Source organism: Ranitomeya imitator, chromosome 5, assembly GCF_032444005.1.
Source record: "Ranitomeya imitator isolate aRanImi1 chromosome 5, aRanImi1.pri, whole genome shotgun sequence".
NCBI classification, from domain to species: domain Eukaryota; kingdom Metazoa; phylum Chordata; class Amphibia; order Anura; family Dendrobatidae; genus Ranitomeya; species Ranitomeya imitator.
The window spans coordinates 302227444-302371622 of record NC_091286.1 but is presented as its reverse complement, the minus strand read 5'-3'; positions in this window follow the sequence as shown (position 1 = coordinate 302371622).

Below are 144179 nucleotides of genomic sequence, written 5' to 3'. Positions count from 1 at the left end.
TATTAGATAGTATTAGGTCTAAAAGTGCTGCTCCTCTGGTTGGATTCTGCACCAATTGTGAAAGATAATTTTTCTTGGTTATTAGCAGAAACCTGTTGCCTTTATGGGTTTCACAGGTTTCTGTTTCCCAGTTAATATCCGGGTAGTTAAAGTCCCCCATAACCAGGACCTCATTATGGGTTGCAGCTTCATCTATCTGCTTTAGAAGTAGACTTTCCATGCTTTCTGTTATATTTGGGGGTTTGTAACAGACCCCAATGAGAATTTTGTTACCATTTTTCCCTCCATGAATTTCAACCCATATGGACTCGACATCCTCATTCCCTTCGCTAATATCCTCCCTTAAAGTGGACTTTAGACAAGACTTTACATAGAGACAAACCCCTCCTCCTCTCCGATTTTTACGATCCTTTCTAAACAGACTGTAACCCTGTAAGTTAACTGCCCAGTCATAGCTTTCATCTAACCATGTCTCGGTTATTCCCACTATGTCAAAGTTACCTGTAGATATTTCTGCTTCTAGTTCTTCCATCTTGTTTGTCAGGCTTCTGGCGTTTGCGAGCATGCAGTTTAGAGGATTTTGTTTTGTTCCAATCTCCTCACTGTGGATTGTTTTAGAAATGTTCTTACCTCCCTTCTGAGTATGTTTTCCTGGGTCGTCTTTGTTCGAGTCTAATGTTTTTCTTCCCGTCCCCTCTTCTTCTAGTTTAACGCCCTCCTGATGAGTGTAGCGAGTCTTCTGGCGAATGTGTGTTTCCCAGGTTTGTTGAGGTGTAGTCCGTCTCTGGCGAGGAGTCCATCATACCAGTAATTCACACCGTGGTCCAGGAATCCAAATCCTTGTTGTCTGCACCATCGTCTTAGCCAGTTGTTTGCATCAAGGATCCTGTTCCATCTCCTGGTGCCATGCCCGTCTACTGGAAGGATAGAAGAAAAAACTACCTGTGCATCCAGTTCCTTTACTTTCTTCCCCAACTCTTCAAAGTCCTTGCAGATTGTCGGTAGGTCCTTCCTTGCCGTGTCATTGGTGCCAACATGTATCAGAAGAAATGGGTGGACATCCTTGGAGCTGAAGAGCTTTGGTATCCTATCGGTCACATCCTTGATCATCGCACCTGGAAGGCAGCATACTTCTCTTGCAGTTATGTCCGGTCTGCAGATGGCTGCTTCGGTGCCTCTCAGTAGTGAGTCTCCCACCACCACCACTCTTCGTTGCTTCTTGGCTGTACTTTTTGCTGTCACTTGTTGCTGTGTGCCCTTTTCTTTTTTGCTTGCTGGTATTGCTTCATTCTTAGGTGTGCCATCTTCATCCTCTACAAAGATTTGATATCGGTTCTTCAGTTGTGTGGTTGGTGATTTCTCCATGGTCTTCTTGCTTCTTTTGGTCACATGCTTCCACTCATCTGCTTTTGGAGGTTCTCTGACACTTTTTGCACCTTCTGTGACCAGTAGAGATGCTTCTGTTCTGTCTAGAAAGTCTTCATTCTCTTTGATGAGTTTCAAAGTTGCTATTCTTTCTTCCAGACCCCGCACCTTTTCTTCTAAAAGGGCCACTAGTCTACACTTCTGACAGGTGAAATTGGATTCTTCTTCTGGTCGATCTGTGAACATGTAGCACATGCTGCAGCTCACCATGTAGGTTGTCACATCTGCCATGTGACATGTCAGTTTGGAATGATGGGTCTGTAGCCACAAACCCCAAACTACCTGTATACCTATTGGTTTTAATGAATTTCTGAAAATCAAAAATATTTTCTTTTTCTCCACATTTCATCTGATATTAATTGATGTAGTAAGCTCACTAATACCAAATTCTTAATTTGAATCCTTGTTTTACTTAAATACAGTGCAAGAATTTACCGTGACTACATCCTCAAGATTTTGTAGACAGAGTTCTACAATTGCCATCTGATCATGTGTCTATGAGTAATAAAGGAAATCCTACCGCAAATTTTTTTTAAAATATAACAAATGAAACACTCAATGCTCACATGCATAATGATAATAATTAGTATAGTAATAGCAGTAGCTTTAGTGAATAATGAAAAGTATTAATAATAGTTACACAACAATTCAATTTCAATAAATTACACACAATTGCTTGAGACAAGAAAATACAGTGTCATGGTTTTTAAAAGTATACTTTAAAAAATATGGTAAATTCTCTGTACAAGGCTGTAATTGGTATGCCAACATGTAAAAGAAATAAACAAGCATGTCTGTTCACTTCAAAAGGCTAAAAATGTTTTTGCATTCTACATTTATAGTATTCCTGCTAAAATGGTATACAATTGTACAGGTCTGAAAGCTATTCATTCCATTTATACTCTCAGGGCAGAGTTTTATAAAATGTGGAATTTCATCACATGTCCCTAAAGTGGAAAAAGATTGATTTGCTTGTCACATTGAATACACTCAAAAAGTAGTTTAAGAAACAATTGACCCTGAAAACTGTGCATGACTCTTAAGATAGACTCTTTAGGGTATCTAGTTAGTTCACAGCAGCTCCAAATGCTTGATATAACAGTATACTTTGATATGCACAAAAAGAATGTGTGCACATAGACTTATTGTTCTAATTAACTCCTTCGTGACTTGGCGATTTTCCATTTTTAAACTTTACTTTTCTCCCACACTTTTTCCAAGAGCCATATTTTTTTTTTTGCATCAATAAAGTTGTATAAGGGCTTGTTTTTTTCTGGGACAAGATGTAGATTTGAATGATGCCATCGACTTTACTATATCAAGTACTGAAAAACAGAGAAATATTCCAAGTGCGGTGAAATGGTGAAAAAACAAAATCAATTCCAGCATAGTTTGGGGGTTGTTTTTACTGTATTCATAGTGATAACTAGGTCAGTATAATTATGGTGGCACAAAATTTGTATATGTTTTTCATATTTTAGTACTTAGCAAAATTCAGAACTTTATAAAATAAAAATTTTGGTTTGTAATACCAATTTTTGACACCCGAAACATCTTAAATTTTTAATTGACGGAGCTACAGTGAAGGAAATAATTATTTGATCTAATATTTAATATAATTTTAAGGGTAAGTTAATTTTAACATTGAGAGATAGAATATCAAAAATAAAATCCAGAAAATTACATTGTATAAATTATATAAATTTATTTGCAATTTGCAGTGAGAAATAAGTATGTGATCCCTCTGGCAAACAAGACTTAATGCTTGGTGGCAAAACCCTTGTTGGCTAGCAAAGCAGTCAGATGTTTTTTGTAATTGATGAAGTTTGCGCTTGGCAACTCAGCGCTTCAACTCCCTCCGTAAGTTTTCTATGGGATTAAGGTCTGGAGAATGGCTAGGCCACGCCATGACCTTAATGTGCTTCTTTTTGAGCCACTCCTTTGTCACCCTGGCTGTATGTTTTGGGTCATTGTCTTGCTGCAAGATGCAGCCATGATCCATTTTTATTGTCCTGGCAGAGGGAAGGAGGTTGTCACTCAGGATTTTATGGTACATGGCTCCATCCATTCTCACATTGATGCGGTGAAGTACTGCTGTGCCCTTAGCAGAGAAACACCCCCAAAACGTAATGTTTCCACCTCCATGCTTGACAGTGGGGATGGTGTTCTTTGGGTCAAATGCAGCATTTCTCTTCCTCCAAACATGGTGAGTTGAGTTAATGTCAAACACCTCAATTTTTGCCTCATCTGACCGCAGCACCTTCTCCCAATCACTCACAGAATCATCCAGATGTTCATTGGCAAACTTCAGACAGGCCTGCACATGTGCCATCTTGAGCAGAGGGACCTTGCAGGCACTGCAGGATTTTAAACCTTTGTGTCTTAATGTGCTACCAACCATTTTCTTGGAGACTGTGGTCCCAGCTGCCATGAGAACATTAACAAGTAGTTTTAGGCTGATCAGTCAACTTCCTTACAACTTCTCACAAGGTGAGATTTTGTATGGTGCCCAGATCAATGTCGATTGACAGTCATTTTGTATTTATTCCATTTTCTTTCTATTGCACCAACAGTTGTCTCCTTCTCACCCAGTGTCTTACTTATGGCTTTGCAGCCTATTCCAGCTTTGTGCAGGTCTAGGATCTTGTCCCTGACATCTTTATAAAGCTTATTGGTCTCGCCCATATTGTAAAGGTTAAAGTCTGACTGATTAATTGAGCCTGTGGACAGGAGTCTTTTATAAAGGTGACTATGTAAGACAGCTGTCTATAATGCAGGTAACTAGTTGATTAGGAGCATCTAAATGGTCTTTAGGAGCCAGTACTCTTAATGGTTGGTAGGAGATAAAATACTTATTTCTCACTGCAAAATGCAAATATATTTATTAGTGATGAGCGAGTATACTCGTTGCTTGGGTTTTTCCGAGCACGCTCGGGTGGTCTCCGAGTATTTGTAAGTGCTCACATGTATTCAAGCTGTCTAGCAGCTGTAAATCATGCAGCTGCTGCAACGAAAACTAAATCTCTGAGCACTCACAAATACTCGGAGACCACTCAAGCGTGCTTGGAAAAACCCGAGCAACGAGTATACTCGCTCATCACTAATATTTATATAATTTATACAATGCGATTTTCTGGTTATTATTTTTTATATTCTATCTCTCAATGTTAAAATTAACCTACCCTTAAAATGATAGACTATTCATGTCTTTGAAAGTGAGCAAATGTACAAAATCAGCAAGGGATCAAATAATTATTTCCTTCACTGTACATGAGCGCTCGTTGTGTGTGTACTGAACTGACAGTTTTATGGATACAATTTTTGAGGAGAGATGATGTTTTAACTTTTATTGCTTTTTTTGGGATGAGTGCACGAGTATAAGCCAACCCGAGTATAAGCCGACCCCCCCTAATTTTGCCACAAAAAACTGGGAAAACTTAATGACTCGAGTATAAGCCTAGGGTGGAAAATGCAGCAGCTACCGGTAAATTTCAAAAATAAAAATAGATACCAATAAAAGTAAAATTAATTGAGACATCAGCAGGTTACGTGTTTTTGAATATCCATATTGAATCAGGAGCCCAATATAATGCTCCATACAGTTTATGATGGGCCCCATAAGATGCTCCATATTAAAATATGCCCCATATAATGCTGCATAAATGTTGATTATGACCCCATAAGATGCTCCATACAGACATTTGCCCCGTATAATGCTCCACAAATGTGGATTATGGCCCCATAAGATGCTCCATACAGATATTTGCCCCATATAATGCTGCACATGGCCACATAAGATGCTCCATACAGATAACTGCCCCATATAATGCTGCACATGGCCGGATAAGATGCCCCATACAGACATTTGCCCCCATATAATGCTGCACATGGCCGGATAAGATCCCCCATACAGACATTTGACCCCATATAATGCTGCATAACATAACATGCTCCATACAGCTATTTGGCCCAAAAGCTGTTGCTGCGATTAAAAAAATTACATACTCACCTTTCCCTTTCCACCGCTTACCGCCACTGTGTCTTCCCATCCTCTGCACGACATTCAGGCAGAGGGCGGCGCACACTAATCGCGTCACCGCGCTCTCTGACCTGAGCGTCACTGCAGAGGACGTGGAAGACACAGCGGCACTGCAGCCGATGGCATGAGGAACAGGTGAGTATCGCGCACTGCCCCCATCATACTTACCTGCTCCTGGCGCCGTCGCTGCTGGTCTGTTCCTCTATGGGAGGTGGAGCCGCATATTCATTGCTGTAATGAGCGGTATCATGTGACCGCTCAGTACAGGAAGAAACTGCGGTGCCGGGAAACAGGGACCTGCAGGGACCGCGCCGGGAGTAGGTAAGTATAATTACACAGCCCCCGCTCCCCCTCCCTGACTCGAGTATAAGCCGAGAGGGGGACTTTCAGCCCCAAAAAAGTGGGCTGAAAATCTCGGCTTATACTCGAGTATATACAGTATTTTTATTTTTTGTTAATTTTTTTACTTCTTTTAGGGGAATTGAACCTGCAGTCAGTTGATCAACTATGTTATATAGTGTAATAGTTCCATGTATAGCCTAGTTGTCATGTTTCCATGAATCTCAGCCATCGCCTAGATTTTACAGGAGGTCCAATATGACCACTATCTGAACTTTTAGCAGGAAAACTCATCATCACCATGCGATTGCATTGCTGAGGCGTGATGAGTGCACATACACACTGGCAAGTTAACCATTAAATGCTGCTGTCAATGATTCACAGCAGCATAGAAATGGTAAACAGCAGGGATCAGAGCTGCTAGCTCCAGCTGCTGTTAAACACCTGTGTAACACTGTAGGCATCTGCCAGGTATGGTGGGGGCTGCGCCTTACTTAGCCTGCAACCATATGATGTGTCTTTAAATTTTATGGTTACAAAAAGTTTAAACAAAGAGAGAATAGTAAAGTCATGCTCATATCCCCAATATTCATCATACAGAAAAACCCTATTTTAGTTTATATTATTGACAATTTACCATTGTGTTAGGTTTGCGACCCTGTTGGCGCGAGTGTGGCAGTGTAGCCCCACTGTGTCACAAGCCAGACTACCCCAGAAGGGTCATAACTAAGCAGCTACCTTGGTGTTTGCTGGAGCATCTGATGGTGAAGTCAAGTTTGTGTGGCAGATAGCTGTCAGGTACCACTCCAGGGTGGTGTCTGGTAGTAGCAGCTGATCCCACTGGGGGACTGAACGCTAGGACAGGTGCGGGCAACAGGCTCGAATGGCAGACAAGCAGGTGAGCATGGCTGGTACTCTGGTGAGTAGGCCAGCACGACAGGTACTCAGGCAGGCATGCGGGCACGGCTGAAACATCGGCAGGCAGGCACAGCTGGGACAGAAGGGACAGGAACAGACTTGGGAAGGACAGGGACATGGAGTAGAATGAAAGAATGAAAGGTATATGAGAACCAGTAGGGACCTGTTCAGACTGGATGAGGTGGAACTGATTCAGAGAGGACAGAAACACAGACCAGTATGAATGGTATACGGGGACCGGTAGGAACCAGTTCAGACTAGAGGGCTAAACCACAGGGTGCGGTGCAGGGCAGAAGCACAAGGTGTGGAGCAAAGCAGCACCGCAAGGTGCAGAGAAAAGAGTGGAGCAGCCAGATGCAGAGCAAAGAGCGTAGTGGAGCTGCAGTGTGCGGAGCAAAGAGTGAAGCAGAGCCGCAGGGTGTTGAGCAAAGAACAGATCAGAGCTGCAAGGTGCGGAGCAAAGAATGGAGCAGAGCCATAGGGTGCGGAGCAAAAAGTGGAAGATGCAGATCAGATTGCAGAGCAAAGTCACAGGATGCAGAGCAGAATGCAGAGCAAAGTCACAGGATGCAGAGACCACAAGGAAACACACAGCGGAATAGGAAAGGCAACAGACAGGGATACAAATGGACACAGGTAAAGGACTCAGTACAAACAAGGTCAGGTGTTGGATATGGTACAGGAATAGGACACAGTACAGACAAGGACAGACACAGAAACAAATGCAGGACAGGGATTCAGGCCTGAGTATGCAGCCCTCAAGGAGGTGGGAACGCAAGACACATATAGCACAGTAACAGATCTGGGAATGCAGCCCCCAGAGAAGGCAGAAAACAGGACCTGGCAACACAGCAGCAAGGCACTGACTGAGAGAAATCATTGCTCAGGCATCCTCCAATGGGTGAGGATGCCTTAAGTACCTGAGGCCTCTTGGCAATTGGCTGGTGACACCTTAGGAAGGTGCACACTGACCCTATAAGAAACAGGAAGTGTCGGGGCCGCTGCCTTAAGCACACAGCTAGGAAGCATGAAGCCAGCAAGCAGGAGACATGAGGTTTCACAGCAAGGAGACGGCAGAAGACAGAACACACAGCATGTCCTGAAGTAGTGAGTAAGTTGGTGTGTAAGACAAATGGGGGATGGGAGGCCACGCAGTGATGCCGGCAGGGTTGTTACAAATTATTAACAATTGTCATGCAAGTTTACTGTCTAGATGTAACATTCTGTGGTTATATTGATTCAAAAAATCTATACATTTTTTAAAAATTACTTTTTTCCATAATTATGGTTTATACACAAATTTTCTAAATATGATTTTTTTTTACCAATGATATTTGTTTATTCTTTCTTCATGTAATTCTTACTTCAAAAGAATAACGTAAAACATTTAGAATATATACTAGTAAGTTCTTGAATACATAATAAAAGTGATTACAGAGATATACACAAGATAAAAAATTTAAATTATGCAAAAAGTGCTCTCATTATTATAATTTACAGTTTTTATACTTAAAAAGCTTGCAAATGTGATGTCCAAGTTTTTATCATAAAACAAGGTGCTTCAAATTACATTCTTAAGTTACTGGAAATAAATTATGCTGGCTTGTATGAATATAAAAAAGCAATCAGTGTTGAGAACTCGTGTACTCGTAAAGTATTGTCAGCTCGTAACAGAATAATGGTGTAAGACATCAAAGGACTTTTGGTTACAATTTGAAGAAAACAATTGTCAGGTGTAGATTAGTGTATACCTTCTGATTCTTTATTATGTTATGTACATAGTTTGATTTTTATATCTAGTTTATACCCAATTTTGCAGGGAATTCGGCACCCCTAATTGAACGGCTAAAAGGTAAGAAGTCAGTGATGGTCCGATGGAATCCTCAGGCGGAGGAAGCATTCCAGTCCTTGAAGTCGGCCTTGTGTGGACAGCTGTTCCTCGTCAGCCCCAACTTCAAAGAAACATTTATCATGCAGACAGATGCCTCAGAGGTAGGTCTGAGAGCAGTCCTGTCGCAAGACGTGAACGGGGAGGAGCCTCCAGTCACCTACTTGAGAAGGAAACTGACCCCGGCTGAAAAAAATTATACTGTAGTGGAGGAGTGCTTGGCAACTAAGTGGGCATTGGAGTCCCTATGCTACTATTTGCTCAGGTGTCAGTTTCATTTAGTAACGGACCATTCACCTCTTGTCTGGATGAGAAACACGAAGGAAAGGAATGCTCAAGTCACCATATGGTTCGTGCCCTTACAAAAATTCAGTTTTTCAGTGACACATTGGGCCGGGAAGTCGCAAGGAAATGCGGATGCTCTGTCATGGGCCCCCTGTATTGTGACAAATGTTCAACCCCACAAGCTTGAACAGGGGGTATGTGAGGCAGTTACTGGTGTTATATGCGAGGGTTGCTATGTGTCACGACATGTTTGAACAGAGGGGGGTATGTGAGGCAGTGACCGGGGTCATATACGAGGTCGCTATGTGTGCCCCATGATGTGCACACCAGCAAAAAAAATGCTTAAGCCTGAGGGTCTCCACAAAGCAATGACAAAACAATATCCACGTGTTGACCTCCCCAGACGAGGTAGGGAAAAGATGAAAATTCAATTTACATGAAGCAAAAGAGATGGAAGATGTATTTCGGTCCCCGTTGAAACAGTTTGGTAATTTTACCCTAAGCTCAGTTGACTGATTAGGGAGAAATAGAACCTGCTGAGTGGTGGAATATGCAAGCTGTTGTTGCTGCTTAATGTATGCCACTTCCAAAGACAAAAGTGAGAGAAATTTCACAGCATACTCTATGTCGAAAGTGATGCAAAGTTTTTATTCAGACAATGGCACACAAGAAAATTCATGGTGAAAATTGAGTCAAAATGTAACAACGTTTTGACTCTACCAAGGTCTTTATCATAGTGTCCCACAAAGAGAAACAAACAAGTATGAGAACAAAGTCACATGATTAACATAACAAAAACATTCTAGGTGGTTTGAGCGGAAAACAAGAATTAAAAATAATAGTAATAAAATCAGGTAACACACAAATTTACATATATACATGTACAGTTCAAACCAGAAGTTTGCATACACTATATTAAAAAGACAAATATGCATGTTTTTCTCAATATCTGACATGAAATCAGAATAAACCTTTCCCATTTTAGGTCAAATAGGATTACCATAATTATTAATATTTGCCAAATGCCAAAATAATGAGAGAGAATATTTTAAGGCATTTTTACTTACGATATTTATTACTACTGCAAAGTCAAAACCTTCCACACACTAAGATTACTATGCCTTTAAACAATTCTGGACTGCCCATATGATTATGTCGTGTTTAGAAGCTTCTGAAAGTTTTTTTTGCAATATCTGAGTTAATTAGAGACACACCTGTGGATATATTTTAATACACATGTGAAACACATTGCTTCTTTGTGTATCATCATGGGAAAGTCTCAAAAAATCAGCCAAGATATAAGGATGAGAATTGTGGACTTGCACATGTCTGGCTCTTCCTTGGGTACAATTTCAAGATACCTGAAGGTGCCTTGCTTATCTGTACAAACAATTATACCCAAGTGCAAAGAAGATAAGAATGTCCAAGGATTCAGGAAGGAGGCGTGTTCTGTGTCGCAGAGATGAATGTGTTTTTGTCCAAAATGTGCATATCAACACAAGGACAAAAGCAAAAGATCTTGTGAAGATGATGGCGGAAGCTCGTAAGATTGTGTCAATATTCACAGTGAACGGAGTACTGTATTAACATGGGCTGAAAGGCCACTCTGCCAGGAAGAAGCCATTACTCCAAAAGAAACATAAAAAATCCAGATTAATGTTTCCAAATGCACACAGGAACAAAGACCTTAATTTTGGAGACATGTCCTGTGGTCTGATGAAATTAAAATTGAATTTTTGGGGCATAATGACCATCATTACGTTTGAGGAAAAAGTGAGAAGCTTGGAAGCCTAAAAACACCATCCCAACTGTGAAACACAGGGGTGACAGCATCATGTTGGGGGATGTTTTGCTGCAGAAATGATTGATGTGCTTCACAAAATAGATGGCATCATGAGAAAAGAAGATTATGCAGCAATACTGAAACAACATCTCAAGCAAGGCGACCTACAAACCTGGATCAGTTACACCAGTTTTGTCAGAAGGAATGAGCCAAAATTTTGACCAACTATTGTGAGAAGTTCTGGAAGGATATCCTAAACATTTCACCCAAGTCATTCAGTTTAAGGGCAATGGTACCAAATACTAATGAAATGTACGTAAACTTTTAACTTTGCAGTAAGTAATAAAAATGCCTAAAAACATTCTCTCTCTCATTATTCTGGCATTTGGCAAATATTAATAACTAGCTGAAGAGCCAAGCATTGCCCGGCCATAGTAACTAAATATGGTTAGTTATAACAATTTATAATGATTATATTGCACATAAAAACATTTCACATCATATATTCAGCACTACAGATTTGCAACACAAATTAACTAAATGATTACCCAAGTATTAATAGTATTTTATTTGTTTGGTGCCATTACTCTGGCCCCCGCCTGTGGTGTCCCCTCCAACCGTGGTTCCCACCATTGGTGACACCTCCAACCTTGGTGGTCCTTTGGTGACCTCTCCAACTCTAGCCCCTGCCTGTGGTGACCCCTCCAACCCTGGCCCCTGCCTGCGGTGACCCCCTCCAACCCTGGACCCTGCCTGCCGTGACCCCTCCAACCCTAGCCCCTGCCTGTTGTGACCTCTCCAATCCTAGCCCCTGCCTGTTGTGACACCTCCAACCCTGGCCCCCACATGTGGTGACCCCTTTAACTCTTGTTCCCGCCTGTGGTGACCCTCACAGCACTGGCCCCTGCTTGTGGTGACTCCTCCAAACCTGGCCCCCCGTCTGTGGTGACCCCTCCAACCCTGGCCCCTGCCTTTGGTGACTCCTCCAACCCTGACCTGAGATGACCCCTCAAACCCAAGCCCCACCAGTGGTGACCCCTCCAATCCATGGCCCTACTTTTGGTCACCACTCTAATCCTGACCCCTACTTGTGTCTGCTGTGATTCTTTATATGTCTCATTATTAAGTATTCACATACATTTCTGTAGTAAATGAGACTGCTGTATGTCCCTTTTCCAGCTTCAGAGCTGCGCTCCAACTCCTAGGCGAGCAGTTCACACAGATGCTGCTAAAGGATGCTGTGGGGTAGGATAGAGCAACCAGTGGGGGAGCACATAGGGGAGAGGTGCATCCTCGCCACCTCAGCTCATCCCTCCACATGCAGCAGGCAGGACCCGGGCAGTGTGTTGTGTCCTGCAGAGCGGAGATCCCTAGAGTGGCACCCCCCATGGTCACACAGCCGGGCACCTGTCACTTGTCACAACTTCACTGCATTAGCGCAGAGCTCGGTGCCTGTGAGGGGAGGATGCGACAGCCCAGGAGCGGGCAGCACAGACACAGCTGGATGTTACTGGCATCTAGAGCACTGCCCCACCTGACAACCCTGCACCAAGTGGGTCCATGCATGGCCTGTGTTGTATCGGGGGTGGTCGGCAGCACCCCCGTGCCTACCTGTCTGTCACCCAGGAATTTTGTAGTGGGCAGTAGGTCAGTCAGTGATGGGCTCTGCTGTCAGCAGCCCTGACATCACCAGACAATGGATGTTCTGCTGAGAAAAGTTCCAGAGAAGCAGCTGATTCCGGAGTGTGTGTGCATGTCCTGGGAAGAGGAGGCAGAACCTACAACAGGGACTGACAGGACCCAGGGAGAAGGGGCAGTATTTCCAGGGCAAGATCTGGCAGAGGCATCACAGACAGGACTGGGAGAGGGGGCAGAACATCCAGGGCAGGAGCTGGCACAGTTGTGACTGACAGGAACGGGGAGAAGGGGCAGAACATCCAGGGCAGGAGCTGGCACATATGTCACTGATAGGACCAGGGAGGAGGGGTAGAACTTCCAGGGCAGGAGCTGGCTCAGGATGTGGAGTGAGTGTGGCTATCTTGAGTGGGCGGGGCTATGTGGAGTGAGCGTGGCTTGATACATACACACACACACATACATACACTCAACCTAATATATAGATTATGGTAAAATCCTAATTGACCTAAAACGGGAAAGGTAATTCTGATTTCATGTTAGATATTAAAGGGAACCTGTCACCCCGTTTTTTGAGATTGAGCTATAAATACTGTTAAATAGGGCCTGTGCTGTGTGTTCCTATAGTGTATGTAGTGTACCCCGATTCCCCACCTATGCTGAGATATAACTTACCAAAGTCGCCGTTTTCGCCTGTCAATCAGGCTGGTCAGGTCGGGAGGGCGTGGTGACATCGCTGGTTCTTCCTCAGCTTTACGTTGGTGGCGTAGTGGCGTAGTGGTGAACAAGCAGCGCGCGATCTGCGCTGTAATCCCTTGCATCGGTGAGGGCGGCCATCTTCCTGGGGCCGCGCGTGCGCAGATCGAGTGCTCTGCTGCACGGGGCTTCAGGAAAATGGCCGCGGGATGCCGCGCGTGCGCATTAGAGATCGCGGCGGCCATTTTCCCAAAGCCGAGATGCAAACTCGGCTTTGGGAAAATGGCCGCCGCGATCTCTAATGCGCACGCGCGGCATCCCGCGGCCATTTTCCTGAAGCCCCGTGCAGCAGAGCACTCGATCTGCGCACGCGCGGCCCCAGGAAGATGGCCGCCCCCACCGATGCAAGGGATTACAGCGCAGATCGCGCGCTGCTTGTTCACCACTACGTCACTACGCCACCAACGTAAAGCTGAGGAAGAACCAGCGATGTCACCACGCCCTCCCGACCTGACCAGCCTGATTGACAGGCGAAAACAGCGACTTTGGTAAGTTATATCTCAGCATACATGGGGAATCGGGGTACACTACATACACTATAGGAACACACAGCGCAGGCCCTATTTAACAGTATTTATAGCTCAATCTCAAAAAACGGGGTGACAGGTTCCCTTTAAGAAAAACAAGCATATGTGTCTTTTTATATAGTGTATGTAAACTTCTGGTTTCAATTGTATATATTCTGCCTGCAAGCTAAAGTATAACATGTTGGCAAAGAAAGGTTAGGAATAGTGATGGGCGAGCACTAAAATGCTCAGGTAATCGTTGCTCGGATCGAGCAAATTGGAATACTCGGGTACTCGGTCAGAACAACGAGCCCAATGTAAGTCTATGGGAGACCCGAGTATTTTTACCGCGATCCCCGAGGGGTCCTTTTAAGGTCTCAAAATTTCTAAAAAATTATTTAAACACTGCTGAAATGACACAGAGACATCATGGGGAGCGCCCCTGGAAGCATTCCTGACTCTTAGTTCACAGCTTTAATAATTTTTTTCCGAGATTCATGCCATTTTTCCCGGTTACACAAAAGCACATGAAAACGAAACCAAAATGGGTTTTGCTTGGAAATATGTCAAGGTACATCCTTTGCAGGTTAATGACTTGCCTGTAAGGCTAAATATTTAACCCCAGACCGAAACTTTCCTCCCCCACTTAGGCTTAGTTCAGACGTTGCGTTTTTGAAGTGTTTTTCAACTTTAACATTGCTTTCAACCACTACAAATGCATTCACTGGGAAATGTCATTGTAACATTTAACAAAACAACCCTAACTGGCCATGTGGTGTGTGACACATAAGCAGACCCATCTTGTTTCATGTACAAAGGAGGGACCCTTAAAGTCACATAGCCTATTTTTACTGGTGCATCAGGCGGCATTAATCTTAAAAGGCCATTATGAAACAGTGGGTCTCCTAAGCTGTTGTAGCCTATGCTGTGAGTGGATGGGCTGCCAAGAATTACGACACACCACAATACCCCTTTCATAAGATGTCCTGGAGGGCCTCCTGAAAAATGTTGCATTGAATGCAAGGCCTGCCCTGCTACCAATTCATATGCCCCCCTTACGCCTTGGAACCTACATACTGTATGGGCCCATGAAAATCCACTTCACAATATGCATTTTGTGCTCCATACTCCTTTGTTTTATACATTGGCAGGAAGGCGAGCCCTGCTGCATAGTCAGTCGTATGCATCCCATAAGGCCTTGGAACCCACATACTGGTTTGGCCGAGGAAAATCCACTTCACAATATGCATTTTGTGCTCCATACTCCCTTGTTTTATACATTGGCAGGAAGGTGAACCCTGCTGCATAGTCAGTCATATGCACCCCATTAGGCCTTGGAACCCACATACTGGATTGGACCAGGAAAATCCACATTACAATATGCATTTTGTGCTCCATACTCCTTTGTTTTATACATTGGCAGGAAGACGAGCCCTGCTGCATAGTCAGTCATATGCACCCCATTAAGCCTTGGAACCCACATACTGGATGGGCCCAGGGAAATTCACTCGTATATTTTAATGGTATGATAGCTCCCTCTTTGCACAATTATTTACAGGAGAATTTGGAAATATTATTTGACATATTTTTAACACTAAGGTTCAGATGTGGCTTTAACCCCTTCACCCCGAAGCCTGTTTTCAACTTCCTGACCAGGCCATTTTTTTCAATTCTGACCACTGTCACTTTATGAGGTCACAACTCTGAATCACTTCAATGGATCGTAGTGATTCTGAGATTGTTTTCTCGTGACATATTGTACTTTATGACCTGGGACAATACGGGCACTATCAGATTCAGAAGTATTGGGGCCCTCACCTCCCCGAGTGCCAAACATTAGGGCCTTGATGACTACCTCCTGAAACTGAAGGAAGGTCCCCATATTGCCTGCAGATCGGGACAGCACAAAAATATTGTACAGTGCCATCTGTACAATGTGCACGGCCAATTATTTGTACCATACTTTGGCTTTTCGCATGGCACTATATGGTTGGAGGACCTGATCTGAAAGACCCACACCCCCCATGTACCGATTGTAATCCAAGATACAATCTGGCTTTCGGACTTGTGCTGTGGTCCCACGAACAGTGACAAGGGTGCTGTTGTCACGGTGTATGGTGGTCAGGATAAGGACATCCCTTTTGTCCTTATACTTGACCACCAGCATGTTGTTGCTGCATTGGGCTCTGCTTTCCCCTTTTCTCAGCATTTGCCCAATTAGCGGCTTAGGGAGGCCTTGCTGATTTTTTCGCACAGTGCCACATGCAGCTGTACCTCTGGCAGAGAGGGCCTTGAAGAGTAGGATCCTGGTGTAAAAGTTATCAATGTAGAGGTGATAACCTTTATCCAGCAGTGGGTGCAGCAATTCCCACACAATTTTCCCACTCACCCCCAGAACGGGGGGCATTCAGGGGAGTTAATTTGGGTGTCCTTCCCCTCGTAGACCATAACTCTGTGGGTATACCCTGAGGTACTCTTCCACAGTTTGTACAGCTTTATTCCATACCTGGACCTCTTACTGGGCAGGTATTGTCGGAATTTTAGCCTCCCTTTGAAATGAACGAGAGATTCATCAATAGCGATGTCCCTCTGGGGTGTTTATGCCTCAGCAAATTTTCTGCTGAAGTGTTCAATCACTGGCCGAATCTTATGTAGACAATCAAAGTTAGGATCGTCTCGGGGAGGACACTGTGCATTATCACTATAATGCAAAAATCTTTGGATCCCTTCAAATCGTGTCCTTGTCATGGCCATGCGGAATACCGGTGTACTGTAGAGAATATCAGTACTTCAGTACTGACGAATCTCTGTTTTTTTTTTATGCTCATATGCAGCACAATTCCCCAAAATGTCATCATCTCTGCTGCATTTACGGGGGTCCATCTGGCATATGATGTCGTGGGATTTTGGGTGAAAAATTGCTGGGTATACAGGTTCGTCTGGGCCACTATAAGATTTATTATTTCCTCATTGAAAAAGAATTTGTAGAAGTAAGTTTCAGTGAGGCCAGTGGTGTCAAACTGCATTCCTGAGCTGCTGCTGAAATCCGGAATGACGGGTTGAAAATTTTCAGGGGGTGCAATCCATACGGGATCGATTGCTGCAGGAGTTGCCTGGGTCCTAGGGTGCCTTGTTGGGGGTCCTTCCTCACCAGATGAAGTGCATGAAGAGGAGGAGGAATAGAGGAATGTGGGATCTGGCTCCCTGGCTGTATCCGTGTCGGATGCAAGGATGGCGTAAGCCTCCTCTGGTGAATAGCGCCTTCTTGACGAATGGGCCATTTTTATTTTTTTCCCAAACCCCGGGGATGTGTATGTAAGTGGTGCTTTTACACGTGTAATGTGTGGGGCTTGTGTATAGGGTACTCTTTATTATAACCATACAGAGAAAAAAGAAGTAGACAGGTGAAATGTAGAAGAAAAAATGTAAAGAAAAATCAGATTTAAAAAAAAAGTTTGGATAAAAAAAACGTTCACTACAGTAATGCCCTCCCAATGCCCTCTGACGAAAATTCTTTTTTACAAAAGAAAAATGGACGTCACCAACGATGTGACCTACGCTCCCCTAATGCACTCGCTAAAAAGTTAATCAACGCAACTAATTCTTTTTTTTTACAAAAGAAAAAGGGACGTCACCAACACTGTGACATATGCTCCCCTAATGCACTTTTTATGCAAAAAAAAAAGCTACCTCCCTACCTATTAAACTACTCTATACTTTTCTTTTCTAAAACAAGATCGGTCGTCACTAACGCTGTGAAGCCGGCTGTACTAACACGCTACCACTAAAACTACGCTGTACAATTTTTCTCTAAAAGAAGATCGGTCGTCACTAACAATGTGACGCCGGCTACGCTACCTTGCTATGTCTAAAACTATGCTGTACTAACTACTATTATTTTTTTCTAAAAAAACTTGGACGTCGCTTAGACTGCGAAGTCCGCTACACTAACTAGATAAAAATAAAAATTCCCGTGGCACAGTCTCTAATCAGCAGTGATACTGATCAAAGTGCTGCGGACACAGAAAGAACACAAATGCTCTGCGCGGGATGCCGTGCACAGGAAAAAAAATTGCAAAAAAGTGCGCTAAAAGTTCAATTGGACAGGGGGACATCACCAAACACTGACGCCGGCTACACTACTTTGCTATGCCTCAATCTACACTATACTAACTACGATAATTTTTTTCTAAAAAAAAACTTGGATGTCGCTTAGATTGCGAAGTCCGCTACACTAACTAGCTAATAAAGAAAAATTCCCGTGGCACAGTCTCTGATCAGCAGCGATACTGATCAAAGCGCTGCGGACACAATAAGAGCACGAATGCTCTGCGCGGAACACTGCACACCGGAAAAAAGTGCAAAAAGTGCTCAAAAAAATCAATTGGAGGGGGGTACTGGAACAGGGAGGGGGATGGGAAAGGGGATGTCAAACACTGACGCTGGCTATGGTACTTTGCTGAGCCTGAAACTACACTGTACTAACTAAGATTATTATTTTTTCTAAACAAAAAAGTTGGACTTCGCTCAGACTGCGAAGTCCGCTACACTAACTAGCTAAAAAAGAAAAATTCCTGTGGCGTAGTCTCTGATCAGCAGCGATACTGAATAAAGCGCTGCAGACACAGGAAGAGCACGAATGCTCTGCGCAGGACGCCGCGCACAGAAAAAAGGCACAAAAAAGTACGCAAAAAAATCAATTGGAGGGAGGAGAGGGTTGTGGGTACTGGAACAGGGATGGGTGAATGGGAAAGGGATGGGGGAGGTGCTGCTGCTGCTGTGATCACAGGCCTCACCTCACACAGCAGGCAGATTGCAGCAGAGAGCACAGAGCATGAAGCTGGAGCAGGATGCTGCAGAAGGAGGCAGGAGATCGCCGGGTTGATCACACTGGCCACCAATGAAATCTTTGACTCAGGTACACAGAGGGGCTTGGACAACCACTCTGCATGCCAAATCTGAGACAAGTGTGTAACATGTAGTCCCTTAAAACAATAACTTTATTTTAGATATCTTAAAAATACCACATCCCAGTGAAACACAAAAAATATGAAAAAACAGATCTAGTTGTGCACCTATCCTGACAAATAGCCCTACACTTAGCTGCTATCCCTTCCTAACAGTGGAGGTTGGCACCCTGATAGAACGATTTGGCGCCCCCACTCAGCGACGGCTGACCCCGACTCACCCTGTTAAGTCACTAACAGGCTATAGGTGGGAAAACAATGAGCTAATAAAAGAAATGAAGGAAAGTATAAGGTAATAGGCTAAGGTGCACCAAAAAACAATATATTAATAAATACCCCCATATGTAGAAATCTGCAACAAAGCTTCTAATATGTGCTGTATGCGAGTAATGATCCCAACATATAGTTGCTAAACTCATAGCATGCTGACCAGAGGTTACTAAATCTGCAGATACAGCCGGCACTACTAGAGGTTGCAGACTTTAGAACAAAAATACCATAAATAACAGGGGTAGGAAAAATAACCTAAAAAGATCTGGTTCAATATAGCGACGGACTGTTTCTGGCAGACATTTTCAATCAGCCTCAAGCTGCATGTGCCAATAATACCGAGATGGATGATAAATGATACAGCAAACAATCCATCTGTGACAGTATACAAAACAGTATTGCTGTCACCAAAACACAGTAAACTCCACTTATCACTAGGCACTAGGCTGCAAATACAAGTCATTGTCAGCAGTATACAGTCTCTGCATATTAATATAGATGATATACAGGGTAGCCAGAGAAGGGTATACTCTAATCTACTTAGCTTCCCAATAGTTTTCCCGACGCGTTTCCCCGGTAGACGGTTCCTCAGGAGGCAGAAATATCAGAATCAGTGGGGTATAGATGCAGGCGCCATGATACTTCCCTAGTTTTTCGATTTTTTTGACGTCCAGTTTACAAATCTGAGACAAAGATGGCGTGCAGGGCGGTAATCGGTAATCGGTATTTTAATTTAATTTAATTTAACCCCTTTGGTGCTGATTGGCTAGAAGCTATTGTTCAGCCAATCAGCCAATCAGCACCATAGGGGTTAATCAGGTGAGGTGAAGTGGTGATCACCCCACCTACTGTGATGGCTGTGATTGGTGCAACGTCACACAGCACCAATCACAGCTTGTCACATGCTTTTTTTTTCACAACTTTATTGTCAGCTTTGCTGTGATTGGCTGGTTAGAGTTCACCAGCCAATCACATCGATGGGGGGGCGGATCAGCCCCTCGTGGTGATGTGCCAGGATGGTCTGCTGTTAGAAACAGCAGCCATCCTCACCCAGTCACTGTGCAATGCAGTGTGGTGACCGGAAATAGCAGTGCCATACTAGTACTGCGGTTTGCGGTTCTACAGTTCACGCAAAGCAGTACTAGTACGGCGCTTGTCAGGAAGGGGTTAAAAAAGGCTAATACTTGTAATACAATGCAATTTTATTGCAAACTACAAAATTCAAGGAATAGTATGATTGAATAGTGTGAGTGCGTACACTTTTGTATGTGTTAACATACACAGGTTAATAAGTACATATAAGGATTAAATAAATATAATGATTACATATATATGAAGATGAACTACATACAGTATACTAAGATCATCACCAAGAGGCTTTTAAACATCATCCGTCTGGAATATCAGAGAAGCAACACCAAGACAGAGGACCCATGGGAGATTACCTACACTGCATGGGCGTACCCAATTATGCAAGTATCAGCACACTGTACATGTACAGTTACCCCAGTTTTGGCATCTGTCTTAGTCATGTTTCTCTGGTCTTATATAGTGAATAACACTATGTAGTAACTCTAGTTTCACCCACACCTTCAAGTGGCCACATTTCAAGGTTGGATGAGACTGAGATATCATGGAGTCATCAGACGAGGGGCCATAACCCCTAGAAAATAAAAGCCACAAGGATTTAGATCATACCACCACCGGCATAGTTTCAGTAAACCTTAATGTTTTACAGTGACAAACAGAAAACATATAGAGGCTTAGAACTGTTTGTGAAGTGAATAAACAAACATTTATCAAGATTGTGTCACTATGAGCATTGTCTTTCACATCTCTAAATGTTTTACAAGAAATGCAGCTATGTGATTGTCTGAATGCATTTGGTATACAGTATTTCAATCTTGTTTACAAATCGCCATTTGTATATTCTCCATTTGTACATTTGAGGCAGACAAAGTTAAGGCTCGCAAGGAGAGAAACTAATATAGTGGACGAAGCTATATTTTGAATGAACTACTGACGCAAAGTAACAGCATTGCATTATCAAATTTATATGAAGTGTATTGTGTCCAATGTTAGCAACCAGGCAACACAAAAAGGAGCTTTTCAAGTGAGCTCTTTAAGGTACACAAATGTTATGAAGTGTTTGCCAACAAGAATGTGGTTTCACCAATGTGGGGTACCTTTTTATAAAAATAGACTAGAGCCATCACAGACCTCCTTGACCAAACTTCACCGGCCTATAACAGTACAAAGCACGTTCACCCTGGTGATCTAATGGAAGTTAAACAAGAGACATTGCAGGAGACAGAGTTAGGAAGTAGGCCCAATGGAATGCCATGCCCAATTCCCCAATGTGGGGTGCTTTTTGGACTGATTAAAATAGTGCCATTACAGCCCCCTAGCCCTAAATGCACCATACAGATCACATTCACCCTGGTGATCTACTGGCAAGAACAGGACAGAATGCAGGAGACCCAGTTAAGAAGTAGGCCCAAAGTAATGTCATACCCAATTCCCAAATGTAAAATCCTTTTTTGGAAAAATAAAATAGTGGGATGACAGCCCCCTTGGTCAAAATGCACCGTACAGAGCACGTTCACCCTGGTGATCTAGTGGCAGGTACAGGACAGATTGCAGAAGACCGAGTTAAGAAATAGGCCTAATCGAATGCCATGCCCAATTCCCCAATGTGGTGTCCTATTAGGACTGATTTAAAAAAATGCCATTACAGCCCCCTTGGCCAAAATGCACCATACAGAGCATGTTGACCCTGGTGATCTAGTGGCAGGTACAGGACAGATTGCAGGAGACAGTGTTAAGGACTGGCGGAACGCACCATGTATAGATGGTAAGAAACTAGGTGCGTTCGCAGTCCGAGGTCCACCGTGCAGGTAAAAGACCCTGCAGCTAGCAAGACGGACAATATGGCGGTACACTAAAGGATACACGCGTGGGTTAAACCTCACCCAGCGTGAAGAAAGCGATCCTGTTAATCCACAGGACCGCAGTACCGCACTAGTGCGCGAGCAAGTGGTCAGCGGACTTAACCCCAGAAGGGATTAGAGCCCGATTAGACCCTTGCTGGCGTAACACCGCAACTGGGTGTGTAGAGAACCTTAAGAAGTATAAGTGCACAAGAGTGCGAGCGATGCCGCACTAACGGACGCCACTAACCACCCAGACTCGGGTATGGAAAGCGCAAGGCAGGCGCACGGCGCCGTACTGGCAGGCACAGCTACAGGACGCTGAGATGTGTGCCTAGTGCTGTAGGCTAAGTCGGGCGCTAGGTAGCAGCCATACACCTTCCGCGAACAGACATTCAATAGGGAAGGGGTTTCCAAGGACGACTTGCACTCACAACATACACACATCAACAATTGTTAGACAATACTAGCGCATGGCCGTGCGGTCATGCGCAGTTTATATAACAGCAGCACAGGAAGTGGCCACAGCACTTTTGCCCTTCTAGGACCTGCCAAGAGGACCAATGGACTGTGCTGCAGAGCCTGAGCACATGACCCCCGATCTCCAATGGGAGACCTTACGCTGGGCATGCTCAGTACATGCAGACAAGGACTTAGTCCCAGAGAAGTCCGCTCGCTGCTGACCAGCACTGACTTTAATGGCAGAGACTGGAGAAGCAGCACTAACTCTCCGAACAGAGTGAGAATGAGCAAGACGCTGGGACCGACGTCCTTGCTGAGCAGGCTCCACTGCGGCTGGACAAGAATGGGAGACCGCAGCGGAAGTAGCTCGAGATTCCCCCTGTGCAGAAGCGGGAACTCGACCCCTAACATTACCCCCCCTCCTAGGGCCCCCCCCTCCTTGGGCCTCGCTACGTTCGAAGGCAGCAATGAGCTGCGGAGCCCGAATGTGCTCCACAGGCTCCCAGGTTCTATCCTCTGGACCATGACCCTTCCAATCCACCAAATAAAATTTTTTGCCACGTACCACCTTGCTTCCCACAATAGCATTCACCTCAAACTCATCCGTGGATGAACCCGATGTCCCAGCAGATAACTCAGAAAACCGAGACAAACGAACGGGCTTTAAGAGGGAAACGTGAAAGGTATCGGTGATACCAAGGCGTGGAGGAATGGCCAAACGGTAAACCACAGGGTTGACCTGTTCCAGAACTTTAAACGGGCCAATGTAGCGAGGAGCAAACTTAGTGGACTCAACTCGCAGCCTGATGTTACGGGCGGAGAGCCACACTAAGTCGCCGGGAGCAAAGACCGGAGCAGGACGCCGGTGTGTATCAGCCGAAACCCTCATTCTCTCCTTGGAGGCCCGAATGGCATCCTGTGTGCGGTCCCAGATGTCCCGTGCCTCCACCGCCCAGTCTGCCACCCTAGAATCGGTGGATGACACGGGCATGGGCACAGGAACACGCGGATGCTGGCCGTAATTAAGGAGAAAAGGAGTTTGGCCAGTGGAATCGGCTACGGCGTTGTTCAAGGCAAATTCCGCCCAAGGTAGCAAAGATGCCCAGTCATCCTGCCTGGCGGAGACGAAATGTCGCAAATATGTCACCAGAGTCTGGTTGGTTCTCTCCACCAACCCATTCGTCTCGGGATGATATGCAGAGGAGAGGTTTAACTCTATGCTGAGCAAACGGCAGAGCTCTCTCCAAAACCGAGACGCGAACTGGGGACCCCGATCGCTGACAATCTTATCAGGCATACCATGCAATCGGAAAACATGCCTCATGAACAACACCGCCAAGGCCCGTGCTGAGGGTAACCGAGGAAGCGGTACCAAATGTACCATCTTAGAGAAATGGTCGGTGACAACCCAAATAATGGAGCAGCCACGCGACTTGGGTAAGCCCACCACAAAGTCCATTCCGACCATCTCCCAGGGCCTGTCTGCCACCGGTAGAGGGTAAAGCAACCCAGCAGGCCGTTGCCGAGGAGACCGATTCTGGGCGCAAGAAACGCACGCCTGAATATAGTCCTTGACATCTCGGACCATATGCGGCCACCAATATGTTCTCGCCAAAAGCTCAGAAGTCCTCTTGGTCCCAAAATGCCCACCCACTCTGGAGGAGTGAGCCCAAGAGAGAACCTCCGGTCGCAAGTTAGCTGGCACGAAAGTCTTGCCCGGGGGCACAGACTCCAGCGAAACCGGAGCTACAGTTCTCAAGCTCTCAGGCGGGACAATAAGCCGAGGCTCCTCCTCCTCCTCCTCAGATGACACTACGGAGCGGGAGAGAGCGTCGGCACGAACGTTCTTCTCCCCGGAGAGAAAATGGAGGGTAAAATGGAACCGGGAGAAAAACAGGGACCATCTAGCCTGGCGAGAATTTAGCCGCTGGGCCGTCTGTATATACACCAAGTTCTTGTGGTCAGTGAAGACTTGGAAGGGAAAGCGAGCTCCCTCCAAGAGGTGTCTCCACTCTGAAAAAGCCAACTTCATGGCTAGCAACTCCCTGTCCCCGATGGAATAATTCCTCTCCGCTGGTGTGAAAGTTTTGGAGAAGAAGAAGCAAGGATGCTTCCGACCTTGAGCATCCTTTTGGAAAAGGACTGCTCCAGCACCAACGGATGAGGCATCCACCTCCAAGATGAATGGTTTATCTACATCGGGGCGATGTAGGATGGGAGCGCTAGCGAAGTGTGACTTAATCGAGAGAAAGGCCTTGGAGACCTCCTCTGACCACAACTTGGGATTTGCTCCCTTCTTGGTGAGGGTGACCAAGGGAGCTACCAAAGTTGAGAAGTGTGGAATGAACTGGCGATAGTAATTAATGAACCCCATAAAGCGCTGCACCGCTTTAAGAGAATGGGGTTCCTGCCAGTCCATTACTGCCTGCAGCTTGGCAGGATCCATAGCCAAACCCTGGGCAGAAATGATATAACCAAGGAAAGGCAAGGACTCCTGCTCAAACACACACTTCTCCAACTTAGCGTAGAGGGAGTTTGCCCGTAAGAGGTCGAAGACTTTGCGAACATCTCTCCGATGGGAGTCTATATCTGGAGAGTAGATGAGAATGTCATCCAGATAGACTACGACCGAGGTGGTGAGCATATCCCGAAAGATGTCGTTCACAAAGTCTTGGAAAACGGCTGGGGCATTACAGAGCCCAAAGGGCATCACTAGATATTCATAGTGCCCATCCCTGGTGTTAAAAGCCGTCTTCCATTCATCCCCCTCACGGATGCGAATCAGGTTGTAAGCACCCCGCAGATCTAACTTTGTAAATACCTTTGCTCCCCGTAGCCTATCAAAGAGCTCAGATATCAGGGGTAATGGGTACTTGTTCTTAACGGTAATGGCGTTAAGACCCCTGTAGTCTATGCATGGACGTAAGTCTCCAGTCTTCTTCTGTACGAAGAAGAACCCAGCCCCTGCCGGTGACACTGACTTCCTAATGAATCCTCTTGCCAGATTCTCCTGAATATACTGTGACATTGCCTCCGTCTCCGGGAGAGATAACGGGTAGACTCGACCCCGGGGAGGCTCAGCACCAGGCAAGAGGTCAATAGGACAGTCATAGGGACGGTGAGGCGGAAGAGTCTCCGCAGCTCTTTTGGAGAACACGTCTGCATGGGACCAATAGTGCTTGGGGAGAGAGGAAAGATCTGCGGGTACCAGTGTAGTAGCAACCTGAACGCACTCCCTCTGACATCTACCCTCACAGGATTTACTCCATCCCAAAATTCTCCCAGAGGACCACTCAATATGAGGAGAATGGTAGCGAAGCCATGGCATCCCCAACAGGACCTCATCAATTCCCTCAGGAATGACTAATAGGGAGATTATCTCCTGATGTGATGGAGACACAGACAGCGTGAAAGGAATGGTTTGGTGGGTAATCTGTGAAGGTAGTGTTGACCCATTTACCACTCGAACGGTCACTGGCTGGGCGAGCATCACCAAGGGTATTGCGTGACGCTGGGCAAAGGCGGAGGACATAAAGTTACCCTCTGCCCCAGAATCCAAGCAAAGCTCGACCGTAAGAGTGGATGGGCCTATGGTAATTGTCCCCTTGAAGGACAACTTTGAGGCAAACGTCGCCGTGTCTAGTGTACCTCCTCCAACTGCCACTAGACGCTGACGTTTCCCCGACCGCTGAGGACTCTTGGAGACAAGACGTCCTGACTGCTGTCAAACATGACGGACCTTATGTGCACGAGCGGACTGAGACTTAGATCCCGCTCGTGTCACCTCCAAGGTCTCATGTGACTCAGATGCCTGGACTGGGGATTCCAAAGGTTTGGCGAAGGTAGGAGCCAGCCGAAACCTCTGCCTACACTGGGCTCGTTCCAACCTCCGCTCGTTAAAACGGAGGTCTATACGAGTAGAAATAGATATTAACTCCTCCAGTGTGGCAGGAATCTCCCTAGTGGCCAGAGCGTCCTTAACATGGTCAGCCAGGCCCCTCCAGAATATGGGGATAAGGGCTTTGTCCGACCACTCCAGCTCGGAAGCTAAAGTACGGAATCGGACGGAAAAATGGCTGACCAAGGACTCACCCTGAGTTAATGCCAGTAGTTGGAGCGCTGTATCATGGGTGAGTTGAGGTCCTAGAAAGACCTTTTTCAGCGTGCCCAGAAACAACGGAGCACTCTGCACCACATGATCATCACGCTCCCACAGCGGCGTAGCCCACTCCAACGCCCTGTCCGACAACAGCGAGACAATAAATCCCACCTTAGCCCGCTCTGTAGGAAAACGTGCAGCCAGGAGCTCGAGGTGGATAGAGCACTGACTCACGAATCCCCTACAAGTTTTGCAATCTCCAGAAAATTTTTCTGGCAACGGGAGGCGGGATAATGTCGGAACACGGGTGGCAGTGGACAAGGTTGCTGCCGCCACGCCAGCAGCCTTTACAGCAACTGCGGTAACATCCACAGCTGAGGTTGAGTTCTCGAGAACCTTCAACCTACCCTCTAACTGCTGGATATACCGCAAAGATTGCTGAATGTCCGCCATACTAGCCAGACCTTGGCGCTAGTATTATGTTAAGGACTGGCGGAACGCACCATGTATAGATGGTAAGAAACTAGGTGCGTTCGCAGTCCGAGGTCCACCGTGCAGGTAAAAGACCCTGCAGCTAGCAAGACGGACAATATGGCGGTACACTAAAGGATACACGCGTGGGTTAAACCTCACCCAGCGTGAAGAAAGCGATCCTGTTAATCCACAGGACCGCAGTACCGCACTAGTGCGCGAGCAAGTGGTCAGCGGACTTAACCCCAGAAGGGATTAGAGCCCGATTAGACCCTTGCTGGCGTAACACCGCAACTGGGTGTGTAGAGAACCTTAAGAAGTATAAGTGCACAAGAGTGCGAGCGATGCCGCACTAACGGACGCCACTAACCACCCAGACTCGGGTATGGAAAGCGCAAGGCAGGCGCACGGCGCCGTACTGGCAGGCACAGCTACAGGACGCTGAGATGTGTGCCTAGTGCTGTAGGCTAAGTCGGGCGCTAGGTAGCAGCCATACACCTTCCGCGAACAGACATTCAATAGGGAAGGGGTTTCCAAGGACGACTTGCACTCACAACATACACACATCAACAATTGTTAGACAATACTAGCGCATGGCCGTGCGGTCATGCGCAGTTTATATAACAGCAGCACAGGAAGTGGCCACAGCACTTTTGCCCTTCTAGGACCTGCCAAGAGGACCAATGGACTGTGCTGCAGAGCCTGAGCACATGACCCCCGATCTCCAATGGGAGACCTTACACTGGGCATGCTCAGTACATGCAGACAAGGACTTAGTCCCAGAGAAGTCCGCTCGCTGCTGACCAGCACTGACTTTAATGGCAGAGACTGGAGAAGCAGCACTAACTCTCCGAACAGAGTGAGAATGAGCAAGACGCTGGGACCGACGTCCTTGCTGAGCAGGCTCCACTGCGGCTGGACAAGAATGGGAGACCGCAGCGGAAGTAGCTCGAGATTCCCCCTGTGCAGAAGCGGGAACTCGACCCCTAACAGACAGACTTAAGAAGTAAGCCCAATGTAATGGAATTCCCAATTCCCCAATGTGGGGTCCTGTTTTTACAAAATAAAATAGTGCCTTCATAGCCCCGTGCCCAAAAATCACAGGCCAATAACCGTACTGAGCATGTGCACCCTGGTAATCTAGGGGCAGTTAAAGGACACATTGCAGGAGACAGACTTAAGAAGTAGGCCCAATGTAAAGTAATGCCCAATTCCCCAATGTAGGGTCCTATTTTTACAAAATAAAATAGTGCCTTCACAGCCCCCGTGCCCAAAAATCACCGGCCTATAACAGTACTGACTAAGCATGTGCACCCTGGTCATCTGGTGGCAGTTAAAGGACACATTGCAGGAGACAGACTTAAGAAGTAGGCCCAATGTAATGTAATGCAATTCCCCAATGTGGGGTCCTGTTTTTACAAAATAAAATAGTGCCTTCACAGCCCCGTGCCCAAAAATCACAGGCTTATAACTGTACAGAGCACATTCACCCTGGTCATCTTGTGATTCTGGATGATGAGGATGAGGATAAGGAGGAGGACAACAATAACAGACCAAATGTGGAAGCATATACCCATGTGTGTTTGTGAAGAGGTACATGGGAATACACCTCCCCAAAAGAGACAATGTATTTGAGGTTATGTTTTGCTGTTTTCACTTGGTGGTGTACAGAAGTCTTTCCCAATCCAGGCCTTGTTCATTTTTATAAAAGTCAGCCTGTCAGCATTTTCAGTTGACAGGCAGATGCGCTTATCTCTGATAATTCCACCAGCGGCACTAAAAACCCGCTCTTACAGAACGCTAGCAGCAGGGCAGGCCAGGACCTCCAAGGCATAGAGAGCCAGTTCATGCCATGTGTCCAGCCTGGATACCCAATAATTAAAAGGCACAGAGGAATCATGGAGGACGTTTGTATGATCTGCAAGGAACTCCCTCACCATCTTCCCAAACATTGCACTGCTTGTGACAGCACCCCTTGCCTCTGTGCCACCACGATGGGAGGGTCTGAGAAAACTGTCCCAGAACTTGGCCATTGTTCCCCTGCCTGAGCTGGATTGTACTTCTGTCTCTCTCGCTTGGACTCCTTGGTTGTATAACAAACTCTGATGTCTGCTGGCAGCGTTCTCACATGGGAATTTTCCAAGTAATTCCGCTACAAGGGCCCTCTGGTACTGCAACATTTTAGTACACCTCTGCCTCAGGCAGAAGAGATTGAAAGTTCTCCTTGTAACGTGGGTCTAGAAGTGTCACCAACCAGTAATGAGTGTCACACAAAATTTTTATAATCTGAGGGTCACGTGAAATGCAGCGCAACATAAAGTCAGCCATACATGCCAGACTGCTAACAGGCAAGACTTCCGTGTCCTCACCAACAGGATGACTGACCATGCTGTCCCCCTCATCCTCATCCTCCTCCTCCCTGTCCTCAGGCCATCCCTGCTGAACAGAAGCTAATACAGATGTGTTAGTAGTACCATCTATAGCTCCTGTTCTTCCTCCTCTTCCTCATTGCCTACCAATCCACGTTGAGAAGACATGAGGCTGGGCTGAGTCTATTCCCCCTGTATGTTTCCTTGCACCATGTCCTCGTGCTCTGCCTGCTATGCATCCTCTTTGATTGCGAGCAGAGAGGTTTTCAGAATGCTGAGATGCGGGATGGTGATGCTAATTATGGCGTCATCACCGCTCACCATCTTGGTGCAGTCCTCAAAGTTTTGGAGGATGTTACATATGTCTGACATCCATGTCCACTCCTGAGGTCTTATGTGTGGAATCTGACCTGAAATTTGACAGCCTTGTTGATGTTGGTAGTCAACAACAGCCCTCTTCTGCTCACAAATCCTTTCCAACATATGCAGTGTAGAGTTCCAGCGCGTGGGGACATCACACAACAGTCGGTGAGCTGGAAGCTGAAAACGCTGCTGATGCACGGCAAGGGCTTCTGAAGCTGTATCTAACTTTCTAAAATAGGCAGACAGATGGCGTACTTTCACTAGCAGATCCGGCAGCTCCGGGTAGCTTTTCCGAAAAAGTTGAAACACGTGGTTAAGCACATGGGCCAAGCAAGGTACGTGTGTGAGCTCACCTTGCCTCTGAGCCACCACCAGGTTGCGGCCATTGTCACACATGACCATGCCTGGCTCTAAGTTCAGTGGTGTCATCCAACATCTGACAGCTCTTTCAGCGTTGTCCACAACTCTTCTGCATTGTGCGGTTTGTCACCTAAGCAGATTAGCTCCAGCACAGCCTGTTGCCGCTTGGCTGAGGCAGTGCTGTAGTGCTTCCAGCTTCTGACTGATGTGTTGATTTGAGAGAATGAGAATGAAGAGGAGGAGGAGGTGCAGGAGCTGTAGACTATGGGTGCAACCCTGATTGACGTAGGGCCAGCAATCCTCGGCGTGGGGAGGATGCATTCCATCCTAAGGTCCGACTGGGTCCCGGCTTCCACTATGTTAACCCAGTGTGCCATGATTGAGATATACCATCCCTGCCCACAAGCACTTGTCCACGTGTCCATGGTTAGGTGGACTTTCCCTGTAACAGCATTGTTGAGGGCACGGGTAATGTTGTGGGACACATGCTGGTGTAATGCCAGTATGGCACAATGTGAGAAATAGTGGTTACAGGGGACCGTGTATCTTGGGATGGCCACCGCCATCAGGTTGTGGAAATCTTCCATCTCAACAAGCCTAAAAGGCAGCATTTCTAGCGCAAGCAGAAGAGAAGTATTAGAATTGAGGACTGTGGTCTGTGGGGCATTGGCGGGGTATTTCTGCTTACATTCCAAAGACTGGGTTATAGACAACTGAGCAAGGATGTAGACTGGGACAAGGACGTAGATGGGCTTGCTGATGGTGCTGCTTGACTGTGGGCCACAACAGGTGCAGGGCTAGAGGCATCTTCACATGCACGGTGTGCTGGGGATTGGCTTCTACCCAAAACAGTGGAAGAAGCAGTGGTGTGACCAGCAGGCAGTGGTCGTGGAGCCTGGGGTTCGGCCCACAAAGTCGGGTGCTTTGCTTGCATGTGACTGATCATGCTGGTGGTGGCCAGGCTGGTTGTTTTGTTACCCCTGCTGATGCAGGCATGGCATGTGCTGCAAATGGCCTGTTTGGGGTAATCTGCAGAGTCTTTAAAAAATAACCAGACTCCTAAAGATCTAACAATTGGAATGGCAACTTCCCTCATATTGGTGTTACTGGGAACAGATGCATGCCTTCTGTCTGTGTCTACCACACTGCCTGTTTGGGGGATATGCCTCCTTCCCCATTTGTGCTGCTGTCCTCGCTATGCATGTCCTCTTGCCAGGTTGGGTCAGTCACTATGTTATCACCACCTCGTCTTCAACATCCGCACTCTGCTCCTCCTCCTGACTTTCTGGCAATTGTGTCTCATCATCGTCCACCTCTTGTGACACTTTCCCACCATCGCCTTCATGTAATCGAGGCTGGTCAAAGCTTTGGGCAGCTCTACATGCGATCTCATCTTTCCCCACTTCAATTTGACCAGCAGAGATTTCTGAATCTTGAAATGGAAAACTGAGCAGCTCTTTAGAGTGTCCATGTGAGGGATCAGTTGTCTCAGGGCACTCGGCATGGTGGGAGGATGGAGGATCAGGGTGAGGAATATACTGGCCACACTCATGGCTACTCAGACTTGACCATGTGAAGACAAGGTGGTGGTGGTGGTTAAGTGACTGGAAGCATTATCCGCTATCCAACCAACAACTGTTTCACACTGCTCTGGCTTCAATAGTGGTGTGCTTCAGTCCCCTAGAAACTGGGACAGGAAGGTCGAGCGAGAACATGTGGTTCTTTGTTGTTGCCCACTTACACCTTGGCCATGGCCTCGTCCTCTGGATGCACCATCAGCATCACGTCCACTTCCCTGTCCCTTGCCCCTTGCCTTAACTATTTTAAATGGACTACTGCACTAATTCAAATGCTCAACACAAATGTCTTTATTAGTAGTGAAATAATATCTGATCAGTATGCCTGCAAATCTACGATTTTTCAGACCCAAACATCAGGCAGGGTATATAGTTAATAAGCTGAAGCAGCAGCAGGCAGTTATGCAACTTTGGGAAGGATGCAGTTGGAGCAATGGGCACACATACAGTGCCTGCAGGCCTTGCACTGATGTGGATATGCCGTGCTGTGCCTACCTAGCGCTGTAATATTGGGACCCACGAATTAGCCCTAAAAAGGACTTTTGGTTTCTGAGTTGTGGATGTAAGAGTTGCAGACCTACACTAACTCTAAAAACCACGATTTTGACCCTATCTCGGCAGCAGCTCTCCCTACTCTCGCTGAAACAGGAACAGAATGCAGCGAGTAGGGCGGCGCCAGGTCTCTTATACTCAGGATGATGCTGTGCGGCCAAGCCAATCACTGCACAACCACAGCAAAGATGGCTGCGGCGTTTCATGGCCTGGCAAAAAAAAACCTGCACTGTGATTGGGTCTCTAAAGTCCGCCAAAAACTGTTACCGTCGAATAATCCCGGAAATGCTCGCTGCTCGGCGAGTACCCCGAGTACCCCGATACTCAGGCGAGTAACGAGCAGTGGTGAGCATGTTCGTTCATCACTAGTTAGGAACTGAATTGCTGGCAAATTGTGTCAGCACCAGTCATGTGGCCTAGGTGTGCTAGGTAACTTGAAGATAGAAGGGATTATGCATCTGGAGAGGATGGCTTTCAAAAGGTTATGATATTCGCAGTATGTAGAGAAAGTGCAAGAAACTCAGTAACTAATGCTTACTTGAAGGATAATAGGAGGAACCCCTTCAATGAGAAACTACAGGATGTGTGAGAATGCACTGCTGCAGAAAGAAAGACAAACAGTTATAAATGCATGATGTGTAATCAGATGCCGACCACAGAATCAAGGATTCAAATCTTGAAGCATATCTGTGATTTTCTGCAGATTGCCCAGTCCACTGGAATTGATATATGAATGGCCCTACAGACTATCACAGACACAAGTGCTGTGAAAATCACAGAATATTGGACATCTGAATGAGGCCTTACTCCCAGTCACTGATCCAGTGTTGGATCACATGACTCTGGATAGGTCAATTCTGTGACCAACCCCCCTCACTTTAACCCCAACCTCTTCTCCTCGGAGGTTCGACCCCACTTCTCGCCTTCCCCCCAAAAGCAAAGGACAAGCGACAACCATTCCTTTGGATATAACAGCCGCAGAAGCCAATTTATTGATATTATTTGATAACTAAAAGACACTTGGTGAGGTCCTCGAAGCTACAAAGGTCTGGTGATTTATACCAGGGCATTGCCCCTTCCCCCCAGCCTTACTTCTAGCCGCAGATTTTTAGGCTCAGAAGCACCGTGAAACCAAGGGAAGAGGTTGCCCTCCTGACAATGTGATCCCGGCGTTCCTTCGCCAGGTATCACCCAAAACTCATATTAATGTGAACCCGATGTTCCATCCCTGGGTATCACCCAAACTCGTGTTCTGTGACCCCGATGTTTCATCGCCAGGTATCACCTGAATCTCAAGTTAATGTGAATCTGACATTCCATCTCCGGGTATCACCCAAATCTCACCAGCCCACCACCACATCACTATCCAGTGAAAGGGATCCATGTATTAAAAGTTTCCCCCTATCCCGAATTTTTTAACCAACTTCGAGGAACCCCAACGCCTCAAAATAATCATGAAACACATTGTAGCAAAACCTTCGGCTCACGCGGAACCATTTAACAGCACTCAGGAGAGGAAACCCCCCTGAGGCGGAAACCGCCGGGGAACCATGGCTGACAAATTGCCATTCCCCCCCCCCCCCCCCCCCCGTTCTGCACTACAAATTTGGATTTTGTAGTTAATTTTATTGTGAGCCTTGCTAATCTTTGGAACCAACCGTGCCCCCCTCCATGATTTTCTGGGCACAATGTCAGACCAGTCAAAACAATTCAAAATTAGGAAGGAAATCTAAATTAGGTATGTGTACATATATTTCCACTAACATTTGACTTTTATTAATCTTATAAAAAAACACCAACCCAGTGGGGAACAAAATAGTTATGTACCCAAAAATATGTGACCTAAATAGCTACTTTGTAGATACCCTACACTAGGCCTAGTTTTCACCTGCCTAGCTGTGGAGGTTAGTACCCTAGATACGATTTTGGTGCCCCCACTCAACGTGGGCTGTCCTTCACTGCCCTATTCCAAACCTTTTGATATAGGTGGTAAAACAATTTAATGATAGTGCAGAGATGAAAAAAATATTTATTCTAATCCCTGCAATACACATGCAGGTATCAAAACAGGCAACAACAAAAAATAATGTAAAATCATCCCATTTCGTACAGAAAATTCCAGAATTTCAGCAGTTTGCCACATAATGCTTATTACGCAGAACAGGACTCGGCTGCATCCCCTTAATAGGTGACCATAATACATAGTTTTGAGGAGAGCCTAATAACATTAATAAAAAAAAAACTCAAAATCACTTTTGTGGATATGCTTATACTAGTTCCCACAAAAAATCATGCCATATACACTGTGTGCAGAATTATTAGGCAAGATGTATTTTGATCACATGATACTTTTTATACATGTTGTCCTACTCCAAGCTGTTCAGGCTTGAGAGCCAACTACCAATTAAGTAAATCAGGTGATGTGCATCTCTGTAATGAGGAGGGGTGTTGTCTAATAACATCAAAACCCTATATTAGGTGTGCTTAATTATTAGGCAACTTCCTTTCCATTGGCAAAATGGGTCAGAAGAGATATTTGACGGGCTCTGAAAAGTCCAAAATTGTGAGATGTCTTGCAGAGGGATGCAGCAGTCTTGAAATTGCCAAACTTTTGAAGCGGATCACTGAACAATCAAGCGTTCGATGGCAAATAGCCAACGGGGCCGCAAGAAGCGTGTTGGGCAAAAAAAGGCGCAAAATAACTGCCCATGTATTGAGGAAAATCAAGCGTGAAGCTGCCAAGATGCCATTTACCACCAGTTTTGCCATATTTCAGAGCTGCAATGTTACTGGAGTAACAAAAAGCACAAGGTGTGCGATACTCAGGGACATTGCCAAGGTAAGGAAGGCTGAAAAACAACCACCTTTGAACAAGAAACATAAGATAAAACGTCAAGACTGGGCCAAGAAATATCTTAAGACTGACTTTTCAAAGGTTTTATGGACTGAAAAAATAAGAGTGACTTTTGATGGGCTAGATGGATGGGCTAAAGGTTAAGTCAGTAAAGGGCAGGGAGCTCCACTCCGACGTCAGCAAGGTGGAGGTGGGGTACTGGTATGGGCTGGCATCATCAAAGATGAACTTGTGGGACCTTTTCGGGTTGAGGATGGAGTGAAGCTCAACTCCCAGACCTACTGCCAGTTTCTGGAAAACAACTTCTTCAAGCAGTGGTACAGGAAGAAGTTGGTATCGTTCAAGTAAGACATGATTTTCATGCAGGACAATGCTCCATCACATGCCTCCAACTACTCCACAGCGTCGCTGGCCATTAAAGAAGAAAAAATAATGACATGGCCCCGTTACTCACCTGATCTGAACCCCATTGTGAACCTGTGGTCTCTCATAACATGTGAAATCTACAGGGAGGGAAAACAGTACACCTCTCGGAACAGTGTCTGGGAGGTTGTGGTGGCTGCTGCACGCAATGTTGATCGTAAACAGATCAAGCAACTGACAGAATCTATGGATATAAGGCTGTTGAGTGTCATCATAAAGGTGGCTATATTGGTCTCTAATTTTTTGGAGTTTTGTTTTCGCATGTCAGAAATTTTTATTTCAAAATTTTGTGCAGTTATAATGGTTTACCTGGTGAAAAAAAAAAGTGAGATGGGAGTATATTTGATTTTGATTAAGTTGCCTAATAATTCTGCACAGTAATAGTTACCTGCACAAACAGATATCCTCCTAAGATTGCCAAATCTAAAAAAAAAACATTCCAACGTCCAAAAATGTTAAGCTTTGATATTTATGAGTCTTTTGGGTTGATTGAGAGCATAGTTGTTGATCAATAATAAAAATAATCCTCTAAAATACAAGTTGCCTAATAATTCTGCACACACTGTAGACAAAACTGAGCCCAATAATAACTTAGATAAACATGATGCCACAGCCAGGAGTATACTTAGCATGAAATAGATGCACTCCGATGCGTTTCTCCATCAGTATCACTGTTCATCAGGATAGCCATGCCGTATGCCATGATAGAACCGTGATACTGATGGGGAAACGCGTCGGGTTGCATCTATTTCATGCTAAGTATACTCCTGGTTGTGGCATCATGTTTATCTAGATCATTATTGGTCTCAGTTTTGTCTATATGACAGGTTTTTTTGTGGGAAGTATAAGCATATCCACAAAAGTGATTGTGAGGGTTTTTTTGGATTAATGTTATTTGGCTCTCCTCAAAACTATGTATTTTGGTCACCTATTATGGGGATGCAGCCAAGCCCTGTTCTGTGTCATAAGAATTATGTGGCAAACTGCTGAGATTATGGAGTTTTCTGTATGAAATGGGATGACTTTGTGTTATTTTTTTTTTTGCTGCCTGCTTTGATACCCGCCTGTGTATTGCAGGGATTAGTATAAATATTTTTTTTCATCACTGCACTATCATTAAATTGTTTTGCCATCTATATCAAAAGGGTTGGGGGCGCTGAGTGGGGGTGCCAAAATCGTTTCTAGGGTGCCAACCTCCACAGCTAGGCATGTGAAAACTAGGCCTAGTGAAGGGTATCTACAGGGTAGCTATTGTAGGTCACATATTTTTAGGTACATACCTATTTTTTCCCACTGGGTTGGTGTTTTTATAAGATTATTAAAAGTAAAATTTTAGTGGAAATATATGTACACATACAATGTCAGACCACACAACCTTCAAACACAGGAACGTTCCCCATAGCATCCTCAGGTCTCTTTTGATGTCGCTAACCAGTCCCTTACCAGAGCGGGCTCCTAAGTCATTACCTCCCACATGTAAGACTAAAATATCTGGTGCTCTATGTCAGCAAATCGCTCATTGAAACTTGAAATTTACTCAATTCCATGCCCAACCTCTAAACCCAAACCACCTAATTAACGCCATTTTCTTTTTAAACCCAGCTGTCTCCCGTCAGTCCATCTGTCTGCTCATAGCGCTCCTCAGTGAACATAAGAATGGCCTAGAATCCAGATTAGAAGTGGAACCTGCCCTATAATAAAACAAACATAAGTTAATGAAATATCTTAATTACCAGAAAGATTAGCCCCCTCATGTCCGTGAGGTCATACGTACGTAATTGTCCTCACAATTTCCGAGCTCAAACCTCCTACAGTTGCCTCTATTGCAGCCCCTGATGTGGAAGAAATGACCTCCATAACTGCGTGGCTCCATGCCAGCTGCTCCTGAGCCATTCCGAAACACCGTGATGAACTGATATTTTGATACGAAGGACCCATCCTCATGACATAATAAGGGTCCCCCTTGCTTGGGCCTAGAAGCCATAAATATTCCATATAAGAATGACCCGTCCTCATGACATAACAACGGTCCCTCTTGCCGGGCCTAGCAGCCATGAATATCCCAAAACATCACGATGGGCACCTAATGGAATCATTTCCCCCTTCCCAGCAAAACCCTTTTGCCCTTTTTCCAATTGGTCTTTCTTTGAACTCCTGATTCCGAATTCTACCCCCCAGGGTAGCCATGATGTCCTTGGCTAAAAATGTCTCCGGCTAAAATGCCCACCACCTTTGGATCTACCCAGCGCTACGAATTCCCTGAAAAGTGCCAATGAAAACACCAACCTAAACAACCGTTTCTTGAAATGTAACCTGCAGACCGCCTCTAATTGAAAGCTTAAATTGTCCAATAACCCAAATGACACTGACGCCTATTATCCATTTGGTTATTTTCTTTTGTGAAAACACTTAAGCGCTTGTCTGACTAAAATTCTTTGTCAAATCAGTCCTATTCCAAGGGGGGGGGTGGAATAGCAACAGAATGCATGCCTGTATAATGACATGTGTCATTCTTCAAACTATTATGCTGCCCTTATTGTAGTCAGCTTACCAGTTTCCAGGTTTTGATTCTAGAAACACCAATATGTACAATAGCTAAGCAGTAATGCATTTTATAATTAGTGATGAGCAAGTATACTCATTGCTCGAGATTTCCCGAGCATGCTCGGGGGGTCTCCGGGTATTTGTAAGTGCTCGGAGATATAGTTTTTGTTGATGCAGATGCATGATTTACAGCTGCTAGCCAGCATAAGTACATGTGGGGATTGCCATTTTGCCAGGGAATCCCCACATGTAATCAAGCTGGCTAACAGATGTAAATCATTCAGATGCGGTGATGAAAACTAAATCTCGGAGCACTAAAAAATACTCAGAGGACACCCGAGCGTGCTCGGGAAATCGTGAGTAACGCATATACGCGCTCATCACTATTTATAATCTATCTACTACTATTCCCTGCAAAGTGTTGAGTATATCTAAAGGTGAAGATATTATAGAGAGTAATTAAAAGCTATCTAATGTAACATCAACATTATAACCGACTATTAACAAACCTTCATCATATTTGGACATGGTAATTGAAGTAAACTTGTTACTTGTTTGACATTTAGGTGTTAACCACTCTTGGTGGGTCCAAGTCATAGAGGACCTCATGTTGATGTATTCCATAACCCTCAGCTGCTCCCCCTGGCTGAAGGGCACTGGGAATAGGCATATTGCCCTTTGTGTTAATGCACTTGATCACTTTTTGCTTTAGTTGCTCCCCCTGACTAAAGGTATACTGCTCTTCAGTTCATTGCACTGGATTACTGCTTGTCTGGAAGACAACATGAACAACAAGAGGGGGTCCTCCTTTCTCTGACCATTGGGCTCACCCACAGGGACCATCATAATTATTATGATTTTTTTTTGTCCTGGACAAAGCCATTGCCATGTAATAGAGTAATTGCGCCGAGCACCCACAACATCAGACTACACCGAGACTAGTCACTGAGCCCTGTGTTGACTCATTCCTCACCCAACATATTACTTTAATTATGGTAATTCATATAGGATAAAGGCACCGTTCATGGCTCTGCCTGCCCTAAGTAATGGCCGACACTGTTGTGTTTCTGTCTCTGCTAGCCCTTAGTAATGGCCAGCACTGTTGTGTCCCTGGCTCTGCCTGCCCTCAGTAATGCCAGCACTCGTGTTCTGCCTCTTGGCTACAGCACAGACTATACCCATTACACACTGAGCCTTTTTCTGACCAATTACATACCTATCTTATTCTTTATATTATGTGATTACATATAGGGTAAGGCTCCAGGTAAACTCTTCCCCACCACACTATCCCCTGCATTAGGCAATGTAGATAAGCAAATGGTGGGTATATAGCATGACTATTAACCCACTATAATGACAATGCAGCACCACTAGGGGGAGCTATCAAGTAGGGCACAGTTTAAAAAACTAAATGTCACCATATATGCAGGGGACAGCCCTAAACAGGCTTATAATGATCTAAGAGGTGTACAGCCATATATACAGTGCTTCCAGAATATAGATATATCATTTATATACCAGGTAGCACTATAATTCTGGGGTCCGACTAAAAATATTGAGGAAGTGCCATATATACTGAAGTTCACCCATATACTGTGGGACTGCAATAATTCTGGGGTACAAGTATACATATAGAGGAAGTGTCATACGTGTCGGGGTACAGCCATATATATATACCGAGGTGCAGTTATTCTCAGGGGTACAACTTATATAGGTGAAGTGAATATATTCCTGGCCGAACTAGCATGGATACATGGAATCATACACCGCATGTTAAGTATGTAGCACAGGGGAGGATGCCAACACAGGTACTACATAGGAGGAAAGTAATCTCAACATTTCCTTGGCTGCAGACTATCTCCCTTGCAGCCCCCCAATCCCCCCCCCCCCACGTGCACAGCTGCAGCCCCTCCTCCTCTACCTCCCAGCACTGTGTAATGCTATCTTCTCTCCCTCTCTCAGGAATGTGTATTCTATCCCTCACACCTGCATACAGCCTGGTGTAGGGTTGAGCGACCTTGACCTTTTTAGAGTCGAGTCGTGTTTCGCGAAACCCGACTATCTTAGAAGTCGAGTCGAGTGGAATCGGCCGATTATGGCGAAAAGTCGGGTATCGCCCGAAACACGAAACCCAATGCAAGTCAATGGGGGAGCATAGTCGGCAGTGAGTGGAGGCCAGGAAAACACCTACACTGCCCATTTTAATGGCAAAAACATCCATTCTTGTTACAGAAGCTTGTCAATCGTAATTTAGCTTATAATAATTGGAAGGCATTTGAAATTGGGGGTCATTTGGCTAAAGTTGTGGGGGGTAGGGCTGGTTCAAGTAATTAGTGGGCCCAGTAAATCTGGACCACGTCACGGCAGTGGAGCAGGGAGAGGTAAGTATTTCAACTTTGCAAGTGCTGTGATCCTGAGCAAGCAGGGGGGGCCCACTCGTTGGCATTGGCACTGGCACAGGGCCCCTCAAAGTACAGCGGTGTGTTTGAACGGCGGGGGCGCCTCCCACCGGCAGCAACACTTTTGCGTACTATGAGAGGCCCTGTGCCAGTGACGTCGCCAACTAGTATTCCTCCCCCCACCTGATGAAGGAACCTGCACTTTCATCTGCACCTTCCTCTTTGTCCCCGTGTAAGGTGGTATGGTATGCGGGAAGAGGAACCTGACTTTCAGCAGGGTCACAATCTTGCTGTGTAGCGTGCACGGGGAATTTTGCGTTATGGGTCAATGTACCAGCAGACTCATCTATCACTGGCTGGGCAATGGGCAGGATGAGGAGGAAACACAGATATAGGCCCAAAGAATAAAGTTGGCTAAATGCAGTTCAAAATTGGTAACACAGGACTAACCAGGGGGCATTGCAGTGGAGGACAACTGGAATGAGAGGCTGACACAGAGAGTAGGCCCAAATCAGTAAGTAGTCGAAATGCAGTTCAAAATTGGCAACCGTAGTAAACAGGCGGCACAGCTTTGTTCAGTGGAGGAGAACAGCAAGGAGTGGCAGACACCGATAGCAGGCCCCAACCCAACTAGTAGGCCAAATGCAGTCTAACATTAACAACTACTTAACGAGAGCCTGAAAATGGAATTTCAGGACAGGAAACCAGGAGAACAGCAAGGAGTGGCAGACACCGATAGTAGGCCCCAAACCAACTAGTACGCCAAATGCAGTTGTTCCATTTAACCACAATTTAATGAGAGCCTGAAGATAGAAGTTCAGGAAAGGCAACCTGGAGAACACCTTGGAGTGCAACACACCATCTCTCTACACCCCATACCCAATTTGTAGGCCTAATGCAGTGTAGTTTTCAACAACTACTAAACGAGAGTCGGAAGATCGAAGCAATGTGGACGAAACCTGGGGAACACCTTGGAGTGTAACACACCGTCTCTCTACACCCCATACCCAATTTGTAGGCCTAATGCAGTGTAGTTTTCTACAACTACTAAACGAGAGTCGGAAGACCGAAGCAATGTGGACGAAACCTGGGGAACACCTTGGAGTGTAACACACCGTCTCTCTACACCCCATACCCAATTTGTAGGCCTAATGCAGTGTAGTTTCCAACAACTACTAAACGAGAGCATGAAGATCGAAGCAATGGACAGGAAACCTGGGGAACACCTTGGAGTGGAACACACCATCTCTCTACACCCCATACCCAATTTGTAGGCCTAATGCAGTGTAGTTTCCAACAACTACTAAACGAGAGCATGAAGATCGAAGCAATGGAGAGGAAACCTGGGGAACACCTTGGAGTGAAACACACCATCTCTCTACACCCCATACCCAATTTGTAGGCCTAATGCAGCGTAGCTTCCAACAACTACTAAACGAGAGCCAGAAGATCGAAGCTCAGGAAAGACAACCTGGAGAACACCTTGGAGTGGAACACACCATCTCTCTACACCCCATACCCAATTTGTAGGCCTAATGCAGCGTAGTTTCCAACAACTACTAAACGAGAGCATGAAGATCGAAGCAATGGAGAGGAAACCTGGGGAACACCTTGGAGTGTAACACACCATCTCTCTACACCCCATACCCAATTTGTAGGCCTAATGCAGTGTAGTTTCCAACAACTACTAAACGAGAGCATGAAGATCGAAGCATTGGTGAGGAAACCTGGGGAACACCTTGGAGTGGAACACACCATCTCTCTACACCCCATACCCAATTTGTAGGCCTAATGCAGTGTAGTTTCCAACAACTAGTAAACGAGAGCATGAAGATCGAAGCAATGGAGAGGAAACCTGGGGAACACCTTGGAGTGTAACACACCATCTCTCTACACCCCATACCCAATTTGTAGGCCTAATGCAGTGTAGTTTCCAACAACTACTAAACGACAGCATGAAGATCGAAGCAATGGAGAGGAAACCTGGGGAACACCTTGGAGTGGAACACACCATCTCTCTACACCCCATACCCAATTTGTAGGCCTAATGCAGTGTAGTTTTCAACAACTACTAAACGAGAGTCGGAAGATCGAAGCAATGTGGACGAAACCTGGGGAACACCTTGGAGTGTAACACACCGTCTCTCTACACCCCATACCCAATTTGTAGGCCTAATGCAGTGTAGTTTTCTACAACTACTAAACGAGAGTCGGAAGACCGAAGCAATGTGGACGAAACCTGGGGAACACCTTGGAGTGGAACACACCATCTCTCTACACCCCATACCCAATTTGTAGGCCTAATGCAGTGTAGTTTCCAACAACTACTAAACGAGAGCATGAAGATCGAAGCAATGGACAGGAAACCTGGGGAACACCTTGGAGTGGAACACACCATCTCTCTACACCCCATACCCAATTTGTAGGCCTAATGCAGTGTAGTTTCCAACAACTACTAAACGAGAGCATGAAGATCGAAGCAATGGAGAGGAAACCTGGGGAACACCTTTGAGTGGAACACACCATCTCTCTACACCCCATACCCAATTTGTAGGCCTAATGCAGCGTAGTTTCCAACAACTACTAAACGAGAGCCAGAAGATCGAAGCTCAGGAAAGGCAACCTGGAGAACACCTTGGAGTGGAACACACCATCTCTCTACACCCCATACCCAATTTGCAGGCCTAATGCAGCGTAGTTTCCAACAACTACTAAACGAGAGCATGAAGATCGAAGCAATGGAGAGGAAACCTGGGGAACATCTTGGAGTGTAACACACCATCTCTCTACACCCCATACCCAATTTGTAGGCCTAATGCAGTGTAGTTTCCAACAACTACTAAACGAGAGCATGAAGATCGAAGCATTGGTGAGGAAACTTGGGGAACACCTTGGAGTGGAACACACCATCTCTCTACACCCCATACCCAATTTGTAGGCCTAATGCAGTGTAGTTTCCAACAACTAGTAAACGAGAGCATGAAGATCGAGGCAATGGAGAGGAAACCTGGGGAACACCTTGGAGTGTAACACACCATCTCTCTACACCCCATACCCAATTTGTAGGCCTAATGCAGTGTAGTTTCCAACAACTACTAAACGAGAGCATGAAGATCGAAGCAATGGAGAGGAAACCTGGGGAACACCTTGGAGTGGAACACACCATCTCTCTACACCCCATACCCAATTTGTAGGCCTAATGCAGTGTAGTTTCCAACAACTACTAAACGAGAGCATGAAGATCGAAGCAATGGAGAGGAAACCTGGGGAACACCTTGGAGTGGAACACACCATCTCTCTACACCCCATACCCAATTTGTAGGCCTAATGCAGCGTAGTTTCCAACAACTACTAAACGAGAGCCAGAAGATCGAAGCTCAGGAAAGGCAACCTGGAGAACACCTTGGAGTGGAACACACCATCTCTCTACACCCCATACCCAATTTGTAGGCCTAATGCAGCGTAGTTTCCAACAACTACTAAACGAGAGCATGAAGATCGAAGCAATGGAGAGGAAACCTGGGGAACACCTTGGAGTGTAACACACCATCTCTCTACACCCCATACCCAATTTGTAGGCCCAATGCAGTGTAGTTTCCAACAACTACTAAACGAGAGCCGGAAGATCGAAGCTCAGGAAAGGCAACCTGGAGAACACCTTGGAGTGGAACACACCATCTCTCTACACCCCATACCCAATTTGTAGGCCTAATGCAGCGTAGTTTCCAACAACTACTAAACGAGAGCATGAAGAATCAAGCAATGGAGAGGAAACCTGGGGAACACCTTGGAGTGTAACACACCATCTCTCTACACCCCATACCCAATTTGTAGGCGTAATGCAGTGTAGTTTCCAACAACTACTAAACGAGAGCCGGAAGATCGAAGCTCAGGAAAGGCAACCTGGAGAACACCTTGGAGTGGAACACACCATCTCTCTACAACCAATTTTAAATTGGTTCCAGGGGTACACGGGCAGCAGTGGTGTGGTCAGTGGAGGCCTAGTGGAAGGAGGGACCGCAGACAGGCTTCGAAGGCCTAACATAAAAAAATAGGGCTGTTGGCAATTTAAAATTGGTTCCAGTGGTACAAGGGCAGCAGTACAATGGTCAGTGGAGGCCTAGTGGAAGGAGGGACCGCAGACAGGCTTTGAAGGCCTAACATAAAAAAATAGGGCTGTTGGCAATTTAAAATTGGTTCCAGGGGTACACGGGCAGCAGTACAATGGTCAGTGGAGGCCTAGTGGAAGGAGGGACCGCAGACAGACTTCGAAGGCCTAACATAAAAAAATAGGGCTGTTTGCAATTTAAAATTGGTTCCAGGGGTACACGGGCAGCAGTACAATGGTCAGTGGAGGCCTAGTGGAAGGAGGGACCGCAGACAGGCTTCAAAGGCCTAACATAACAAAAATGTCAATACAATGGTATTGTCAGTGCCAGGCATTGAAGGATGTCAGCGCATAGACTAAACATTGGTGGAGCTGTGAGAGATAATTTTGCAAGTGGTCTAATTTTGAACTGTCTTGTGGCCGGCGGTACAGGCCCAGGGCCCCTCATATTACAACGGTGTGTCTGACGCTGGGTGCGCACCACCACTGCCAGAGACACTTTATTGTACTATGAGGGACCCAGTGGCAGTGCCGTTGACCAAAAGCGGGCACACCCACCTCTTCAGACAAACAGCACTCTCACGGGTGCTGGCGCCAAGTGGCGATACCACGGCCCCGTGTGGGGAGTTTGGCCATTTAGTGAGGTGTAAACATGTCGTATGCTGGACAATCAGGTGCAGAAAATTACGAGATTGGAAAAGTCATTCAGAATAGTCCACAGGCAATACCTTTTCATAGGAAAGCTAGGTGTCAGCCGGGCAAGGTGGGGCAAAAGATTTCGAAATCCAGTTGTGGTTCATTTTAATGAAGGTTAGATCATCTACATTTTGGGTAGCCAGACGAGTCCTTTTTTCTGTTAGTATTGAACCTGCAGCACTGAATACTCTTTCTGATAGGACACTAGCTGCCGGGCAAGCAAGCTCCTGCAATGCATATTCTGCCAATTCTGGCCAGGTGTCTAATTTGGATGCCCAGTAATCAAATGGGAATGACGGTTGAGGGAGAACGTCGATAAGGGATGAAAAATAGTTTGTAACCATACTGGACAAATGTTGTCTCCTGTCACTTTGAATTGATGCTGCAGTACCTGTCCTGTCTGCGGTCATAGCAAAATCACTCCACAACCTGGTCAGAAAACCCCTCTGGCCAACGCCACTTCTGATTTCTGCCCCTCTAACACCTCTGGTCTGCTGGCCCCTGCAGCTCGTGTGAGAACGATCACGGGTGCTGTGTGCAGGGAATGCCAGAAGCAAACGGTCAACAAGAGTTGATTGTTTGGTTGCTAATATTATTTCCAAGTTGTCATGTGGCATTATATTTTGCAATTTGCCTTTATAGCGAGGATCAAGGAGGCAGGCCAACCAGTAATCGTCATCGTTCATCATTTTAGTAATGCGTGTGTCCCTTTTGAGGATACGTAAGGCATAATCCGCCATGTGGGCCAAAGTTCCAGTTCTCAAATCTGCGGTTGTGCTTGGTTGAGGGGCAGTTTCAGGCAAATCCACGTCACTTGTGTCCCTCCAAAAACCAGAACCCGGCCTTGCCGCGCCAACAATTTCCAGTGGCCCCGGAAAAGCTTCCTCATTAAAAATATAATCATCCCCATCATCCTCCTCGTCCTTCTCCTCCTCTTCGCCCGCTACCTCGTCCTGTACACTGCCCTGGCCAGACAATGGCTGACTGTCATCAAGGCTTTCCTCTTCCTCAGCTGCAGACGCCTGATCCCTTATGTGCGTCAAACTTTGCATCAGCAGACGCATTAGGGGGATGCTCATGCTTATTATGGCGTTGTCTGCACTAACCAGCCGTGTGCATTCCTCAAAACACTGAAGGACTTGACACATGTCTTGAATCTTCGACCACTGCACACCTGACAACTCCATGTCTGCCATCCTACTGCCTGCCCGTGTATGTGTATCCTCCCACAAAAACATAACAGCCCGCCTCTGTTCGCACAGTCTTTGAAGCATGTGCAGTGTTGAGTTCCACCTTGTTGCAACGTCTATGATTAGGCGATGCTGGGGAAGGTTCAAAGAACGATGATAGGTCTGCATACGGCTGGAGTGTACGGGCGAACGGCGGATATGTGAGCAAAGTCCACGCACTTTGAGGAGCAGGTCGGATAACCCCGGATAACATTTCAGGAAGCACTGCACCACCAGGTTTAAGGTGTGAGCCAGGCAAGGAATGTGTTTCAGTTGGGAAAGGGAGATGGCAGCCATGAAATTCCTTCCGTTATCACTCACTACCTTGCCTGCCTCAAGATCTACAGTGCCCAGCCACGACTGCGTTTCTTTCTGCAAGAACTCGGACAGAACTTCCGCGGTGTGTCTGTTGTCGCCCAAACACTTCATAGCCAATACAGCCTGCTGACGTTTGCCAGTAGCTGCCCCATAATGGGAGACCTGGTATGCAACAGTGGCAGCTGCGGATGGAGTGGTTGTGCGACTGCGGTCTGTGGACGAGCTCTCGCTTCTGCAGGAGGACGAGGAGGAGGAGGAGGGGGTGCGAACGGCTACAGCCAACTGTTTCCTAGACCGTGGGCTAGGCAGAACTGTCCCAAACTTGCTGTCCCCTGTGGACCCTGCATCCACAACATTCACCCAGTGTGCCGTGATGGACACGTAACGTCCCTGGCCATGCCTACTGGTCCATGCATCTGTTGTCAGGTGCACCTTTGTGCTCACAGATTGCCTGAGTGCATGGACGATGCGCTCTTTAACATGCTGGTGGAGGGCTGGGATGGCTTTTCTGGAAAAAAAGTGTCGACTGGGTAGCTCGTAGCGTGGTACAGCGTAGTCCATCAGGGCTTTGAAAGCTTCGCTTTCAACTAACCGGTAGGGCATCATCTCTAACGAGATTAGTCTAGCTATGTGGGCGTTCAAACCCTGTGTACGCGGATGCGAGGCTAAGTACTTCCTTTTTCTAACCATAGTCTCATGTAGGGTGAGCTGGACTGGAGAGCTGGAGATCGTGGAACTAGCGGGGGTGCCGGTGGACATGGCAGACTGAGAGACGGTGGGAGATGGTATTGTTGCCGCCGGTGCCCTAGATGCAGTGTTTCCTACTACGAAACTGGTGATTCCCTGACCCTGACTGCTTTGGCCTGGCAAAGAAACCTGCACAGATACTGCAGGTGGTGCGGAAAATGGTGGCCCTACACTGCCGGAAGGGATGTTGCGTTGATGACTAGCTTCATTGGCCGAGGGTGCTACAACCTTAAGGGACGTTTGGTAGTTAGTCCAAGCTTGCAAATGCATGGTGGTTAAATGTCTATGCATGCAACTTGTATTGAGACTTTTCAGATTCTGCCCTCTGCTTAAGGTAGTTGAACATTTTTGACAGATGACTTTGCGCTGATCAATAGGATGTTGTTTAAAAAAATGCCAGACTGCACTCTTTCTAGCATCGGATACCTTTTCAGGCATTGCAGACTGAGCTTTATTCGGATGGCCACGCTGTCCTCCAACAGGTTTTGGCTTTGCCACGCGTTTTGGGCAAGATACGGGCCCGGCAGATGGAACCTGTTGCGATGTTGATGCCTGCTGCGGCCCCTCCTCCTCCGCTTCAGAACTGCTGCCGCCTGCACCCTGTTCCCCCAATGGCTGCCAATCGGGGTCAAGAACTGGGTCATCTATTACCTCTTCTTGTAGCTCGTGTGCAACTTCGTCTGTGTCACCGTGTCGGCCGGTGGTATAGCGTTCGTGATGGGGCAACATAGTCTCATCAGGGTCTGATTCTTGATCATTACCCTGCGAGGGCAATGTTGTGGTCTGAGTCAAAGGACCAGCATAGTAGTCTGGCTGTGGCTGTGCATCAGTGCACTCCATGTCAGATTCAACTTGTAATGGGCATGGACTGTTAACTGCTTCACTTTCTAAGCCAGGGACGGTATGTGTAAAGAGCTCCATGGAGTAACCCGTTGTGTCGCCTGCTGCATTCTTCTCTGTTGTTGTTTTTGCTGAAGAGGACAAGGAAGCGACTTGTCCCTGACCGTGAACATCCACTAACGACGCGCTGCTTTTACATTTACCAGTTTCACGAGAGGAGGCAAAAGAGCTAGAGGCTGAGTCAGCAAGATAAGCCAAAACTTGCTCTTGCTGCTCCGGCTTTAAAAGCGGTTTTCCTACTCCCAGAAAAGGGAGCGTTCGAGGCCTTGTATAGCCAGACGATGAACCTGGCTCCACAGCTCCAGACTTAGGTGCAATATTTTTTTTCCCACGACCACCTGATGCTCCACCACTACCACTACCCTCATTACCAGCTGACAATGAACGCCCCCGGCCACGACCTCTTCCACCAGACTTCCTCATTGTTTTAAAAACGTAACCAAACTAACGGTATTTGTTGCTGTCACACAACTTACACGGTGAGCTATAACTTCAGTATGATTTAGCTACCCCTCTACAGGTGGGTGAGACCACAATGAAAATCAGGCACAATGTTACACACTCTGTTTTTGGTGGCACCAAATGAGAGAGATGCCAGACACGTAGGACTGTCACTGAAGCACAAATGTTAATATTAATCTCCCACTGTTTTTTTTTTTTTTTTTTTTTTCAGGGAGACTTTAGAAACAAAATAAAATAAAATGATTTTTTCAGGAAGAATTTAGAAACCAAATAACATAAAATGATTTTTCCAATGACAATTTAGAAACCAAATAAAAAAAAAAAAATAAAAAAAAAAAAAGGCTTTCTATGCCCCACTGAGTGAGAGATGCCACACACAGGAGTCAGGAGTGGCACACAAGCCCAGAGGCCAATATTTTTCTCCCAATGATTGATGTAGTGATTTTTTCAGGTAGATTTTGGAACCCAAATCAAGCTAAAAAAATAATAGGCTTTCTATGGCCCACAATTGGAGAGAGAGAGAGAGATGGCACACCCAGGAGTCAAGACTGGCACATAAGCAGAAAGGGCAATATTAATCTCCCACTGATTTTTTTTTTTTTTTCAGGGAAACTTTAGAAAAAAAAAATAATAGAATAAAATGATTTTTTCAGGAAGAATTTAGAAACCAAATAAAATAAAATGATTTCTTCAGGGAGAATTTAGAAAACAAATAAAACAAAAAATAGGCTTTCTATGGCCCTCTGAGTGAGAGATGACGCACACAGGAGTCAGGAGTGGCACACAAGCCCAGAGGCCAATATTTATCTCCCACTGATTGATTTAGTGATTTTTTCAGGTAGATTTTGGAACCCAAATCAAGCAAAAAAAATAATAGGCTTTCTATGGCCCACAATTGGAGAGAGAGAGAGAGAAATGGCACACCCAGGAGTCAAGACTGGCACACAAGCAGAAAGGGCAATATTAATCTCCCACTGATATGTTTTTTTTTTTTTTTTCAGGGAGACTTTAGAAAAAAATAATAATAAAAAAAAATGATTTTTTCAGGAAGAATTTAGAAACCAAATAAAATAAAATGATTTTTTCAGGGAGAATTTAGAAAACAAATAAAACAAAAAAAGGCTTTCTATGGCCCACTGAGTGAGAGATGACGCACACAGGAGTCAGGAGTGGCACACAAGCCCAGAGGCCAATATTGTTCTCCCAATGATTGATGTAGTGATTTTTTCAGGTAGATTTTGGAACCCAAATCAAGCTAAAAAAATAATAGGCTTTCTATTGCCCACAATTGGAGAGAGAGAGAGAGATGGCACACCCAGGAGTCAAGACTGGCACACAAGCAGAAAGGGCAATATTAATCTCTCACTGATTTGATTTTTTTTTTTTCAGGGAGACTTTAGAAAAAAAAAATAATAAAAAAAAATGATTTTTTCAGGAAGAATTTAGAAACCAAATAAAATAAAATGATTTTTTCAGGGAGAATTTAGAAAACAAATAAAACAAAAAATAGGCTTGCTATGGCCCACTGACTGAGAGATGGCACACACAGGAGTCAGGAGTGGCACACAAGCCCAGAGGCCAATATTAATCTCCCACTTTTTTTTTTTTTTCAGGGAAAATTTATAAACCCAATAAAAAAAATTATAAATAGGCTTTCTATGGCCCACTATCTGAGAGAGAGAGATGGCACGCTTAGGACTGGCACACAAGCCCAAAGGCAAATATTAATCTCCCTTTTTTTTTTCAGGGAGAATTTATAAAACAAAAAAAATAAATAAATAGGCTTTCTATGGCCCACTATTTGTGAGAGAGATGGCACGCTCAGGACTGGCACACAAGCCCAGAGGCCAATATTAATCTCCCACTTTTTTTTTTTTCAGGGAAAATTTATAAACCCAATAAAAAAAATAATAAATAGGCTTTCTATGGCCCACTATCTGAGAGAGAGAGATGGCACGCTTAGGACTGGCACACAAGCCCAAAGGCCAATATTAATCTCCCTTTTTTTTTCAGGGAGAATTTATAAAACCAAAAAAAATAAATAAATAGGCTTTCTATGGCCCACTATTTGTGAGAGAGATGGCACGCTTAGGACCGGCACACAAGCCCAAAGGCCAATATTAATCTCCCACTGATTGATTTATTGATTTTATCAGGTAGAATTTAGAACCCAAATAAAGCAAAAAAAAAAATAGGCTTTCTATGGCCCACTGAGTGAGTGATGATGCACACAGGAGTCAGGAGTGGCACACAAGCCCTGAGGCCAATATTTTTCTCCCACTGATTGATGTAGTGATTTTTTCAGGTAGATTTTGGAACCCAAATCAAGCAAAAAAATAAATAGGCTTTCTATGGCCCACTGAGTGAGAGATGGCACACACAGGAGTCAGGAGTGGCACACAAGCCCTGAGGCCAATATTTTTCTCCCACTGATTGATGTAGTGATTTTTTCAGGTAGATTTTAGAACCCAAATCAAGCAAAAAAATAAATAGGCTTTCTATGGCCCACTGAGTGAGAGATGGCACACACAGGGATGGCACTCTAGCAGAAATGCCAATCTTAATCTCCCACAACAAAAAAAAACAGGGACTGTCCTACAATTACTATCTCCCTGCAGTAATCTCAGCCAGGTATGGCAGGCAGCAATAAGGAGTGGACTGATGCACAAATTAAATAAAAAGTGTGGACAAACAAACAAGATAGCTGTGCAGAAAGGAAGGAACAAGAGGATTTGTGCTTTGAAAAAAGCAGTTGGTTTGCACAGCGGCGTACACACAGCAATGCAGCTATCAGGGAGCCTTCTAGGGCAGCCCAATGAGCTACAGCGCTGAGGAAAAAACAAAAATGTAGCTTCCACTGTCCCTGCACACCGAAGGTGGTGTTGGACAGTGCAAATCGCTACAGCACAAGCGGTTTGGTGGTTAATGGACCCTGCCTAACGCTATCCCTGCTTCTGACGAAGCGGCAGCAACCTCTCCCTAAGCTCAGATCAGCAGCAGTAACATGGCGGTCGGCGGGAACGCCCCTTTATAGCCCCTGTGATGCCGCAGACAGCAAGCCAATCACTGCAATGCCCTTCTCTAAGATGGTGGGGACCAGGACCTATGTCATCACGCTGCCCACACTCTGCGTTTACCTTCATTGGCTGAGAAATGGCGCTTTTCACGTCATTGAAACGCGACTTTGGCGCGAAAGTCGCGTACCGCATGGCCGACCCCGCACAGGGGTCGGATCGGGTTTCATGAAACCCGACTTTGCCAAAAGTCGGCGACTTTTGAAAATGAACGACCCGTTTCGCTCAACCCTAGCCTGGTGTAATGGGTATTGTGAAACTGAAAGTAAATATTAGGGCACATGGTTGGAAATCTTTTGTTCCTTTAAACTATAAGTTATAGTGTCTCATCAGCAATGGCGTTATGCTGTAGTATATATATAGCTGTAACCCATATGCTATACTGAATTATTTTATATATCAGCAATGCATTAAGCAAAATATCTGCAGATCCACCACATGTATTATACAAAAGTATATATATATATGTATGTACAGTATATATATATTTACATATATATATATATATACAGTACAGACCAAAAGTTTGGACACACCTTCTCATTTAAAGATTTTTCTGTATTTTCATGACTGTGAAAACTGTACATTCACACTGAAGGCATCAAAACTATGATTTAACACATGTGGAATTATATACTTAACAAAAAAGTGTGAAACAACTGAAAATATGTCTTATATTCTAAGTTTTTCAAAGTAGCCTGGTAATGGTCTTCCAACAATCTTAAAGGAGTTCCCAGAGATGCTTAGCACTTGTTGGCCCTTTTGCCTTCACTCTGCGGTCCAGCTCACCCCAAACCATCTTGATTGGGTTCAGGTCTGGTGACTGTGGAGGCCAGGTCATCTGGCGTAGCACCACATCACTCTCCTTCTTTGTGAAATAGCTTTTACACAGCCTGGAGGTATGTTTGGGGTCATTGTCCTGTTAAAAAATAAATGATGGTCCAAATAAACGCAAACCAGATGGAATAGCATGCCGCTGCAAGATGCTGTGGTAGCCATGCTGGTTCAGTATACCTTCAATTTGGAATAAATCCCCAACAGCGTCACCAGCAAAGTGGCACCCCCATACCATCACACCTCCTCCTCCATGTTTCACGGTGGGAACCAGGCATGTAGAGTCCATCCGTTCACCTTTTCTGCATTGCACAAAGACACGGTGGTTGGAACCAAAGATCTCAAATTTGGACTCATCAGATTAAAGCACAGATTTCCACTGGTCTAATGCCCATTCCTTGTGTTCTTTAGCCCAAACAAGTCTATTCTGCTTGTTGCCTGTCCTTAGCAATGGTTTCCTAGCAGCTATTTTACCATGAAGGCCTGCTGCACAAAGTCTCCTCTTAACAGTTGTTGTAGAGATGTGTCTGCTGCTAGAACTCTGTGTGGCATTGACCTGGTCTCTAATCTGAGCTGCTGTTAACCTGCAATTTCTGAGGCTGGGGCCTCGGATAAACATCCTCAGAAGCAGAGGTAACTCTTGGTCTTCCTTTCCTGGGGCGGTCCTCATGTGAGCCAGTTTCTTTGTAGCGCTTGATGGTTTTTGCCACTGCACTTGGGGACACTATCAAAGTTTGCCCAATTTTTCAGACTCCTTGACCTTCATTTCTTAATGATAGCCATTCGTTTTTCATTACTTAGCTGCTTTTTTTCTTGCCAAAATACAAATCCTTACTGTCTATTCAGTAGGACTATCAGCTGTGTATCCACCAGACTTCTGTACAACACAACTGATGGTCCCAACCCCATTTATAAGGCAAGAAATACCACTTATTAAACCTGACAGGGCACACCTGTGAAATGAAAAACATTCCCGGTGATTACCTCTTGAAGCTCATCAAGAGAATGCCAAGAGTGTGCTAAGCAGTCATCAAAGTAAAAGGTGGCTACTTTGAAGAACCTAGAATATAAGACATAATTTCAGTTGTTTCACACTTTTTTTGTTAAGTATATAATTCCACACGTGTTAATTCATAGTTTTGATGCCTTCAGTGTGAGTGTACAATTTTCATAGTCATGAAAAAACTGAAAAATCTTTAAATGAGAAGGTGTGTCCAAACTTTTGGTCTGTACTGTATACTGGCTGTGTCCTACAATTGGCCATGTATGATCCAGAAATATCTAGATAATGGAATATCGATATATCAGCCATGAATCCTCCAGCAATATGTATATACCATTGTGCATTATACACAGTGTCTATGATATATAATTATAGTAATGTGTAAAGATATTAATAAATAGTAATATTGATATAGACATATATATGTATAAATATATAAACCATGACCCAGAGATAGGATAGTTATAATACAAAATGTATATCTGCCTAGTACTATTTGTGATACGTCTGCTATATACTGTATTACCCAGCAGTGTCTATAAATATTGTCTATGCTGTATTAGGGAAGCTATTTAAAAATGTATCCATACAAGCGCCATGCACTGTAATGTGGTATCTATATATATCCCTGCACTAAATTGCAGTATATACATATATGCCATGCATTATATTGAAGAATCACATACATGCATCATACATTTTCCTAACCGCCATGCCCCAAATTACAGTATCTATAAATACCCTGTTCACTATATAGCTGTATCTATATCTACATCATGCACCACATTGCAGTACCTATATATACACTATATAGCAGTATATATGGATCTGCTATGAATAGTCGGGCAGTAATCCATGGTATAACAGCCATACAGTAGTAGTAGTAGTAGTAGTTGTCTTGGGATTTCTGTAATGTCTCCTTTCTTGCTGTCCGGTCGTCAGGGGTCAAAGAGGGCCACCTGCCCCATGTCAGCCCCTTTTGTAACTTTCCCCCTTACCCCCTTTCTCCCAGTCCTAAGTCATTTTCCCTTTCCTTTAAGCCAATACCCTTTCGCTCATCTCTAAGCGCTTTACCCATGTTGACACTCCCCCGTCAAGTCAGCCTCCTTCTATTACCCCATATAGTAGTTGTCACTCCCTCGCAGAGTCAGGTCATCCTTCCCCTAAGGGTACCATCACACTGAAACGACGCTGCAGCGATACGACAAAGATGTCGATCGCTGCAGCATCGCTGTTTGGTCGCTGGAGAGCTGTCACACAGACCGCTCTCCAGCGACCAATGATCCCGAAGTCCCCTGGTAACCAGGGTAAACATCGGGTTACTAAGCGAAGGGCCGCGCTTAGTAACCCGATGTTTACCCTGGTTACCAGCGTAAACGTAAAAAAACAAACACTATATACTTACCTTCCATGTCTGTCCTCCGGCGCTGTGCTTTCCTCTGCACTGTCAGCGCCGGTCAGCCGTAAAGCAGAGCGGTGACGTCACCGCTGTGCTTTCCGGCTGGCCGGCGCTCACAGCCAGTGCAGAGAAGCACAGCGCTGGAGGACAGACCCAGAAGGTAAGTATGTAGTGTTTGGTTTTTTTACGTTTACGCAGGTAACCAGGGTAAACATCGGGTTACTAAGCGCGGCTCTGCGCTTAGTAACCCGATGTTTACCCTGGTTACCAGTGAAGACATCGCTGAATCGGCGTCACACACGCCGATTCAGCGATGTCAGCGGGAGATCCAGCGACAAAAGAAAGTTTCAAACGATCTGCTACGACGTATGATTCTCAGCGGGGTCCCTGATCACAGTAGCGTGTCAGACACAGCGAGATCATAAGGATATCGCTGGAACGTCACGGATCGTGCCGTCCTAGCGAACAAAGTGCCACTGTGTGACGGTACCCTAACACTGTGTTTCACGTACAGCTGATACTTTACATGAAATATTCCAATCCAGTCTCTGCACCTATTAGGCATAAGAACAGCATTCCTTTTTGCATCAAGGGTTGTAGCACTGGTTGTATGTTGACACAATCTTAGTTAATTTGCAACCTATGGAAAATCACTATATACTTGCCATACAACACCAAAAAATAAAAAAGGATTAAAACAGCAACTACGGATATAGAATAATTTTTGCTCTTCAAAAGGTAAAAAAAATTATAATAAACTAAGTAGCTATATAAACATTGCTCATGATCATGTTAAACTTAATAATATGAGAAAAATACTTCAGAAATATTGCAGTAGTTAGCAGTTAATTATTTAGCCAATATTAAATTATATTAGGCATTGCTTGTCATAATGAAAATATAAATATTTAAATTCTAAAAGTAATAATTTTGGACCCAAGGGAAGAAGGCAACAATCTGGATTTAATTGAACGTAAATGAATCAAAACATTGAAAATTGTATTTTGGGATTAAATTTTAAATTTAATATTGTACTTCATAGCATGAAAAGCATTTTACTTTGTTAACTATACAACTATCTGTCTGTTAGATTATGTCTATCTGAACTAGATAGCTCAATTGAATTTGTTATTTTATTCTTTTGAAATATATTAACAAAGAGTCAGTAGACTAAGGTATGTTGTAACAGAATTATGATGCATTTCAGCTACACTTCGCATTGCATTGGAAAAAGAAAGATACGCTTTACAGCAAAATAGCATGAAGACAACCATAAGTGTAAAAAAGGGGAAACATAAAAGAAATAGTCTCTTGTTACAAACATGTACCATACAGTATACAAAAATATAAAATTCAATGAAAAGCTTGGAAAGATATATAATAAAACACAATTCAAGTTTGAAGTGACACTCTAACTTCCAAAATATCATTTACAAATCTTTATACAATGATGCATTCACTGTGTGCAAAAATATGCACATATTTATTACTTTCCAGGGAGTCCTTCCTTATTTATCTTGTTACGAAGTTTAATTAGTTTGTTAATATTTTAGGAAAGTAAACTAGCATCCAAGTCCCAACAATCTGCCTACACTAACCCACGAGCATTCTCCTCCTTACTCCTTGAGTCCTCCTTTTTTTCATCCTTCAGCTTTTTCATTAAAAAAATCACCATCATAGATTTCATAGACATTTGTATTCTAATCCTAAACTTACAATTTTTTTTTTACCACCAAGATAAGTTTTTCTTACCTCTCCAACAACTCTAATTTTGAACCCTCATATTTATAACAATACAACTTACTGTCATCCAAAGTTCAGGCTCCTCTTACCACTCCCTGTCAATAATGTTGATTTAATGTTTTAAGTCTCCTAAGCATGAGTTTTAATATTAGTAATACCGAAATACATCCCTATGTATCGCAATAAGTATGGAACTTCAAAAGCAGTATACAAACACTAACGGACCTATCAATCCATGGTCCAAAGACGCGAACCATAAATTTTAAAAGAACAAGACTTTATTGTAAATTATTAAAATATACAAGACAAAAAGATAAAAGAACAAAAAGTGTCCAGCAGGGGAGCCCTCAGTTCGGCATCAACGGCTTCATGTAATAGAAATAGTCATTATGCAGTTCCTAAAATCACAAATACCAGAATCACAGTATATAGTAAATATCAATATTTGGAACATTACTAACTAGAAATTTCGAACTAAAGTGTTCCCAGCCACAAGCTGCCGCAAAATTGATATTTACAGTAATATATACTGTGATACTGGTATTTGTGAATTTAGGAACTGCATAATGACTTTTTCTATTACATGAAGCCGTTGATGCCGAATTGAGGACCCCCCCTACAGGACTTTTTTTGTTCTTTTATCTTTTTGTCTGGTAGGTCCGTTAATGTTTGTATGAGATTTAATATTGAAGATTGTAAGATTGCGAGCAGGGCTCTCAAGCCTTCTGTAACTGTTAAAACTGTCTTACCTTCTATTGAATTTATAGTCTGTGTATGTGACAGCTTAATTGTAAACTGCTGCGGAATATTTTGGTATTATATAAATAAAATTATTATTATTTAGTATTACGTTTCTCATTTAAGCAAAACTAGATATACTGTAAATACTGTATGCAGGAAATCCTATTGACAAGGGGAATTCTAAGAACCAGTTAAATAAACCAATCCATCTAAGAAAAGATGCTTAAAAATTGTTATTATTTAACCCCTTAGAAACTGAGGCAATTCTGACCTTAATGATAGGCCAAATATTTTATTTCTGACCAGTATCATTTCATGCGGTAATAACTCTGGAATGCTTCAGCATGGACAGTTTTTTCATTACATATTGTACTTTATGTTAGTGGTAAACTTAGATTGATATGCTTTGTGTTTATTTGTGAAAACATTGCAATTTTGAGAAAAATCTGGAAAAATTTGCAATTTTGATACTTTTAAACTAGTCATGCTGAACAAAATAATAAATAACATTTCCCATATGTCCACTTTACATATGCATCAGTTTTCAAACATAATTTTATTTTGCTAGGATGTTAGAGGAATTAAAATTTTGCAGCACTTTTTCATTTTTTACGAAATTTACAAAACCTGTTTCTATAGAGAATTATTCAGATTTAAATGGACTTTGGGGGGGACTATACATTGCAAACTTTCCAAAAGTGATACAATTTTAAAAACTACACCCCTCAGATACTTCAAAACTGCTGTCAGGAAATGTTTATACCCTTCAGGTGCTACACAGGAATTAGTGCACAATGGAATGAAAAAAATAAATAACATTTTACATCCAAAATGTTGCTATAGCCTCAATTTTCTCATTGTGCTGATAACCCACATGTGATCAGAAGCCTTTGTTTGGACAAAGGGCAGGTCTCAGATGGGAAGGAGCACAATTTGAATTTTGGAACACATATTCGGCTGAAATAGATTGCGGATGCCATGTCGCATTTGCAGAGCACGTGATGTATTAAAAACAGCAGAAACTCCCCACAAGTGACCCCATTTTGGAAACTGCATCCTGCAAGGATTTTTTTTACAGGAGTATAGCGAGCATTTTGTACCCACCGGGTGTTTTCGTGAAAATGTTGCATTAGCCCCAAATTTATCACTTTTGCAAAAGGTGATAGGAAAAAGTGTACAATACAGTTTGTTACCCACTTTACTCTGAGTGAGGCAATATTCCAAATGTAGCAAACAATGTGTGTTTGGACAAATGGCAGGGCTTGGAAGGGAGGAGCGACATTTGGTATTTGGAATGTGAATTTGGTTGGAATAGATTGCAGGCACCACATCTCATTTGCAGAGTGCTTGAGGTACCAAAACAGCAGAAACCCCTACAAATGACCCGATTTTGGAAACAAGACCCTTCAAGGAATTCATCTATGGCTGTGATGAGCATGTTGAACCTATTAGGTGTTTCAAAGAACTTTGAAGATTATGTTTTTTTCTCTAAAATATTGTTTTATCCCCAAATTTCTAATTTTCACAATAGATAATAAGAGAAAACATACCCCATAATTTTATAAGCAATTTTGTCTGGACGTGGTGATGCCCCACATATGTTCAAAAACTGCTGCTTTTGCACGAAGCAGGGCTTCAAAATGAAAAAGCGCTATTTGATTTTTGAAGTGTAAATTTGTCTGGAAAAGATTGTGAATGTCATTTCGCAATTGCAGAGCCGCTGACATGCCAAAATGCTAGAAACCCCCCTCCATTTTGAATATTAGACCCATCAAGGAAATCATCTATTGGTGTACTGAGAATTTTAAACCTACACGTGATTCACAAAACTTTATAGCATGTAAATGTGAAAACAAAATTATATTTTTTCCACTAAAATACTGTTTTAGCACCAAAATTTATAATTTACACAAGGGGTAAGAGGAAAACTTGACCCCATAATTTGTTATGCAATTTCTACTGAACACAGTGATACCCCATATGTGATTGTACATTACTGTTTGAGCACACAGCAAGGATCGGATGGGAAGAGCACTACTTGGCTTTTTGAATGAAGATTCCATTTGAATAGATTATAGGCTCTATTAGCCGAGTTCCTGAGGTATCAGAACAGCAGAAACCACTGCAAGTCAGCACATATCTGAAATTTAAGTTAAGGATTTCATCTGGGGGTGCAGTTAGTATTTTGTAACCTCAGTTGTCTCACAGAATTTTATAACATTGGGACATGGAAATATAAGTGGTAACAATGCAATTTTTTATTTCCTTTACTTCTATGCAGCGAGGGTGATATATTTATTCCAAGCTGCAGCTGAGCAATACACTTATAAGCCCCGTTCCTTCGCTGCCAGCTTTACCCAACAAGCTCAGTATGCTTTCTGGTGCCACCAGCTCCTATTCCTGAATCAATTATGGGTCAGAAGCCAACCCAACTAGTAGCGTAATTTACTTCACAGGATGTGACAGTACGTTATAGAGCAAGGAGAAACGAAGCTAGTAATTTTATATATTTTACTCCAAAAGTATAAAAAGATATTATAAAAGGAGACAAGTATCATATGTACAGACAATTAAAAAATAAACAGGGATTCAAGAAAGAAAAACACTTACAGCTCTAAAGTCATTTCATAGCAGACCATGCAGTGTGAGGAAAGGGGAGCATATATCCCAATGCATCAGGCAGATGTACAGAGCCTCTCTCTCAGCTGACTCCCTGGGCCAAAAGCTACCCCTCCTAACTCAGCTCCTAAATGTATATGCTCTGGTTGATGACCTCACTGAGTGGGCTGCGCCCTGGAATGCCCTCCCTTTCTGGAAGTTATGTCAAATCTTCTATTACTCATATTTCGACGAATGAACCTTGTAGGAGAAAGACAAAGTTACCATTATGCCCAACATGAGATGGGAGTTCATTTAAGTATAAACATGGAGTGGGTATGAGCCCCAGTTAAGCAGTAATCCATTTCTCCATTTCTGCTAGGTGCTGCGCATAGTAAGCTCACTTGTGTATAGCCCTATTGTTGCACATCCTAAATATATAACTTTCACACCTATGTCACTACTTGGGGTGGAATTATTCCATCTTGAATAATACTCTGATATAAATCCTTTGGGTAATTTTTGGAAAACTTTGCACATTGTGCAATGGTGACACTTGTACTCTCTATTTATACCTCTTGTAATAACTGCAAAGTGTATTTGGATGTCCCCAAGATGGCCTCTTTCAGCATGTATCATACAGACCCCTTGGGTAATTTTTGGAAACCTTTATACATTGTGCTATGGTCAAATTCTCTACTCTCAATCTCTATATATTCTGTTATTATAATTTTTTTTTATTGTGTCTGGTAGCCTGATGTTGTTTTTGTTTGTCTGCACTTGGACATTTTGGAACATAAATGCATTAATATGCTCCACACAATTCTTCAGGTTTCAGCCTTACATAGAATATTAATATTAGTAATGAAACATGCTCTCTATATATGCTGCTAGTTCGAATATCTTACCCACACATCCCTTTTATAAAGGGAAATTTGACATAATACCTCTGTTAGCATACGCCATATCCTTCTCATATAAACAGCACCCCAGTAGGTGGGCGGAATGCCTGGGTACAAAATCTGTGTCTGACAGTGAAACCACTGGACCTTCCCCTGTGTTAGGTCATTCCCACTCTGTTGTTCATGGAGGAGGCGCTGAGGCCTACAGTCCACAACCTGCAGTTGCACAGATACAACAGTCAGCAACCACGTCCAGTTCGTTGTCCCAGCGCAGGGTTCAGTTGTCCCTTGTCAGCATATATGTCTGTTCACAAATTTTTAGTTAGATAGGGTATACATATTCATTAGCAATTTACATTGTCCGGTGCTGGACAAAGACCATTGCTGACTTTTCCAGGCACCTAAATGAGACTTTTGTATCTTTATTATACTGTCATTTCCCTTACATGTATTTTTTTTTATTTTGCATTATATACATGTGATTATGAAGGAAATAATGTTTTTTAGCATTTTCCCTTTAAAAATTTTTTTGTTTGGTTTGGTAGGTCTTTTTAAAAATCCACAAAACCGGCCCAATAGTCTGACAACATTAGACAATAGTCTGACAAAACATCTTTTCCATGCTGTTCCCATTTAGTTTTAATTCTCTCTCATCAATTTCAGCTTTTTTTCGATACCCCCAGACCTGTTTGCTGGGTCCAGCTGAAAAATATTCGGCATTCCCATTGACTTGCATTGGATTCGTTATTCTGGACAAATACACGGATATTAGAAATTATTTGTGCCAATTTTCCCAAATTCAAATATTTCACTATTCGATCATCACTACTGACAACCCCTCCTTATTGAAGGTATAGAACTGTGGATTGAAGCCATATGCACAAAAAATATGTCGACTTACCAGTGGACTTAATGAGATGATTGTTTAAAGCAAACTTTAGGAAGTCATTATACACTAAAAAAAAGTGTTCAGATAGTGTGTGAAAGCAGAGTACTAATGAAGATTACTGTGTGAGGAATGAAGAATAATAATACACGTGGTCAAAATTGTTGGTACCCCTTGATTAATGACAGAAAAACTTACAATGGTCACAGAAATAACTTGAATTTGACAAAAGTAATAATAAATAAAAGATCTATGAAAATGAACAAATGAAAGTCAGACATTACTTTTCAACCATGCTTCCACAGAATTTAAAAAAAATAAAACTCATGAAATAGACCTGGACAGAAATAATGGTACCCCTGAAATATAAGCTATTCTTGGATAGAAGAAATATGGAAAGAATGTTGTGAATTATATGCTGTTTTTCTTCTAGAAGTGAAAGGCAAGTCAGGTGAATCTCACCATTAAAACTTTGTCTGGGTGGATAAGGCCCTGGGGGGGGGGGGGGTTTACACCCCAGATATCTACTATAAACTATTGTACATGTGCATAAATACATTGTGTGGCCAATATACAAACAAATACATATACATTTTGTGCTCTTTGAACAAAAAATAATAACTAAGTGCCTTGCTTTTTTAACATTTAGGCCGCATTCACACATTGAGTATTTGGTCAGTATTTTACATTACTATTTGTAAGACAAAACCAGGAGTGTGTGCTAAATGCCTAAGTGGTGCATATGTTTCTATTATACTTTTCTTCTAATTGTTCCACTTCTGATTTTGGCTTACAAATACTGATGTAAACTACTAACCAAATACTGAACGTGTGGATGTGACCTTAGCGCAATAGTGGAGCTCTAGTAGTTGTTAATTGCAGTGTGCTGGTGCACAGTGTATGTAAATGTTTGTGTATTAGACAGTTAGCGTATTTGTGCAAATTAATTTAATACTAAAGGTGTGCGGCCTTCTTTTATTTTCTTTTCTATAGTGCAACATTTGTGGCAGCCAAAAGCTTTCAGCCACAACAGTACTTTTGTAAAAGGATTTAGTATAATTTGTAATTCATTAATTTAAAAATTGCAGAGTTAGCAGTGAATAATTAATATATAATTGAGCAGGACCAACCACTAATCTTCTAAGCCTAGAATGTACAAAAATTAAACATTTCACATTTCACACAAATATACAGTATAGTGCTCAGCTACTTTTGTAGATAAATTAGATCGAACTGTGTGTTCAATGTGACAGGTTCACTTTAACCCCTTTCTGCCATTAGACGTACTATTCCATCCATGTGGGGTGGGCCTTACTTCCCAAGGACGGAATAGTACGTCATAGGCGATCGGCCGCGCTCACGGGGGAAGCGCGGCCGATCGCGGCCGGGTGTCAGCTGCTTATCACAGCTGACATCCGGCACTATGTGCCAGGAGCTGTCACGGACCGCCCCCGGCTCATTAAACCCCGGCACACCGCGATCAAACATGATCGTGATGAGCCGGCAGTGCAGGGAAGCATCGCGCAGGGAGGGGGCTCCCTGCGGGCTTCCATGAGACCCCCGCAGCAACGCGATATGATCGCGTTGCTCCGGGGGTCTCCTACCTTCCTTCCTGCATCAAGTCCCGGATCCAAGATGGCCGCGGATCCGGGTCCTCAGAGCAGGCACTTGGTAACGCTGCAGCACTCTGAGACAGATCGGTGATCTGTCAGAGTGCTGTGCAAACTGGCAGATCACCGATCTGTATTGTCCCCCCCGGGACAAAGTAAAAAAGTTTAAAAATTTTTTTACAAGTGTGTAAAAAAAATAAAAAAAAAAAATCCTAAATAATGAAAAAAATATATATATTATTCCCATAAATACATTTCTTTATCTAAATTAAAAAAAAAACAATAAAAGTACACATATTTAGTATCGCCGCGTCCGTAACGACCCGACCTATAAGACTGTCCCACTAGTTAACCCCTTCAGTAAACACCGTAAGAAAAAAAAAAAACGAGACAAAAAACAACGCTTTATTATCATACCGCCGAACAAAAAGTGGAATAACACGCGATCAAAAAGACGGATATAAATAACCATGGTACCGCTGAAAGCGTCATCTTGTCCCGCAAAAATGAGCCGCAATACAGCAACATCAGCAAAAAAATAAAAAAGTTATAGTCCTCAGAATAAAGCGATGCAAAAATTATTATTTTTTCTATAAAATAGTTTTTATCGTATAAAAGCGCTAAAACATAAAAAAATGATATAAATGAGGTATCGCTGTAATTGTACTGACCCGAAGAATAAAACTGCTTTATCAATTTTACCAAACGCGGAACGGTATAAACGCCTCCCCCAAAAGAAATTCATGAATAGCTGGTTTTTGGTAATTCTGCCTCACAAAAATCGGAATAAAAAGCGATCAAAAAATGTCATGTGCCCGAAAATGTTACCAATAAAAACGTCAACTCGTCCCGCAAAAAACAAGACCTCACATGACTCTGTGGACTCAAATATGGAAAAATTATAGCTCTCAAAATGTGGTAACGCAAAAAATATTTTTTGCAATAAAAAGCGTCAGTGTGTGACGGCTGCCAATCATAAAAATCCGCAAAAAAACCCACTGTAAAAGTAAATCAAACCCCCCTTCATCACCCCCTTAGTTAGGAAAAAATAAAAAAATTAAAAAAATGTATTTATTTCCATTTTCCCATTAGGGTTAGGGCTAGGGTTAGGGCTAGGGTTAGGGTTAGGGCTAGGGTTAGGGCTAGGGTTAGGGTTAGGGTTAGGGCTAGGGTTAGGGTTAGGGCTAGGGTTAGTGCTAGGGTTAGGGTTAGGGCTAGGGTTAGTGTTAGGGTTAGGGCTAGGGCTAGGGTTAGGGTTAGGGTTAGGGCTAGGGTTAGGGCTAGGGTTAGGGCTAGGGTTATGGTTAGGGCTAGGGTTAGGGCAAGGGTTAAGGCTACAGTTAGGGTTAAGGCTACAGTTAGGGTTGGGGCTAAAGTTAGGGTTAGGGTTTGGATTACATTTGCGGTTGGGAATAGGGTTGGGATTAGGGTTAGGGGTGTGTCTGGGTTAGAGGTGTGGTTAGGGTTACCATTGGAATTAGGGTTAGGGGTGTGTTTGGATTAGGGTTTCAGTTATAATTGGGGGGTTTCCACTGTTTAGACACATCAGGGGCTCTCCAAACGCGACATGGCGTCCGATCTCAATTCCAGCCAATTTTGCGTTGAAAAAGTAAAACAGTGCTCCTTCCCTTCCGAGCTCTCCCGTGTGTCCAAACAGGAGTTTACCCCAACATATGGGGTATCAGCGTACTCAGGACAAATTGGACAACAACTTTTGGGGTCCAATTTCTCCTGTTACCCTTGGGAAAATACAAAACTGGGGGCTAAAAAAATAATTTTTGTGGGAAGAAAAAGGATTTTTTATTTTCACGGCTCTGCGTTATAAACTGTAGTGAAACACTTGGGGGCTCAAAGCTCTCACAACACATCCAGATAAGTTTGTGGGAGGGTCTAGTTTCCAATATGGGGTCACTTGTGGGGGGTTTCTACTGTTTAGGTACATTAGGGGCTCTGCAAACGCAATGTGACGCCTGCAGACCATTCCATCTAAGTCTGCATTCCAAATGGCGCTCCTTCCCTTCCGAGCCCTCCCATGCGCCCAAACGGTGGTTCCCCCCCACATATGGGGCATCAGCGCACTCAGGACAAATTGGACAACAACTTTTGGGGTCCAATTTCTCCTGTTACCCTCGAGAAAATACAAAACTGGGGGCTAAAAAATAATTTTGGGGGGAATTTTTATTTTTTATTTTCACGGCTCTGCGTTAGAAACTGTACTGAAACACTTGGGGGCTCAAAGTTCTCACAACACATCTAGATAAGTTCCTTGGGGGGTCTAGTTTCCAATATGGGGTCACTTGTGGGGGGTTTCTACTGTTTAGGTACATTAGAGGCTCTGCAAACGCAATGTGACGCCTGCAGACCATTCCATCTAAGTCTGTATTCCAATTGGCGCTCCTTCCCTTCCGAGCCCTCCCATGCGCCCAAACGGTGGTCCCCCCCATATATGGGGCATCAGCGCACTCAGGACAAATTGGACAACAACTTTTGGGGTCCAATTTCTCCTGTTACCCTCGAGAAAATACAAAACTGGGGGCTAAAAAATAATTTTGGGGGGAATTTTTATTTTTTGTTTTCACGGCTCTGCGTTAGAAACTGTACTGAAACACTTGGGGGCTCAAAGTTCTCACAACACATCTAGATAAGTTCCTTGGGGGGTCTAGTTTCCAATATGGGGTCACTTGTGGGGGGTTTCTACTGTTTAGGTACATTAGAGGCTCTGCAAACGCAATGTGACGCCTGCAGACCATTCCATCTAAGTCTGTATTCCAATTGGCGCTCCTTCCCTTCTGAGCCCTCCCATGCGCCCAAACAGTGGTCCCCCCCCATATATGGGGTATCAGCGCACTCAGGACAAATTGCACAACAACTTTTGGGGTCCAATTTCTCCTGTTACCCTCGGGAAAATACAAAACTGGGGACTAAAATATAATTTTTGTGGGAAAAAATGTTTGTTTTATTTTTATGGCTCTGCATTATAAACTTCTATGAAGCTCTTGGTGGGTCAAAGTGCTCACCACACATCTAGATAAGTTCCTTAGGGGGTCTACTTTCCAAAATAGTGTCACTTGTGGGGGGTTTCAATGTTCAGGCACATCAGTGGCTCTCCAAACGCAACATGGCGTCTCATCTCAATTCCTGTGAATTTTGCATTGAAAAATCAAACGGAGCTCCTTCCCTTCCAAGCTCTCCCATGCGCCCAAACAGTGGTTTACCCCCACATATGGGGTATCAGCGTACTCAGGACAAATTGTACAACAACTTTTTGGTTCCGATTTCTTCTCTTACCATTGGGAAAATAAAAAATTGGGGGCGAAAAGATAATTTTTGTGAAAAAAAATAATTTTTTATTTTTAGGGTTCTGCATTATAAACTTCTGTGAAGCACTTGGTGGGTCAAAGTGCTCACCACACCTCTAGATAAGTTCCTTAGGGGGTCTACTTTCCAAAATGGTGTCACTTGTGGGGGGTTTCAATGTTTAGGCACATCAGTGGCTCTTCAAACGCAACATGGCGTCCCATCTCAATTCCTGTCAATTTTGCATTGAAAGGTCAAATGGCGCTCCTTCCCTTCCGAGCTCTCCCATGTGCCCAAACAGTGGTTTACCCCCACATATGGGGCATCAGAGTACTCAGGACAAATTGTGCAACAACTTTTTGGTTCCAATTTCTTCTCTTACCATTGGGAAAATAAAAAATTGGGGGTGAAAAGATAATTTTTGTGAAAAAAAAATGATTTTTTATTTTTACGGTTCTGCATTATAAACTTCTGTGAAGCACTTGGTGGGTCAAAGTGCTCACCACACCTCTAGATAAGTTCCTTAGGGGGTCTACTTTCCAAAATGGTGTCACTTGTGGGGGGTTTCAATGTTTAGGCACATCAGTGGCTCTCCAAACGCAACATGGCGTCCCATCTCAATTCCAGTCAATTTTGCATTAAAAAGTCAAATGGCGCTCCTTCGCTTCCAAGCTCTGTCATGCGCCCAAACAGTGGTTTACCTCCACTTATGGGGTATCGGCGTACTCAGGACAAATTGTACAACAAGGTTTGGGGTCCATTTTCTCCTGTAACCCTTGGTAAAATAAAACAAATTGGAGCTGAAGTAAATTTTTTGTGAAAAAAAGTTAAATGTTAATTTTTATTTAAACATTCCAAAAATTCCTGTGAAACACCTGAAGGGTTAATAAACTTCTTGAATGTGGTTTTGAGAACCTTGAGGGGTGCAGTTTTTAGAATGGTGTCACACTTTGGTATTTTCTATCATATAGACCCCTCAAAATGACTTCAAATGAGATGTGGTCCCTAAAATAAAATGGTGTTGTAAAAATGAGAAATTGCTGGTCAAATTTTAACCCTTATAACTCCCTAACAAAAAAAAGTTTTGGTTCCAAATTTGTGCTGATGTAAAGTAGACATGTGGGAAATGTTACTTATTAAGTATTTTGTGTGACATATCTCTGACATTTAATTGCATAAAAATTCAAAGTTGGAAAATTGCAAAATTTTAAAAATTTTCGCCATATTTCCGTTTTTTTCACAAATAAACGCAGGTAATATCAAAGAAATTTTACCACTATCATGAAGTACAATATGTCACGAGAAAACAGTGTCAGAATCACCGGGATCCGTTGAAGCGTTCCAGAGTTATAACCTCATAAAGGGACAGTGGTCAGAATTGTAAAAATTGGCCCGGTCCATAACGTGCAAACTACCCTTGGGGGTAAAGGGGTTAAGATAAGTGACAATAAAACGATGTACTTGATCAAAGTGTTTGTCATACTATCATAAGAAAGCTATTTTTAAGTAAGTCCTCATTTACATCTCTAAATGCACTAAACTACCCTAGTAATTCATTGTAAATCTAATAAAAATGTTTTATCAAAGAAATAAAATAATAAAGTATGAAAAGTAAAAAAGTATGGGAAATCCCTAATGGTGAGTCCATAACCTAAGGCCAAATTATCCACATTGAAAACTCTTTTCCATTACCATGGATGCAGTATAATTTTTTAATTTATTTTGCCTGTAAAATATGTTTCCATTAAATGCATCATTACTTTTACGACCATTACAATCAATCTCAGTTATTTTAAACACGGAAAGCAAGCAAGATATAGGGAAAACATTTCAGATATAAGAATGTACACAATAATGGAAATGATTTTAAGGAATGTAAATTGAAATTATATTTTACTTTCTGTCATACAATCTTCAGCTTTGACTACAATTGACCTAAATTTATCTTTCTATTATAAATTATACACATGCACAATTTAGTTCAAGATATACAGTAACTATATATTGCAATTGTGGTAAATATGACCTGTTTTAATAGTATTTATTAGAAAGCAAGAATTGTGTCAGTGTGTATGAGACCTGTATATCAAAGAATATATGCACCAAACTATTTCAAAGTGAGATCACCCCTACTGTATCACGTTAGTATCAGAAGAAAGATTTTTTTTCAGTGTGGATGAAGCCTGCATAGCAAAAAATATATGCCAATCACATTAGCAACTGAAAAAAAAGGTTTTTTTTTTACTCTGCTACGGCTTTGCACACAGATGAATATCGCTGCCACAAAATGAGAAGGTGGGATATGGTGTGAGGTATCATATTTGTAACTGAAAAAAAAATTCACTTTGCAGCAGCTCTGAACAAAGATGAATTTCACTGCCAGTAAATGACAAGGTGAGATATGGCTATCTAAAGCACGTTAGCAGCTGAAAAAACTTTTTTTACTCTGCAACAGCTGTTAACACACGTTCAGCGGCACTAAATGAAAAGGTGACATATGCCTTGCTGAATCACGTTAGGAACAGAAAAAAATGCTGAACGAGATGTGATGATGGGTCCCAAACTCTTTGATTGACCCCATCTCTGCTACTGGTCATACGTAACGACCTTCCACGAGGTGCCAACTCTTGGTACCTTGTTGTTCAAGGGCCCACTAGCATTTCTCAAGCCCTGATCTTGGCTCGCCTCCTTGTCTCTTCCGACCAGCCTAGGCCCTGCAGTATGCTCACCAGTTTCTGGATCCTGGCTCTCCCATCTGTAGTCCACAAGAACCCTAGTGGGTGTAAATTGAGGGTTTTGCTAAAATTTACCATTAGAGCAAAGGTGTGGCGTTGTCATGATCATGTTAACTGTGGCTAATCTGGAGCTATATCATAATTTTATATTAATAAATACGCATATTTGTTACAAATTATCCAAAATGGCTGATTCACCTGGAACATCAAGTTTTGCAATTCGATTTGTGCCAATCAACCAAAATGACTGTCATCCATGCACCATTTTGGCAGAGACTTTATTGGGACAGGAAGTGGTTAAAAATAGTAGGATTATATTCAGTTGTCCTAACCTGTCCTGCCATCTTAGGATAGGCCTCATTCTGTTTCATGTGGTAAGATGGACGTCAATGCAGTTATATAAAATGCAACAGATTTAATTGACGTGTCACTTCCCATGTGAACCCATGAGGTGTAGTCAGCACCAGAAGATACAAAGTGTGAAAACTGTGGGGCACAAGCTGAGGACTAGAGGAAAACTGAGACAGCAGGACATGTGAGGGTGGCTTAGGACAGCTGAGTATAATGTTTTATCTTTTTTGTATCCTTTCATGGCCCTCTATTTTTATTATTTATGGACTTTACAGCATAATAAACTTATTTTTAAGTTCGGACCAACTTTTATTTAGACTGAATTAAATCTACCAACTGATTCGAGCAAATCTATCTGAAATGAATTTCAAAACAATTGCTACACTACAAATAAGCATGATGTATGTACATTGCTTTTGGGAAATGCACTTCATTTGAGCTCCAAAGGCAACAAGTAGTTAAAAATAGAAAAAAAAACGGTAGATATGAAAAACCCATAAACAACAGGTCTAAAGTGTAAGTTTTCAATGTAAGGCAATCTATTTTTCTGTTTTATTATTTTACTAGCTGAAGAGCCTGGCATTGCCCAGGCATAGTAGCTTACTGTGTTTAGCTTTCCATTACAGAGAAACAAACAGACAAACAGATAGAAGTGGACCTTAGACAATTATATGAATAGATACAGGAGGAGATGACATAATGTTAGGAGTCGAGTTCCCACCGCTGCACAGGGGGAATCTCGAGCCGTGTCTGCTGCGGTCTCCCATTCTGTATCAGCTGCAGTGGAGCCTGCTCAGCGGAGACTTCTGTCCCAGCGTCTCACTCAGCCTGATACTGTGCAAAGGGTTACTGCTGCCTTTTCAGGCTCTGCTATTGTACCCTGCACTGGTCTGCGGTGAGCAGGCTTTTCTGGGACTAAGTCCTGCTTTGCACACACTGAGCATGCCCAGGGTAAGGTCTCTCAGTGGAGGTCTAGGGTCACATGCTCAGGTACTGCAGCGACTTCCATTGGTCCTCCAGGAAGGCCCTGTACCTAATCAAGTTCTGTGGCAGCCTTCCATTGGTCCTTCTTGGAAGGTCCTGTACATGCTGCAGCTATAAAAGGTTCGCATGGCCGCACGGCTAGTATCACCTCATGTCATGAGCTTGTTAATTGTGGTTGAGCCTGCATGTGTGTGTTCAGGGACCCGGCTGAAATAAGCCCCTAGAATACCAGCACCTCAGGTGAGGAGTATTGCATGAATGTATTCAGGGACCTGGCAGAAATAAGCCCCTAGAATACCGGCTCCTCCGGTGAGGAGTGTTTGTGTGCTTTTCTGGGTGCGTGACCACTGACTGCCTCCAGCTCAGCAGTTAGCTGTGTTCCCCTCTGACACTAACAGGGCACAGCATCTTATTTCTAGCGACTCTGTGGAGTTAACAGAGTTCGCTCATACCGCCATATAGCGCCACAATTTGCCAGCAGCAGGTTCCTCTCCTGCACGGTGGACCCCGGGTTGCGAACGCACCTATTTATATATATATATGTATATATATATATATATACTCGGTGCATTCCGCCAACCTTAACATAATACTAGTGCCAGGGTCTGGCTAGTAAATGGCGGACAAACAGCAATCCTTGTGGTACATCCAGCAGCTGGAGGGTAGGTTGGCAGCTCTCGAGCGCTCAACCTCAGCTGTGGATGTTACCGCAGTTGCTGTTCAGGCTGCTAGCATGGCTGCAGCAACCTTGTCCACGGCCACCCCTGTTCCGACTCTATCTTGCCTCCCGCTGCCAGAAAAATTTTCTGGTGACAGTAAATCTTGTAGGGGTTTCGTGAGCCAGTGCCCTATACATCTCGAACTCCTGGCCGCATGTTTCCCCACAGAGTGGGCAAAGGTGGGATTTATTGTGTCTCTCCTGTCGGACAGGGCGACTCTGTGGAGTTAACAGAGTTCGCTTATACCGCCATATAGCATCACCATTTGCCAGCAGCAGGTTCCTCTCCTGCACAGTGGACCCCGGGTTGTGAACGCACCTATTTATACATATATATATACTCGGTGCATTCCGCCAACCCTAACACATACAGGTATATACTATATACAGGAGGAGATGACACACAAGCATATACTATATACAGGAGGACATGACATACAGGTATATAATATATACAAGGGAGATGACACACAAGTATACCCTATATACAGGGGAGATGACATTCAGGTATATACTTTATACAGGGGAGATGACATTCAGGTATATACTATATACAGGAGGAGATAACATACAGGTATATACTATATAAAGGCGAGATGACATACTGTTAGGGCTAGCAGAATGCACCAAATAATAAGATCGATTAAGGTGCGTTCGCAGCCCGGGGTCCACCGTGCAGAGATGGAACCTGCTGCCAAGTAATGACGGACTATATGGCGGTACAATGTGAATACACACACGGGTTAAATTCACCCTGTGTGAAGGAAGCGAACCCTGTTAAGTCACAGGGCCGCGGTACCGCACACAAGAGCGCAAGCAAGGAGTCACCAAGCTCAGTCCCAAGACTTGGGATCCGAGTCCGACTAGACTACTTGAGCTTGACACCGCTAATGGGGTGTCAGCATAACCAAAGTAATAATAAAAGATGCACGAGAGTGCATGCGGTGCCGCACTGGCGGACGCCACTAACCAGACCACCCAGGCTTGGGTCAGGAAAGCGCTGTGAAAAGCGCACGGCGCCGCACTAGCGGTCACAGCAATAAGACGCTGTATGGTGTGTAACGTGCTGGTAGCTAAGTCGGGCGCTAGATAGCAATCACCCACCTTCCGCGAACAGACATCCAATAGGGAGGGGATTTTAATGAACAACTTTCACTCACAACACACACACGTTTACAAATGTACACTAGCGCATGGCCGTGCGGTCATGCGCAGCTTATATAGCTGCAGCACGTTCAGGACCTTCCAATTAAAGACCAATGGGAACCGCTGCAGCATCTGAGCATGTGACCCTTGATCTCTAATGGGAGATCTCACCCTGGGCATGCTCAGAAGGGAAAAAGCAGGACTTAGATCCCAAAAGCGTCTGCTCGCCACTGCCCAGCACTGGCTTCAATGGCAGAAGCAGGCAAAGCAGCAGTAATCCTATGCACAGAGTGAGACTGAGCAAGATGCTGGGAACAATGTCTCCGCTGAGCAGACTCCACTGCGGCTGGAGAAGAATGTGAGACTGCAGCAGAGATGGTTCGAGATTCCCCCTGTGCAGAGGCGGGAACTCAACACCTAACATGACCCCCCCTCCTTGGACCTCGCTACGCTCAAAGGCAGCAATGAGCTGTGGAGCTTGAATGTGTTCAGCAGGCTCCCAGGACCTGTCCTCTGGGCCATAACCCTTCCAATCCACCAAATAGAATTTTTTGCCACGTACCACCTTGCACCCCAAAATAGTGTTCACCTCGTAATCGTCCGTAGACGAACCCGATGTCCCGGTAGATGACTCGGAAAACCGGGACATGTATACGGGTTTCAAGAGGGACACATAAAAGGTGTCGGTGATACCCAAGCGTGGAGGAAGGGCCAGATGGTAGACCACAGGGTTAACCTGTTCGAGGACCTTGAAGGGACCTAAGTAGCGAGGTGCAAACTTAGTGGACTCAACACGCAGCCTGATGTTACGGGCGGAGAGTCACACTAAGTCGCCAGGAGCAAAGGTCGGAGCGGGGCGCCGATGCGCATCGGCAAAGGACCTCATTCTCTCCTTGGAGGCCCGAATGGCATCCTGAGTCCCAAATGTCCCGTGCCTCCACAGCCCAGTCTGCCACCCTGGAATTGGCGGAAGACACAGGCATGGGCACAGGGACACGCGGATGCTGGCCGTAATTTAGGAGGAATGGAGTCTGACCGGTGGAGTTGGCTATGGCGTTGTTAAGCGCAAGCTCTGCCCACGGTAGCAAGGATGCCCAGTCATTCTGCCTGGCAGAGACAAAATGTCGTAAATATGTGACCAAGGTCTGGTTGGCCCTCTCTACCAACCCATTCGTCTCGGGATGATATGCCGAAGAGAGATTCAACTCAATACTGAGTAGATGACAAAGCTCTCTCCAGAATCGAGATGCAAACTGGGGACCCCAGTCACTAACAATTTTGTCTGGCATACCGTGTAGGTGAAAGATGTGTTTGATGAACAACACAGCCAGAGCCCGTGCAGAAGGTAGCCGTGGAAGAGGCACCAAGTGCACCATTTTGGAAAAATAGTCGGTGATCACCCAGATAATGGTGCAGTTACGAGACTTGGGTAAGCCCACTACAAAGTCCATCCCGACCATCTCCCAGGGCCTGTCCGCCACCGGCAGAGGGTAAAGCAAACCAGCTGGCCGTTGCCGAGGGGACTTGATCTTGGCACAAGAGACACACGCTCGAACATATTCCGGAACATCACGAGCCATATGCGGCCACAAGTATGTCCTCGCCAGTAACTCAGATGTCCTTTTGGAACCAAAATGTCCACCCACCCTGGACGAGTGTGCCCAAGAGAGAACCTCCGGTCGCAAACTGGATGGTACAAAAGTCTTGCCCAGAGACTCAGACTCTAGCGAAACCGGGGCCACAGTTCTCAAGCTCTCGGTGGGGACAATAAGCCGAGGCTCCTCTTCCTCCTCCACAGATGACAAAACGGAGCGAGAGAGAGCATCGGCCCGAATGTTCTTCTGCCCAGAAAGAAAATGGAGGGTGAAATGAAACTGGGAGAAGAACAAGGACCATCTGGCCTGGCGAGAATTTAACCGCTGTGCTGTCTGCAGGTACACCAAGTTCTTGTGGTCAGTAAACACTTGGAAGGGAAAGCGAGCTCCCTCCAAGAGGTGTCTCAACTCTGAAAAAGCTAACTTCATGGCTAGCAACTCCCTGTCCCCGATGGAATAATTCCTCTCCGCTGGTGTGAAGGTCTTGGAGAAGAAGAAGCAAGTATGCTTCCGACCTTGAGCATCCTTTTGGAAAAGGACTGCTCCAGCACCAACGGAAGAGGCATCCACCTCCATGACAAATGGCTTATCTACATCAGGGCGATGTAGGATGGGAGGGCTAGCAAAGTGTGACTTAATCGAGAGAAAGGCCTTGGAGACCTCCTCTGACCACAACTTGGGATTTGCTCCCTTCTTGGTGAGGGCAACCAAGGGAGCTACCAAAGTTGAGAAGTGTGGGATGAACTGACGATAGTAGTTAATGAACCCCATAAAGCGCTGCACCGCTTTAAGTGAATGGGGTTCCTGCCAGTCCATCACAGCCTGTAGTTTGGCAGGATTCATAGCCAATCCCTGGGCGGAGATGATATAGCCCAGGAAAGGTAAGGACTCCTGCTCGAACATACACTTCTCCATCTTGGCATAGAGGGAGTTTGCCCGTAGGAGGTCGAAGACTTTGCAAACATCTCTCTGGTGGGAGTCAATATCTGGAGAGTAGATGAGAATATCATCCAGATAGACTACGACTGAGGTGGAGAGCATATCCCGGAAGATGTCGTTCACAAAGTCTTGGAAGATGGCTGGGGCATTACAGAGCCCGAAGGGCATCACTAGATATTCATAGTGCCCATCCCTGGTGTTAAAAGCCGTCTTCCATTTGTCCTCCTCACGGATGCGAATCAGGTTGTAAGCACCTCGCAGATTTAATTTAGTAAATACCCTTGCTCCCCAAAGCCTATCGAAGAGCTCAGATATCAAGGGCAAAGGATACTTATTCTTAACGGTGATGGCGTTAAGACCCCTGTAGTCTATGCATGGACGCAATTCCCCATTCTTCTTCTGCACGAAGAAGAACCCTGCCCCAGCAGGTGACACTGACTTCCTAATGAATCCTCTTGCCAGATTTTCCTGGATGTACTGTGACATTGCCTCCATCTCCGGGAGAGATAACGGATAGACTCGACCCCGGGGAGGCTCAGCACCAGGCAAGAGATCAATAGGACAGTCATAGGGGCGATGGGGCGGAAGGGTCTCCGCCGCCTTTTTGGAGAACACGTCTGCATAAGACTAGTATTGCTTGGGGAGAGAGGAAAGATCTGCGGGTACCTCTGTAGTAGCAACCTGAACGCACTCCCTCTGACACCTACCCCCACAAGATTCACCCCATCCCAGAATTCTGCCTGAGGACCACTCGATATGAGGAGAGTGGTACCGTAGCCAAGGTATTCCCAACAGGACCTCATCAATTCCCTCAGGAATGACGAGCAGAGATATAATCTCCTGAGGGGATGGCGACATGGACAGAGTAAAAGGGATGGTCTGGTGTGTTATCTGTGAGGGCAGTGCCAACCCATTCACCACTCGTACCGTTACTGGTTGAGCTAGCATAACCAGGGGTATTGCGTGACGTTGGACGAAGGCTGAAGATATAAGATTGCCCTCCGCCCCAGAATCCACGCAGAGCTCTACCGAGTGGGAGGATGAGCCTATAATAATTGTCCCCTTAAAGGACAATTTGGAGGCAAACATCGCCGTGTCTAGTGTACCTCCACCCATTACCACTAGACGCTGACGTTTCCTCGACCGCTGGGGACATCTGGTGGCAAGATGTCCTGACTGCTGGCAAACATGACAGACCTTGAGTGCACAAGCGGTCAGGGACTTAGATCCCACTCGTGACACTTCCATGGCCTCAGGTGACTTAGGAACCAGGACCGGAGATTCCAGAGGTTTGGAGAAGGTAGGAGCCAGCCAAAACCTCTGCCTACACTGGGCTCATTCTAACCTCCACTCATTAAAACGGAGGTCAATACGAGTAGAGATAGTTATTAACTCCTCCAGTGTGGCAGGAATCTCCCTAGTGGCCAGAGCGTCCTTCACGTGATCAGCCAGCCCCTTCCAAAATATGGGGATAAGGGCTTTATCCGACCACTCCAGCTCAGAAACTAAAGTGCGGAAGTGGACGGCAAAATGGCTGACCAAGGACTCACCCTGAGTTAATGCCAGCAGTTGGAGCGCAGTATCATGCGTGACTTGAGGTCCTAAAAAGACCTGTTTCAGAGTGCTCAGAAACAGCGTAGCACTCTGCACCACATGATCGTCACGCTCCCACAGCGGCGTAGCCCATTACAACGCCCTGTCCGACAAGAGAGAGACAATAAATCCCACCTTAGCCCGCTCTGTGGGAAAACGTGCAGCCAGGAGCTCGAGGTGAATAGAGCACTGACTCACGAATCTCCTACAAGATTTGCTATCTCCAGAAAATTTTTCTGGCAGCGGGAGGCGAGATAATGTCGGAACAGGGGTGGCAGTGGACAAGGTTGCTGCAGCCACGCTAGCAGCCTGTACAGCAACTGTGGTAACATCCACAGCTGAGGTTGAGCTCTCGAGAGCCGCCAACCTACCCTCCAGCTGCTGGATATACCACAAGGATTGTTGTATGTCCGTCATTACTAGCCAGACCCTGGCGCTAGTGTAATGTTAGGGCTAGCGGAACGCACCAAATAATAAGATATATTAAGGTGCGTTCGCAGCCCGGGGTCCACCGTGCAGAGATGGAACCTGCTGCCAAGTAATGACGGATTATATAGCGGTACAATGTGAATACATACACGGGTTAACTTCACCCTGTGTGAAGGAAGCGAACCCTGTTAAGTCACAGGGCCACGGTACCGCACACAAGAGCGCAAGCAAGGAGTCACCAAGCTCAGTCCCAAGACTTGGGATCCGAGTCCGACTAGACTACTTGCGCTCGACACCACTAATGGGGTGTCAGCGTAACCAAAGTAATAATAACAGATGCACAAGAGTGCATGCGGTGCCGCACTGGTGGACGCCACTAACCACCCAGGCTTGGGTCAGGAAAGCACTGTGAAAAGCGCACGGCGCCGCACTGGCGGTCACAGCAATAAGACGCTGTATGGTGTGTAACGTGCTGGTACCTAAGTCGGGCGCTAGATAGCAATCACCCACCTTCCGTGAACAGACATTGAATAGGGTGGGGATTTTAATGAACGACTTTCACTCACAACACACACACGTTTACAAATGTACACTAGCGCATGGCCGTGCGGTCATGCGCAGCTTATATAGCTGCAGCACGTTCAGGACCTTCCAATAAAGGACCAATGGGAACCGCTGCAGCATCTGAGCATGTGACCCTCGATCTCCAATGGGAGATCTCACCCTGGGCATGCTCAGAAGGGAAAAAGCAGGACTTAGATCCCAAAAGCGTCTGCTCGCCGCTGCCCAGCACTGGCTTCAATGGCAGAAGCAGGCAAAGCAGCAGTAATCCTATGCACACAGTGAGACTGAGCAAGATGCTGGGAACGACATCTCCGCTGAGCAGACTCCACTGCGGCTGGAGAAGAATGGGAGACTGCAGCAGAGATGGTTCGAGATTCTCCCTGTGCAGAGGCGGGAACTCGACGCCTAACACATACAGGTATATACTATATACAGGAGGAGATGACATACAGGTTTATACTATTTACAGGGGAGATGGCATACAGGCAGGTATGGACTGGGGCTGAAATTCAGCCCTGGCTTTTGAAATCACACAGGCCCATGTTTTTCCTGTCCCCAAGCACCAGATGAAATATATTACTAACTAGCTCAAGAGCCCGGCGTTGCCTGGGCATAGTAAATATCTGTGGTTAGTTATAGCACTTCACTTCTTTTATTTTCCAATCACGCCTCTCATTTTCCCCCTCACATCCCTCATTTTCTCCCTTACACCTCTCATTTTCCCCTCACTCCTCTTATTTTCCCCTCACTCCTCTCATTCCCCCCTAACACTTGTCATTTCAACCTCACATCTGTCATTTTCCGATCACTCCACTATTTTCCTTCACTCCTCTCATTTTGCACTCACACCTTTTCATTTTCACCTCACACCCCTCATTTTCACCTCACTCCTCTCATTTTCCCCTCAGTATAAACCGTATATACATGTTTGTCATCTGCCTTACATATATATAGTATACACCTGTATGTCATCTCCTGTATAGATATATACCTGTATGTCATCTCCCCTGTAAATAGTATATACCTGCTGTATGTCATCTCCTCTTGTATATTGTATATACCTGTGTCATCTCCTCCTGTATATAGTATATACCTGTATATCATCTCTTCTGTATATACTATATACCTGTATGTCATCTCCTGTATATACTATATACCTGTATGTCATCTCCCTTGTATATAGTATATACCTGCTGTATGTCATCTCCTCCTCTATATACCTATGTGTCATCTCCTCTTTTATATTGTATATACCTGTATGTCATCTCCCCCTGTATATAGTATATACGTGTGTCATCTCCTCCTGTATATAGTATATACCTGTGTGTCATCTCCCCTGTATATAGTATATACCTGTGTGTCATCTTTCCTGTATATAGTATATACATATGTGTCATCTCCCCTGTATATAGTATGTACCTGTATGTCATCTCCCCTGTATATAGTATATACCAGTGTGTCATCTCCTCCTGTATATAGTATATACCTCTTTGTCATCTCCCCTGTATATTGTATATATGTGTGTGTCATCTCCTCCTGTATATAGTATATACCTGTGTGTCATCTCCTCCTGTATATAGTATATACCTGTGTGTCATCTCTCCTGTATATAGTATATATCTGTGTGTCATCTCCCCTGTTTATAGTATATATCTGTATGTCATCTCCTCCTGTATTAGACCCTGCTCACACGTTATTTGATCAGTATTTTTACCTCAGTATCTGTAAGCTAAATTGGCAGCCTGATAAATCCCCAGCCAACAGGATGCCCTCCCCCCTGGCAGTATATATTAGCTCACACATACACATAATAGACAGGTCATGTGACTGACAGCTGCCGTATTTCCTATATGGTACATTGCTCTTGTAGTTTGTCTGCTTATTAATCAGATTTATATTTTTGAAGGATAATACCAGACTTGTGTGTGTTTTAGGGCGAGTTTCATGTGTCAAGTTGTGTGTGTTGAGTTGCATGTGGCGACATGCATGTAGCGACTTTTGGGAGATGAGTTTTGTGTGGCGACATGTGTGCAGCAACTTTTTGTGTGTCGAGTTGCATGTGACAGGTTAGAGTAGCAAGTTGTGTGCAGCAAGTTTTGTGCATGGCGAGTTTTGCGAATAGCGAGTTTTATGTGTGGTGCGTTTTGAGTATGTACAAGTTTTGTGTGAGGCAACTTTTGCACGTGGCGACTTTTGTGTGTGTGTTCATATCCCCATGTGTGGTGAGTATCCCATGTTGGGGCCCCACCTTAGCAACTGTACGGTATATACTCTTTGGCGCCATCGCTCTCATTCTTTAAATCCCCCTTGTACACATCTGGCAGCTGTCAATTTGCCTCCAACACTTTTCCTTTCACTTTTTCCCCATTATGTAGATAGGGGCAAAATTGTTTTGTGAATTGGACTGTGCGGGGTTAAAATTTCGCCTCACTACATAGCCATACATGTCGGGGTCCAGACGTGTGACTCTGCAAAATGTTGTGGCTGTAGCTGCGACGGTGCAGATGCCAATCCCGGACATACACACATATTCAGCTTTATATATTAGACTAGCTGAAGAGCCCAGCGTTGCCTGGGCATAGTAAATATCTGTGGTTAGTTATAGCACCTCACTTCTCTTATTTTTCCATCATGCCTCTCATTTTCCCAATCACATCTTTCATTTTCCCCCTCACATCTCTCATTTTCTCCCTCACACCTCTCATTCCCCCCTAACACTTGTCATTTTCCGATCACTCCACTATTTTCCCTCACTCCTTTCATTTTGCAATCACACTGTTAGGGGTCGAGTTCCCGCTTCTGCACAGGGGGAATCTCGAACCACCTCCGCTGCGGTCTCCCATTCTTATCCGGCCGCAGTGGAGTCTGCTCAGCAAAGACGTCGGTCCCAGCATCTTGCTCATTCTCACTCTGTTCTGAGAGTTACTGCTGCTTCTCCAGTCTCTGCCATTAAAGTCAGTGCTGGTCAGCAGCGAGCGGACTTCTCTGGGACTAAGTCCTTGTCTGCACGTTCTGAGCATGCCCAGGGTAAGATCTCCCGTTGGAGATCGAGGGTCATGTGCTCAGGCTCTGCAGCACATTCCATTGGTCCTCTTGGCAGGTCTTGGAAGGGCAAAAGTGCTGTAGCCACTTCCTGTGCTGCAACTATATAAACTGCGCATGACCGCACGGCCATGCGCTAGTATTGTCTTACAATTGCTAATGTGTGTATGTTGTGAGTGCAAGTCGTCCTTGGATACCCCTACCCTATTGAATGTCTGTTCGCGGAAGGAGTATGGTTGCTATCTAGCGCCCGACTTATCCTACAGCACGAATCACACATTACAGCGTCCAGTTGCTGTGACCGCCAGTACGGCGCCGTGCACTTCCTCTGTGCTTTCCTTACCCAAGCTTGGGTGGTTAGTGGCGTTCGTCAGTGCGGAACCGCATGCACTCTTGTGCATTAATATTGTTATTCTGTTTCCTTACACACCCAGTTGCGGTGTTGTGCCAGCAAGGGTCTAATCGGACTTCAATTCTAGTTGGGGTTGAGTTCGCTGACTACTTGCTCGCGCTTTAGGTGCGGTACCGCGGTCCTGTGACTTAACAGGATTGCTTCTTTCACGCTGGGTGAGGTTTAACCCACGCGTGTATACTTTAGTGTACCGCCATATAGTCTGCAAATTGCTAGCAGCAGGTTTTCACCTGCACGGTGGACCCCGGACTGCGAACGCATCTATATCATCTGTCTTGGTGCGTTCCGCCAGTCCTAACACACACCTTTTCATTTTCACCTCACACCTCTCATTTTCACCTCAGTATATACATGTTTGTCTTCTCCCTTATATATAGTATACACCTGTATGTCATCTCCTGTATATAGTATATACCTGTTTGTCATCTCCCCTGTATATAGTATATACCTGCTGTGTGTCATCTCCCCTGTATATAGTATATACCTGTATGTCATCTCCTCCTATATATAGTATATACCTGTATGTCATCTCCTACTGTATATAGAATATATCTGTGTGTCATCTCCTCCTGTATATAGTATATACCTGTATGTCATCTTCTATATAGCATATACCTGTATGTCATCTCCTCTTGTATATAGTATACACGTGTAGGTCATCTGCTCCTGTATATAGTATATACCTGTGTGTCATCTCCTCATGTATATAGTATATACCTGTAGGTCATCTACTCCTGTTTATAGTATATACCTGTGTGTCTTCTCCTCCTGTATATAGTATATACCTGTAGGTCATCTGCTCCTGTATATAGTATATACCTGTGTGTCATCTCCTCCTGTATATAGTATATACCTGTAGGTCATCTGTTCCTGTATATAGTATATACCTGTATGTCATCTCCCCTGTATATAGTATATACCTGTATGTCATCTCCTCCTGTATATAGTATATATCTGTGTGTCATCTCCTCCTGTATATAGTATATATCTGTGTGTCATCTCCTCCTGAATATAGTATATACCTGTGTGCCATCTCTCCTGTATATAGTATATACCTGTGTGTCATCTCCTCCTGTATTAGACCGCATTCACACGTTATTTGGTCAGTATTTTTACCTCAGTATTTGTAAGCTAAATTGGCAGCCTGATAAATCCCCATCCAAAAGGAAGCCCTCCCCCTGGCAGTATATATTAGCTCACACATACACATAATAGACAGGTCATGTGACTGACAGCTGCCGTATTTCTTATATGGAACATTTGTTGCTCTTGTAGTTTGTCTGCTTATTAATCAGATTTTTATTTTTGAAGGATAATACCAGACTTGTGTGTGTTTTAGGGCGAGTTTCGTTTGTCAAGTTTTGTGTGTTGAGTTGCGTGTGGCGACATGCATGTAGCGACTTTTGTGAGATGAGTTTTGTGTGGCAACATGCGTGTAGCAACTTTTTGTGTGTCGAGTTGCATGTGACAGGTTAGTGTAGCAAGTTGTGTGCAGCAAGTTTTGCGCATGGCGAGTTTTGCGCGTGGTGAGTTTTATGTGTAGTACCTTTTGAGTATGTGCAAGTTTTGTGTGAGGCAACTTTTGCTTGTGTTGCAACTTTTGTGCATGTGGCAATTTTTCCGCGTGTGCAAGTTTTTCGTGTGGCGAGTTTTCCATGAGGTGAGTTTTGCACTTGTGGCGAGTTTTGCGTGAGCCTAGTTTTTGCATGTGGCGAGTTTTGCGCGTGGTGAGTTTTGAGCGGCGACATTTGTGTTTCGACTTTTATGTGGCGAGGTTGGTGTATGTGTGGTGAAATGTGTGCTGAGGGTGATATGTGTTTAAGCACATTTTGTGTGTGTGTTCATATCCCCGTGTGTGGTGAGTATCCCATGTCGGGCCCCCACCTTAGCAACTGTACGGTATATACTCTTTGGCGCCATCGCTCTTATTCTTTAAGTCCCCCTTGTTCACATCTGGCAGCTGTCAATTTGCCTCCAACACTTTTCCTTTCACTTTTCCCCATTATGTAGATAGGGGCAAAATTGTTTGGTGAATTGGAAAGCGCGGGGTTAAAATTTCACCTCACAACATAGCCTATGACGCTCTCGGGGTCCAGACGTGTGACTGTGCAAAATTTTGTGGCTGTAGCTGCGACGCCTCCAACACTTTTCCTTTCACTTTTTCCCCATTATGTAGATAGGGGCAAAATTGTTTGGTGAATTGGAAAGCATGGGGTTAAAATTTCACCTCACAACGTAGCCTATGATGCTCTCGGGGTCCAGATGTGTGACTGTGCAAAATTTTGTGGCTGTAGCTGCGACGCCTCCAACACTTTTCCTTTCACTTTTTTCCCCATTATGTAGATAGGGGCAAAATTGTTTGGTGAATTGGAAAGCGCGGGGTTAAAATTTCGCCTCACAACATAGCCTATGACGCTCTCGGGGTCCAGACGTGTGACTGTGCAAAATTTTGTGGCTGTAGCTGCGACGGTGCAGATGCCAATCCCGGACATACATACATACACACACACACACACATACACACATTCAGCTTTATATAGTAGATATGCCAATTAAAATATCAGTTTTGAAATTTCTTTTGTCATTTGACTTTTGCTAGTATTATATTGTAAGTAGGCAGACAACTATTCTATCTATTGAAATGATTTTAATTAATACAGATCTTTGTGCGTCAAAACTTATATGTAATAACAAATTTTTGTTAATTTTTTACTTTGCTAAGATTCTATCATGGAAACTAATTATATATAAGGTCCCAAAATAAGATCATTAGTGTACAAAGCATTAGATTAGTACTTTCAAAATCTCAGAATACTTTTATGAGCACCTCATTAGTCATTATGCCTTGGAAAGAAATCTTTCTGTTATTTTACATATGCAAAGTTTTGGATTTTTAAATCATTAACACATCATATTAAAGTCTAATGCAATACTCTGACTAAATTCAAGATCATTCACTTTAATTGCCTCTACCAAGAGAAGATAACTCTATTTGCCCTGTTGACTTCAGAGAGATAGCTATTCATAGCTATTGGATCAAAATGGAATCTTACCATTAACTTTGATCTCAGGATTCTTTCTGAAGTTAGCAGATGTCAAATATACTGACATTGTAACAAATATATTTTCTGGTGCAATATGCATTTTCACAGAAATTACTAGCCATCCAATGTAGATTCAATGGATGTTTTTCACATTTAAACCTTGATCACATGCATCTTAATAGGTCATATCTAATTTATAGCCTGAAATACATTCATGTTCAATATTTATTGGCAGGACACGTTCAGCAAGTTGAGCCTTAAGCATTTCTGTCTGGACAACAGTGCTTCAATAACAGTTTCAAGAAACAAGAAAAACATTTTAAATCCACATGTGCAAAATAACGTAACTATACTTTAAAAACAGCTAGACAGAAGAAATGCCTAAGGCTTTTTTGTCCACTGGAAAAGTTCTAAAACAAAGCCTCAAGCCTATCTTTTCACAATAGGATAAAAGTCCACTTGACTTGTTTGTAATGTTGGATTTATATAAATATACAATATCCTACTCATTTTCCTCATTGAAGTTTTATCAGTTAAAATGCAAAACTACCTCTTTTTACTTTACATTTCCATCAATTTGCTAAGTGCAAAATAACTAAAACTACATTGAGGCTATGTGCACACGTTGCGGATTGTTGCATAGGCAGCATCAATAGTAAAAAGTTGGTCACACTTGTCAAACACTATGTTTGACAAGAGTGACCAACCAGTCAATCAGTTTTCTGAGCGATGCTACAGATCGCTTGGAAAACGCTAGCATTCTGCAAGCTAATTATGCTTGCAAAACGCTAGTGTTTAGCGGGAAAACACATTCCAATTCCACATGCATATTTCCCGCGAGAGGGAGTGGCAGAATTGCCACGGAAATTTCCACGGCAATTCTGCAACGTGTGCACATAGCCTAAGTCCATATTTGAAATATCCCTGGTCTTAATTGATGAAATAATATTCATTATTGCAACTATATACAAAACAGTATGCTCTGTCTTGTCCAAATTGCTACCATTTACTCTGCAGATTCAAATAATTCACCAGAGGACTTAAATATGCAACATCCCTTTTTTATCTGCATTCATGTCTGTATTTGATCTCCCGTTTTGGCAAGGCACTAAAATAAAGCATGTCTAAATTATGCAATAATTAAATAACGTGTAGGTATCACTCCTAGAATACTTCTGTTATCATTGGGCAGAAAAATATTCACATCGATTTCTTAGAGTCTAAAATGTATAATAAGTGAGGATTCATTAGCTTCTACCCATATTATGGTGGCTTTGTTGTCACCTTGGGTTACCAATTCACAAAATAACAATGAAAGTGGGCAAATTACTCATTCATATTAAAACATGCACTTGTATATAGAGTAAAATACAATATTTATTAAATCACTATAAAAACATCAAAATAAGTAAAAGGTTCCAGATAAAATAAGCACAATGAGTGAGTCTCAGGGGATTGGAAACATATTACTAATATGGGAAGTGAATTACACAAAATTCAGCACATATAAACATATATATATATACTCAAAAATCATATATTGTATGAAAAGGTTTTTTAAAAGGTAAATAACCCTTGTGCCCCTGTGGAGATATCCCCCTTGGGAAACTATGTGGCGTGTGTTAGCAGTCTTCTTTGAAAGGATTGCCATGGACCTAGTAGATTCCCTAATTAAATCTGTATGGGGCCATCAGTACATCCTAGTAGTCATGGACTATGTGACCCGATACCCTGAAGCGGTGCCACTAAGAAACTCTTCAGCTCAGAGTATCGCCCGTGAGCTTGTCCATATCTTTGCTTTCTCCATCAGAGAAGTCCCACAAGCCTCCACTGGCTTTTTGCCATTTGAGCCCCTGTACAGTCGACATCCACTAGGGCTCCTGGACGATGCAATGGAAACCTGGGAAGCCAAGGTCTCGCCACACAGAGTGTCATTGAACATGTAGCCCAGTTGCAGGAGTGAATGGTGCACGTGAAGCCTATCATAAAAGAACATCTTCTCCAGGCACAGAAGGTACAGGCAAGGGTAAACAGCCGAAAGCTTAGGCAATTCCAGCCCGGGGATGGTGTGCTACTGCTTATCATCACAGTGGGGAGCAAGTTCCTAGCCAAGTGGCAAGGCCTATATGAGGTAGTGGAAAAACAGGGTGATGTGAATTACAAGGTACACCAGCCCGGTCGCAGGAAGCTGCATCAGATATACCATGTGAACGTGCTGAAACTATGGTGGAATTGTGAATAGCTGGAAGCTCTGTGCCTGGAGGCCTATCCCGAAGCCAAAGTTGATGAGCTCACAATTGCCTAGACACTAACGCCGGCCCAAAAACAACAGTGTCGGGAACTACTGCAGCAGAACCGTGACATATTCTAAGAGTTGCCAGGGCGTACACAGGTTGTGGAAAATGACATGTTAGCAGAGGGTTAAGGATGAACCTCAAGCCCTATAGAATCCACAAAGCATGCTGGGAGATAATATCAAAGGAGATGAAGAGAATGCTAGACCTTGGTGTGATAGAGGAGTCAAAAAGTAGATGTTCAAGTCCCATCTTCCTTGTGCTGAAGCCCTATGGCGAGTGGCGATTTGGTAATGACTACTGCAGGCTCAACCATGTGTCCAGTTTTAATGCATATCCGATGCCCTGCGTGGAAGAACTCATTGAGCAACTTAGGCCCGCAAAGTACATCACAACCCTTGACCTGTTGAAGGGTTAATGGCAGATCCCCATGTCTCAGAGTGCCAAGTAGAAGAAGGCCTTCTCAATGGCTGATGGGTGTTTCCAGTACACCAGAATGCCCTTCGGACTTGAGGGGACCCCAGCTACCTTCCAGAGGGCGATGGATTGGATATTGGCTCCACATAAGAAATATTGGAAACAAGTGGAGAAGGGGAAAAAGGAGAGTCAGCTCACCCTTGATGCAGCAACAATCCTACTGGGAAGCGCATGGAAAAGCCTGGGATCCGGATGACAAGCAAAGAGGAAAAATCCAGCATAGAAGCAGGTAAATAAAATATCCAATTTTATTGAACAAATAAATCACATCCAAAAAAACATGGTAAGTGCAGTTCTGGTCACAGTGGATACAACCGACACGTTTCAGCTCTAATCAGCTGAGCCTTATTTATGGTTGTTTAGACGGTGTGAACAAGTACAGTTCTGAGATTAAAAGTTTGTCAAGCCGTACAGCTGTCAAATTTTAATATTAGACAAGGATAGCAAAAGTAATCCCTTAATGACCGTCAATACATCTTTTAACTGACCTGAGATATAGGAGACTGGCATCCCCATACAGGTAACAATCCAGCAGCTGTCATCTGTACACTATAGCTGAAAATTGCTGCATAAGCCATGATCAGTGTTGTCAACGTCCATATCTGTTTAACCCCTTAGATGCTCCTGTCAATAATGATTATATCATGTAAATGTTTAACAGAGTGTGGCTTTTCTCTTTTCATCCCCATTGGCACCATGAGATCATGATTGTGTGGGGCTGATGTTCGCAATTCATGAGCAAATAGAGGCCTTAGAGTCTGCCGGCTACAGTGGCCTGGGTCACGGGTCCTTCTCTGATATCACACAATCAACAGAGCAAGAGTATAGTGAACAATTCCAAGACCTTTATTTAGGCAAAAAAACGAAAGGTCCATATATGATCCACCACATAAATGATAAGATATAAAGTCAAAGTAATCACTGCACTCGTATATTATCAAATTGAAAAAAGTTTATTGAATTCGTGAAAAAGAGGTACTTGGCGAATTGACGTTTCGGCCAACCCGTGGCCTTGTTCACAATATCGCTGTAACAAGCAAAGGACAAGGTAATATTACTAACAGACAGGTGTACACACATATACAAATCTACATATTTACATTATATACATTTAAGGAATACATGTCAAAAGAGTATAACTACCATAGTCAGACATACTCCATCAAGAACAAAGACTATCTACTGTATCTCGAAGATAATATAATGGAGAGAACTTCAAAGGACAAGGTTATGTTGAATGATGAACAAGGAAAGAGAACATACCCCGTTATAACTCAGTTGCTTATACAGAAAGGACCCTGTAAGACCGGTGAGTCAGGTGAAGGAATACAGTTGCATAACCTGGGAAGAGCAGTATAGCGTGAGGTTGCAAATAGAGACTGTATATGCACACACCCCCGCCCCCATATATATATATCCCCATCTGGGAGACCTGGATCGTCCCCATTGGACTATATAGCCACAACCTTCTAGGGTAGAGTGTTGGGTAGAGGGTGATAAAAATCAACTAGAATAAAGCACCACATCTATGATGTTAGGCGGGTAAGCTCCCATCATGTTGTAGGGATACCCCTATTGTCCCCGAAGTGAGAGCATGCCATAGACATACTAACCAGACTGAAATCATAAACAACGCTTGCCGGTGCACTGTAGCCGCAGTTCCGGCTGGAAAGAGGCTTGGAGCTGAAATAAACGTATATATATGTGAGGATTAGGGAGGAGGTATATAAACTAGCCTAACTGTAGAGGCATACGTAGTAATTGCAATACCTGCCCTGCGTGTAATATCAGAGATAAAGCTCAGGCTGTGTTCTTTCTGCGTAATCCGGAAGGCCCCAGAGGGAACGAGGAGATATAGTGCTGTGGGCAAGAAAGTGATATATATGGCTGAGACTTGTAGGGGAAATAATGAATGGTGCATATACACTCCATAAGTCACTGAGGGTACCTGTGTCGCATATGTATTCAGAGGCATAGATGTACCCAGGGGTATAGTTACGGAGGATGACACTCTGTGTACTATGGTATGCTACAAGTGGAGCTGTGGGTGGCATCCCTGTTAGGGAGAGGATGGTACAAGCTAAGCGACAACTATAGAGGGTGGTGATACACTTATCTTAATGTTGTGCCGGAGTCTCACGTCTCTGTTGTCCCTTTGACCGCAGGGGGCAAGCGTTGGTGGCGTAGTGGAGGAAGCCGACACAATCCTGTGTTACGGCGGTGAATCAGCTTAGTGTGACTACTGGCGTCTGATGTATAAGAAGATCCCCGGCCGGTCATGTGACCGGAAGTGCAGGGGAACGCCGGTGCCTGCGCCCTAGTGTAATCTCCGGTGTTCGTGTGTCGGAGTCCCGGCGTCTGCGCACTAAGAGCCATACTAGGCGCCAGTGTGATGTAAACAGAGGCGGCGCATGCGTCCTAGCCAGTATCATGCTGTGTTACTGGCGCCTGCGCTCTGTGTACAGCAGATGATGCTGTCGTAGTGTATTGGGTTCCAGAGAAGCCTACTAATATATGATTGTGCCCAGAGCATATCTAAAGGGGGAGGGGGAAAGGGGATGGCCAGACTGCCTCCCAGCATTGTATATGTGTACAATACTAAAGGCACAGGAACTAGATATGAGTTGTCTACAGGGGAAGGGAATGCCAAGTCACAGTAAATGCAACAAAACATGCTGTATTACAAGAACATATTAAATGGTAGGAGTCCAAACTGAATACTGAAAATAAAGAATGAAAAGAAAAGAAATGAAATGAAATACTGAAATGAAAAAAAGAAGATAAATGGGCAAATGAAATAAATGAATGAAATTAAAGAATGAAAATGGATGAATAAAAAATAAAAAATAAAAATTAAAAATGAAAAATAAAAAATGAAAAATGAACGAAAAAAATGAAACTAAAAAGGGGGAAAATACTTGAATAAGAAACTTCAAAAATCAAACTAGAAGTAAAGGGGGGGCTAAAAAATGAAACTTATGAAGAGGCTAGTGGGGTATGCGTCTTACCAAGTCGAACGCGTGTCTCACAGAGGTTGTTAGTGCAAGCGGTCACTGGTTCTATATAGGAGATAAAATTAAATTAGCCAGTCTATCTCACGGTTCAAGCCACGCGGATGCAGTGTATCGAGTGTGTATATCCAGAAGGTCTCTTGCTGTTTCAAAAGTTTCACATGATCACCTCCTCTCCTGGGGCGGGAGACCTTTTCTATAATCTGGAATCTTAGTTGTGCTACATTGTGATTAGCTTCTTTGAAATGTAGGGGGAGAGGGAGCCACAGCTTCCCACAACGAATTGTGGATTTGTGGTTAGATATCCGATCTCTAACCGCTTGGGTTGTTTCCCCTACATATAGTAGCCCACAAGGGCATTTTATGATGTAGACAACGAAGTTCGTTTCACAAGTATAGTAGTCCTTGATTTTGTATGACTTGCCTGTCCGTGGGTGTACTATTTCACTGTCCTTAATCACGTTAGAGCAGCTCATGCAGCCCAGACATGGAAAAGTCCCTGTACGTTTGTGTCCCGAGAGTGTTCTATTTGTTAATGTTTTTTGCGTGCCCAAATCCGCTCTGACGACCCTGTCCCTTATGTTCCTGGGCCTTCTGGTGCACATCAGTGGGGGTTCTTTGAATATGGGAATAGATGGATATGCCTTATTCAAAAGTGGCCAATGTGCCCGAATCAAATTATGTATTCTCCGCATAGTCGGATGGTGACTGTGAACAAATGGGAGTCTAGGGTTCTTTTGGGGTTTTGTAGCACCAATCTCTGTCTCGTTAAGAACCTTGATGGACTCAGTCTTAAGGAGGTAAGCGGGATAGTTGCTGGCCTGAAATTTATCTGACATTTCCTGTAACCTGGTTGCTTTCACTTCTGGGTCAGAAACAATTCTAGATACTCTCTTGAACTGGGATCTAGGAAGGCTGTCTTTAGTGGACTTAGGGTGACAGCTGTTGTAGAGCAGAAGGCTGTTACAATCAGTAGGTTTAGAATATATATCTGTACTCAAGTTACCCACGGAGTCTTTGTGGACTTTAGTATCCAGGAAGGTGACTTCACTGTGGTGGTCTGAAAGTGCGAAGGTGAGTTCTGGTCTGGTGGTATTTATGTCATTGTAGAATTCCTGAAGGCTGGTGCGGTTCCCCTTCCATATGCAAAATATATCATCGATATATCTGTACCAAATCAGTGCATGCTGTTGAAAGTTGGGGTTGGCATATACATGCTCCCTCTCAAAGTGATCCATGTACAGATTAGCGTATGCCGGGGCCACATTGGACCCCATGGCAGTGCCACATGTCTGCACAAAGAAGTCATCCTCGAAGAGGAAGAAATTTTCCCTAAGCACCAGATTCAAGAGGTCTATACATAGATTATGTGTATTGTTGTCAATTCCTGCTTCTTGAAGTGTAAGTGAAACAGCTGCAATCCCCCTGTCGTGAGTGATGGAGGTATACAAGCTATTAACATCTAATGTACATAGAAGACTGTCTGGAGGAACGCTTGAGATGTTACGAATTCTGGTTAGAAAGTCACTGGTGTCCAATATGAATGACTTGGTTACCCGGGTGTACGGGGTGAGTATTTTCTCCAAAAATTTGGAGAGGGGGTTGAGTACTGAGTCAGTCGAGACTACGATGGGGCGGCCGGGGGGATCCTGGAGATTTTTATGTATTTTAGGAAGGATATACAATACTGGAGTTACAGGGTGATGGTTGATGAGGAAGGTCTTAGTTTTACTGTCTATGGTTCCTAAGTTCATGTATTTGTCTATCACAGTATTGATTTTTCGCTGTATAGAATATGTAGGATCCCCTTGAAGTTTCCTATAGGTACCGGTATCGGATAATTGTCTCCTCACCTCAGTGACGTAATGGTGTTTGTTCATGATGACGATGGCTCCCCCCTTATCCGCTGGTTTGATTATGATGTTTTTATTATCACTCAGTGTGTCTAATGCTTGTTTCTCTAGATGGTTGAGATTATGGCGGAGTGGGAGGAGACCAAGGTGCTGTTCATGTATAGTCCCCTTGATATCTCTATCAAGGAGATTGATGAAAGTTTCTACCGCGTGGTTGGATTTGGGTGGGACAAAGGTACTCGGATTTCTCAGGCCAAGTGATCCTAGTGTGATCTTAGCCTCTTCCCTCTGACTAGGTGTTATGCCTAATCTATTTACTGTTGAACTGGGAGGTTCCTCAAAGTGTACTTTTAGCCTTATGTTTCTATAAAAGCGTTGGAGATCTCTTTCTAGTTGGAACGAGTCCCATTTGGGCGTGGGGCAAAAGAATAGGCCCATGTTCAAGACTTTAAGCTCTAGAGGAGAAAGGGTGTAGTCAGAGATGTTTATGACAGAGTTTGGACTCCTACCTGTGATCGCAATGTCATGTGGCGGTCCCCGTTTCTTCTTCCTTCCCCTCCTGGTGGGCGCGCGGATTGTCCTAAAAAACGCGGTCCTGTGGCTTGGGCTCCACCAGTCTCGCTGCCAGATCCTGCAGACGAGCCCCCGGCTGGCGAGGAGCCCCCTGAGGGGTAGTTTCCTCCTGGTGTGCGTCGAAATCTTGATCTGGTTCGGCGGGGAGCTGGATCCTCCCATCGGTACACCTTGTTAGATAAATAGTCCTCGGTGTCCCTTTGGAATTTAGACCTTTTCCTTTCTTCAAGGGACCGTTGGTAGGCAATGAGGCTTGAATCTATTTTACTTTTGAGCGTAGAAAGTTCAGAAGAGCTCAGAGTAGCTGTTAATTGAGTTTCGATACTCTCAATTTTTTCTTCGGTATTTTTTATAGCCTCTTGCAGATATTCAATAGTCAATAGTATTATGTCGAAAGAGCATTTGTTCAGAATTTTTTGAAATGTGGCACAGTACTGTACATTGTCAGAAAATAGTGTTGGCCGTAAGTTGCAGCGTAAACCTCGAGGTATTCTGGCTTGTCGATGGTACTCTCCCAATGTTGCACAATGCAGATCGTAGCTGATGAGCTTCTTCCTCTCCTTCTCCCAATCTCTTGATTTTACATCTTTACTTGGTAAATGGAGAAAGTCAGTTTTAGTCTTTATCTTGGATAAGATAGTCCACAACTCAAATGCAGTTCAGTAACAGAATAAATGTCCAACAATCCAGCAGAGGATAGCATAGTCCATACACTCTTCTTTCTCTCTGAGGTGCTATGATCACATCATCATTCCACACAGGACTGATCTGTGTCTCACCTGCCTGATATTTTTAAAGTCCCTCTCCTCATTCACAGGTCAGGAGGGGGAAGGTCAAGGGTCTCCTTGTGTCAACAAGCTAGTTCAATATCTCATTAGCATATGAGCAAACAGGATTTTTCACTGACCCTGTGAGAAGACCACAATACAGTACTGTGGGGGCTGATATCAGATGGCAACCACAGCCACTGATCAATTAGCAAAAAACTCATCCTACAAGAGAACACCATGATAATCAGTAAAATATTAATACAAATAAAATGATGTCCACATACCATATCTCACCATCACAGCCTGTTCAAAAGTCAGCGACATTTAGGTGGTAAAAATACACTTTTTAATTATGTCATGTGATAATAACTACATGAGAACAAATTTTAATATGTCGAGGGGGGGCTGTTTTTAAAATGGTATTACTTTTGTGGGTTTTCCAATATATAGGACCACCAAAGTCACTTCAAACATGGATAGGTCCCTAAAAAAATAATTTTGTAAATTTCCATAAAAAAATGAAAAATTACTGCTACATTTTTAAACCTCCTAAAATGCTAACAAAGTAAAGTAACATTTTACAAATGGTGCTGATGCTACTCAGACATGTGGGAAATATTGTTTATTAATGTTTTGCTATGGTATGACTATCTGAATTAAAGGAATAATCATTCAAAATTTAAAAAGTAATAATTATTTTTACATTTTTGTCAAATTTCTGATATTTTTTATAAATAAACACAAAACATATCGAATCAAAATATCATCATATCATATCAAAACATATCGACCTTAATTTACCATTATCATAATGTAAAACGTGTCACGAAAAAAGAGTCTCAAAATCACTGGAATTTGTTGAAGCCCTTCCATAGCTATTACCACATAAAGTGACACTGCTCAGATTTTTAAAATTTTGCTCTGTCACTAAGGGGGTAAAACACAAAATTAAGTTTTTAAATGAAGGTCTTTATTATTAATGGAAAAAAAAATCCAAACCTTCAGGGTTCTGTGTGCAAAAATAATTGCCACTCCCTTAAAGCATGACTTAACTGGGTTTATCACATTTTTGGAAGCTGTGTCCAAATTCCTTAGCACGCACAGGCCTGATTACTGCCACACCTCTTTTTAATCAAGAAATCATTTAAAATGGTTGTGCCTGACAAAGTGAAGTAGACCAAGGGATCTTCAACAGCTGGATATCATGCCGTAATCCAAAGAAATTCTGGAACAAATGAGATACAAAGTAATTGAAATCCATCAGTCTGGAAAGAGCTATAAAGCCATTTCTCAAACTTTGGGAGTCCAGCAAACCACAGTGAAAGCCATTATACACAAATGTGAAAAACATGGAACAGTGGTGAATAGGGGTGAGCAACTTTTACTTTTGTAGTCGGGTCGAGTGAAATCGGCCGATCCTATAAAAAAGTCGGGGTCGGGGTCAGCCGAAACACGAAACCCAATGCTGTGCTTTGGGTTTCCAATGGTTCCCAGGGTCTGAAGGAGAGGAAACTCTCCTTCAGGCCCTGGGATCCATATTTAAGTGTAAAATAAAGAATTAAAATAAAAAATATTGCTATACTCACCCTCTGACGCGCCCTGGTACTAACCTGCAGCCTTCCTTCCTTAGAATCAGCGCGTGAAGGGCCTTAGATGACGTCGCAGCTTGTGATTGGTCGCGCGACCGCCCATGTGACCGCTTGCGCGACCAATCACAAGCCGCGACGTCACCGAAGGTCCTTCAAGCGCTGATTCTTAGGAAGGAAGGCTGCCGGAAAGAAGCAGGGCGCGTCCGAGAGTGAGTATATTCCTATTAGGTATATGTGGAACACTTGCTGTGGTAAATGGAACCATGAATTCTGCTGTCTACCAAAATATCCTGAAGGAGAATGTCTGGCTATCTGTTCGCTTGATTGCAGTTATTGCTGCTAAGGGAGGCCCAACCAGTTATTATGTTTAGGGGGTAATCACTTTTTCACACAGGGCTCTGTAGGTTTGGATTTTCCCCTTACTAGTAAAGATCTTCATTTAAAACTGCATTTTGTGTTTACTTGTGTTATCTTTTTCTAATATTTAATTTTATTTGGTGATCTGAAAAATGTAAGTGTGACAATCATGCAAAAGGATAGGAAATCCGGAAGGTGGCAGACACTTTGTCACACAACTGTATAAAAGTAGAATGTAAGTCCAAAAGGACAGGGTCCTCTCCCCCTCTGTACCAGTCTGTCATTGTAAATTTGTTTACTGTAGACGATATCTATAATTCTGTACGTAACCTCTTTCTCATGTACAGCACCATGGAATTAATGGTGCTATATACATAAATAATAATAATAATGTATTGTATGTAAATCAATTGTAGAGGTAGGCTTCATACACATCCTGCAAAAATTATGAAAGAGGGCATCATGCTCATCCTGGAAAAATTGCGTACACCATCAGCATTCCCATCAGCAGCACTTCCACTTCCCCGTCCGGTACATATGCACATTCTAGATTAGGTATATAATATATTCATGCAATCTTTATGGTATTGCTAGGGAAAAGAAAATACTGTGTGTAGTGTTGTGAATTCTGTTGTCAAGCTCCCTCCTGTGGTCATGAATGGTACTTCGGCTGGTTCTGTCCATGGGGCTGCGGCTTCTGAGTTTCCTTCCACAGGTGACGAGGTTAATTCGTTAGCTGGCTGCTCTATTTAACTCCACTTAGATCATTGCTCCATGCCACCTGTCAATGTTCCAGTATTGGTCTAGTTCACTCCTGGATCGTTCTTGTGACCTGTCTTCCCAGCAGAAGCTAAGTTCCTGCTTGTTTTTCTTAGTTTGCTATTTTTCTGTCCAGCTTGCTATTTTGATTTTTTGTCTTGCTTGTTGGAAGCTCTGGGACGCAGAGGGAGCGCCTCCGCACCGTGAGTCGGTGCAGAGGGTCTTTTGCGCCCTCTGCGTGGTCTTTTTGTAGTTTTTTGTGCTGACCGCAAAGTTACCTTTCCTATCCTCAGTCTGTTCAGTAAGTCAGGCCTCATTTTGCTAAATCTATTTCATCTCTGTGTTTGTATTTTCATCTTTACTCACAGTCATTATATGTGGGGGGCTGCCTTTTCCTTTGGGGAATTTCTCTGAGGCAAGGTAGGCTTATTTTCCTATCTTCAGGGCTAGCTAGTTCCTTAGGCTGTGTCGAGCTGCATAGGGAGCGTTAGGAGCAATCCACGGCTATTTCTAGTGTGTGTGATAGGATTAGGGATTGCGGTCAGCAGAGTTCCCACGTCTCAGAGCTCGTCCTATATTATTTGTAACTATCAGGTCATTCCGTGTGCTCTTAACCACCAGGTCCATTATTGTCCTTACCACCAGGTCATAACAGTGTAGCTATGAAAATGACTTTTATTTTTAGGTAGCAGCAGCAGTATACCTATAGAAGGATTTTAAGGCAATAAAGCCTGCATATGTCTCTAATCCAACACTATTCCTCCTCCAACAGCTATCATTACACTGAATGTAGGTAACAGCAATTTTACTAGAGAAAGTACAGTATGTAGCCCAGAAAAGGACTTTTGTTTTAATGGTGCAGCACTGGTATACAAGTACTGTAATGGCAATTAAATACTGCTAAGATGCCTGCTCTAATCTAAGCTCTTCTTCCGAGATCAACTCTCCCTGAACTGCTCATCACTAGTCATTATGATTATAGCAATACTAGATTTATATCATTTCTTATGATTTGCTTCTTTGGCACACTAAAAACAACATTTTACAAAAATAATTTGGTTTTCAATATTCTAGGAGCCATACTGTTTTCATATATTTTTTTGCTGACATAGCTGTATGAGGGCTTGTTTTTCGCAGGACAAGTTGATATTTTCATTAACCTTAGCGACCGCCGATACGCCTTTTAACGCGGCCGCTAAGGGTACTTAAACCACAGCGCCGTTAATTAATGGCGCTGTGGAAAAAGTAAATAGTGCCCCCCAGAGTCGGATTTTCTCCGGGGTCTCGGCTGCCGGGGGGTGGGCGCCGCCATCTTCAAAATGGCGGGCGCATGCGCAGTGCGCCCGCCGGCCGGCCCCGGTAGCCGAGACCCCAAAGAGCATGATCAGGGTCGGTTTTACCGACCCCTGTTTTGCGATCGCCGGTAATTAACTGTTTACCGGCGACCGCAAAAAAAAAAAAAAGCAAAGTGTAATTCTCTGTCGTCTGATGTGATCGCACATCAGAGGACAGAGAAATAGGGGGATTTGGGGACCCTATTAAACTTACCAGTGTCCCTGGGTCCTCCTGCTGCTCCTCCTGGCCACCAGAGTCTTCTGGGGAAAACAAAATGGCGGGCACCCGCCATCTGTCTCCATCTGCCGGCCGGCAGAAGAAGAGCAGTTGGGGCTTAAATTAGGGCTAGGGTTAGGGTTAGGGCTAGGGTTAGGTTTAGGGTTAGGGCTAGGGTTAGGGCTAGGGTTAGGGTTAGGGCTAGGGTTAGGGTTACGGCTAGGGCTAGGATTAGGGTTAGGGCTAGGGTTAGGGCTAGGGTTAGGGTTAGGGCTAAATTTAGGGTTAGGGTTGGGGCTAAATTTAGGGTTAGGGTTGGGGCTAAATTTAGGGTTAGGGTTGGCGCTAAATTTAGGATTAGGCTTCTTTCACACTTACGTCGGTACGGGGCCATCGCAATGCATCGGCCCGACATACCGACGCACGTTGTGAAAATTGTGCACAACGTGGGCAGCGGATGTAGTTTTTCAAAGCATCCGCTGCCCAATCTATGTCCTGGGGAGGAGGGGGCGGAGTTACGGCCACGCATGCGCGGTCAGAAGTGGCGGATGCAACATCCAAAAAAACGTTACAGTGAACTTTTTTTGTGCTGACGATCCGCCAAAACACTGATCCATGATCGTGTGGCCATCCGACACGATCCGTCGGCAATACAAGTCTGTAGGCAAAAAACGCATCCTGCGGGCACATTTGCAGGATCCGTTTCTTGTCCAAACCTACGGATTGTAACGGATGCCAAACGACGCAAGTGTGAAAGTAGCCTTAGGGCTAGGGTTAGGGTTGGGGCTAAAGTTAGGGCTAGGTTGGGGCTAAAGTTAGGGTTAGAGTTGGGATTAGGGTTAGGGTTTGGGTTGGTATTAGGGTTAGGGCTGGCATTAGGGTTACGCTTGGGATTAGGGTTAGGTTTGGGATTAGGGTTAAGGTTAGGGTTGTGATTAGGGGTGTATTGGGATTAGGGTTAGGTTTGAGATTAGCATTAGGGGTGTTAGGTCTCGAGTTCCCGCTTCTGCACAGGGGGAATCTCGAGCCATCTCCGCTGCGGTCTCCCATTCTTATCCAGCCGCAGTGGAGTCTGCTCAGCAGGGACGTTGGTCCCAGCGTCTTGCTCAGTCTCACTCTGTACAGAGAGTTACTGCTGCTTTTTCAGCTTCTGCCATTAAAGCCAGTGCTGGTCAGCAGCGAGCAGACTTCTCTGGGACTAAATCCTTGTCTGCACACACTGAGCATGCCCAGGGCAAGATCTCCCGTTGGAGATCGAGGGTCATGTGCTCAGGCCCTGCAGCACATTCCATTGGTCCTCTTGGCAGGTCTTGGAAGGGCAAAGTTTCTGTGGCCACTTCCTGTGCTGCAACTATATAGACTGCGCATGACCGCACGGCCATGCGCTAGTGTACATTTGCATATGCGTGTTTGTTGTGAGTGCAAGTCGTCCTTGGATACCCCTTCCCTATTGAATGTCTGTTCGCGGAAGGTGTATGGTTGCTATCTAGCGCCCGACTTATCCTACAGCACGAATCACACATTACAGCGTCCAGTTGCTGTGACTGCCAGTACGGCGCCGTGCACTTCCTCTGTGCTTTCCTTACCCAAGCCTGGGTGGTTAGTGGCGTTCGTCAGTGCGGCACTGCATGCACTCTTGTGCCCTAATATTGTTACTCAGTTTCCTTACACACCCAGTTGCGGTGTTGTGCCAGCAAGGGTCTAATCGGACTTCAATCCTATTTGGGGTTGAGTTGGCTGACTACTTGCTCGCGCTCTATATGCGGTACCGCGATCCTGTGACGCAACAGGATCGCTTCCTTCACGCTGGGTGAAGTTTAACCCACGTGTGTATACTTATGAGTACCGCCATATAGTCCGTCATTACTTGGCAGCAGGTTCCATCTCTGCACGGTGGACCCCGGGCTGCGAACGCACCATACTCTATCTGTCTTTGTATTTGGTGCGTTCCGCTAGCCCTAACATTACACTAGCGCCAGGGTCTGGCTAGTAATGACGGACAAACAGCAATCGTTGCGGTATATCCAGCAGCTGGAGGGTAGGTTGGCGGCTCTTGAGAGCGCAACCTCAGCTGTGGATGTTACCGCAGTTGCTGTACAGGCTGCTAGCGTGGCTGCAGCAATCCTGTCCATTGCCACCCCTGCTCCGACATTTTCTCGCCTCCCGCTGCCAGAAAAATTTTCTGGTGATAGCAAATTTTGTAGGGGATTTGTGAGTCAGTGCTCTATTCACCTCGAGCTCCTGGCTGCACGTTTTCCCACAGAGCGGGCTAAGGTGGGATTTATAGTGTCTCTCTTGTCGGACAGGGCGTTGGAATGGGCTACGCCGCTGTGGGAGCGTGGCGATCATGTGGTGCAGAGTGCTCCGCTGTTTCTGAGCACTCTGAAACAGGTCTTTTTAGGACCTCAAGTCACCCATGATACGGCACTCCAACTGCTGGCATTAACTCAGGGTGAGTCCTTGGTCAGTCAGTTTGCCGTCCAATTCCGCACTTTAGCTTCTGAGCTGGATTGGTCGGATAAAGCTCTTATCCCCATATTTTGGAGGGGCCTGGCTGACCACGTTAAGGACGCTCTGGCCACTAGGGAGATTCCTGCCACACTGGAGGAGTTAATAACTGTCTCCACTCGAATTGACCTCCGTTTTAACGAGCGGAGGTTAGAGCGAGCCCAGTGTAGGCAGAGGTTTCAGCTGGCTCCTACCTTCGCCAAACCTCTGGAATCTCCGGTCCTGGTTCCTGAGTCACATGAGGCCAGGGAAGTGTCACAAGCAGGATCTAAGTCCCGGACCGCTTGTGCACTCAAGGTCTGTCATGTTTGCCAGCAGTCAGGACATCTAGCCACCAGATGTCCTCAGCGGTCGAGGAAACGTCAGCGTCTAATGGTAGTAGGTGGAGGTACACTAGACACGGCGACGTTTGCCTCTAAATTGTCCTTTAAGGGGACAATTACTATAGGCTCATTCTCCCACTCGGTAGAGCTCTGCGTGGATTCTGGGGCGGAGGGCAATTTTATGTCTTCTGCCTTCGCCCAACGTCACGCAATACCCCTGGTTATGCTAGCTCAACCAGTAACAGTACGAGTGGTGAATGGGTCGACACTGCCCTCACAGATTACACACCAGACCATCCCTTTTACTCTGTCCATGTCGCCATCTCATCAGGAGATTATATCTCTGCTCGTCATTCCTGAGGGAATTGATGAGGTCCTGTTGGGAATACCTTGGCTACGGTACCACTCTCCTCATATTGAATGGTCCTCTGGCAGAATCCTGGGATGGGGCGAATCTTGTGGGGGTAGGTGTCAGAGGGAGTGCGTTCAGGTTGCTACTACAGAGGTACCCGCAGATCTTTCCTCTCTCCCCAAGCAGTATTGGTCTTATGCAGACGTGTTCTCCAAAAAGGCGGCGGAGATCCTTCCGCCCCATCGCCCCTATGACTGTCCTATTGATCTCTTGCCTGGTGCTGAGCCTCCCTGGGGTCGAGTCTATCCATTATCTCTCCTGGAGACGGAGGCAATGTCACAGTACATCCAGGAAAATCTGGCAAGAGGATTCATTAGGAAGTCAGTGTTACCTGCTGGGGCAGGGTTCTTCTTCGTGCAGAAGAAGAATGGGGAATTGCGTCCATGCATAGACTACAGGGGTCTTAATGACATCACCGTTAAAAATAAGTATCCTTTGCCCTTGATATCTGAGCTCTTCGATAGGCTTCGGGGAGCAAGGGTATTTACTAAACTAGATCTGCGGGGTGCTTACAACCTGATTCGCATCCGTGAGGGGGACGAATGGAAGACGGCTTTTAACACCAGGGATGGGCACTATGAATATCTTGTGATGCCCTTCGGGCTCTGTAATGCCCCAGCAGTTTTCCAAGACTTTGTGAACGATATCTTCCGGGATATGCTTTCCACCTCGGTCGTAGTCTATCTGGATGATATTCTCATCTACTCTCCAGATATTGACTCCCATCGGAGAGATGTTTGCAAAGTCTTCGACCTCCTACGGGCAAACTCCCTCTATGCCAAGTTGGAGAAGTGTATGTTTGAGCAGGAGTCCTTACCTTTCCTAGGCTACATCATCTCTGCCCAGGGGTTGGCTATGGATCCTGCCAAACTACAGGCTGTGATGGACTGGCAGGAACCCCATTCTCTTAAAGCGGTGCAGCACTTTATGGGGTTCATTAATTATTATCGCCAGTTCATTCCGCACTTCTCAACTTTGGTAGCTCCCTTGGTTGCCCTTACCAAGAAGGGGGAGAATCCCAAATTGTGGTCTGAGGAGGTCTCCAAGGCCTTTAACTCTATAAAGTCACACTTCGCTAGCGCTCCCATCCTACATCGCCCCGATGTTGATAAGCCATTTATCATGGAGGTGGATACCTCTTCTGTTGGTGCTGGAGCAGTCCTCTTCCAAAAGGATGCTCAAGGTCGGAAGCATCCTTGCTTCTTTTTCTCCAAGACCTTCTCACCAGCAAAGAGGAATTATTCCATCGGGGACAGGGAGTTGCCAGCCATGAAGTTGGTTTTCTCGGAGTGGAGACATCTCTTGGAGGGAGCACGTTTTCCCTTCCAAGTCTTCACAGACCATAAAAATTTGGTGTACCTGCAGACAGCCCAGCGGTTGAATTCTCGCCAGGCCAGATGGTCCTTATTCTTCTCCCGATTTCATTTCACCCTCCATTTTCTTTCTGGGGAGAAGAACATTCGGGCCGACGCTCTCTCTCGCTCCGTTGTGTCATCTGCGGAGGAGGAGGAGCCTCGGCTTATTGTCCCCACCGAGAGCTTGAGAACTGTAGCCCCGGTTTTGCTAGAGTCTGTGCCTCCGGGCAAGACTTTTGTACCATCCAGTTTGCGACCGGAGGTTCTCTCTTGGGCACACTCGTCCAGGGTGGGTGGACATTTTGGTACCAAAAGGACATCTGAGTTACTGGCGAGGACATACTGGTGGCCGCATATGGCTCGTGATGTCGCAGAGTATGTTCGGGCGTGTGTCTCTTGCGCCAAGAACAAGACTCCTCGGCAACGGCCAGCTGGTTTGCTTTATCCTCTGCCGGTGGCGGACAGGCCCTGGAAGATGGTCGGGATGGACTTTGTGGTGGGCTTACCCAAGTCTCGTAACTGCACCATTATCTGGGTGATCACCGACCATTTTTCCAAAATGGTGCACTTGGTGCCTCTTCCACGGCTACCTTCTGCACGGGCGTTGGCTGTCTTGTTCGTCAAGCATATCTTTCGCCTACACGGTATGCCAGACAAAATTGTTAGTGACCGGGGTCCCCAGTTTGCGTCTCGATTCTGGAGAGAGCTTTGTCGTCTACTCAGTATTGAGTTGAATCTCTCTTCGGCATATCATCCCGAGACGAATGGGTTGGTAGAGAGGGCCAACCAGACCTTGGTCACATATTTACGACATTTTGTTTCTGCCAGGCAGGATGACTGGGCATCCTTGCTACCGTGGGCAGAGTTTGCACTTAACAATGCCGTAGCCGACTCCACCGGTCAGACTCCATTCCTCCTAAATTACGGCCAGCATCCGCGTGTTCCTGTGCCCATGCCTGTGTCTTCTGCTGACTCCAGGGTGGCAGACTGGGCTGTGGAGGCACGGGACATTTGGGACTGCACGCAGGATGCCATTCGGGCCTCCAAGGAGAGAATGAGGTCCTCCGCCGATGTTCATCGGCGCCCCGCTCCGACCTTTGCTCCTGGCGATTTGGTGTGGCTCTCCGCCCGTAACATCAGGCTGCGAGTTGAGTCCACTAAGTTTGCTCCTCGCTACTTGGGTCCCTTCAAGGTTCTCGAACAGGTTAATCCTGTGGTCTACCGTTTGGCTCTTCCTCCATGCTTGGGTATCACCGACACCTTTCATGTGTCTCTCTTGAAACCCGTATACATGTCCCGGTTTTCCGAGTCATCTGCCGGGACATCGGGTTCGTCTACGGACGATTACGAGGTGAACGCTATTTTGGGGTGCAAGGTGGTACGCGGCAAAAAGTTCTATCTGGTGGATTGGAAGGGTTATGGCCCAGAGGACAGGTCATGGGAGCCTGCTGAAAACATTCGGGCCCCACAGCTCATTGCTGCCTTCGAGCGTAGCGAGGCCCAAGGAGGGGGGGCCCTAGGAGGGGGGGTAATGTTAGGTCTCGAGTTCCCGCTTCTGCACAGGGGGAATCTCGAGCCATCTCCGCTGCGGTCTCCCATTCTTATCCAGCCGCAGTGGAGTCTGCTCAGCAGGGACATCGGTCCCAGCGTCTTGCTCAGTCTCACTCTGTACAGAGAGTTACTGCTGCTTCTTCAGCTTCTGCCATTAAAGCCAGTGCTGGTCAGCAGCGAGCAGACTTCTCTGGGACTAAGTCCTTGTCTGCACACACTGAGCATGCCCAGGGCAAGATCTCCCGTTGGAGATCGAGGGTCATGTGCTCAGGCCCTGCAGCACATTCCATTGGTCCTCTTGGCAGGTCTTGGAAGGGCAAAGTTTCTGTGGCCACTTCCTGTGCTGCAACTATATAAACTGCGCATGACCGCACGGCCATGCGCTAGTGTACATTTGCATATGCGTGTTTGTTGTGAGTGCAAGTCGTCCTTGGATACCCCTTCCCTATTGAATGTCTGTTCGCGGAAGGTGTATGGTTGCTATCTAGCGCCCGACTTATCCTACAGCACGAATCACACATTACAGCGTCCAGTTGCTGTGACCGCCAGTACGGCGCCGTGCACTTCCTCTGTGCTTTCCTTACCCAAGCCTGGGTGGTTAGTGGCGTTCGTCAGTGCGGCACTGCATGCACTCTTGTGCCCTAATATTGTTACTCAGTTTCCTTACACACCCAGTTGCGGTGTTGTGCCAGCAAGGGTCTAATCGGACTTCAATCCTAGTTGGGGTTGAGTTCGCTGACTACTTGCTCGCGCTCTATGTGCGGTACCGCGATCCTGTGACGCAACAGGATCGCTTCCTTCACGCTGGGTGAAGTTTAACCCACGTGTGTATACTTATGAGTACCGCCATATAGTCCGTCATTACTTGGCAGCAGGTTCCATCTCTGCACGGTGGACCCCGGGATGCGAACGCACCATACTCTATCTGTCTTTGTATTTGGTGCGTTCCGCTAGCCCTAACAAGGGGTGTGTTGGATTTAGGGTTTTGATTAGGGTTATGGTTAGGGTTGACATTAGGGTTGTTTTGGCGTAAGGGTTGTGATTATCGTTAGGGTTAGTGATTAGGATTATGGATCAGGTTGGGATTAGGGTTAGGGGTGTGTTGGGGTTAGGGTTGGAGCTAGAATTGGGGGGTTTCCACTGTTTAGGTACATCAGGGGGTCTCCAAACACGACAGCCAATTTTGCTCTCAAAAAGTCAAATGGTGCTCCCTCCCTTCTGAGCTCTGCCATACGCCCAAACAGTGGGTTACCCCCACATATGGGGCATCAGCGTACTCGGGATAAATTGGACAACAACTTCTGGGGTCCAATTTCTCCTGTTACCCTTGTGAAAATAAAAACTTGGGGGCTACAAAATCTTCTGTGAAGCACTTGGGCATTCAAAGTTCTCACCACACATCTAGATTCCAAAATGGGGTCTAGTTTCCAAAATGGGGTCACTTGTGGGGGATTTCTACTGTTTAGGCACATCAGGGGCTCTCCAAACGCGACATGGCGTCCGATCTCAATTCCAGACAATTCTACATTGAAAAAGTAAAACGGCACTCCTTCTCTTCCAAGCTCTGCGGTGCGCCCAAACAGTGGTTTACCCCCACATATTGGGTATCAACGTACTCAGGAGAAATCGCACAACAACTTTTGTGGTCTAAATTCTCCTGTTACCCTTGTGAAAATAAAAATTTGGGGGCAAAAAGATCATTTTTGTAGAAAAATTTCGATTTTTTTTTTTCACGGCTCTACGTTATAAACGTCTGTGAAGCACATGGGGGTTCAAAGTGCTCACCACACATCTAGATAAGTTCCTTAAGGGGTCTAGTTTCCAAAATGGTGTCACTTGTGGGGAGTTTCCACTGTTTAGGCACACCAGGGGCTCTGCAAACGCAACATGGCGTCCAATCTCAATTCCAGCCAATTTTACATTGAAAAAGTAAAACGGAAGCTTCTCTTCCAAGCTCTGCGGTGCGCCCAAACAGTGGTTTACCCCAAAATATTTGGTATCAACATACTCAGGAGAAATTGCACAACAACTTTTGTGGTCTAATTTCTCCTGTTACCCTTGTGAAAATAAGAATTTGTGGGGGAAAAATCATTTTTGTGTAAACAAAAGCGATTTTTTATTTTCACGGCCTTACGTTATAAACTTCCGTGAAGCACATGGGGGTTCAAAGTGCTCACCACACATCTAGATAAGTTCCTTAAGGGGTCTAGTTTCCAAAATGGTGTCACTTGTGGGGAGTTTCCACTGTTTAGGCACACCAGGGGCTCTGCAAACGCAACATGGCGTCCGATCTCAATTCCAGACAATTCTACATTGAAAAAGTAAAACGGCACTCCTTCCCTTCCAAGCTCTGCGGTGCGCCCAAACAGTGGTTTACCCTCACATATGGGGTTTTTTGACGTATTCAGGAGAAATCGCACAACAACTTTTGTGGTCTAATTTCTCCTGTTACCCTTGTGAAAATAAGAATTTGTGGGCGAAAAGATCATTTTTGTGTAAACAAAAGCGATTTTTTATTTTAACGGCTTTACGTTATAAACTTCCGTGAAGCACTTGGGGGTTCAAAGTGCTCACCACTAGGGTTGAGCGAAACGGGTCGAACATTTTCAAAAGTCGCCGACTTTTGGCTAAGTCGGGGTTTCATGAAACCCGATCCGACCCCTGTGCGGGGTCGGCCATGCGGTACGCGACTTTCGCGCCAAAGTCGCGTTTCAATGACGCGAAAAGCGCCATTTCTCAGCCAATGAAGGTAAACGCAGAGTGTGGGCAGCGTGATGACATAGGTCCTGGTCCCCACCATCTTAGAGAAGGGCATTGCAGTGATTGGCTTGCTGTCTGCGACGTCACAGGGGCTATAAAGAGGCGTTCCCGCCGACCGCCATCTTACTGCTGCTGATCTGAGCTTAGGGAGAGGTTGCTGCCGCTTTGTCAGAAGCAGGGATAGCGTTAGGCAGGGTCCATTAACCACAAAACCGCTTGTGCTGCAGCGATTTGCACTGTCCAACACCACCCTCGGTGTGCAGGGACAGTGGAAGTTTTTTTTTTTTTTTTTTCCCCTCAGCGCTGTAGCTCATTGGGCTGCCCTAGAAGGCTCCCTGATAGCTGCATTGCTGTGTGTACGCCGCTGTGCAAACCAACTGCTTTTTTCAAAGCACAAATCCTCTTGTTCCTTCCTTTCTGCACAGCTATCTTTTTTGTTTGTCCACACTTTTTATTTCATTTGTGCATCAGTCCACTCCTTATTGCTGCCTGCCATACCTGGCTGAGATTACTGCAGGCAGGGAGATAGTAGCTGCCTGCCATACCTGGCTGAGATTACTGCAGGCAGGGAGATAGTAGCTGCCTGCCATACCTGGCTGAGATTACTGCAGGCAGGGAGATAGTAATTGTAGGACATTCCCTGTTTTTTTTTTTTTTTGGTGGGAGATTAAGATTGGCAATTTGGCATTTCTGCTAGAGTGCCATCCCTGTGTGTGCCATCTCTCTCACATAGTGGGCCATAGAAAGCCTTTTCATTTTTCTGTATTTTTTTTTGTGGGGTGTATAAATTCTCCCTGATAAAAATACAGTGGGAGATTAATATTGGCCTTTGGGCTTGTGTGCCAGTCCTGAGTGTGCCATCTCTCTCACAAATAGTGGGCCATAGAAAGCCTATTTTATTTTTTTTGGGGTTTTATAAATTCTCCCTGAAAAAAAGGGAGATTAATATTGGCCTCTGGGCTTGTGTGCCAGTCCTGAGCGTGCCATCTGTGCCAGCCCTAGGCGTGCCATCTCTCTCACAAATAGTGGGCCATAGAAAGCCTATTTATTTTTTTTTTTGGTTTTATAAATTCTCCCTGAAAAAAAGGGAGATTAATATTGGCCTCTGGGCTTCTGTGCCAGTCCTGAGCGTGCCATCTGTGCCAGTCCTGAGCGTCCCATCTCTCTCACAAATAGTGGGCCATAGAAAGCCTATTTTATTTTTTTTGGGGGTTTTATAAATTCTCCCTGAAAAAAAGGGAGATTAATATTGGCCTCTGGGCTTGTGTGCCAGTCCTGAGCGTGCCATCTGTGCCAGCCCTGAGCGTGCCATCTCTCTCACAAATAGTGGGCCATAGAAAGCCTATTTAATTTTTTTTTTTGTTTTATCAATTTTCCCTGAAAAAAGGGAGATTAATATTGGCCTCTGGGCTTGTGTGCCAGTTGTGAGCGTGCCATCTGTGCCAGTCCTGAGCGTCCCATCTCTCTCACAAATAGTGGGCCATAGAAAGCCTATTTTATTTTTTTTGGGGGTTTTATAAATTCTCCCTGAAAAAAAGGGAGATTAATATTGGCCTCTGGGCTTGTGTGCCAGTCCTGAGCGTGCCATCTGTGCCAGCCCTGAGCGTGCCATCTCTCTCACAAATAGTGGGCCATAGAAAGCCTATTTAATTTTTTTTTTTGTTTTATCAATTTTCCCTGAAAAAAGGGAGATTAATATTGGCCTCTGGGCTTGTGTGCCAGTTGTGAGCGTGCCATCTGTGCCAGTCCTGAGCGTGCCATCTCTCTCACAAATAGTGGGCCATAGAAAGCCTATTTAAATATTTTTTTGGTTTTATAAATTCTCCCAGAAAAAAAGGGAGATTAATATTGGCCTCTGGGCTTCTGTGCCAGTCCTGAGCGTGCCATCTGTGCCAGTCCTGAGCGTCCCATCTCTCTCACAAATAGTGGGCCATAGAAAGCCTATTTTATTTTTTTTGGGGGTTTTATAAATTCTCCCTGAAAAAAAGGGAGATTAATATTGGCCTCTGGGCTTGTGTGCCAGTCCTGAGCGTGCCATCTGTGCCAGCCCTGAGCGTGCCATCTCTCTCACAAATAGTGGGCCATAGAAAGCCTATTTAATTTTTTTTTTTGTTTTATCAATTTTCCCTGAAAAAAGGGAGATTAATATTGGCCTCTGGGCTTGTGTGCCAGTTGTGAGCGTGCCATCTGTGCCAGTCCTGAGCGTGCCATCTCTCTCACAAATAGTGGGCCATAGAAAGCCTATTTAAATATTTTTTTGGTTTTATAAATTCTCCCAGAAAAAAAGGGAGATTAATATTGGCCTCTGGGCTTCTGTGCCAGTCCTGAGCGTGCCATCTGTGCCAGTCCTGAGCGTCCCATCTCTCTCACAAATAGTGGGCCATAGAAAGCCTATTTTATTTTTTTTGGGGGTTTTATAAATTCTCCCTGAAAAAAAGGGAGATTAATATTGGCCTCTGGGCTTGTGTGCCAGTCCTGAGCGTGCCATCTGTGCCAGCCCTGAGCGTGCCATCTCTCTCACAAAAAGTGGGCCATAGAAAGCCTATTTAATTTTTTTTTTTGTTTTATCAATTTTCCCTGAAAAAAGGGAGATTAATATTGGCCTCTGGGCTTGTGTGCCAGTTGTGAGCGTGCCATCTGTGCCAGTCCTGAGCGTGCCATCTCTCTCACAAATAGTGGGCCATAGAAAGCCTATTTAAATATTTTTTTGGTTTTATAAATTCTCCCAGAAAAAAAGGGAGATTAATATTGGCCTCTGGGCTTCTGTGCCAGTCCTGAGCGTGCCATCTGTGCCAGTCCTGAGCGTCCCATCTCTCTCACAAATAGTGGGCCATAGAAAGCCTATTTTATTTTTTTTGGGGGTTTTATAAATTCTCCCTGAAAAAAAGGGAGATTAATATTGGCCTCTGGGCTTGTGTGCCAGTCCTGAGCGTGCCATCTGTGCCAGCCCTGAGCGTGCCATCTCTCTCACAAATAGTGGGCCATAGAAAGCCTATTTAATTTTTTTTTTTGTTTTATCAATTTTCCCTGAAAAAAGGGAGATTAATATTGGCCTCTGGGCTTGTGTGCCAGTTGTGAGCGTGCCATCTGTGCCAGTCCTGAGCGTGCCATCTCTCTCACAAATAGTGGGCCATAGAAAGCCTATTTAAATATTTTTTTGGTTTTATAAATTCTCCCAGAAAAAAAGGGAGATTAATATTGGCCTCTGGGCTTCTGTGCCAGTCCTGAGCGTGCCATCTGTGCCAGTCCTGAGCGTCCCATCTCTCTCACAAATAGTGGGCCATAGAAAGCCTATTTTATTTTTTTTGGGGGTTTTATAAATTCTCCCTGAAAAAAAGGGAGATTAATATTGGCCTCTGGGCTTGTGTGCCAGTCCTGAGCGTGCCATCTGTGCCAGCCCTGAGCGTGCCATCTCTCTCACAAATAGTGGGCCATAGAAAGCCTATTTAATTTTTTTTTTTGTTTTATCAATTTTCCCTGAAAAAAGGGAGATTAATATTGGCCTCTGGGCTTGTGTGCCAGTTGTGAGCGTGCCATCTGTGCCAGTCCTGAGCGTGCCATCTCTCTCACAAATAGTGGGCCATAGAAAGCCTATTTTATTTTTTTTTTGGGTTTTAGAAATTCTCCCTGGAAAAAAAAGGGAGATTAATATTGCCCTTTGGGCTTCTGTGCCAGTCCTGAGCGTGCCATCTGTGCCAGTCCTGAGCGTCCCATCTCTCTCACAAATAGTGGGCCATAGAAAGCCTATTTTATTTTTTTTGGGGGTTTTATAAATTCTCCCTGAAAAAAAGGGAGATTAATATTGGCCTCTGGGCTTGTGTGCCAGTCCTGAGCGTGCCATCTGTGCCAGCCCTGAGCGTGCCATCTCTCTCACAAATAGTGGGCCATAGAAAGCCTATTTAATTTTTTTGTTTGTTTTATCAATTTTCCCTGAAAAAAGGGAGATTAATATTGGCCTCTGGGCTTGTGTGCCAGTTGTGAGCGTGCCATCTGTGCCAGTCCTGAGCGTGCCATCTCTCTCACAAATAGTGGGCCATAGAAAGCCTATTTTATTTTTTTTTTGGGTTTTAGAAATTCTCCCTGGAAAAAAAAAGGGAGATTAATATTGCCCTTTGGGCTTGTGTGCCAGTACTAAGCGTTCCATCTCTCTCTCTCTCTCTCAGTCAGTGGGCCATAGAACGCCTATTTTTGGTTTTATTTGTTTTCTAAATTCTCCCTGAAAAAATCATTTTATTTCATTTGGTTTCTAAATTCTTCCTGATAAAATCATATTTTTTTTATTATTTTTTTTTCTAAAGTCTCCCTGAAAAAAAAAAAAAAAAAAAAAAAAAAAAAAAAACAGTGGGAGATTAATATTGGCCTTTCTGCTTGTGTGCCAGTCTTGACTCCTGGGTGTGCCATCTCTCTCTCTCTCTCTCTCCAATTGTGGTCCATAGAAAGCCTACATTTTTTTTCCTTGATTTGGGTTCCAAAATCTACCAGAGAAAATAACTCCATCAATCATTGGTAGAAAAATATTGGCCTCTGGGTTTGTGTGCCACTCCTGACTCCTGTGTGCGTCATCTCTCAGTCAGTGGGCCATAGAACGCCTATTTTTGTTTTTATTTGTTTTATAAATTCTCCCTGAAAAAATCATTTTATTTTATTTGGTTTCTAAATTCTTCCTGATAAAATCATATTTTTTTTATTATTTTTTTTTCTAAAGTCTCCCTGAAAAAAAAAAAAAAAAAAAAAAAAAACAGTGGGAGATTAATATTGGCCTTTCTGCTTGTGTGCCAGTCTTGACTCCTGGGTGTGCCATCTCTCTCTCTCTCTCTCTCCAATTGTGGTCCATAGAAAGCCTACATTTTTTTTCCTTGATTTGGGTTCCAAAATCTACCAGAGAAAATAACTCCATCAATCATTGGTAGAAAAATATTGGCCTCTGGGCTTGTGTGCCACTCCTGATTCCTGTGTGCGTCATCTCTCACTCAGTGGCCCATAGAAAGCATATAGTTTGTTACATTTGTTTTCTAAATTCTCCCTGCAAAAATCTATTTTTTTTTTTTTGGGGGGTTTCTAAAGTGTTCCTGAAAAAAATAAAAATAAAAAAAAAATAATAGTGTGACATTAATATTAACATTTGTGCTTCAGTGACAGTCCTGCGTGTGGGGCATCTCTCTAATTTGCAGCCACCAAAAAAAGAGTGTGTAACATTGGGCCTGATTTTCGCTGTGGTCTCACCAACCTGTAAAGGGGTAGCTAAATCATACTGAAGTTATAGCTCACCGTGTAAGTTGTGTGACTGCAACAAATAACGTTAGTTTGGTTACGTTTTTAAAACAATGAGGAAGTCTAGTGGAAGAGGTCGTGGCCGGGGGCGTTCATTGTCAGCTGGTAATGAGGGTAGTGGTAGTGGTGGAGCATCAGGTGGTCGTGGGGGAAAAAATATTGCACCTAAGTCTGGAGCTGTGGAGCCAGGTTCGTCGTCCGGCTACACAAGGCCTCGAACGCTCCCTTTTCTGGGATTAGGAAAACCGCTTTTAAAGCCGGAGCAGCAAGAGCAAGTTTTGGCTTATCTTGCTGACTCAGCCTCTAGCTCTTTTGCCTCCTCTCGTGAAACTGGTAAAAGTAAAAGCAGCGCGTCGTTAGTGGATGTTCACGGTCAGGGACAAGTCACTTCCTTGTCCTCTTCAGCAAAAACAACAACAGAGAAGAATGCAGCAGGCGACACAACGGGTTACTCCATGGAGCTCTTTACACATACCGTCCCTGGCTTAGAAAGTGAAGCAGTTAACAGTCCATGCCCATTACAAATTGAATCTGACATGGAGTGCACTGACGCACAGCCACAGCCAGACTACTATGCTGGTCCTTTGACTCAGACCACAACATTGCCCTCGCAGGGTGCTGATCAAGAATCAGACCCTGATGAGACTATGTTGCCCCATCACGAACGCTATACCACCGAACGACACGGTGACACAGACGAAGTTGCGCAGGAGGTACAAGAAGAGTTATTAGATGACCCAGTTCTTGACCCCGATTGGCAGCCATTGGGGGAACAGGGTGCAGGCGGCAGCAGTTCTGAAGCAGAGGAGGAGGAGGGGCCGCAGCAGGCATCAACATCGCCACAGGTTCCATCTGCCGGGCCCGTATCTTGCCCAAAACGCGTGGCAAAGCCAAAACCTGGTGGAGGACAGCGTGGCCATCCGGTTAAAGCTCAGTCTGCAATGCCTGAAAAGGTATCCGATGCTAGAAAGAGTGCAGTCTGGCATTTTTTTAAACAACATCCAATTGATCAGCGCAAAGTCATCTGTCAAAAATGTTCTACTTCCTTAAGCAGAGGTCAGAATCTGAAAAGTCTCAATACTAGTTGCATGCATAGACATTTAACCACCATGCATTTGAAAGCTTGGACTAACTACCAAACGTCCCTTAAGGTTGTTGCACCCTCGGCCAATGAAGCTAGTCATCAACGCAACATCCCTTCCGGCAGTGTAGGACCACCATTTAGCGCACCACCTGCTGTATCTGTGCAGGTATCTTTGCCAGGCCAAAGCAGTCAGGGTCAGGGAATCACCAGTTTCGTAGTAGGAAACACTGCATCTAGGGCACCGGCGGCAACAATACCATCTCCCACCGTCTCTCAGTCTGCCATGTCCACCGGCACCCCCGCTAGTTCCACGATCTCCAGCTCTCCAGTCCAGCTCACCCTACATGAGACTATGGTTAGAAAAAGGAAATACTTAGCCTCGCATCCGCGTACACAGGGTTTGAACGCCCACATAGCTAGACTAATCTCGTTAGAGATGATGCCCTACCGGTTAGTTGAAAGCGAAGCTTTCAAAGACCTGATGGACTACGCTGTACCACGCTACGAGCTACCCAGTCGACACTTTTTTTCCAGAAAAGCCATCCCAGCCCTCCACCAGCATGTTAAAGAGCGCATCGTCCATGCACTCAGGCAATCTGTGAGCACAAAGGTGCACCTGACAACAGATGCATGGACCAGTAGGCATGGCCAGGGACGTTACGTGTCCATCACGGCACACTGGGTAAATGTGGTGGATTCAGGGTCCACAGGGGACAGCAAGTTTGGGACAGTTCTGCCTAGCCCACGGTCTAGTAAACAGTTGTCTGTAGCCGTTCGCACCCCCTCCTCCTCCTCCTCCTCGTCCTCCTGCAGAAGCAAGAGCTCGTCCACAGACCGCAGTCGCACAAACACTCCATCCGCACCTGCCACTGTTGCACACCAGGTCTCCCATTATGGGGCAGCTACTGGCATACGTCAGCAGGCTGTATTGGCTATGAAGTGTTTGGGCGACAATAGACACACCGCGGAAGTTCTGTCCGAGTTCTTGCAGCAAGAAACGCAGTCGTGGCTGGGCACTGTAGATCTTGAGGCAGGCAAGGTAGTGAGTGATAACGGAAGGAATTTCATGGCTGCCATCTCCCTTTCCCAACTGAAACACATTCCTTGCCTGGCTCACACCTTAAACCTGGTGGTGCAGTGCTTCCTGAAAAGTTATCCGGGGTTATCCGACCTGCTCCTCAAAGTGCGTGGACTTTGCGCACATATCCGCCGTTCGCCTGTACACTCCAGCCGTATGCAGACCTATCAGCGTTCTTTGAACCTTCCCCAGCATCGCCTAATCATAGACGTTGCAACAAGGTGGAACTCAACACTGCACATGCTTCAGAGACTGTGCGAACAGAGGCGGGCTGTTATGTTTTTGTGGGAGGATACACATACACGGGCAGGCAGTAGGATGGCAGACATGGAGTTGTCAGGTGTGCAGTGGTCGAAGATTCAAGACATGTGTCAAGTCCTTCAGTGTTTTGAGGAATGCACACGGCTGGTTAGTGCAGACAACGCCATAATAAGCATGAGCATCCCCCTAATGCGTCTGCTGATGCAAAGTTTGACGCACATAAAGGATCAGGCGTCTGCACCAGAGGAAGAGGAAAGCCTTGATGACAGTCAGCGATTGTCTGGTCAGGGCAGTGTACATGACGAGGTACCGGGCGAAGAGGAGGTGGAGGATGAGGAGGATGATGGGGATGAGTATATTTTTAATGAGGAAGCTTTCCCGGGGGCACGGGAAATTGGTGGCGTGGCAAGGCCGGGTTCTGGTTTTTTGAGGGACACAAGTGACGTAGATTTGCCTGCAACTGCCCCTCAACCAAGCACAACCGCAGATTTGACAACGGGAACTTTGGCCCACATGGCGGATTATGCCTTGCGTATCCTCAAAAGGGACACACGCATTACAAAAATGATGAACGATGACGATTACTGGTTGGCCTGCCTCCTTGATCCTCGCTATAAAGGCAAATTGCAAAATATTATGCCACATGAGAACTTGGAACTAATATTAGCAACAAAACAATCAACTCTTGTTGACCGTTTGCTTCTGGCATTCCCTGCACACAGCGCCCGTGATCGTTCTCACACGAGCTCCAGGGGCCAGCAGACCAGAGGTGTTAGAGGGGCAGAAATCAGAAGTGGCGTTGGACAGAGGGGTTTTCTGACCAGGTTGTGGAGTGATTTTTCTATGACCGCAGACAGGACAGGTACTGCAGCATCAATTCAAAGTGACAGGAGACAACATTTGTCCAGTATGGTTACAAACTATTTTTCATCCCTTATCGATGTTCTCCCTCAACCGTCATTCCCATTTGATTACTGGGCATCCAAATTAGACACCTGGCCAGAATTGGCAGAATATGCATTGCAGGAGCTTGCTTGCCCGGCAGCTAGTGTCCTATCAGAAAGAGTATTCAGTGCTGCAGGTTCAATACTAACAGAAAAAAGGACTCGTCTGGCTACCCAAAATGTAGATGATCTAACCTTCATTAAAATGAACCACAACTGGATTTCAAAATCTTTTGCCCCACCCTGCCCGGCTGACACCTAGCTTTCCTATGAAAAGGTCTTGCCTGTGGACTATTCTGAATGACTTTTCCAATCTCGTAATTTTCTTCACCTGATTGTCCAGCATACGACATGTTTCCACCTCACGAAATGGCCAAACTCCCCACACGGGGCCGTGCTATCGCCACTTTGCGCTTGGACCCTTGAGAGTGCTGTTTGTCTGAAGAGGTGGGTGTGGCCGCTTTTGGTCGACGGCACTGCCACTGGGTCCCTCATAGTACAATAAAGTGTCTCTGGCGGTGGTGGTGCGCACCCAACGTCAGACACACCGTTGTAATATGAGGGGCCCTGTGCCTGTACCGCCGGCCACAAGACAGTTCCCCCCCCCAGCTCAAACAGTGCTCTACCACTAGCAAAATTATCTCTCACAGCTTCACCAATGTGTAGTCTAGCCGCTGACATCCTTCAATGCCTGGCACTGACAATACCATTGTTTTGACATTTTTGTTATGTTAGGCCTTCGAAGCCTGTCTGCGGTCCCTTCTTTCTACAACTACTACACTGACCAGGCCACTGCTGGCCGTGTTACCCTGGAACCAATTTAAAAGTGCCTACAGTCAGCCCAATTTTGTTATGTTAGGCCTTCGAAGACTGTCTGCCGTCACTCCTTCCACTAGACTTCCACTGACCATACACTGCTGCCCATGTACCCCTGGAACCAATTTAAAGTGCCTACAGCCAGCCCAATTTTGTTATGTTAGGCCTTCGAAGCCTGTCTGCGGTCCATTCTTTCAACTACTACTACACTGACCAGGTCACTGCTGCCCGTGTACCCCTGGAACCAATTTAAAATTGCCTACAGCCATGTGTTATTATTTTAGGCATTCGATGCCTGTCTGCGGTCCATTTTTTCAACTACTACTACACTGACCAGGTCACTGCTGCCCGTGTACCCCGGGAACCAATTTAAAATTGCCTACAGCCATGTGTTATTATTTTAGGCATTCGATGCCTGTCTGCGGTCCATTTTTTCAACTACTACTACACTGACCAGGTCACTGCTGCCCGTGTACCCCTGGAACCAATTTAAAATTGCCTACAGCCATGTGTTATTATTTTAGGCCTTCGATGCCTGTCTGCGGTCACTCCTTCCACTAGGCCTCCACTGACCACACCACTGCTGTCCGTGTACCCCTGGAACCAATTTAAAATTGCCTACAGCCAGCCCAATTTTTTTATTTTAGGCCTTCGATGCCTGTCTGCGGTCCATTCTTTCAACTACTACTACACTGACCAGGTCACTGCTGCCCGTGTACCCCTGGAACCAATTTAAAATTGCCTACAGCCATGTGTTATTATTTTAGGCCTTCGATGCCTGTCTGCGGTCACTCCTTCCACTAGGCCTCCACTGACCACACCACTGCTGCCCGTGTACCCCTGGAACCAATTTAAAATTGCCTACAGCCATGTGTTATTATTTTAGGCATTCGATGCCTGTCTGCGGTCCATTTTTTCAACTACTACTACACTGACCAGGTCACTGCTGCCCGTGTACCCCGGGAACCAATTTAAAATTGCCTACAGCCATGTGTTATTATTTTAGGCATTCGATGCCTGTCTGCGGTCCATTTTTTCAACTACTACTACACTGACCAGGTCACTGCTGCCCGTGTACCCCTGGAACCAATTTAAAATTGCCTACAGCCATGTGTTATTATTTTAGGCCTTCGATGCCTGTCTGCGGTCACTCCTTCCACTAGGCCTCCACTGACCACACCACTGCTTCCCGTGTACCCCTGGAACCAATTTAAAATTGCCTACAGCCATGTGTTATTATTTTAGGCATTCGATGCCTGTCTGCGGTCCATTTTTTCAACTACTACTACACTGACCAGGTCACTGCTGCCCGTGTACCCCTGGAACCAATTTAAAATTGCCTACAGCCATGTGTTATTATTTTAGGCCTTCGATGCCTGTCTGCGGTCACTCCTTCCACTAGGCCTCCACTGACCACACCACTGCTGCCCGTGTACCCCTGGAACCAATTTAAAATTGCCTACAGCCATGTGTTATTATTTTAGGCATTCGATGCCTGTCTGCGGTCCATTTTTTCAACTACTACTACACTGACCAGGTCACTGCTGCCCGTGTACCCCGGGAACCAATTTAAAATTGCCTACAGCCATGTGTTATTATTTTAGGCATTCGATGCCTGTCTGCGGTCCATTTTTTCAACTACTACTACACTGACCAGGTCACTGCTGCCCGTGTACCCCTGGAACCAATTTAAAATTGCCTACAGCCATGTGTTATTATTTTAGGCCTTCGATGCCTGTCTGCGGTCACTCCTTCCACTAGGCCTCCACTGACCACACCACTGCTGTCCGTGTACCCCTGGAACCAATTTAAAATTGCCTACAGCCAGCCCAATTTTTTTATTTTAGGCCTTCGATGCCTGTCTGCGGTCCATTCTTTCAACTACTACTACACTGACCAGGTCACTGCTGCCCGTGTACCCCTGGAACCAATTTAAAATTGCCTACAGCCATGTGTTATTATTTTAGGCCTTCGATGCCTGTCTGCGGTCACTCCTTCCACTAGGCCTCCACTGACCACACCACTGCTGCCCGTGTACCCCTGGAACCAATTTAAAATTGCCTACAGCCATGTGTTATTATTTTAGGCATTCGATGCCTGTCTGCGGTCCATTTTTTCAACTACTACTACACTGACCAGGTCACTGCTGCCCGTGTACCCCGGGAACCAATTTAAAATTGCCTACAGCCATGTGTTATTATTTTAGGCATTCGATGCCTGTCTGCGGTCCATTCTTTCAACTACTACTACACTGACCAGGTCACTGCTGCCCGTGTACCCCTGGAACCAATTTAAAATTGCCTACAGCCATGTGTTATTATTTTAGGCCTTCGATGCCTGTCTGCGGTCACTCCTTCCACTAGGCCTCCACTGACCACACCACTGCTGCCCGTGTACCCCTGGAACCAATTTAAAATTGCCTACAGCCATGTGTTATTATTTTAGGCATTCGATGCCTGTCTGCGGTCCATTTTTTCAACTACTACTACACTGACCAGGTCACTGCTGCCCGTGTACCCCGGGAACCAATTTAAAATTGCCTACAGCCATGTGTTATTATTTTAGGCATTCGATGCCTGTCTGCGGTCCATTTTTTCAACTACTACTACACTGACCAGGTCACTGCTGCCCGTGTACCCCTGGAACCAATTTAAAATTGCCTACAGCCATGTGTTATTATTTTAGGCCTTCGATGCCTGTCTGCGGTCACTCCTTCCACTAGGCCTCCACTGACCACACCACTGCTGCCCGTGTACCCCTGGAACCAATTTAAAATTGCCTACAGCCATGTGTTATTATTTTAGGCATTCGATGCCTGTCTGCGGTCCATTTTTTCAACTACTACTACACTGACCAGGTCACTGCTGCCCGTGTACCCCGGGAACCAATTTAAAATTGCCTACAGCCATGTGTTATTATTTTAGGCATTCGATTCCTGTCTGCGGTCCATTTTTTCAACTACTACTACACTGACCAGGTCACTGCTGCCCGTGTACCCCTGGAACCAATTTAAAATTGCCTACAGCCATGTGTTATTATTTTAGGCCTTCGATGCCTGTCTGCGGTCACTCCTTCCACTAGGCCTCCACTGACCACACCACTGCTGTCCGTGTACCCCTGGAACCAATTTAAAATTGCCTACAGCCATGTGTTATTATTTTAGGCCTTCGATGCCTGTCTGCGGTCCATTCTTTCAACTACTACTACACTGACCAGGGCACTGCTGGCCGTGTACCCCTGGAACCAACATCAGAAAATATAAAAATAAGTATTTTGCTTATAAAAAAGAAAATACTGGTGAGATATCAAATGCAGACATTTTAACATTAAAAACAAACACACAACTAAAATCTGGTACAGTACTAAAAATGGCCACCAGCTACAATTACTTTCTCCTGCAAGTAGTTAACTGAAAGTTTTTTTAAATTGAAAACACACATATGGCATCCACCGAGTGTTGTCCTGTCGCGTCTTCTTTATATTATTGCCGAGAAGATGCAAAATAATGAAAATAATAAAATCATTAATTACCAAAATAATAGAGAAAGTCAACACCACATTGCAAATAAACATTCATTCCAAATAAAGAAGCAGGGCGCGTCCGAGGGTGAGTATATACCTAATAAGAATATAATCACCCTCGGACGCGCAATGCTTATTTCCAACAGCCTTCCTTCCTAAGAATCAGCCCTTCCGTCGTGTAGAGAGACGTTGTGTTACACTCCAAGGTGTTCCCCAGGTTGCCTTTCCTGAGCTTCGATATTCCGGCTCTCGTTTAGTAGTTGTCGGAAACTACGCTGCATTAGGCCTACAAATTGGGTATGGGGTGTAGAGAGAGGGTTTGTTACACTCCAAGGTGTTCCCCAGGTTGCCTTTCCTGAGCTTCGATCTTCCGGCTCTCGTTTAGTAGTTGTTGGAAACTACGCTGCATTAGGCCTTCAAATTGGGTATGGGGTGTAGCGAGAGGGTGTGTTACACTCCAAGGTGTTCCCCAGGTTGCCTTTCCTGAGCTTCGATCTTCCGGCTCTCGTTTAGTAGTTCTTGGAAACTACACTGCATTAGACCTTCAAATTGGGTATGGGGTGTAGAGAGAGGGTGTGTTACACTCTAAGGTGTTCCCCAGGTTTCCTTGCCATTGCTTCGGTCTTCCGACTCTCGTTTAGTAGTTGTAGAAAAGTACACTGCATTAGGCCATACAAAATGGGTATGGGGTGGAGAGAGATGGTGTGTTACACTCCAAGGTGTTCCCCAGGTTGCCTTTCCTGAGCTTCTATCTTCAGGCTCTCATTAAATTGTGGTTAAATGGAACAACTGCATTTGGCGTACTAGTTGGTTTGGGGCCTACTATCGGTGTCTGCCACTCCTTGCTGTTCTCCTCCACTGAACAAAGCTGTGCCGCCTGTTTACTACGGTTGCCAATTTTGAACTGCATTTCGACTACTTACTGATTTGGCCCTACTCTCTGTGTCAGCCTCTCATTCCAGTTGTCCTCCACTGCAATGCCCCCTGGTTATTCCTGTGTTACCAATTTTGAACTGCATTTAGCCCACTTTCTTCTTTGGGCCTATATCTGTGTTTCCACTTCATCGTGCCCATTGCCCAGCCAGTGATAGATGAGTCTGCTGGTACATTGACCCATAACGCAACATTCCCCGTGCACGCTACACAACAACATTGTGACCCTGCTGAAAGTCAGGTTGCTCTTCCCGCATACCATACCACCTTACACGGGGACAAAGAGGAAGGTGCAGATGAAAGTGCAGGTTCCTTCATCAGGTGGGGGGAGGAATACTAGTTGGCGACGTCACTGGCACAGGGCCTCTCATAGTACGCAAAAGTGTTGCTGCCGGTGGGAGGCGCCCCCGCCGTGCAAACACACCGCTGTACTTTGAGGGGCCCTGTGCCAGTGCCAATGCCAACGAGTGGGCCCCCCCTGCTTGCTCAGGTTCACAGCACTTGCAAAGTTGAAATACTTACCTCTCCCTGCTCCACTGCCGTGACGTGGTCCAGATTTCCTGGGCCCACTAATTACTTGAACCAGCCCTACCCCCCACAACTTTAGCCAAATGACCCCCAATTTCAAATGCCTTCCAATTATTATAAGGTAAATTACGCTTGACAAGCTTCATTAAGAAGAATGGATGGTTTTGACATTAAAATGGCCACTCTAGGTGTTTTCCTGGCCCCCACTCACTGCCGACTATGCTGCCCCATTGACTTGCATTGGGTTTCGTGTTTCGGTCGATCCCGACTTTACGTCATAATCGGCCGATTTCACTCGACCCGACTTTGGACATAGTCGGGTTTCGCAAAACCCGGCTCGACTCTAAAAAGGTCAAGGTCGCTCAACTCTACTCACCACACATCTAGATAAGTTCCTTAAGGGGTCTAGTTTCCAAGATGGTGTCACTTGTGGGGAGTTTCCACTGTTTAGGTACATCAAGGGCTCTCTAAACATGACATGGCGTCTGATCTCAATTCCAGCCAATTCTGCATTGAAAAAGTCAAACGGCGCTCCTTCACTTCCAAGTTCTGCGGTGCGCCCAAAAAGTAGTTTACCCCCACATATGGGGTATTGGCGTATTCAGGAGAAATTGCATAACAAAATTTATGGTTACATTTTTGTTTTTACACATGTGAAAATAAAAAAATGGTTCTGAATTAAGATGTTTGCAAAAAAAAGTTAAATGTTCATTTTTTCCTTCCACATTATTTCAGTTTCTGTGAAGCACGTAAAGGGTTAATAAACTTCTTGAATGTGGTTTTGAGAACCTTGAGGGGTGTAGTTTTTAGAATGGTGTCACACTTCGTTATTTTCTATCATATAGACCCCTCAAAATGACTTCAAATTTGATGTGGTCCCTAAAAAAAAATGGTGTTGTAAAAATGAGAAATTGCTGGTCAACTTTTAACCCTTATAACTCCCTAACAAAAAAAAATTTTGTTTCCAAAATTGTGCTGATGTAAAGTAGACATGTGGGAAATGTTATTAACTATTTTTTGTGACATATCTCTCTGATTTAAGGGCATAAAAATACAACATTTGAAAATTGCTAAATTTTAAATTTTTTTGCCATATTTCCGTTTTTTTCATAAATAATCTCAAGTAATATCGAAGAAATGTTACCACTAACATGATGTACAATATGTCACGAAAAAACAATCTCAGAATCAGCGGGATCTGTTGAAGCGTTCCAGAGCTATAACCTCATAAAATGACAGTGGTCAGAATTGTAAAAATTGGCTCGGTCATTAAGTACCAAATTGGCTCTGTCACTAAGGGGTTAATATAATTTTTTACATTTGACATGTTGATCCTTTTTATTCAATTTTTTGTGTGTCAGAGTAATGAAAAAAGCTACATTTTGTAGTATTTTTTATGGTATTTTCCATAAGGAAAAATTAATGTGATACTTTTATATTCCATTTGTTCCATATGCTGTGATACAAATTATGTGCATGTTCTTTATTTTTGTTTTAACAAAAAAGCTACATTTGTGGTGCCAACACAGCTTTCCATGATTGTTTGTTTTTTTCACCTTTTTTACACTTTCATTTAACATTTTTAAAACTTTTTTTCTTAGACCCACTTTATTTTTCATTTTGATTGCTAGTCTTATGCACTGCTGTGCATAAGACCTGTAAGTTTAACACTGACAAAGCCTGTTAGACCATGCTAATGACAGGATACAGCAGGCCACTTACCCTTAGGTCATTACAATATCTTATCTTGCATTATCAATTGCCACACACATGATCATGAGGCACAATAGGTCTAAAGAAGGCACACTCTCCCTTTGAACCTTCTATAAGCAGATGTCGAGACTGACAGTAGCATCTAATGGTTCAATTGGCTTTGCTTGGCTACAAAAACAATCAGTAACAATGTTGTCAGCTGTCAAATAATTCTGGAACCAACTATTCACTTGATCTTCAGAAATGTAAAAAAAAAGTGTTGCTGAGGAATAAGGATACTTAATGACTGTCATTAAAAGGTGTATGAGTGGTCATTAAAGGGTTAAATGTAGAGTTAAGCGACTTTTACTTTTTTCGGATCGAGTGGGGTTTCGCAAAACCCGACTTTTAAAGTCGTGGTCGGGTGAAATCGGCCGATTATTGCAAAAAGTCGGGGGCCGACTGAAACACGAAACCCTTTGCAAGTCAATGGGGAATCAAAGTCGGCAGTGAGTGGAGGACAGGAAAACACCTACAGTGCCCATTTTAATGCCAAAAACATCAATTCTTATTACTTAAGCTTGTCAATCTAAATTTACTTCATAATGATAGTTAGGCATTGAAAACTGGGGGTCATTTGGCTAAAGTTGTGGGGGGTAGAGCTGGCTCAAAATTTCCGTGGGCCCAGGAAACGTGGAATATGTCACGGCGGTGGAGCAGGGAGAGGTAAGTACAGTATTTCAACTTTGCAAGTGCTGTGATCCAGAGCAAGCAGGGGGGGCCCACTCGTTGGCACTGGCACAGGGCCCCTCATAGTATAGCGGTGTGTTTGACGGTGGGTGGCGCCTCCCACTACCAGAGACACTTTTGCATACTATGAGGGGCCCTGTGCCAGTGACGTCGCCAATGAGTATGCCCCCCCACCTGATGAAGGAACCTGCACTTTCATCTGCACCTTCCTCTTTGCCCCCCGTGAAAGGTAGTATAGTATGCGGGAAGGGGAACCTGACTTTCAGCAGGGTCAGATTCTGGCTGTGTAGAGTGCAAGGGGAATGTAGTTGTCTGGGTCAATGTACCAGCAGACTCATCTAGCGGTGGCTGGGCAATGGGCAGGATGAGGAGAAAACACAGATATAGGCTAAAATAATAAAGTAGGCTAAATGCAGTTCAAAATTGGTAACAGGACTAAACAGGTGGCATTGCTTTGTTCAGTGGAGGACAACTGTAATGAGTGGCAGACACAGCTAGTAGGCCCAAATACTAAAATAGGCTAAATGCAGTTCAAAATTGGTAACAGGACTAAACAGGTGGCATAGCTAGGTACAGGGGTGGGCTCCTCTGCTGAGTAGCAGACAGTGGTAGAAGGCGCAAAGTATTAAATGGTCTAAATGAAGGCCAGGGCCACTGAATATTTTAAATATCATCTATCATAATATCATCTATCATCTATAATAACATCATCTTCCATAATTTCCCACGGGATCAATAAAGTGTATCGTATCGTATCGTATCATTTCATCAAATTTGTATTGGCAGTGCCATTGAAGGATTTAACAGAACAGACTACACAGTTGTGGAGCAGGGAGAGATAAGTATTGCAAGTGGTAGAGCACTGTTCGAGCTGGGAGGAACACTCTCTCGTGGGCGGCAGTACTGACACAGGGCCCCTCATATTACGACGGTGTGTCTGACGTTGGTTGTGTACCACCACTGTCAGAGACACTTCATTGTACTATGAGGGACCCTGTGCCAGTGCCGTTGCCCAAGAGTGGGCACACCCATCTGTCCAGGCAAATGGCACTTGCATGGGTGCTTGAGCCAGGTGGTGACCATGGCCCTGGGGGGGGAGTCAGCCCATTTAGGAGGGTATAAAAATGGCCTATGGTGGACATTCAGCAGCTGCAAATAGAGGAATTGGAGAAGTCAGTAAAGGGAAGGCCAAAAGCAAGACATTTTTCAGGCAAGCTACGTGTTAGCAGGGGAAGGTGGGGCAAAATAATTTGAAATCCATGATTGGTTCATTTTAATGAAGGTTAGATCATTCGGCTTTAAAAGCTGTTTTCCTACTCCCAGATAAGGAAGCCTTCAAGGCCTTGTGTAGCCAGACGATGATGCGGCTCAACACCTCCAGCCTTAGGTGCTATTGTGCTTTTGCCACTACCACCAGATGCACCACCACCACCACCACAATCAGTACCATCTGGCAACCACCGCCCACGGGCTCTTCCACCAGACTTCCTCATTTTTTGGAAAACCTAACCAAAATAACAACCGTTATATGGTACTGTAAAACAAGGTAGAAGGTGTGTTTAAACTTGTTGAGAATTTAAATCTCCCTTTTTTGGGGGGAGACTGAACCAAAACTCAGGCCCAGTGTATATAACAACGCAATCTAAGTGGCAGAAAGGGGCTGGCTGACATACGACAAACTAACAGGACTGCAGTATATCCACTTTGTGAGAATTTGAATCCCACTTTTTTGGGGGGAGACTGAACCAAAACTCAGGCCCAGTGTATAAAACAACACAATGTAAAGGAATGCTGCACACAAAAGTGTGGACAAATAAACAATATAACTGTGCAGAAAGGAGCAACAGGATTTTTGCTTTTAAAAAAGCAGTTGGTTTGCACAGCAGCATGCAAACAGCAATGCAGCTATCAAGGAGCCTTATAAGGCAGCCTAATAAGCTACAGAGCTGATGCACAAAAATATAGCATCCACTGTCCCTGCAAAAAAATTGTGGTGTTGGACAGTGGAAATCGCTACAGCACAAGCAGTTTGGGGGTTAATCTTCCCTCCCTAACTATATCCCTTCTTCTGATGAAGCTGCAGCAACCTCTCCCTATGCTAAGATTGGCAGAAGTAAGATGGCGGCCGACGTGCATGCCCCTTTATAGCCCCTGTGACACTGCAGAAAGCAAGCCAATCACTGTCATGCCCTTCTCTAAGATGGTGGGGACCGAGACCTATGTCATCACGCTGCCCACACTCTGCGTCCGCCTTCATTGGCTAAGAATACGAAACGTGATTTTTGCATGCAGATCGCTGACCTCATGGCCGATCCCACACTAGGATTGGGTCAGGTTTCATGAAACCCGACTTTGCCAAAAGTCGGCGATTTTTGAATTTGTCCGATCCGTTTCGTTCAACCCTAGTTAAATGTTTTTTGTAGGAAACCGAAAACTACCAGAACTGCATATTTTAAAATTTTTATTTTATTAATTTTATGTGGAATTTAAAGGAGACATCAACAAACCATGTCCTTGCAAATATCACTATGAATAAAATTGAGTTTTGCAGCCTCCCAGCTATAGAGATCCATCTAGAAATAGTGTTTTATTCTCAGTGATGACTTATGTTCCAGAAATGAAATGCCACATTTAAAAGTCCTCATTATATTGATTGCTGTCTACAATTTTGCCTGATTTAACCATTTACATTCAGAGCATAGTAATTGACCAGTACTACTAAAAACACTGTAGACATGGGGAAGGGTGCAATCTAACACCTTCATTATAACTTAATTTCAAATGGGTTGTGCTATACCAAAATTGATCAGTTTTCATAATATCTCAGTAAATTCAATAAATGTAAGTCTGGACATCCTTGTGAAGATAAATATTTGTGTCTAAGCTTGTTCATGCTTATTATTATTATTATTATTATTTATTATTATAGCGCCATTTATTCCATGGCGCTTTACATGTGAGGAGGGTTATACATGATAAAAACAAGTACATTAATCTTAAACAATACAAGTCATAACTGGTACAGGAGGAATGAGGACCCTGCCCGCGAAGGCTCACAATCTACAAGGGATGGGTAAGAATACAGTAGGTGAGGGTAGAGCTTATTTTAGCTTTCGTTATCAGTGACAAACACACGTGAACTATTCTTGCATTTTGTTTCTTATGGAAATCTTATGAGAATACAGAACATATTCATGCATTTTATTTTGTGTTTATTTGGCTGTTATGTTTAGCACTTTCAACAAAGTAAGCTAGTGTTGCCACAGAGACAATGATAAATAGCTAGCTTTATGAATTTTTGAAAAGATAGATTTCTGTTGCAATTTATTTTAGAGTATCTAATATTTCACATTTTGTATATATTATGTTTATGTCTTCATGTTTTATTTTCAAGATGTTTTCTTTTCTAAAATTTGCTAAAAATATAGGAACTAAAATTCTGAAGTCAAAGACTATTTTATATTGAAAATTAGCTCTGGATTTAGAATGTGTGCACAAATAACATATTTATCCTAAAAAAAATTGTGAAAATGAAACAGAAATATTTTTGATAAAAAAGTTCTCCTTTCTTCATTTCAATTAATGCTTAAATCTGTAAATTATTTAGAAAATTGTAGCAAATTCGAAAGTATTAAAAGCTTACTAAATTTGCCAAATGAAAAAAAAATACTTTTTATTGCTCAGTCCATTAATAACTACGAGCTTGAAAAATTTATTTTTTGGGAAAAATCTTTGGATGCTACCATGCAGTTTATTTTTTAAAGCAAACCTCTCTTCAGGCTTTTGCTAAGTAAGGTACAGGCATTGTCAGGTTTTCTCAGTGTTAAATTTATTAAAATGATACCTGGGGTGAAGAAATTCATTTTATAGTTCTTGTGTAATCAGTGTTAGAAATTTTCAGTTAATGAGATGCCTGTGCTCTGGGGCAGGACTGTAGGCAGAGTCTTACCTTCTTGCTCTAAGCCAGAGAAATCAAGGAAAGACCTGCCCACAGGCCACCGGAAGCACAAACATGTTCCTCCTCATAGAGACAGAGAGAGAAAGAGAGACTGTTTGTGCTTTGGGGCAGGCCTGTGGGCAGGTCTTTTCTTGTTTTCTCTGGCTTAGAGTAGGAAGATACGACGCTGCCTACATTCCCACCCCGGAAGCATGGGCATCTCATTATCTCATTAACTAAAAACTTCTAACACTGATTAAACAAGAACCACAAGACAGATTTATTCACCCTTAGTATCTTTTCAATCAGTTTAACAGCGCCAACCTGACAATCAATGCTGTTTACTAAGCAAAATCCTGCTGACAGGTTAATTTTAAGCTTAACAAATGCTTAAAATATTATATGTTCCTAGAATATGGGCATGTTCGCATTGTGTCTTTGCTGTATGTCTGGTGGTTCTATCTGAATCATGTTTTATAGGGATTAAGAAAGAACCCTCAAACATATTACATAAACACAGTGTGAACATGGCCAAAGCTGTAATTGCTTATAAATTCTTGCATTTGTAATCACGTAGTCATAAATTCAACCAATGTAGTTATCTGTATGGAATATTCCACGATATAGCATAACGGATCTTGAATGAAAGACAGGGTCAGTGTTCAAACTTTTATCGGTACTTATTTTGAGCCTTTACAATTTGGTTCCAATTGCTAGTTACAGCGGGATTTCTGAAATTAATAACATTATTCATCACCACAAAATCCCAAGCAGATTTCAGGAAATGGAAACAAAGAAAATCAACTGAAAAGTTAAATTAATCAAGTAGTAATACTTGGAATAAGATATAGACATGGGTTAGTTCTCCCTTTTGCTTAAGTTGCAATGTTTATTGTTTTTTGTGTTGTTGTTTTTTTTAATTAAATTGATTTCTGCAATGCCTACAATTTAGTGCTGACTACTAAATTGCAGAGATGAGTAAACTTTGCTGTTAAACACCTAGAAAGATTTTAGTAACAATAAGATGAAATTTGTATATAACACATAGTGAAAGAAATGTGATATTCTTATTTTTATTCTAATAGTTCATGAGATATAGGTACAAAGATTGTGCAGTGGCATACAGAGTAGCTATTACCCTGTTATATGGAGGCATGTGCACTATGTATGCTACTGCATGATACCTCAGTAATAACCCCTTCCCGACCCATGACGCCACTTAGGCGTCATCAAAGTCGGTGCCAATCCGACCCATGACGCCTATGTGGCGTCATGGAAAGATCGCGTCCCTGCAGATCGGGTGAAAGGGTTAACTCCCATTTCACCCGATCTGCAGGGACAGGGGGAGTGGTAGTTTAGCCCAGGGGGGTGGCTTCACCCCCCCGTGGCTACGATCGCTCTGATTGGCTGTTGAAAGTGAAACTGCCAATCAGAGCGATTTGTAATATTTCACCTATTATAACTGGTGAAATATTACAATCCAGCCATGGCCGATGCTGCAATATCATCGGCCATGGCTGGAAACACTGATGTGCCCCCACCCCACCCCACCGATCGCCCCCCCCCCAGCCCTCCGATCTGTCCGGTACACTGCTCCGGCTCCCCTCCGTCCTGTGCTCCGCTCCCCCCTGTGCTCTTGTCCGCTCCCCCCATGCTCCAATCACCCCCCCCCGTGCTCCAATCACCCCCCCTGCACTCCGATCCACCCCCCGTGCTCCGTTCCACCCCGTGCTCCGTTCCACCCCCTCGTGCTCCGTTCCACCCCCCCCGTGCTCCATTCCACCCCTCCCGCGCTCCGATCCAACCCCCCATGCTCCGATCCCCCCCGTGCTCCCCCCCACCCCATCATACTTACCGATCCTGCTGGGGTCCGTCCGTCTTCTCCCTGGGCGCCACCATCTTCCAAAATGGGGGCGCATGCGCAGTGCGCCCGCCGAATCTGCCGGCCGGCAGATTCGTTCCAAAGTGCATTTTAATCACTGAGATAGATTATATCTCAGTGATCAAAATAAAAAAAATAATAAATGACCCCCCCCTTTGTCAACCCCATAGGTAGGGACAATAAAAAAATAAAGAATTTTTTTTTTCTACTAATGTTAGAATAGGGTTAGGGTTAGGGCTAGGGTTAGGGTTAGGGCTAGGGTTAGGGCTAGGGTTAGGGCTAGGGCTAGGGTTAGGGCTAGGGCTAGGGTTAGGGCTAGGGTTAGGGTTAGGGCTAGGGTTAGGGCTAGGGTTAGGGTTAGGGTTTCGGTATGTGCACACGTATTCTGGTCCTCTGCGGATTTTTCCGCTGCGGATTTGATAAATCCGCAGTGCTAAACCGCTGCGGATTTATGGCGGATTTACCGCGTTTTTTCTGCGCATTTCACTGCGGTTTTACAACTGCGATTTTCTATTTGAGCAGTTGTAAAACCGCTGCGGAATCCGCACAAAGAAGTGACATGCTGCGGAATGTAAACCGCTGCGTTTCCGTGCAGTTTTTCCACAGCATGTGTACAGCGATTTTTGTTTCCCATAGGTTTACATTGAACTGTAAACTCATGGGAAACTGCTGCGGATCCGCAGCGTTTTCCGCAGCGTGTGCACATACCTTTAGAATTAGGCTATGTGCACACGGTGCGGATTTGGCTGCGGATCCGCAGCGGATTGGCCGCTGCGGATTCGCAGCAGTGTTCCATCAGGTTTACAGTACCATGTAAACCTATGGAAAACCAAATCCGCTGTGCCCATGGTGCGGAAAATACAGCGCGGAAACGCTGCGTTGTATTTTCCGCAGCATGTCAATTCTTTGTGCGGATTCCGCAGCGTTTTACACCTGTTCCTCAATAGGAATCCGCAGGTGAAATCCGCACAAAAAACACTGGAAATCCGCGGAAAATCCGCAGGTAAAATGCAGTGCCTTTTACCCGCGGATTTTACAAAAATGATGCTGAAAAATCTCACACGAATCCGCAACGTGGGCACATAGCCTTAGGGTTAGGGTTGGAATTAGGGTTGTGGTTAGGGTTGTGATTAGGGTTATGGCTACAGTTGGGATAAGGGTTAGGGGTGTGTTGGAGGTAGAATTGAGGGGTTTCCACTGTTTAGGCACATCAGGGGTCTCCAAACGCAACATGGCGCCACCATTGATTCCAGACAATCTCGTATTCAAAAAGTCAAATGGTGCTCCCTCAATTCCGAGCCCCGACGTGTGCCCAAACAGTGGTTTACCCCCACATATGGGGTACCAGCATACTCAGGATAAACTGTGCAACAATTACTGGGGTCCAATTTCTCCTGTTACCCTTGTGAAAATAAAAAAATGCTTGCTAAAACATCATTTTTGAGGAAAGAAAAATGATTTTTTATTTTCACGGCTCTGCGTTGTAAACGTCTGTGAAGCACTTGGGGGTTCAAAGTGCTCACCACATATCTAGATAAGTTCCTTGGGGGGTCTAGTTTCTAAAATGGGGTCACTTGTGGGGGGTTTCTACTGTTTAGGCACACCAGGGGCTCTGCAAACGCAACGTGACGCCCGCAGACCATTCCATCAAAGTCTGCATTTCAAAAGTCACTACTTCCCTTCTGAGCCCCGACGTGTGCCCAAACAGTGGTTTACCTCCACACATGGGGTATCAGCGTACTCAGGAGAAACTGGACAACAACTTTTGGGGTCCAATTTCTCCTGTAACCCTTGGGAAAATAAAAAATTCTGGGCTAAATAATTATTTTTGAGGAAAGAAAACGTATTTATTATTTTCACGGCTCTGCATTATAAACTTCTATGAAGCACTTGGGGGTTCAAAGTGCTCACCACACATCTAGATAAGTTCCTTTCGGGGTCTAGTTTCCAAAATGTGGTCACTTGTGGGGGGTTTCTACTTTTAAGCCACATCAGGGGTTCTGCAAACGCAACGTGACCCCCGCAGAGCATTCCATCAAAGTCTGCATTTCAAAACGTCACTACTTCAATTCCGAGCCCCAGCATGTGCCCAAACAGTAGTTTACCCCCACATATGGAGTATCACCGTACTCAGGAGAAAGTGGACAACAAATATTGGGGTCAAATTTCTCCTGTTACCCTCTGGAAAATTAAAAAATTCTGGGCTAAAAAATTATTTTTGAGGAAAGAAAACGTATTTATTATTTTCACGGCTCTGCATTATAAACTTCTGTGAAGCACTTGGGGGTTCAAAGTGCTCACCACACATCTAGATAAGTTCCTTTCGGGGTCTAGTTTCCAAAATGGGGTCACTTGTGGGGGGTTTCTACTGTTTAGCCACATCAGGGGCTCTGCAAACGCAACGTGACGCCCACAGAGCATTCCATCAAAGTCTGCATTTCAAAACATCACTACTTCACTTCCGAGCCCCGGCATGTGCCCAAACAGTGGTTTACCCCCACATATGGGGTATCAGCGTACTCAGGAGAAACTGTACAACAACTTTTGGGGTCAAATTTCTCCTGTTACCCTTGGGAAAATAAAAAATTGCAGGCTAAAAGATCATTTTTGAGAAAAAAAATTTTTATTTTTATTTTCATGGCTCTGCGTTATAAACTTCTGTGAAGCACTTGGGGGTTCAAAGTCCTCACCACAGATGTAGATTAGTTCCTTTGGGGGTCTAGTTTCCAAAATGGGGTCATTTCTGGGGGATCTCCAATGTTTAGGCACACAGGGGCTCTCCAAACGTGACATGGTGTCCGTTAATGATGGGAGCTAATTTTCCATTTAAAAAGCCAAATGGCGTGCCTTCCCTCTTCCCTTCCGAACCCTGCCGTGCACCCAAACAGTGGTTTACCCCACATATGGGGTATCAGCGTACTCAGGACAAACTGGAAAACAACATTTGGGGTCCAATTTCTCCTATTACCCTTGGCAAAATAGGAAATTCCAGGCTAAAAAATCATTTTTGAGGAAAGAAAAATTATTTTTTATTTTCATGGCTCTGCGTTATAAACTTCTGTGAAGCACCTGGGGGTTTAAAGTGCTCAATATGCATCTAGATAAGTTCCTTGGGGGGTCTAGTTTCCAAAATGGGGTCACTTGTGGGGGAGCTCCAATGTTTAGGCACACAGGGGCTCTCCAAACGTGACATGGTGTCCGCTAACAATTGGAGCTAATTTTCCATTCAAAAAGTCAAATGGCGCGCCTTCCCTTCCGAGCCCTGCCGTGTGCCCAAACAGTGGTTTACCCCCACATATGAGGTATTGGCGTACTTGGGAGAAATTGCCCAACAAATTTTATGATCCATTTTATCCTATTGCCCATGTGAAAATGAAAAAATTGAGGCGAAAATAATTTTTTGTGAAAAAAAAGTACTTTTTCATTTTTACGGATCAATTTGTGAAGCACCTGGGGGTTCAAAGTGCTCACTATGCATCTAGATAAGTTCCTTGGGGCGTCTAGTTTCCAAAATGGGGTCACTTGTGGGGGAGCTCCAATTTTTAGGCACACGGGGGCTCTCCAAACGTGACATGGTGTCCGCTAAAGAGTGGAGCCAATTTTTCATTCAAAAAGTCAAATGACGCTCCTTCCCTTCCAAGCCCTGCCGTGCGCCCAAACAGTGGTTTACCCCCACATATGAGGTATCAGCGTACCCAGGACAAATTGGACAACAACTTTCGTGGTTCAGTTTCTCCTTTTACCATTGGGAAAATAAAAAAATTGTTGCTAAAAGATAATTTTTGTGACTAAAAAGTTAAATGTTCATTTTTTCCTTCCATGTTGCTTCTGCTGCTGTGAAGCACCTGAAGGGTTAATAAACTTCTTGAATGTGGTTTTGAATACCTTGAGGGGTCAATTTTTAGAATTGTGTCACTTTTGGGTATTTTCAGCCATATAGACCCCTCAAACTGACTTCAAATGTGAGGTGGTCCCTAAAAAAAATGGTTTTGTAAATTTCGTTGTAAAAATGAGAAATCGCTGGTCAAATTTTAACCCTTATAACTTCCTAGCAAAAAAAAAAATTTTATTCCAAAATTGTGCTGATCTAAAGTATACATGTGGGAAATGTTATTTATTAACTATTTTGTGTCACACAACTCTCTGGTTTAACAGAATAAAAATTCAAAATGTGAAAATTGCGAAATTTTCAAAATTTTCGCCAAATTTCCATTTTTATCACAAATAAACGCAGAATTTATTGACCTAAATTTACCACTAACATGAAGCCCAATATGTCATGAAAAAACAATCTCAGAACCGCTAGGATCCGTTGAAGCGTTCCTGAGTTATTACCTCATAAAGGGACACTGGTCAGAATTGCAAAAAACGGCAAGGTCTTTAAGGTCAAAATAGGCTGGGTCATGAAGGGGTTAAAAGAGATGTATGCTTACATAGTAAAATGGTTGAATAAGAAAAATGTCCATCAAGTTCAACTGAGGAATGGGAAAAGGCAATGGGAAGGGGCACATGCACACCCAGAATACATGATTCAGTCCACATCAATAGAGCTAATCTTTCCTTCCTGAGCATTATTGTCAATCAACTGGACCAAAAATTCAGAAAATAAGTTTACACTTTTATATAAACATTTATGTTATCTTCTTTAAAAAAAACAAAAAACATTCAAACCTTTTTGCTGTGATAAATCCTAAATAGACTATTCCACATATTAATATTTTTTACGGTAAGAAAGGCTTGATACTTCTGGAGATTGAAACTTTCTGGAGGAGGCTTTATAGCTTTTGACCATTCTTTTTGAGTGGGCAATTTATGTTCTTGTCAATCATGAATACCCTTAGACGTTTCTTCTGTAGACTAAATAAATGCAATTCTTTTAATCTGTGTTCATAACTAAGATCCTCCATGCTTCTTATCAGTTTTGTGGCTCTATTTTAACTTTTTTTTTTAACTCCACTGCATGCTGGACATCTTTTTATGTGTTGCTGCTCAGAACTGAACTGCATATTCCAGATAAGGTCACACTAAGGCTTGTAAAGTGGTAATATTACATTCATCTTACCTGAGTCCATACCTCCTTTAATACATGACAATATCTTGCAAGTCTTGAAGCTTTCTGATTTGTATTATATGCTGTTATTTAGTCTGTGATCTGCAAGAATACCCAAATCTTTCTCTACAAAGGATTATTCTAGTCTTACTCCCTTGTAGAACATATGGTGCCCACAGGTTATTAGTGTCCAGAAGCATAACTTTACATTAAACAACATTAATACAATTACAAACCATTCTTTATGAGGACATAAACCTCTATTTACCTATTAGATGCCTATTTGAGATAGTGTCAAACACTTTTGGAAAGTAAAAAACCCTATATTCACAGTTACCTCTCTATCCAGGTCTCTACTTTCCTTTTCATAAAATCTTAGGCTAGTTTGACAACTTCTGTTCTTAGCAAAGTCATGCTAGATATCACTTAAAATATTAATTCCTGTCACATAGTCTTGTATATAGTTTCTTACAAGTCCCTCAAACATTTTCCCACAATGGGAAAATGGAGTTTACTGGTTTAAAATGAGGAAACGAGCACTACAATAACGTTGCACTAGCTGCATGGACAGAATACTTCAGCAATATGGAATCCAATGGAACAGGGTACATTACAATCAAAAGTGGAAATATAGGTGTTGCAGTATATATGGAGCTGTTTTTTGGTTATGTATACAATATTAATCCCTTAGCACTCCATCATGTGGAGCATCATGGAGCAAGTCAGGGCATTTGAAATACTGTTGATCACTTACAACAGCACTTAAAAGATGCAATCTGACACTAATGTCTATTCAGGCACTCACAAATGCGGGGAAGCGATAGGTTGGTATTACAGCCAGGGCCAGTAAAAAGTCAATTAAAGGAGACAAGGTAGGTGAAAAGCGAAAAATATGTAAAAAAAAAAAAAAGGAAACAAAATAAAAAAAAATATTAAAATTCAAATGACTTCCCCTTTTTCCCCAGAAATGTAAAAATACATATTTGGTATCACAGAATCCAAAAAAGTAGGATCTATCAAAATTTCAAATAAATGCATAGACGTTGTAAAGAGTAAAATAGTCAAAATATCAGAATTGTATATTTGTGAACACTACAACATAGTAAAAAAATACATTAAAAAGCTATCAAAACATTGTACCGGTTCTAAAATAATATTAATTAACCCTGTTGCTCCAAAGACTGTTTTCACCATCATGACTAAGCCAAATTTTACAATTCTGACCAGTGTCATTTTATGTGATAATAACACTGGAACGCGTCAAAGCATCCCAGTGATGCTGAGATTGTTTTTTTCATGACATATTGTAAGCACAATTTTTGAAACATAATTTTTTTTCGCTAGGAAATTAGAAGGGTTAAAAGTTGTCCAGCGATTTCTCATTATACAATAAAATTTACATAACCATTTTAATGGATCACATTACATTTGAAGTAACTTTGATGAGTATATATGACAGAAAATACCCCAAAGGGACATAATTCTAAAATGAACATTTACCTTTTTCACTAAAATTTTATTTTAGACCCACATTTTTTTATTTTTACAAAGGTAAATGGAGAAATTGCAGTAAACAATTTCTTGCGAAAGTTCTTCTGAGTATGCCAATACCCCATGTGTGATGAAAAACTACGTTTTTGGCGCATGGCATAGCTTGGAAGGAAAGAAGCGACATTTTGACTTTTTGAATGCAAAATTTGCTGGAATTTGCATGTCACATTTAGAGAGCCCCTGATGTGCCTAAACAGTGGAAACCACCCACAAGTGATTTCATTTTGGAAACTTGATATATTAAGGAACTTATTTAAATGTATGGTGAGCTCCTTAAACCACCAGGTGCTTCACAGAATTTTACAAATTTGAGCCGTGAAAATTTTTAAAAATCACATTTTTCCACTAAAATGTGTTTGTAGCCCCAATTTTTTTTATTTTCACAAGAGTAACAGGGCAAAATACACAATATAATTTGTTGTGAAATTTCTCCTGAGTAAATCGATACACCATATGTGTGGGAAAATTATTGTTTGGGTACACGGCAGAGCTCGTAAGGGAAGGAGGGCCATTTGACTTTTGTGAAGTCTGGATTCGCTGGAATCATTAGCGGATGCCATGTTGTGTTTAGAGAGATCCTGATGTGCCTAAACAGTGGAAACCCCCCACAACTGACCCATTTGGGAAACTAGACCCTTCAAGGAATGTATCTAGATGTATGGTGAGCCCGTTGAACTCATAGGTGCTTCACAGAGTTTTGCAACGTTAATCTGTGAAAAAATATTTTTACCACACTAATGTTGCTTTAGCCCCACATTTTTAATTTTCACAAAGAAAGCAGGAGAAAATGGACTTCAAAATTTGTTGAGCAATTTCTCCTGATTATACATAGTGGTCGAAAACTACTTTTGAGGCACCGTGCACAGCTCAGGAGGGAAGGAGCACCATATAGGACTTCAGATATTGCTGGACTGGTTTGAGGATCTCATGTCACATTGGTAGAGCCCCTGAGGTACCAGAGCAGCAGAACTAGCCTGTTCTCGATTCCAGCCAAAAGTCACCTGATGCTCCTTCCCTTCCTAGCCCTGATGTATTCCCAAATAGTAGTATACAGGACAAATTGCACAACAACTTTTATTGTCTATTTTCTACCATTGCCCTTGTGAAAATAACAAATTTTGAGCTAAAGTACATTTTTTTGTGAAAAAAAGTTAATTGTTCAGTAAATTGTCCTTCTTTCTCATGGAAGGAAAACTTCCATGTTGCTTTAGTTTATGTGAAGCACTGGAAAAGTTAATAAACTTCTTGAATGGTGTCACTCTTGGGTATTTTCTGTTATATAGGTCCCCCAAAGTCACTTTAAATGTGATGTAGTCCCTAAAAACATGGATTTGTAAATTTTGTTGGGAAAATGAGAATTTTTAACCCTTCTAACTTCCTAATAAAAAATGATGTTTCAAAAATGATGCAGATGTAAAGTCGACATGTGAGAAATTATATTTATTAAATATTTTGCATGACATAACTTTCTGATTTAAGGGCATAAGAATTAAAAGTTTGAAAATTGCAAAATTGTTTAAATTTTCACAAAATTTCCAATATTTACACAAAGAAACACAAGTTATATCGAACTAATGTTAATAGTATTATGAAATAAAATATTCTATGAAAAAACTGTCTCATAATCAGTGGGATTCGATGAAGCGTTCCAGAGTATTTACCGCATAAAGTGACACTAATCAGAGATAAAAAAAACATGGCCTGGTCATTAAGGTCAAAATTGGCTCGGTCACTAAGGGATTAAACTGTCTTTTTCATGAAGAACAACAACACATGAAAGCAAAATGTTTAACATTTTAATGGCCATTAAAAAAAATGATAAACATAATAATTGTACATTACTAACAGATCTAATATTAATATTTAATATGGATTGGCAACAAATGATAAGTATGAACTGGTTACTGCTTTATATTAAGGTACCGTCACACATAGCGACGCTGCAGCGATACCGACAACGATCCGGATCGCTGCAGCGTCGCTGTTTGGTCGCTGGAGAGCTGTCACACAGACCGCTCTCCAGCGACCAACGATCCCGAGGTCCCCGGTAACCAGGGTAAACATCGGGTAACTAAGCGCAGGGCCGCGCTTAGTAACCCGATGTTTACCCTGGTTACCATCCTAAAAAGTAAAAAAAAACAAACACTACATACTTACCTACCGCTGTCTGTCCTCGGCGCTCTGCTTCTCTGGTCTGGCTGTGAGCGCCGGGCAGCCAGAAAGCAGAGCGGTGACGTCACCGCTCTGCTTTCCGGCTGACCGACGCTCACAGCCAGAGCAGGAGGAGAGCAGAGCACAGCGCTGGAGGACAGACGGCTGTAGGTAAGTATGTAGTGTTTGTTTTTTTACTTTTAGGATGGTAACCAGGGTAAACATCGGGTTACTAAGCGCGGCCCTGCGCTTAGTTACCCGATGTTTACCCTGGTTACCAGCAAAGACATCGCTGAATCGGTGTCACACACGCCGATTCAGCGATGTCTACGGGGAGTCCAGCGACGAAATAAAGTTCTGGACTTTCTTCCCCGACCAGCGATCTCCCAGCAGGATTCTGATCGCTGCTGCCTGTCACACTGGACGATATCGCTAGCGAGGACGCTGCAACGTCACGGATCGCTAGTGATATCGTCTAGTGTGACAGTACCTTTATGTCCTATGAAGTAACCTACATAAAAGCAAATACTGGCAGTTAATTTGAACCTGAATGTTATCTTACGGCAGCAAAAACTTCATTATTTTTAAATTAGATTCCTACCTCAAAGTTAAAATTAATTAACCAGAAACAGTTACAATTCTGCAATGTAAATATGTAGGAATACAATTAAGAAACTTAAATTACAGCTTGAGTTCACTGAAAACAAGCCATAAAAACGCACTATTTGAATGCCTGTAAGATGTGAAATGCAGAACCTTAAGTCATATTTAATAACTGTACAAAAAATAAGGAAATTAAGGGAAAAAATGCTCTGAACTCAATTTTAATCATTATCATCAAACTCATGCTAATTTGATAACTAGAGTGTGTCAGAAATATGTTAAAAATCGCACCAAAATGTATTAACCACTTTACGACCTATGACGCATAGGTACGTCATAAGTCGCCTCCCTCTGTTTGATGTCGACTTCCGTTCAGAGCCGCATGTTTTTCAGCACATGAAAGCTGATTTCATCAGCTGACGTGTCCCTAACACGATCCACCCACAGTTGTTAACATGTTAAAGGGAATCTGTCATCCCAAAAATCATATATGAGCTAAGGCCACTGAATCAGGGGCTTATCTGCAGCATTCTGTAATGCTGTAGATATGCCCCCGATGTAACCTTAATGGTAAGAAAAACAGGTTATATTATACTCACCCAGGGGCGGTCCTTCTGCGGTCCGGTCCGATGGGTGTCGCGGTCCGGGTCCAGTGCCTCTCATCTTCATACAATGACATCCTCTTCTTGTCTTCATGCCGCGGCTCCTGCTCAAAGTACTGCACTGCGCAGGCGCTGGACCTCTCAACAGGGCAGACAAAGTATGCCTTTGCCAGAGCAGTGGCAGGAAGACAAGAGGAGGACGTCATCGTATGAAGATAGGAGGCACCGGACCCGGACCGCAAAGCCCATCGGACGGACCGCAGTGGGACCGCCCCTGGGTGAGTACAATATAACCTGTTTTTCTTACCTTTCAGGTTACATTGGGGGCTTATCTATAGCATTACAGAATGCTGTAGATAAGCCCCTGATGCTGTGGCCTTAGGTCATATACGATTTTTGGGGTGACAAATTCCCTTTAAATGCCACTGTCAATCTTCGACAGCAGCATTTAGCATGGCTGAGCTGGAAATGCATTATAAGACCTGCACAAGGACACCCCTGCACCGATGGGTTGACATGACAACTTGGGGTCTGCAGGAGACCCCTGTGGTTGTCATCGCTGTTCTTCAATGAGCACCACCCAGTGGCCAGCGTTCATAGCAGATGAGCATTTCTGCTACACTGATATGTGTAGCACAAACAATCAGAAGATCACAGCTTCAAGTCTCCTATGAAGCAAGTAAAAAGAATAAGAAAATTGATTTTAAAAATATAAAAAAATAAAAAGATATAAAAGTTTAAATCACCCCTCTTTTGCCCCATTCAAAATAAAACAAAAAACACATATTTCGTATCGCCATGTTCAGAAACGCCCGATCTATACAAATATGAAAAGAATTAATCTGATCAGTAAACGGTGGAAGTAGAAAAAAAATCATAACTGCAGAATTAGTTTTTTTGGTCACAGCAAGACTACAATAAAATGCAATAACAGGAGATCAAAACATTGTATCTACCTCAAAATGGTGTAAATAAAAACGATAGCTCAACGCGCAAAAAATAATCCCTCACTCAGCCACAGATCACGAAAAATGGAGACACTGCGGGTCTATGAAAATGGCACCTTTTTCTTTTTACAAACTTTGGATTTTTTTCACCACTTAAAGGGACTCTGTCACCTGAATTTGGCGGGACTGGTTTTGGGTCATATGGGTGGAGTTTTCGGGTGTTTGATTCACCCTTTCCTTACCCGCTGGCTGCATGCTGGCTGCAATATTGGATTGAAGTTCATTCTCTGTCCTCCATAGTACACGCCTGCGCAAGGCAAGATTACCTTGTGCAGGCGTGTACTACAGAGGACGGAGAATGAACTTCAATCCAATATTGCAGCCAGCATGCAGCCAGCGGGTAAGGAAAGGGTGAATCAAACACCCGAAAACTCCGCCCATATGACCCAAAACCAGTCCCGCCAAATTCAGGTGACAGGTTCCCTTTAAATAAAAAAGAACCTTTACATGTTTGGTATTTAAAAACTCATAATGACTTGGAGAATCATAATGGCAGTTCAGTTTTAGCATTTAGTGTACATGGTTAAAAAAAAGAAGCAATTGTGGAATTGCACTTTTTTGCAATTTCAATGCAGTTGGATTTTTTTTCCCATTTCAAGTACACTAACTCATCAAATCAATGGTATCATTCAAAAGTACAACTCCTCCCACAAAAAACAAGCTGCCACATGGCCATAATGACAGAAACATATAAAAGCTATGGCTCTAGGAGGAAGGGGAGCAAAAAATGAAAATGCAAAAGCGGGAAATACCAAGGTGGTGAAGGGTGTGACAGGGTCACTGGCAATGTATGTGAGGGGAGATATGTATCACGAACATTGCTATCTTCCCATCATGTGAAACCCAGAAGATTATCTCCAGCATGTTATGTGCTAACGGGCTAGTTGGCCATGTCATGGTTGGATATTTTTGTGACTAGTTATAGGAGATGTGATGGACAACTGCTCACCATATCTCCCCCTTGATGGTGTGATCAGGAGGTTAAATGCCTGGTCACTGAGGTTTTTCTCCATATGTCTGGAGGCAAGAAAGCTCCAGAGAAGTGTTTATGTGAGACTGTGCTTAACTGTGTTGTTGTACCATGAGCGGGCAGATCCCTGCAGACGTATAGACTCTGCTATATGTTATAGTTTGTTTTCCCATTTCTTCCAGAAACAGCCATACTTATTTTGTTGAACAACACAGTGGTTTATGCCTTGTTTTAAATAAACCAGCTGAAGAAACCTTCCTGTGTTTAAATCTGTAAGCAGCTGAGTGAGTAGCAGTTGGTGCTAGAAATGTGGACAACTTCTCCAGGGAGCATTTTTGACTGCTGTGGATAACCTGCATGTCTTTAGTGAAGTTGGCAGTGAACCAGGAAGCAGAGTCAGTCAGCATTGAGGACCACTGTCCTTTTATGAGGTTATAACTCTGGAACGCTTCAGTGGATCCCAGTGAATCTGACATTGTTTTCTTGAGACATATTGTACTTCATGACAATGGTAAAAATTCTTTGATAGTACCTGCGTTTATTTGTGAAAAATCGGAAATTTGGCGAAAATTATGAAAATTTCGCAATTTTCCAACTTTGAATTTTTATGCAATTAAATCACAGAGATATGTCACACAAAATACTTAATAAGTAACATTTCCCACATGTCTACTTTACATCAGCACAATTTTGGAACCAAAATTTTTTTTTGTTAGGGAGTTATAAGGGTGAAAAGTTGACCAGCAATTTCTCATTTTTACAACACCATTTTTTTTAGGGACCACATCTCATTTGAAGTCATTTTGAGGGGTTTATATGATAGAAAATACCCAAGTGTGACACCATTCTAAAAACTACACCCCTGTGCTCAAAACCACATTCAAGAAGTCTATTAACCCTTCTGGTGCTTCACAGGAATTTTTTGAATGTTTAAATAAAAATGAACATTTAACTTTTTTTCACAAAAAATTTAATTCAGCTCCAATTTGTTTTATTTTACCAAGGGTAACAGGAGAAAATGGACCCCAAACAATTTATCCTGAGTACGCCAATACCCCACATGTGGGGGTAAACCACTGTTTGGGCGCATGGCACAGCTCGGAAGCGAAGGAGCGCCATTTGACTTTTCAATGCAAAATTGACTGGAATTGAGATGGGACGCCATGTTGCGTTTGGAGAGCCACTGATGTGCCTACACATTGAAACCCCCCACAAGTGACACCATTTTGGAAAGTAGACCCCCTAAGGAACTTATCTAGAGGTGTGGTGAGCACTTTGACCCACCAAGTGCTTCACAGAAGTTTATAATGCAGAACCGTAAAAATAAAAAAATCATATTTTTTCACAAAAATTATCTTTTCGCCCCCAATTTTTTATTTTCCCAAGGGTAAGAGAAGAAATTGGACCGCAAAAGTTGTTGTACAATTTGTCCTGAGTACGCTGATACCCCATATGTGGGGGTAAACCACTGTTTGGGCGAATGGGAGAGCTCGGAAAGGAAGGAGCGCCGTTTGACTTTTCAATGCAAAATTGACAGGAATTGAGAAGAGACGCCATGTTGCGTTTGCAGAGCCCCTAATGTACCTAAATAGTAGAAACCCCTCACAAGTGACACCATTTTGGAAAGTAGACCCCCTAAGGAACTTATCTAGATGTGTGGTGAGCGCTTTGACCCACCAAGGGCTTCACAGAAGTTTGTAATGGAGAGCCGTAAAAATAAAACAAACATTTTTTCCCACAAAAATTATTTTTTAGCCCCCAGTTTTGTATTTTCCCGAGGGTAACAGGAGAAATTGGACCCCAAAATTTGTTGTCCAATTTGTCCTGAGTGCGCTGATACCCCATATGTGGGGGGAACCACTGTTTGGGCGCATGGGAGGGCTCGGAAGGGAAGGAGCTCCATTTGGAATGCAGACTTAGATGGAATGGTCTGCAGGTGTCACATTGCATTTGCAGAGCCCCTAATGTACCTAAACAGTAGAAACCCCCCACAAGTGACACCATTTTGGAAACTAGACCCCCTAAGGAACTCATCTAGATGTGTTGTGAGAGCTTTGAACCCCCAAGTGTTTCACTACAGTTTGTAACGCAGAGCCGTGAAAATTAAAAAAAAAATCTTTCCCCCCAAAATTATTTTTTATCCCCCAGCTTTGTATTTTCCCAAGGGTAACAGGAGAAATTGGACCCCAACAGTTGTTGTCCTATTTGTCCTGAGTACGCTGATACCCCATATGTTGGGGTAAACCCCTGTTTGGGCACACGGGAGAGCTCGGAAGGGAAGAAGCACTGTTTTAGTTTTTCAACGCAGAATTGGCTGGAATTGAGATCGGATGCCATGTCGCGTTTGGAGAGCCCCTGATGTGCCTAAACAGTGGAAACCCCCCAATTATAACTGAAACCCTAATCAAAACACACCCCTAACCCTAATTCCAATGGTAACCCTAACCACACCTCTAACCCTGACACACCCTTAACCCTAATTCCCAACTGTAAATGTAATCTAAACCCTAACTGTAACTTTAGCCCCAACCCAAACTGTAGCCCTAGCCCTAACCCTAGCCCTAACCCTAACCCTAGCCCTAACCCTAACCCTAGCCCTAACCCTAACCCTAACCCTAACCCTAGCCCTAGCCCTAGCCCTAACCCTAACCCTAGCCCTAACCCTAACCCTAACCCTAGCCCTAACCCTAGCCCTAGCCCTAACCCTAACCCTAGCCCTAACCCTAACCCTAGCCCTAACGGGAAAATGGAAATAAATACATTTTTTTAATTTTTCCCTAACTAAGGGGGTGATGAAGGGGGGTTTGATTTACTTTTATAGTGGGTTTTTTAGCGGATTTTTATGATTGGCAGCCGTCACACACTGAAAGACGCTTTTTATTGCAAAAAATATTTTTTGCATTACCACATTTTGAGAGCTATAATTTTTCCATATTTTGGTCCACAGAGTCATGTGAGGTCTTTTGCGGGACGAGTTGACGTTTTTATTGGTAACATTTTCGGGCACGTGACATTTTTGATCGCTTTTTATTCCGATTTTTGTGAGGCAGAATGACCAAAAACCAGCTATTCATGAATATCTTTTGGGGGA